The following is a 144,179-nucleotide window of genomic DNA, read 5'->3' as shown; positions in this document are numbered from 1 at the left end:
GTTATTGCACTTATTTAGCGACGTGCATGCACGTGTGTGTTTGTGTGACTGCTTGTACTAATCTGGACTGATGCTGATTTATATATAGTGCAGCCCACTAAGATACCATGCCGCAGTTTAACATGACTACCCCACTCAGACACAGTATACTGACTCCGAGCCGACCAGTCCTTCTTGTTTTAGCCGCTTAATGCCGAGCGCCAGACAGAGTAACAACGAGCACTATCTTTTAATGTATTTTGATATGACGCGGCCGAGGATCGAACCCCGGACCTTCTGCTCTCCGGGCGGACGCTCTACCACTTGACCACGGAGGCGGTTAGTAACAAGAAACTAACACGTGGTAAAATCAATATATTATCACCAACCAATGTTGATTATTTGGCGATTTCATTTGATGTAAAGGAGATAATTGCTGTGAATATAATATAAAAGAACCACTGATAATCAGTGATGACACCAGGTGTTCGCGAAGAGGGTAAGCAAGTAAGCCTCACCGGTAGCACCCGCTAGTCAAACAATTTGCATACATTTATTGCCCTTAGCCGCACTGAACTACCCGGCCTGTAAACAAACCTGACAATCCAGTGATCGATGAGCCAGGAAACCAAGGGACACGATAGTGCATTTTCTGATTGTATTGAAACTAATACAAACGATTTGTTCATTTGGAATTACGTCTCCTGTGTACAATGGCAGAGTTTCTGCTGCTTATAGGTAAAGGAAAAATAGTTCTTAATGACGTTAAACATGACTCATTCACTGTTAGATTGTGTTCATGTTTATGACACAATACTACACGAACTCAACCGTTTGATACAGCAGATATGATGATTTCCTTCAGTTAGAAGTGAGGAAAGGATAGTGATCACATGTATACTAACACAAAAAAGGAAACTGTGTTTCAAATAACGTGGTATAAATGTTATGTTTTTGACAATACCACATTATATTTGGTCGATGTTTATATTATATGTATACAACGTGTACCCGATTACCCGAGAAAGTATTCTTACTCATATACAGATTGCACTCTATGTGTGGTGGCTTACCAATTACCACTGCACTGAAGATTTTCGCTAGCATACAGCTCTGAACTTGGGGATACGAAATCGTGGATCAAATTGAGAGAGATCAGACTAATTATGTAAAAATAATTCTGTATCTGCCTCTGAGTGCTTGTAATGATGCTGTTCTTGAGAAAGTGGTCGACTTCTATTATTTCTCACCTATGTAACAAGTGTGTAAAATATTGGGCTAAACTAGTCACTATGAATAATGGTTGACTACCGAAGCAAACGTATCTGATGCTGTATGGATTGGATTGTGTAGACAGAACGTCCTGGGCAACCGAAACAAAACATATCTCATTCCAGTTTGGCTTTGGCTACGACTGGATTATACAAGATGTTGGAAATGTTTACCTTTTTATATCTCAGTTTAAACAACGTGTATCCGATTACATCATCCACGATGGCTTTCATCAGTATCGTCAAATCCTATGGTAATGGCATATTCAACCTACAAATTTGTTCTACAGACCGAAGCATATCTTATTCAAGTCGACTGTACACTATTGAAACAAGCGCTGATTGAAATGGGCAGACCCAATGGCATCGATATAGATTGTCGCTTGTGTAGATATTGTGTTCGATTAAATGTTAGTCTATTTTGCACTTGTATGCCCTGCTTTTAATGAGTTAAGAAATTGATACATTGGTCCTAAATACTTTGTAAATTGGAATCCGTTATTCGCCTAAGTTCTTCTAGTCATAAACCTACTATTTTACAATCATAAAAACTCATTTTGAATGCAATGCAATTGTAAAATACACTTTATCAGTAATTGTATCCCTGTAATATTATGTTCTATGGGCATGTTGCCTCTAACTAGAAATGAAGGTGTTACTACTGTTTGGTCATTCGTCTGATCAATGTTTTATCGTAACAAATTCATTGGCAAAACCCATTAACCCATTAAGCCATACAGGGTAACAGGAAACAGAGAGAGACCCTGAAAGAGGGGTGTTGTAACAACTCAATAATTGACGTGTGTGACCAACATATGCGTTGATACAGGCGAGGCAATGTCGGCGTATTAAAAAGGATTGAAAACAGCCTCAACCAAATGTCAACCAAAGATTGGTCCAACTGTGCAAGCGTTACACGGTGGCAATAGTCCTGCCCTAGGCGTCGTTCTATAACATCTCGGATATGTTCCATTAGGAAGATGTCTTGACAAACACCCGACTATAGCAGTACAGCTATGGTATGATGCCCAAAATGGTGTGTTGCAACACGTGTAACGTGTGGGCGGGCATTATCCCGCTGTAACGTGACGTTACGTCCTTGCATTTGCACAAAGGTTAGAGCATGATGTCGAACGTTGAATACCGCAAGCATCGCGGAGACGGTCTCCTAGACGCCTGAAGACTTTGTACGATTATCAGAACTGTCCAAATAAAACACGGACTCATCAGTGAACAGTGTACTGTCCTATTCTTGTCTTCTGAACCTCACATGCTGTGTCCACCAAGCAAGTGGTGCTTGACGGTGACATGAAAGGAAAGTTGGGCATATCGCTAAACGTCCGTACCAGATGTTCCTTTAAACCAGTAGGATACGGTTCTACCACTAGGTGGTCATTGAATTGACAGAGCTGTTAATGTGACAGTTTGGTATCGATTCCGTTGATCATCAACCGCATCAACCAGATATGGCTGCCTTGTTGATATCACGTTACCGGCTCGTCTTGTCCTGCTTCTACAACAGCATTATCGGTGGTTCGAGAAGGGAGCTAACTCCTTTTGCCTAATCGAAAGTTCGAGGTGGGCCCACATTCGAAACTAAACGCACTTGTTGTTGAGAATATGTACAACGTAAACAAACCCGCATTACGAACTGCTATTTTGTCTATTCAAAATAAGTATTATGACTTATAATTGGATTAGAATGTACAAATGCAATGACAGTACAGCAGAACTCACTTCTACGAACATCGCCAAACTAGGTCGTTGGGTCATTAACATTCATGAGTTATTCCTTTTATGGAACAAGTTCTCGGAAAAGTTTGAGGCTTGTATTATGACTGTCATGTCCGAGATCAATTCAAGTGTAGACATATTTCCAGCGGCAAACTTATGATTAGATTGATGTGTTATACTGGAAAAAGTAGAATGAGTGGTATTGCCTCTGGAAATTTAATTTGAAGTAGATCTTAGTTTCTTGCAAAACTAGCGTGGTCAGCTATAATGACGTTATTCAAACTTCAAAGACTTTGTGTGCATTTATAAAGATATTTCCCATCAATATTAAAAAATGAGAATAATATATAATGTCACATACCCATGCAAAGTAATGACAAATGTGAGCCCACTTGCCTAAATGACTCAGTCAACCCAATGAAGCCCAGCGAATTACAAATGTGGGCCCACCATTTTCGATCACTGTAAGACGGGAACAATGTGGGCCCACATTTTAGAAAATGGTTATAAGTAAGCCAGGCTAATGAAGCTTAACGATTTATAAATGTGGTCCCTCCTGTTGCAATCACTATGATGGAAGAACGTGTTCCTACTAGGCGATATACAAATGTGGGCCCACTTGTTTCGATCACCATATATGACAGGGACAATGTGGGCCCAAATTTGAGAAAATGATTATCAATATTTAAGTAGAATTTCGCGATTAATAAATGTGGTCCCTCCTGTTGCAATCAATATGACGGAAGAACGTCTGCCCACATTTAGGAATTGATTATCAACAGAACTAATTAAACAACCTAACCAAGCTAGGCGATATACAAATGTGGGCCCACTTGTTTCGATCACCATATCTGACGGGAAAAATGTAGGCCCACATTTTAGAAAATGGTTTTCAGCACTAAACCAATCTAAGAAGATGTACGGATGGAAACATAAATATTTAATGCATTCAAACATTTAATTAAGAATACGTTTTACCTTAGGGATAAGCTGGGCATTTAATAGCTGGACCAACAACGTACAGCGTCACTGACGCCATTTCTCGCAAATACGAAAACAACGGAGATAGCTCCCGTTTGAAATTAGCGTGACCCCCTTTTCCCAATATTAACCAATGATAATGCGGTTTCGCCGATATTTTGTTACACGATGAACATTATAATTTCTGGCAACTTCGTTTTTGCACCATTCCTCTTTGAAGCATAGCGATGGCACGCAAACGTTGATTCCAGCAAGCCGTGACGTTGCACATATGTCATTTACGGTTAAACAAAACCATATTTATGAGTGTGCGAATGTCATGCTTCCATAAGTCATGCATACATCCAAACGGTGCACCGTGCATGAATATGCACGTGCAGATTGTAAAACATTACCCTAAAAGTGAGCAAAGGTCTTCATGAACATATAATAGAAACATGCACTAATTTATTTCAGAATTAAAAAATAATATTGCAATTCATATGACGCACAACAACGTTTCTCAGTTGATATACAAGTTAGAGACTGCCTCCGTGGTCTAGTGGTAGAGCGTCCGCCCGGACAGCGGTAGGTCCAGGGTTCGATTCCCGGCCGCGTCATACCAAAATACGTTAAAAAATGGTACTTGTTGTTGCCCTGTCTGTCGCTCGGCATAAAGGGGCTAAAACAAGGACTGGTCGGCTCGGAGTCAGTATACTGTGTCTGAGTGGGGTATTCATGTTAAACTGCGGCATGGTATCTCAGTGAGCTAGCACTATAGATTGGCATCAGTCCGGACCAGTAGAAGCAGCTACACATACACACGCACGTGCATTCACGTCGCAATATAATCTTGGACGCGACGTTAAACCTAATTTCACCTCACCTCACCACCACATGTTAGACTTGCAGTGGAGCCAAAATGGTTAACATCAAATGACACCAACTGTTAGAAATTGCTCTGCTGAAAGTGACAGTGAGTGAGTCATCCTTGGATGTTGCAACATGTGCACACTTGCTGTCTCGAATGATGACAGCACCATTTAAGATATAAATCATAATGTTACCTACTGTGAGTATAGTTTCTCTCTCTACCAGTAGCAGCCCCATAGCTGTGATTCCAACCCGGGACGTTACAACCCGTGACGTAAACATCTGCAGCTATGTTAAACAAATCTGTAATTGGCAAGTTAACTATATGTTTTAAAAAACTCATGAATACAATGCCTGAATACAAAACAATGACGATTTAAATGAATATATTCACAATCAACACTAATCTGGTATTTGATATGTGTACTTGTATGTATAGTCATAATACCAATATATTAGTATGTATTCTCATGAATTGAATGTTTCGTGTTGAATCAAGGGAACTATCAGTTTAGAGCTTGGTACCACAATTTATTGACTTAAATAGTGTAGACATATTGACGTATCATTGTCAACTTACACATCGAGATGTTTGCTCATCCATGCCAGACACTCTTATCCTATGCAAAAGAACCTCGAAGCAGGTGCTCTGAAAATGACAAAAATATGACATATAGATTACACATTTCTTAGTCCTTTGCAAATAAACACCCTAACTTTATGCATAAATGCAACAGTGCTAATCAAAGATCAGCTTGAGATTATGTCCACACTCCAATCTGAAAAGTAATTCGGGAGGACAACGCTAATTTTTTGAAATATTTCTCTTCGTATGGGTGTGAACGAGTTCAAATGGCTGAAAAATTTTGCGTTTGTATTTCTTAAAGATACAAGTTTTAGGCTTTTGATATGATCAAAAACATACGTGAATGGCTAAACTGGTCGATGTTTTAAACTTCAAATGAACACCTAGGCCTAAGTATGAGAGTGTCAGAAAATGATTTTAGCCATATTTTTGTACTGATTTTTCTACATCTGTGAAGTACAACTTGGGTCACACACCAATCTCATCAAAATCAGATCTAAGTTGTCGCTACCGCTTTGTCTAGTGAAAGCGAGAACTAAGATCTGATTTTAATGATATTGGGTCACACATTTGCTCATTTTATAATATTAGCAAGGACACATACTGAAAACCTATGAACTTAGTGTTGTTAGCTGTCCCAAACATGCATTTGGTGAAAAGAACAAAGTCTATGTCTCATTACTAAAACACATATAGCGCAGTTCGTAAACATTATGCTTAACTGTTACATTTTGCATATCCTGTGTTACCCTTATGATACATCGTCTTTTCGAAAATAGTTAAAAAATAAATTTTGTTCAAATGACTAAAACATGTAGTTTTCTAATCCTGAGTTTCATTCCAAAACGTATGCACTATGTGAAAGATGGTAGCTTTATAAATACCATTGAATTGATGTAAGCTCCAGAAAGTGTAATAACCACAGGAGGCACTATTGATCCAACAAGAGCATTGAACACAACAACAACTGCATCTGGTGAGAGTTCCCATTTCTGAAAACTGTATATCGTGAAGCAAAGCAGGGGGAGACAACACACGTAGGTAAAAAATGTTGTTGAAGAAAACATCGATTCAATCGTGTCCACCAAACTTAAAGCTTCTTCGTATTCTTCACGAATCATTTCCAAGCACTGAATGTTATAATGTTTCCTCTTCAGTCTTTGTTGTACTGATTTAAATTCCATTCCAATGTGATAAGCAGAAAGCATCAAAAAGTTCAGTATGACTCCAAGCCGTATATATACAAGTGACATGTAGAGGCAATAGAGTACCAGACCAACATCCCATACGACTGTTCCGGGCACAAATGGTGCGGTTCGCAGGTAAACCGCTAATCTGCCATCACCTTTCCCAGATCTGATATCGGATATGACATTATATGGGACATACACGGCCAATAGGAACAAGACCATGATCCACAAACCCATCATCAACCGTAGTGTTATGTTCGCCCTTCTTGTTAGCCGGATTTTCGACCTCTCTAGTTTTTCAAAGTAAACGCGTATGTTGTGTCTCCATGAAATATTAACGACAGTTTGGATAATGGCGTTGTAGAAATTCAGTATAAAGAACATGGCTTTGCTTGCCTCTGTTGGCGAAGTCAAGTTTTTCCAGTCTGTTAGCCATCCAACCCGTCCAGTTTGGAACCATCCAAGTACAAAAGTAAAAGCAGTAATTATGAGAGACACACCGCTTAAGCATCTACAGCAGACTTTGTCTCGTTTTGGGTACTTGTAATAAACCCCACAATTACTTATTAAAGTCATCAGAGGCTTGAATGTGTTTTGAAAGAGGTAATCCTTCACTGTTATGATCTTATTGTCCATGTTGCAGTTGAAATCAGTAACACATGCTGGTATTACAAGCCCTGTCGGGGAGAACCACAGATGCACAGTGCCAATTCATCCAGTAAAGTAAGGCAAAATGTGCGGAAGTGAAGAGCTGTTTTACATTACCATGGAGTCAGGTCTCTATCTCTCAGTGAATCTATATGGTTAACCATTAGGTGTTTAATCGAAACCTAATTGCTTGTTTACACATACTTTTTAACTCTCAATTTCAATTGTAATCCTAATAATATAGATGTGATATGAAAAATCACGGATTGTCAATATGATACCACAATGTTGCCGTGGAAGGAAATTATATGTTAGGGAACACCTCTTTGTCTTGGACTTGATTCTACCAACACCGTTCTGTACACGATACATGTGTGATATTTGACCTGCCCTACCTCCCGACCTACACATCCCTGGTATCTCAGCGGGCTAGCACTAGAAACCAGCATAAGTCCGAACTAGTACATTTTACAAACAACGTTTGTGAACAACTGGAAAATTGATATGAACAGTTTTAATTCGTTCAATTTCTTTTTTTTTAAATTCACAAAATCAGACTTCATTTCACCAATGTAAACATCAAAACGTTTTTTAACAGCAAACAATTTATATCAATTAAAATGAGAACGCAAAAAAAAGGAACACAGTCAATTTGTTTCATTGACTGAGTTTTAACACACCACCCGTTTATAATTAACCTGATCGACAAATGATTCATTTGATTATTATCATTTGTTGACATTACCTTTGAGTTTCCTCGATATCAGTTAGCCTAGCTGTCTGTTTCGGGCTGATCAATGGCCAGTGTGAAACCGGCGTGTGTCCACAATGGACAGTTTAGTGACAGCTTTTTGAATAGAAAAGTCCTGAAATTGCCATTATCTCATGAATACATATAAAACAATTGATACCATCTCATATCTACTAGCTGTCGGGTGTAGGTTTCAGTAAATGGTGTTTGACAGGCACTCCAAAGATCGCGTTGGCTGATAAACAGTGTTTGCACTGGAAGAAACAGCATAGGCCTGAACGTGAAACATATTGGTACTGTCATGGTGCGAGACCTTCACCATTGCTCTACCGACGCTGAATCTGTCGACTTCCTGCATGCGGTTTGAAAAACGTTCACTTCAACGTCTTTCCATTGAGACACATGATGAAGAAAACAACGTAACTCGTCGCTTAACATCACTAAATATAGAGAAACGTGGTCAGGTTTATTTACTGGATGGATGTACATTTACAAAAACAATAAAATCGTACACAAAACCATCCAATCACGACTGCCAGCTGATTTAAAACTACGAAAACTGCTTGTTGAACGACTGATTGTGAACTGGTGTCGTATACTTTCGAAGACCTGCCTAACGTGCATGTAGGTATGGCTGATGATGTAGAGGTTGCCATGGCGGATGTAGTGGTCCAGAGCTATGGTGGTCATACATGGTCTACCGGATCTGGAAATAGCACGTGTTGTTTTGGGGGGTTTCCTGACGCATGCAGCCTGTGATCTACATTTTGCCTCATTAGCCTTTTTGGCGATTATAACAATGGTGGTATTATTTGACCACCAGATTATATCATACTTACGGTTTAGTTTCCACTTGAATAAGGTCATAGAATGCCATATGCATGTCTGTACTGTATAGAAGATAATACCTAGATTCATGCAGATTAGTGGTGGTACAGACGGTATTGTAACATTTCGTGTACAAAGCAGTATTTGGAAAAACACTCAAACACACACACACAGATTTTGGGACAGATGGTTGCACACGGTAACATTTTGGAATTAAATTTTCTCTACTGCTTTTACAAAAAGGACAAATTAACGAAAAATGGTATTCATTTTCTATTTCATAGCGTTTTTTCCTCCTAATACTAGTATTCAGAGCTCTGAGACCCGGCAATTGCTTTGATGGGCTTGTTTTTCAGTTGTTGGTTCACTTCCAGGACATACTACCCCAGAAGTTTGGTGAGGTAACACTTTCCAGAAGGCGAAGGTGATTTTAGGGTGTGGTGAGGTGAACTGGGTATTTAACGTCGCGCGCAAGATTATTACACTTATATAGCGACGTACATGCACGTGTGTGCGGCTGCTTGTCCTAGTCCAGCCTGATGACAATTCATAGTGCCAGGCCGCTTAGATACCATGCCGCAGTTTATCATGAATACCACACTCAGACACAGGACTCTGACCTCGAGCCGACCAGTTCTTGTTTTAGCCCCTTAATGTCGAGCTCAAGACAGGGTAACAGCAAGTACCATATTTTTGTATGACGCAGTCGGGGATCGAAACCCGCCTACGTACTGATATAGCTACCATCGCACAACGCCGACTCGATAACTATCGTCTAATTTTTTTCCTGCTTGTGACGCTGTTTTAGGACTCAAGAATAGAGCACATTCCTAATTCAACACATTCAACTGTGACAAATTCCTGACATTTTTAGGTGAATTTACGCTTAATGAAACCCTGTTATATCTTGCTGTTGCCACATAGTTACTCATGCTTGTTTCAGTGTTAAGGGAGCATCAAATACTGTTATAATGAGTAATGTCAAGAATACTTATATCTGGATAATCATATAGGCAACGTGATGACATGCGATCTATCAAAGACTTTAGCAGAGCTCATATGTTTGTTTGGATTTGCTATCATATTAATGACTTTTGGGAACAGGAGTATTGTCAGACTGATAACGATGCCAGCAATATCTGACTAATATTTGGCAGTGCCCAAATCGTGGCGTTACGCTGACTTAAATGAGGGTTTGGTCAAACTCAATGAATTGTTATGATAGTTTTGCATGGAAAATTCATCACTTACCATATATTTCGATGTAGATTAACCTGCGTGAAACGCTCATAAAATATCATCATATATACATGTTTTTAAACCATGTCCAAACATAAGGTGGGGTGAGATGAATTAGGGTGTACGTCGCGTCCGAGATTATTGCATTCATATCACACACATGTGAGTGTGTATGTGTGTGTATGTGTGTCTGCGTGCGTGTGTGCGTGTGTGTGTGTGTGTGTGTGTGTGTGTGTGTGTGTGTGGCTGCTTGTACTAGTTCCGTCTGATGCGGATTTATAGTTAGACAAAACATGGGACTTACATGTAGGTTCCTTGTGTCATCGAGTATGCATAAGCTCCTCTCAGTGATCTATCATCTCCGGGCACAATGTCGCTGAATAAGCCAAGGGATTTGTTCGTGAAACTTGTTCCGGCAGTACATATATAGATATAATTATATACAAAATCAACTTTAACAAAAAAATATTCTTGAAAACTACCAACTACTGTTGGAAGCAAAAGCATACACGCTGGTCAAGTAACAGAAATGGTGCTTTGCGAAAGAAACAACCTCAATTGACGAGTTAAGTGAGAACTGTACAGTGTGTAATGAAACATTTTCAAGAGAACAACACACAGTCTGAAGCGATATTAACTCCACAACTGGTCATCTGTCATAATTTTGCTTTGTCAATGCGGAACTAACGTAAAAAGCCAGTTAACAGTTTATGTAAGGGCGATAAAGGGAGACAATTTGAGGGGAGGTCACTCTTGTATGACATATCAATTGTTATGTTCACTGCAATGAAAATATCACTTTTTCTCAACTTCAGAAAACTCGGTCTTTCACTATTAAGTATATAATAAAGTGTGTGATTTTGCTTATGCATTATTTGGATCAGGGAACATATTATAGTTGCTGTTTTTACGTCGATAGTGACATCAATACCCATGACATATGCATGATAACTAGTTTGGTAGTGTGTAAGCAGTGTAGGACCTGCGCATGCGCCAAATACAATCACAAGAGATCCAAATGGGCACATCAAGCGATGGGGCCGGATCGGTAGATTCAAGATTCAAAAGTTTACAGGCAAGTAGAAAATAACCGGGACCGACGTGGCCTATCGTTTGTTGTTATGTGCAACCCTACTGGCCTCTGTGTGGTATCTAGGGTAAACTATAGCATCAACTATATCTTCCGTTTTACCTAGACTTATTCCACCACCATAGAAGTGTATATCAGGTGATTTGTGTGAGAATATCCTTACCTGCAGAACTTTCCCGACTTTGTTGACATATCGAAAACTGGACAATAGGACAATGCCAATTATAAAGCAGTCAAATGTAACAAATGTTATATTTGGGCTTACACTGTCTTAGTAGAGTACAGATTATTATACTGGGACTTAGCCCACAAAAGAACGAGAATCTGTACTTTACTAAGAAAGTGTTAACCCTAGATATAACAATAGGATTGATGTTGGGCAACACTGTGATATGACGCTATTAATCGGATCCGGGGACATTGGGCTTAACCCTGGTCCTGTAACAGATCTTGATGAGTTCATGAGGACATTAATTGAAGAAATTAGAAGATTGGAAGAGAAAGAGTGAATAAGAACATCGATTTAATTAAAACTGAGTTTAAGTTAACGAAGGACGAGGTACGTGACCTGGGGAAGGATGTTCACGGCAAGAAACGCAAGATATAATGGGAGTAGATTAAGATGCCCCAGCGGAAGAAATGACGATTGTGAGACGCTGTCATATTGAGGAGAGAGTTGAACACCGTGAACGTTACAGTCGACAAAACAAACTTGTTGAAACATACACAGCAATACTATTTGTAGTGTCTCCTGGATAGACTTGATTTCCTGTATTTCACTGTAATCATTGATAAGCACTGAGGGATCGAACATTCAAGTGAGTCACCTTGAGTTCATCACCATGAATGTTCTCTACAGGGTGTGTCCAGGTGAACATTCTTTTATCCACAATCTAGTCATCTCACTCAATGCTTTTTTGTTTACTACAATTTTGTGTTCAGCAAATCCTACAAGCTTTAGGCCTTTCCTTGATTTGAACCTACTGAGCATCGTATATACGTGACCAGAATGGGTTTTAAATTAACTTCCTTGTGTAATTTTCATATTCCCAATCATCTGCTCATAGGTGCTAACTTGAGACTTGTGGATTGTGAGGCCCCATGCTAAAGCTGCTGGATACTGCTTTCTTTCAGCCATGACATAATATTGTACGGTTTTCAAGATCTGCTCTGGAAACGAGCACTACCGCCATTTTCAGTCTAGGTCAAAGTCGTTGCCATGGAAACTCGAAGAATATATATTTTTAAAAATCCCAAACTATCAAAAGGCACCACTTGCCCACTAGACCTTTCTATGTGCCAGACCGCCTCCGTGGTCTTGTGGTAGAGCGTCCGCCCGGAGAGCGGAAGGTCCAGGGTTCGATCCCGGGCCGCGTCATACAAAAAGACGTTAAAAGATTGTACTTGTTGTTACCCTGTCTGGCGCTCGGCATTAAGGGGCTAAAACAAGGACTGGTCGGCTCGGAGTCAGTATACTGTGTCTGAGTGGGGTATTCATGTTAAACTGCGGCATGGTATCTCAGTGAGCTAGCACTATAAATCGGCATCAGTCCGGACTAGTACAAGCAGCCACACACACACATACACGTGCATGCACGTCGCTATATAAGTGCAATAATCTTGGACGCGACGTTAAACCCAATTTCACCTCACCTTCTATGTGCCAAGTTTATTTAAGATATCTGTCATGGTGTCTGCTCCGGAAACGAAATGTGACGGATGCAAGGAAGGAAGGCAGACGGCACCCATTTCTATATCCCCTTCCAATTCGTGGCGGGGGATGATAATCATCTAAAACACAACACAACACAAATATACACTGGAACGGCTGTGCGATAAAAGGTAGTTTATTTACGAAGCACACGCAACATACAGTGACATCACTTCACTCCATATACAATTATTACATATGATATAACATATATGATATAACATATCGAACCATATAGATAGTAACGGTGGCTGAGGCCCGACACATAAAACCAGAGATAAAACCTTTTGTCAATGCAAAAAGCTCTGCATACCTCAATGAACCCACAAAAATGCAAAGACAATGCTTATAATGATATGTGACAACGAAAACATGTTTTATCTAAAACAGTTGTATATATCAAAGCAAACAAAAATGACGAGATTGATAAACATTCCGGGTGTAGGAATAAATCCTGTGGCGTGACATGAATCAGGTGATTGTTTAATTTATGCACATAACTTGACACGCCTTCAAAGTCAGTAGCCAATCAACGGAGAGTGTTATAAAAACTAAGATTATAGGACCTGTCACTCAAGTCAAGAGGCGAGAAAAAACTCCAACAGTCAGACTGGAACAAATATGTTCTGGAAAAGGCGACTGTTTCAAATGACATGGTCAGTTACCGCTAGATTCAAACATTAGTTCCCTGGGAACGGGAAGACACAGTTGGAAAGGTGCTAGTTAGAAATGAAACCGGAAGACAAGAAAGTTGTGGAGCTGAGCCGAGCGGTGAAAAACAGGCGAGCGAGCCTGCACGTTAGCTGTATAATTCCTTCTCGGTCTTCGGTCTCCAAGAGTTGTTTGGGCAATATTGACAGTAGTGGGTTACCTCGCCCACTTGAACACTACCAAGCTGACTGTCGGAATGTTGAGGACGGATGACGTCATGACGTCACAACTCGGCGCGTTGATAAAGTTCGCTTTATTAACGGATGTTTTGTTATGGTTTATGTATTTGTCAGTATAAGGATTGAAGTTGTATTTCTTGACGTTCATCAGCTGATGAAGACAGTGCCTCACTTGAGCAAATTTATCATGAATTTGTTCGCGTGAGACACTCTTCATCAGCTGATAAACGTCAACAAATACATATTCAATCCTTAAATGAATATGCATGAATTTTGCTTAATGTCCTGTGCGCGACGACACACGTGAGCAGAAAGGGAATTCCATCGACATTAATATTGGGATTCCCCGACTTATCGTAGTAAAAAAGTAGTCCATCTCTGTAGGCGTGGCTTATTTTTTGTCCATTCATTGGGAAATGAATGTAATAACACGTGACCAGTTCAGCTAATTAAATCAATAACCACAACGAAAATTTAATTATAACGAAATTCCTGAAACACATGAATAATAGAAGAAACGGAATAATAACAAAAGGAAACAAAATATATGTACATACTCATGAAGCATACATCAACAAATTTGCATGTTGGTAATTGAACTGTCGTGAGAGCAAGCAAGACATGCGATAACAAAACACCCTACCCTTATATACCCCAAAATATCAGCGCCATCTATTGGTATAATTACCTCCCTTGATTATAGAACGTGCCACTAGGAGAAAATACTTTCCCTCTAATTCAATACTTCAAACGAGGGAAACATCATTTCTTTGTTTAAGAAGGGTTGTGTTACTGAAAAGTATTTATTAACTATAAACGTTAGTAAATTCAGAGAACAACTTGCAAGATTCTGTTGTAGTTCAAAAAAATTATTCAGATGTTTTCCATGTGAAAACAAAATGTGTCAGTGTTGCAACAAAAACAAAGTGAAAGTCGAATACAAATGACAATTCCATGTATTCCTATTCACAGCATGAATATATTATAGAAAATCTGTTGGATAAAGGTTTGTTTGTATTGCACTCACAACTGGACACTTTGTAATCAGCTATTACATTATAAGATAGGCATCAAATTGGGTTCTGGAACATTATGTCGTAGTTTGTGCAGGAAGGACATATGTTAATGAATTCGCACTCAATTATCCCGATAGCTATCTGTCTTATGAGAATCAATAAACAAGGAACCGTTCTTCAAATATATACACAACATCAAAGCTATAAAATAGATATTTTCGATTATCCGCCGAAACAGATTCCACTGTGCGTAAACTAGCAGTGAAAGCAAAAGCATGGATCACAGAAAAGCAGAGATAAAAACTACGCTTTTGCGAAAAGGGTAAGCACCCATCATTAGTTGCATAAAACAGTTAGTGTTTATTTGTTGCCTGACGCAAACACACAACTCCATCATGTGCTGCTATTACTGTATCACTATTTACAGCATTTAACATTTACATTATTTCAATCACATATGTCTAACACGTGTGTCTAGAAAACAACATTATTATTCAAGTAAGTAAGTGTGCATATATGTTTGTCTCTTGTGAAGATTCTGCTTGGAATTGGTATTCAGCTACTCATTCTTGTCTCTAGAGGAGACTAAAGGGATCAGTCGGTTAGTCTTGCAGATTTGGTTGATGCACGTCACCGTATCCCAATTACGTAGATCGACCCTCGTGATGAAAAAATCTTTGACGCGACGTTAAACCCAATTTCACCCCACCTTGTGATGAAATTCACTGGACTGTCTGATCCAGACTCGATTATTTATAGACCGCCTTCATATAGCTGGAATATTGCTGAGTGGAGTTTACAACAACAAACAAACATCACAAACACATGCACATTTTGTACCGCATTAACCTTATTACTTATAGTTATACTACGCGGGGCAACATTAGGAATGTAAGAAGGTTGGGTGCTTTCGTAAATGCCAATTTCGAGAAGGTCTTCTGGAAATATTTGTGAAACTGTTACGTTGTACAAACAAAACAGATATCTTTTTTCCAAATAGACACAATTCTCACGTTTGAACTTGCTTTTCGTTCATTCTAATTCAATATTTGTACGCCTTTTCCACTGGGTTGTAGCCAGATGAATTCAAGAAATTGCAATACATTGTTTGGAGCTACATGCATATAGATTTATCATCTCTGGTGAACGATTACGACCATCAAATAAATACAATCAAGTCCCCTTTATCCAATATGGTTGGTTGCATATTATGTCGGATTAACCATTTTTCGGATAAACGAAACTAAGTAGTACCAACGTTCATGATCGAAAATCGGACAACTACAAGATAGATAACGATACAAACATGTTGTAATAAAAAAATGGAAAATTAAATAATCATATTGCTATATAATCATAGTATTATCATGCAACCTCTAAAGCTTAACACAAAACAACTGTTACGGATTGAATGACTGATTCAAAATATTTTAAAAAGCAAAGTCTGGCATGGAGGTCGTCAGTTGGAAATGAGTGCCGCAAAGATCAAGAAAGATGCTTTCTTGATGGCTTATGTCGACTGCCTGTTAGTCATTTCATTGTTCGGTCACAGTTCGCGAAAGGTCGTTCTGACGTGACCTGTAACGGGATGTCCTCAGCAGTAGCGAGAACTTGTATCCGATTGTCATGAGATTGAGGTAATCTTAGCATGTGATGAATCCTGATTTGTTTATTTAAAGCATTTATTATTGATTGTGAAGCAAGTGTATTACCTATTGGATTTCACTGTAAATTGCAGTCAGCTTTGCAACATTATTACCACATTAACATGTATCTGTCATGATATAACTGTTCATCATCCCAAACTGGCTCCATCAGGAGATATCATTGCAATGAAATTGAATCACAACGCTTTGCGGACCATTGTGACGTCATTGTTACCATGACGTCACAATCAAATGACATCACTAATGACATTGCTACTGAAGCTGTTAGCAGTACTATTTTACACTTAAGACATTGCCTATTATCGTCTACAAACTGAAAAAGTTAAACGAATAATGCTGGATGATAAATATAATCTCAACCAATCATGCCTGGGAGTTTTTCCACTTTTATCAAGTCGGGTTGATGTCAAAAGACACTCAGGTGAGATTCTCTCTATTTATGTCAGAAGTATGAAAACCACAGAAACAGTGATGCAACATATCCATTTCACGATGCACAAGCTACACACACATCAGAAACATCACATTATTTGTCATGTAGAATGTCGTAAAGTCAGTACTATATATCGTTTCAGATTGTATCCGTGCTGTGATCCATTAGGCCTGTTATCAGCTCACACAGTTCTGTTTACACTAACAAGTACAGGTTATGTTTCCACGTGGATAAATGGGCCCAGTCGGATACGGCGAGAACTGCAGCACAAACACGACATACGTGACGATAGTCCCAGCCAACTGAAACAGAAATTGACAACACATGTGATGATAGTCTCTGCCAACAGAAATAGTTCCACTGATAGTGGTCTTAAACGTTGTTATTGGTACCATATATGCAACTGAAGTAACCACAAAGTGAGGGGTGGTGAAATGGCGTTTAGCGTAGCGTCCAAGGTTATTGCACTTATATAGCGACGTGCATGCACGTGTGTGTTTGTGTGACTGCTTGTACTAATCTGGACTGATGCTGATTTTTATATAGTGCAGCCCACTAAGATACCATGCCGCAGTTTAACATGACTACCCCACTCAGACACAGTATACTGACTCCGAGCCGACCAGTCCTTCTTGTTTTAGCCGCTTAATGCCGAGCGAGCGCCAGACAGAGTAACAACGAGCACTATCTTTTAACGTATTTCGATATGACGCGGCCGAGGATCGAACCTTTTGCTCTCCGGGCGAACGCTCTACCACCAGACTACGGAGGCGGTTAGTAACAAGAAACTAACACGTGGAAAAATTAATTTATTATCAGTTACCAATGTTGATTATTCGGCGATTTCATTTGATGTAAAGGGTGAAATTGCTGTGAATATAATATAAAAGAACCACTGATAATCAGTGATAACTACAAGTGTTCGCGAAGAGGGTAAGCAAGTAATGCCTCACCGGTAGCACCCGCTATTCAAACAATTTGCATAAAAATATTTATTGCCCTTAGCCGCACTGAACTACCAGGCCTGTGAACAAACCTGACAATCAAGCGATCGATGAGCCAGGAAACCAAGGGACACGATAGTGCATTTTCTGATTTTGTTGAAACTAATAAAAACGATTTGTTCAGTTGGAATTACGTCTCCTGTGTACAATGGCAGACTAGCTGCTGCTTATAGGTAAAGGAACAATAGTTCTTAATGACGTTAAACATGACTCATTCACTGTTAGATTGTGTTCATGTTTATGACACAATACTGCACGAACTCGTCCGTTTTAATACAGCGGATATGATGATTTCCTTCAGTTAGAGTAAGTGAGTGAGTGATTATGGTTTTACGCAACTTTTAGCAATATTCCAGCAATATCACAGCGGGGGACACCAGAAATGGGCTTCACACATTTTACCCATGTCGGGAATCGAACCCGGGTCTTCGGCGTGACGAGCAAACGCTTTAACCACTAGGCTACCCGACCGCCCCTCTTTCAGTTAAGTGAGGAAAGGATAGTGATCACATGTATACTAACACAAAAAAAGTAAACGGTGTTTCAAACAACGTGCTATAAATGTTATGTTTTTGACAATACAACATTATATTTGGTCGATGTTTATATTATATTTATACAACATGTACCCAATTACCCGAGAAAGTATGCTTACTCATATACTGATTGCACTCTTTGTGTGGTGGCTTACCAGTTATGACTGCACTGAACATTTTCCATAGGATACGGCTCCGAAATGGGGGATACGAAATCGTGGATCAAATTGAGAGAGTTAAGACTAATTATCTAAAAATAATTCTGTATCTGCCTCTGAGTGCTTGTAATTATCCTCTTCTTGGAGAAAGTGGTCGACCTCTATTATTTCTCACCAATGTAACAAATGTGTAAAATATTGGGCTAAACTTGTCACTATGAATAATGGTTAACTACCGAAGCAAACGTATCTGATGCTGTATGGATTGGACTGTGTAAACAGAACTTCCTTGGCAACTAAATTATAACATAGCTCATTCAAGTTTGGCTTTGGCTACGACTGGATTATACAAGATGTTGGAAATGTTTTCCTTTTTATATCTCAGTTTAAACAACGTGTATCCGATTACAACATCAACGATGGCTTTCATCGATATCATCAAATCCTATGGTAATGGCATATTCAGCCTACAAATCTGTTCTACAGACCGAAGCATGTCTTACACAAGTCGACTCTGCCCTAATGAAACAAGCGCTGATGGTAATGGACAGACCCAATGGCATTGATATAGATTGTCGCTTTGTAGATATTGCGTTCGATTAAATAATAGTCTATTTTGCACTTGTATGCCCTGCTTTTAATGATTGATACATTGGTCCTAAATACTTGGTAAATTGGAATCCGTTATTTGCCTAAGTTCTTCTAGTCATAAACCTACTATTTTACAATCATCAAAACTCATTTTGAATGCAATGAAATTGTAAAATACACTTTATCAGTAATTTTATCCCTGTAAAATTATGTTCTATGGGCCTGTTGCCTCTAACTACAAATGAAGATGTTACTACTGTTTGGTCATTCGTCTGATCAATGTTTTATCGTAAGATATTCACTGGCAAAACCCATTAACCCATTAAGCCATACAGGGTAACAGAAAACGGAGAGACCCTGAAATATGGGTGTTGTAACAACTCAATATTGACGTGTATGACCAACATATGCGTTGATACAGGCGAGGCAATGTCGGCGTATTAAAAAGGATTGAAAACAGCCTCAACCAAATGTCAACCAAAGATTGGTTCAACTGTGCAAGCGTTACAAGGTGGTAATGGTCCTGCCCTAGGCGTCGTTCAATATCATCTCGGGTATGTTGCATTAGGGAGATGTCTGGACAAACACCCGACTATAGCAGTACAGCAATGTTATGATGCCCAAAATGGTGTGTTGCAACACGTGTAACGTGTGGGCGGGCATTATCCCGCTGTAACGTGATGTTACGTCCTTGTATTTGCACAAAGGGTAGAGCATGATGTCGAACGTTGAATACCGCAAGCATCACGGAGACGGTCTCCTAGACGCCTGAAGACTTTGTACGATCATCAGAACTGTCCAGATGAAACATGGACTCATCAATGAACAGTGTACTGTCCTATTCTTGTCTTCTGATCCTCAGATGCTGTTTCCACCAAGCAAGTGGTGCTTGACGGTGACATGAAAGCAAAGTTGGGCATATCGCTAAACGTCCGTACCAGATGTTCCTTTAAACCAGTAGGATACGGTTCTACCACTAGGTGGTCACTGAATTGACAGAGCTGTTAATGTGACAGTTTGGTATCGATTCCGTTGATCATCAACCGCATCAACCAGATATGGCTGCCTTGTTGATATCACGTTACCGCCTCGTCTTGCCCTGCTTCTACAAAGGTATTGTGTTACACGATGAACATTATAATTTCTGGCAACTGCGTTTTGCACCATTCCTCTTTGAAGCATAGCGACGGCACGTAGACGTTGGTTCCAGCAAGCCGTGACGTTGCACAAATGTCATTTACGGTTAAACAAAACCGTATTTATGAGTGTGAGAATGTCATGCTTCCATAAGTCATGCATATATCCAAGCGGTGCACCGTGCATCAATATGCATGTGCAGATTGTAAAAAATGACCTTAAAAGCGAGCAAATGTCTTCATGAACTTGTAATAGAAACATGAACTATTTTATTTCAAAAGAAACAAAAATATTGCAATTTATATGACATCATTTCTCAGCTAATATACATGTTAGACTTGCAGTGGAGCCAATATGGTTAACATCAAATGACACTAACTGTTAGAAAGTGCTCTGCTGAAAGTGACACTGAGTGAGTCATCCTTGGATGTTGCAACATGTGCACACTTGCTGTCTCGAATGATGACAGCATCATTTAAGATATAAATCATAATGTTACCTACTGTGAGTATAGTTGCTCTCTCTACCAGTAGCAGCCCCATAGCTGTGATTCCAACCCGGGACGTTACAACCCGGGACGTGAACATCTGCAGCTATATTAAACAAATCTGTTATTGGCAAGTTCTCTAAATGTTTAAAAACACAGTTACTCATGAGTTGCCTGAATACAAAAAAATAGCAATTCAGATGACGACTTATATAAATTTATTCACAATCCTTACTAATCTGGTATATGATATGGGTACTTGTATGTATAGTCATAATTCCAGTATACTAGTATGTATTCTCATGAATCGAATGTTTCGCGTTGAATCAAGGAAACTATCAGTTTAGAGCTTGGTACCAACAATTTGGGGACCTAAATAGTGTAGACATATTGACGTATCATTGACAACTTACACATCGAGATGTTTGCTCATCCATGCCAGACACTCTTATCCTATACAAAAGAACCTCGAAGCAGGTGCTCTGAAAATGACAAAAATATGACATAGAGATTAGACATGTCTTAGTCCTTTGCAAATAAACAACCTTACCCAAAGGTCAGCTTCAGATTATGGACAGACATTCTATTCTGAAAAGTAAATCGAAAGGACGACGTAAATATTTGATTTTTTTAACACCTTGTCTTTGTAAGGACAAAGTTAAAACTCTTAGATTTATTCAAATGGGTCTTTGCAGTGACATGTTTTTTTAAACATAGTTCTGATTGAGTTATATTAGAGCAATAATAAAAGGGGTATTTATGATGATAAAATCTTTTAATCTAATGGTGTATTTGATTATCATAACGGTGAAGGCTATCATTTCCTTACTGAAAATTCATTCTTCTAGCAAGAAAGAAAGGTTTTATGTTTGTGACTCCATGATTATGTGAAGTAAATCTTGTTGAAATGACTAAGACATGTATTCTTCTAATCCTGAGTTTCATTCCAAAACGTATACACTATGTGAAAGATGGTAACTTTATAAATACCATTGAATTAATGTAAGCTCCAGAAAGTGTTATAACCACAGCCGGCACGATTGATCCAACAAGAGCATTTAACATCACAACCACTGCATCTGGTGAGAGTTCCCATTTCTGAAAACTGTATATCGTGAAGCAAAGCAGGGGGAGACAACACACGTAGGTAAAAAATGTTGTTGAAGAAAACATCGATTCAATCGTGTCCACCAAACTTACAGCTTCTTCGTATTCTTCACGAATCATTTCCAAGCATTGAATGTTATAATGTTTCCTCTTCAGTCTTTGTTGTACTGATTTAAATTCCATTCCAATGTGATAAGCAGAAAGCATTAAAAAGTTCAGTATGACTCCAAGCCGTATGTATAAAATCGACATGTAGAGGCAATAGAGTACCAGACCAACATCCCATACGACTGTTCCGGGCACAAATGGTGCGGTTCGCAGGTAAACCGCTAAACTGCCATCACTTTTCCCAGATCTGATATCGGATATAACATTATATGGGACATACACAGCCAACAGGAACAAGACCATGATCCACAAACCCATCATCAACCGTAGTGTTATGTTCGCCCTTTTTGTTAGCCGGATTTTCGATCTCTCTAGTTTTTCAAAGTAAATGCGTATGTTCTGTCGCCATGAAATATTAACGACAGTTTGGATAATGGCGTTGTAGAAATTAAGTATAAAGAACATGACTTTGCTTGCCTCTGTTGGCGAAGTCAAGTTATTCCAGTCTGTTAGCCATCCAACCCGTCCAGTTTGGAACCATCCAAGTACAAAAGTAAAAGCTGTAATTATGAGAGACACACCGCTTAAGCATCTACCGCAGACTTTGTCTCGTTTGGGGTACTTGTAATAAACCCCACAATTACTCATTATAACCATCAGAGGCTTGAATGTCTTTTGAAGGAGGTAATCCTTCACTGTTATGATCTTATTGTCCATGTTGGAGTTGAAATCAGTAACACACGCTGGTATTACAAGCTATGCCGGGGAGAACTACTGATGCACAGTGCCAATTCATCCAATAAAGTAAGGCAAAATGTGCGGAGGTGAAGAGTTGTTATTACATTGCCATGGAGTCAGGTCTCTATCTCTCAGTGAATCTATATGTTTAACTGTGACGTGTTTAATCGAAATCTAACTGCTTGTTTACGCGTACGTATTAACGTTCAATGCTAATTGTAATCCTAGATGTGATGTAATCCTAATATTAAAGATGTGATTTGAAACATCACGGATTGTCAATATGATACCGCAATGTTGCAGTGGAAGGGAATTATATGTTAGGGAACACATTCCTGACCTTTCTGCCTTCGGTGTGATTCTACCAACACCGTACTGTACACGATACATGTGTGATAATTTGACCTGCCCTACCTCCCGACCTACAAATCCATTGTATCTCAGCGGGCTAGCACTATAAACCAGCATAAGGCCGAACCAGTAAATTTCACAACAACGTTAGTGAAGAACTGGAAAATTGATTTGAACAAATCTATTTTTAACAGCAACATTTTATATCAATTAAAATGAGAACGCGTTTGTGCTATGTGGAAGAAAATCCTAAGGGCAACATGACCACAGTCAATTTGTTTCATTGATTGAGTTTTAACACACACCGCTGTCAATATTAATGGTGCGAATTGGAGCTTGTGTCTTACTCTAATTAAATGTGCACAATTAAGCTGATCGACAAGTGATGAATTTAATTATTATCATTTGTTGACATAACCGTAAAGTTTCCTCGATATGGCTTAGCGGAGCTGTCTGTTCCGGGCTGATCAATGACCAATGTGTAACCAGCGTGTTTCCACAATGCACAGTTTATTGACAGTTGTTGGACTAGAAAACTCCTCAAATTGCCATTTACTCATGAGCATCATATAAAGCAATTGATACCATCTTCGACTAGCTGTGGGATGTAGGTTTCAGTAAATGGTGTTTGTAAGGCACTACAAAGATCGCGTTGGCTGATAAACCGTGCTTGCACTGGAAGAAACAGCATAGGCCTGAACGTGAAACATATTGGTCCTGTCATGGTGCGAGATTACAACCTTCACCATTGCTCTACTGCCGCCGAATCTATCGACTTCCTGTATGCAATTTGGCCAGAAATACTTCAACGACTGTACACGATGAAGAAAAAAGCATAACTCGTCGCTTACCAGCACTGAATATAGAAAAACATGGTCAGTGTTAATTACTGGATGGATGTACATTAAAAAACCCAATAAAATCTTACACAAAATCATCCAATCACAGCTGCCAACTGTTTCAAACTACGAAACTGGTGAAGTAGAATTTCGAAGACCTGCTAACGTACATGAAGGTATGGTGGATGATGTAGAGGTTGCCATGGCGGATGTAGTGGTCCAGAGCTATGGTGGTCATACATGTCTACCGGATCTGGAAAGGTCACGTGCTGTTCTTTGGGTTTCGTAACGCATGCAGCCTGTGATCTACATTTAGCCGTATCAGCTTTTTTGGCGATTGTAACAATGGTGGTATTATTTGACCGCCATATTGTATCATATTTACGATTTTGTTTCCACTTGAATATTGTCATACAATGCCAGATGCATGTCTGTACTGTATATAAGATAATACCTGGATTCATGTAGACTAGTGTTGGTACGGACGGTATTGTAACATTTCGTGTACAAAGCAGTAATTGGGAAACACTCACTCTCATAACACACACACACACACACTCCTCATACTGGTATCGAGAGCTCTGCGACCCGGCAATTGTTGTGATGGGCTTGTTTTCAGTCGTTGATTCACTTCCGTTCAATGCCAATTGTAATCCTAGATGTGATGTAATCCTAATAATGTAGATGTGATTTGAAACATCACGGATTGTCAATATGATACCACAATGTTGCAGTGGAAGGGAATTATGTTAGGGAACACATTACTGACCTTTTTGCCTTGGACGTGATTCTACCAACACCGTACTGTACACGATACATGTGCGATATTTGATCTGTCCTACCTCCCAACCTACAAATCTCTGGTATCTCAGCGGGCTAGCACTATAAACCAGCATAAGTCCGAACCAGTACATTTTACAACAACGTTAGTGAAGAACTGTAAAATGGATTTGATCACTTCCGGGACATACCTCCACAGAAGTTTTGTGCGTAACACTTTCTAGAAGGTGAAGGTGATTCAGAATATGATGAGGTGAACTAGGGTTTAACGTCGCGTGCAAGGTTATAGAACTTATATAGCGACGTGCATGTACGCGTGTGTGTGGCTGATTGTACTAGTCCGGACTGATGACAATTTATAGTGGTAGCCCAATGAAATACCATGCAGGTGTTCATGAATACCCAACTCAGACACAGTATACTGACTCCGAGCCGACCAGTTCTTGTTTTATTACCTTAATGCCGGGCGCCAGACAGGGTAACAACAAGTACCATGTTTTAACGTCTTTTGGTATGACGTGGTCGTTGATCGAAGCCCGCCTACGTCCTGATATAGCTACCTGCCCACAGCCGACTGGATAACTATCGCCCAATTTATTTCCTGCTTGTGACTGTTTTTTAGGACTAAAGAACGAAGCACATACCTCATTCAAGACATTGAACTCTGACAAATGCCTGACGGTTTTAGGTGAATTAATGTGAATTCATGAAAACCCTGTAATGTATTGCTGCGGGCACATAGTTGTCATCCCATTCATACGTATTTCAGTATAATTTGCTAATATTCATTGATTCTTGTGTCGCTATTACTGATTTCACAATTTAGTTCTCTACATACCGATGTCTGGATACATCTTTGCGTTTGAACTTGGGAATTAACTCGTACTCATCCGTGCAATGGTATCCCAGTGCATTTTGCTAATTATGGAATGTCGGAATTAAGGCAGTATGAGGCAAATTCTGTCACCACCATGTATGGTATCTTCTCTATCTATCATAATCATAAATGCATGTCACATTTCGCAAGATAATCGGGAGCATCAAATACTGTTATAATGAGTAATGTCAAGAATACTTATATCCGGATAATCATATAGGCTACGTGACATGCGATCTATCAAAGATTTTAGCAGAGTTTTCAGGTGTGTTTGTATTTGGTACCATATTAATGGCTTTGGGGAAGGGAGTATTGTCAGATCGATAACGATGCTAGCATTATCCGACTAATATTTGGCAGTGCCCAAATCGAGGCGTAACGCCGACTTGAATGGGGTTTTGGTCAAACCCAATGAATTGTTATGATAGTTTTGCATGGAAAATTCATCACTTACCATTTATGTCCATGTAGATAGACATTTTCTAAAGATAAGTATCACCTACAAATTTTCTAATAGTCGTTTTCTATATTAAGTGACAGTCATATTGTTATATTGAATGTCCACATTGATGATTTTACTATGCTTCATGAACCGAAACGTACAACTCTTCCATGTGCATTAACCTGGTTGCAACGCTCATAAAATATCATCTTATTCTAGACATGAGGTGATGTGAGGTGAATTGGGGTGTAATGTCGCGTCCAAGATAATTGCATTCATATCACACATTTATATTACTGAGATACCATGCCGCAGTGTAACACGAATATCCCACTCAGACACAGTATACGGACTCCGAGCCGACCAATCCTTGTTTTAGTTCATTAACGGTGTGCGCCAGGCAGGGTAACAACAAGTACCATATTTGAATGTCTTTTGGTATGACGCGTCCAGGAAGCGCACCCGGACCTTCCGCTCTCCGGGCAGACGCTCTACCACCATGGAGGCACATATACATTTTGTGACATGATTTTACTCACTAATATAGTGTTAGACAATACATGTGACCTACGCGGAGTTGCATGTTTACATAAAAAAGAAATATATAGCTACAAATAAAAATTACTCTTCTAGTTTTCAATTATCAAATAGACATGCCTCAAATCAAGTTAGAATTTATCGAAATAAACTTTTTCAATTTTGTATGGGAAACCGATCTATCTTCTCCACACGCAATGTTGTTGGAAAAGCCAAGGAATTTAATTTGTTGGTGAAACTGGTCCCAGAAGTACATATAAGCACGCGTTTTGATATTACACAATGTGTTATCCAGCTGCATGTTTATTAAACGGGTGATCTCTTCACGGGCAAGTAATAATATATCAGAAGTGTTAAATCCGGCCAAATCAGGACAAATGGACGTGAACAGTGAAACCTTCACAAGTTCGGGCAATCTCGTTTTAGCTTATATACGAGTTGTGACCTGCTAGGCCTATGACTATCTCCAGATTCACACAGTTCTGTTTGCACTCACGAGTACACGTTCTGTTTCCCCGTCGAATATGGCGAGCATAACTGCAACACAATGACAAAATAGGTGACAATAATCCCAGCCAAATAAATCAAACAATGACAACATATGTGTTGACAGACCCAGCCAACTGAAACACAAAATGACAAAATAGGTGACGATAGTCCAATTCATCTGAAACACAATATGACATCATGCGTGACGATAGTCCCAACCAGCCAACTGAAGCAAACAATGACAACATACGCCATGATAGTTCCAGGCAACTGAAACACAATATCAAAACATAGGTGACGATACTCATCGCCAACTGAAATATACAATGACAACATAGGTGACGAAATCCCAGCCAACTGAAACAAACAATGACAACATACGTCATGATAGTTCCAGCCAAATGAAACACAATATCAAAACATAGGTGACGATAGTCCCAGCCAACTGAAACACACAATGACAACATAGGTGACGATACTCATCGCAAACTGAAACAAACAATGACAACATACGTGTTGATAGTCCAAGCCAACTGAAATATACAATGACAACATAGGTGACGAAATCCCAGCCAACTGAAACAAACAATGACAACATACGTCATGATAGTCCCAGCCAACTGAAACACAATATGACATCATACGTCATGATAGTTCCAGCCAACTGAAACGCAATATGACAACGTACGAGACAATAGTCCCAGCCAACTGAAACACACAATGACAACACATGTGCCGATAGTCCCCGCCAACTTAAACAAACAATGGGAACATATGTGATGATAGTTCCAGCCAGATGAAACACACAATAACATAACAGTTTTCTTCAGTTTCAAGGAGATCAATCTCTCGCTAGTATATGTGTCATGAGGTCTCACTAGATTCTACACGTGAACATGGATCAACTACGTCATATAGAAGTGATAATGTTTACGACTCGGGCATGCATACAAAACGCAAACATAACATAATCAAAATACTCGTCGAGACCTACATTCAAGAATCTCTGAATAGAAGACATTATTTTAGAACTCATCATTAGTTATGTTGTTAACAGAAGATCGGTTAGGGAGGTGAACAAGAACATACGGTAGTCACCCAGCGGACTGAATTTCACACTGCGGACTCTCACAAAAGTTTGCACATCGGGTTTTTTATTCATATTTCAATGGGGGCGGTCGGGTAGCCTAGTGGTTAAAGCGTTTGCTCGTCGCGCCGAAGACCCGGGTTCGATTCCCGACATGGGTACAATGTGTGAAGCCCATTTCTGGTGTCCCCCGCCGTGATATTGCTGGAATATTGCTAAAAGCGGCGTAAAAACATACTCACTCACTCACTCATATTTCAATGAACCGAACAAATCCTTACCCAATCCTTATAATTAAATTCGACAACGTAAACATGTGTTTTCTTAGAAAGTGTAACCAAAAACAGTTGAATGTATCAACGCAAATGGCGAGATTTATAGCCTTGCCATGCGTTGGAATGCATAGTGTGGCGTAACATGAATCAGGTGAATTTCTTTATGCACCTAGTTTGACACGCCGAAGTTCGAAACATGCAAGTTTATCAAAGTTTGCTACATGAAGTTATATTAATAACAGTTTTGAAGACGTCGTTACAGAAGAGCAGGATGAGTTGACTGCAGGTGACGAAGTCAGGCTTATCCGTCGTGTGTTGAACACTCCACATAATAATAAGTCATTCATAACGCGTCAGATTACATTTACCAAGTACATTATTATTGCCCAATTCGATGCCTCTTTCACCTATGCCTTGCGACCAAATGCCACAACGTGCACACAATTAATCACTGTGATTACATTTGAGGTCCCCGGATACTGTCTGGTTTGAAGTACTTGTAACAAATCCTAAAAACATATCGTTTGGGTGAATATTGCTTGGATATGGTAACCATTTAACTCTCTTACTTTCTATCATAAGTGAGTGAGTAAGTATGGTTTTACGCCGCTTTTAGCAATATTCCAACATTGTACCCATGTCGGGAATCGAACCCGGGTCTTCGACGTGACGAGCGAACGCTTTAACCACTAGGCTACTTGACCGCCCCACTTTCTATTATAAAGTGTCTAACCGTACTATTGAATAGTAACCGTTGGTGATCATCTATGTCGTAATTAATGATGCACCAAATGTAGGGATACACAATATACAGTCAAACACCGTTGATGTGTCGAACGTTTGGTTGTCTCGAAGTAAAAGCTTGGTCCCCGAATATTCCTTTTGTATTTACATAGGTGTGTTTTACCTGACAATGGAGCACATTTTCAATTTGATATATGTTAAGTTTATAGAACCTATCAGAGTGCCATTCTGTCTGAACTGATCTTCAAGACATTGCGTTTGGCAATTCCCGGATATTATCACAAGTTTCACGTCGGTTATCTGCACCTTTTCTCACATTTACCACATAGCCAGACCTTTTGGTTGCTGCATTGTTGTCTGTAACTAACACAACATGCATGCCAAGAACAGGCAGACTCAGGGTAACAACGCCCAATGAAGACCGGTACTTTGCATCTCCGGAATCGATTCCTGACAGTGACGTCATCAGCGACGATGGTGGAGGGTGAAGAAAGCCGGTTCTGTCTGTTCAGCGCTGATGGACGACAGCGTGTTTACCACCGAAGTGGCGAACGAACGGCTGCGTGTTGCGTTGAGGAAGTCTTGCCGTATTGTGGATTGGGTGTTATTGTGTAGGGAGGAATTTGTGGGCAGCTTCCACGTTGTGTCCTTTATCAGCATGAAAACGCCAGGCCCCCATACAGCCTGAACAGAACGTGATGCCTTGGCCTGCTCGTTCTAAAGACATTTCACCCATGTCTGGGATGTCATGAATCGTCGTGTTCGACAGGGACCGCATCCTTCAGCCAACCATCAAGAACTGATCCAGGCCATCCACGAAGAATGGCAACGTATCCCTCGTGACGTCATCAAACAACTGACCATTTCTGTGCGCAGGAAAGGTTTTGCGTGTCTTTTAGCAAAGAGTGGTCATACGCACTATCAATGTGGCGTGTCACTGAACTTGAGAGATTTTAGATGTATCTGCCTTTATTATGTGAGAAAAGGACATTAATTGTTGTCCGTCCGTTTGTCCATTAGTTTTAAGATTTTAAATTTGTTCTCTTGAAATCTCAAAGGCATAAATTATTCCTAGGGTATTTGTTTAAAAACCTTTCTCTTTCACGGAGTGGTGTTGTAATTTTATATAAAGCAAATGACCCAAAATGACAATAATCAGAAATGGACTTATAACATCAGCAAGATAGTGAGTGAAGCACTCATGCAATATATCCCAACTCTATTGTTTCTTCAACATCAGGTTTCAAGTACTTCATACCTTTAACATAGATAAACCATCAGCAAATATCCATGCTGAAAGTTGCGATGACACGTCCAACGTACGATGGTAATATTGATGAAAGTTGAGAAAAAATACTGGTTCCTAATAAATCGCAGTATGCTTTTCTTGTTTGAAGTGAACACGATCTTCGCAAATAGCGTTTTACCGAGGAAGCAGTATCCACTTGCATATAGCAAAGCCTTGTTTCTACACTAACAATTGTAAGCCTACGTTTCGGTGGTAAAATAGTCCAATCACAGAACTTTTTACAAAATCAACATCCGGGTTCCGCTGTTGAACGCTTATCACGGTGACTGAGATATTGTGTTTTTTTAAAAAAGACACCTGCCGAGCGTTCAATGTTCCCGCGATGTACAGTGTCACTTGATACTGTGTAGTCTGCTAGCCTCCGGGGCACAGATGGCCTTAGAGTTGTCTCCCTTGGATACGCCAGAAACCTGTGATTGTGGGATGGAATTACGTCATTACGTCATCTGTCATTGTATTTGTCTGCCAGTGATAACATCGCAACTTTTATCGTTATCTGCTTAACGGGGTCATCTGCTACAGTTGTCATTTTTATGAAGCCATTCGAAATAAGAACAGCTACCTGAAGAGACTAGGCTTTGAAGTAGCCTAATCTTTGCCTCAGGAAGATGCGCAAATTGATGCTCTACTCCAAAGTAATTCACACGTAACAATTAAATATAATTTGTTCAAATTCATGAAATTGCTTTCTTAATATTAGGTATGGTGAATGGTCTATTCGACTTATGCCAAATCTTTGTTAATGTGTTGATTTGAATCCATATAAAAAAAATCACACAGCAATTTTAAATAAATAAATATATAAAATAAATAAATAAATAAATAAATATATAAATAAATAAACAGTATGGAAATGAATCATTACCTTTTTTATTTCTTTATTCACCTTTCTTATTAAAGTTTTGATCTAATTAACAAACATATATTTAGTATGTCAATCCGATATACCTTAGTCCCAGGCAAATACAATACAATGCATGCCAAACCAGACATATATATTATTTTCACGACTGTTCACATTGTGCCTTGACTTGTCCGAGTTACTTTGTAAAACAATGCATCATTCTTTAATTCACATTGATAACATATTCAGTATAAAATGTTCGAGATGCTCTATGTACAATGTCCATACGGCAATTGAAATATCACCTGTGCTTTATCACAATTAGTGTCAGTGTTCTTATGTGCAAAAATACATCTTTAACAGCTGAGATCACCATCAACTTTTAGGCTCGACCAATGTCCATCGTGTGACATCAAACAGTAAACTATGATCTCTTCTCCGAGCGACATGACAGACAAGACTAGGTAGTAATTGTAAAAACTCACATCTTACCACGTCGCCCATCTTCGCGTGTCATTCCGCAATAAAGTGCTAAAATAACTATGGAACACTTTCATGCTAAAAAGCAGCTACAGATGTCAACGCACTGTTGATGCAATATAATAAGTACTAAAACAAAGCTACAATGCAGTTCTCATCTTGTGACATGCATGACACCTGCTGCCAAATTTAAGACTTTGGATATATACAGCATATGTTTGCAGATGTGCAGCTGTTATTGTTCGTTCGTTTGCTGTTGTTTAACGCCGCACTCACCGGTATTCCAGCTATATGATGGCGGTTTGTAAATAATCGAGTCTGGACTAGACCATCCATCGATCTACGCAATTGGGATACGATGGCATGCATCAACCAAGTCAGCGATCCTGACCACCCGATCCCGTTAGTCGCCTTCACGTATGGGTTGCTGAAGACCTATTCTATCCCGGATCTTCGACGGGTCAGGTTTAAGGGTGTTATTGAGTCTTTGAAGCCAGGGTAGTTCATTTGAATCCAACAGTTCAGCATACTGTTTATCGTCATGGTAGAATGCTCCTATTATCAGTAGGCTTCGGTTACGCTCTCTTTCTACTTGAACTACCTCACTATGGCATTCTATGACGTCACGAAACAATGAATGACGTCATATGCTTCCATGAAGGGTGTGAAATCGAAGGTGTCCTGTTATGTACAATAATAAACCTAATATATGCAGTATGCACCGGTCCTTGGTGAATTCTACGTTTTTGTTCAAATTTTGGATACCCATCAGGGAAAGTATTTATATCAAGTGAAAAGTAAGAAAGTTCTAATTGCAGGGCACTCATATTGTACAGTTTAAACGTTCATTGGAATTAATGTAGTTATTAAAATGTCGTTTGATTCTATAGTGTGTGAGTAATACGTCCAATCTGGAATTTTCAACCCCTTCAGAATAATCTTGTATTGGATGTATTGAATTAGTTGCATTCCTAAAAGAACCAGAATATGTAAATAGCTTTTTATTGAAGGCCTTTTTCCACATTCCTATATCAGTTTCATCGACTAACATTTCTACCTTCTATATACAAGGGAAAAGTCAACAAAAAAAGTAACAAAGATCATGATGCCTTGTGTTCACTTAATTCATAATATGTCTGCACATTATAGATCATGGCCAAATGTTGGTAATGTAAGTGACATGTGATGGGATCGCTAAGCTACATCTCTACAATGCTTCCAGTCCAGATGTAACATCTATTTGTTTTTATTTTATGTTTCGAAAGTTCAGGAATAACGTTTATCATGGATATATGAGATGACACGAGTATATTTATGCCTGTTATGTCTAACTGCTTTGCTATTGAGTAACGTTGTTGTAACGAACGTACCTGTGACCATTTTTGGATGTCTAAAGGGTTGCCAGTACCATTGTATGCCTACCCATCAGACACTAGTGCACTTAGATAGTTTGCTTAAACTACTTGTACTATCTTCCTCTGAACTCTGCGGCTCAATCGAATGAACACTTGCTCTGGGTAAACTCCCAGACTTGGGCAGAATTCTTGGCTTTTCAGAAAGCGATGACACCCTCTCCATTCTCTCCAAAGTCTCATGTTTGAAGCTTCGCCGGATCACAAGCTTCTCATCCTTTGTCTTTTCGTCCTTTGACTTGTCATCCTTGGTCTTGTCTTCCTTTGGCTTCTCATCCTTTGTCTTGTCTTCCTTTGGCTTCTCATCCTTTGTCTTGTCCTCCTTTGTCTTGTCCTCCTTTGTCTTGTCCTCCTTTGGCTTCTCTGTGGCCTCTGTTGACTCTTTCGGATTAGATGTCTGTTTCGTCAGTATTTTAATATTCTGGACCTTTGAGGGATCTGGTTTCATCTTTGGGACCTCTTTTACTTTTTGCGATTCATGCTTAACCCTTTGAGGTTCTGCTTTAAGCTTGGTGGCGTCAGCTTTGGTAAGACTGTCCTCTTTTACCATTTTATGTTTGCCAATGCTGTCTTCCTTCACAACCTTCGGCTTTGGAGCCTGGGTTGGTGACTTCATTTCATGCGAAGGGGCTTTTGTCTCATCCTTAGATCCTTTTGACAAAGATTTTGTTTCTTTAAGTGGCACCTTTCCTTTTTCCTTCGAGGCTTCCTTTGGCGCTTCCTTCGGCGCTTCCTTCGGCGCTTCCTTCGTGGGTTCCTTCGTGGGTTCCTTCGTGGGTTCCTTCGAGGGTAGTTTTCCAGGACTTGGTTTTGGCGTAGGTGTTGCAGACGAACAAGGAGACGTCTTTTCAAAGACGTCTTCATTCTTGTCCTCAGGAAGCGATTGTGTCTCCAGACTTGTGCTTGTGCCAGCTTCCGACGGAGGCGATGTTTCCTGAGAGCTTGGAGCTGTGGTTATGATGGTAGGAATCTGAGGTGCCTTTAAAATCCTTGTCTCAGACTGGCCATTGTTTATGCTTCTGTATGTAGACATGGAGGCGCCATCCATGGAGTCATCCTTAGCATCATCACTGTCTGATGGGAAATTAGGTCGAAATAATCCCGAATGATGTGCGGCTCCAACTCCTGCAATCAGGGCAGCTGCACTTTGACTCACAACTGGTAGGTCATGACCAGATGCATCTCCCTTTTCTAACTTCTTAGAATCAAGGTAGATTTTCTGTCCAGAAAGCCGCATCCCCTCAACAATTCCAGTTGTAGTAAACTTGATTGCATACCTAGCAACCTTTGCGTCCTTAGCAGACTCGTCAATGATTTCGGCTGAAGCTTTATAATCAGCGAAGACGTCTTTGAGGTCGCTTATAAAAACTGTTGCATAAAGTTCATGGTCTCGTTTTCTCCTGATGTAAACTGGCGCTGTACCAGTCGGCATTCTCATCAATGTCTGCACCATGAACTCAGCTGATATTTCCTTCTCAGTGAAGGCCACATTGGCAGTGTAGTTGCAGTTCTCCTCAACGTTGATATCACTATTGGCCTCAAATGTCAACGTTTCGTCGAACGTTTCCCCGGTAGTTTTGGATATTTGAAGTCTCATGTCAACTTCTCCTCCTTTAGACAGCATCTTCGGTAATCCAAGTTTGAACTGGGCCTTTCCGCCAATAGAAAATCCTCTCTGAAATGTGACGCTGATCGTGGCCTTCCTTGTCCTTTCTATTCTGAACTTGTACGTCTGACTTCTGTTGGTATTGTTTCTGAACTGCGTCTGCAGGACCGATGTTTCTGGGATAGAATGCCCGGCTGCTGCTTTTGGTTTTGTTTTGGAATCCTTTGTTTTTAGAATCGTGTCAGAGTCTTCAAAATGGAAGTAGTTCATAGGAACCTCAATATCAAAATCACGTCTTCGCAGGAATATCTTTTCAACTGGTCCACTTTTTTCTTTAAAGTCCTTCCAAGCATAATCTTGCAGTATTCGCTCCACATCGAGTATTGGAGGCGTTTCCAAAGACCGCTTACCACACGAACAAATCATGGCTATTCTCATCTAGGCTATCTTACAACTCTGGGTTTCGGCCCTTGCATAGATCAATCGCCGCTAGGTGGCGATGTCTTCAGAAATCAGGATGTTCCAAGCTTTGAGGTCTTGCTGACACCACTCTGAAACAACAAAGAGAACATGTTCAACTCTGTTGGTTGTTGATGCTGAATATATCTTGTCAGCTACCGAATATATTTATTATTAATTTGCCTGAATCACACTATGACTAAAGAATAATTTATAATGTATTTCATTTTGGGACACAGTGAACTCTTCCCATGTTATTCTCTAAGACACTTCGAAGCTAATCAGCGGTCGCATATATCTTTACAAATATCCCCCCACAATCGATATAAATGTATGTCTGTGTCATGTCCCTGGACATGATACAAATATGTGGACCAGCTTCACATTCAATTAGGGCATGGCGTTCGACTGTTAACCATTGCGGTATATTTCATGCGCCCTTTATCTGGAAGTTAGATTTAAAAGATTACGTGTATTAACGTTTCACGTATCTTGCGTTACCAATATGTAATGCGACGACCAGCCAAACACTCATAATTAAAACATGCCTCAAATTACGAAACTCATTTTCCATAGAAGGCAAAAACGCAATCGATATTGACTTGAGGCTGCATTCAGTAGTATTTCAGTTTCATCACTGCGTGTCGGTTTAATGTAGGATGCAAGCCAAGTGAGGCTTATCACATTGATGAAATTCACGCACGCATCTGATATAGTCAAACCAGGACAAATCTGGAATCAGAAGCCCCTAGCAGCGGATCCTGTAACAACTGACTCGCGCAACCGAGACCATACGTCGCCTAAGATCACCGAGGGAGAAATCGTCATTATTCTGTGTAGTATATTACATTAGGCAACATCCCCGATACCTATGCATAACCATTGCATCATTCGGAGCTTGCTTCATACGACACAACGCTAAATAACCCCATCCAATCAATTAACTCTGGTGAGAGAAATGCTGTGTCGAAGATATCAGTGATGAAGATGGTCACGGCGCTATGGTGATGAATGGCACCAGTGCGTTCATTAAAATTGAACGGGGATAGAATGCACTTGATAATCGACGATGGAAGGTTTAATTTATACAGCGAGTTCTTAAACCAGTACACTATGTTTACCTACTTTACAACACTGTGTGTTGACGGCAGTGTTCTCAAAGAGCGCCCATTTTCTCTATCAGTGGACAGGCATCTGAAACAGCAAAACACATTTGATAATCAGCGTCTCATTACTTGCAAACAGCTCTCGTCTCACAAGTGTCAATATTCACACAATTGCTTATGTGACGTTCTAATATATTACATTCCGAAAACAAATTAATATATTATCAGGTTCTTCGTTGTGCTGACTGCGTTTGACACTGCAAAATGATCCCAACTCCCTAATCATTTGTTGGGGCACTGTTGGCCCAGTCATCCGAGGCGCCGCAATTCGCTGTGCAGAGTTGCGTCCCTTCGACACGCCAGAAACCTATGATTGTGGCTTCGAATCCCGGTTCGCCCCGATAATGTTTCTAGGTTTGTCAGCACTATACCCGTGCTCGTGGGTTTCACCGAAGTGGTAAACGTCTGAGGCCTGCATCACTTCGGGCTTTCCTCCCACAGTTCCTCCCGCGATATAACTGGAATACTGTTAAAAACGGCGTTAAACCCAACTCGCTCACTCACTCCCATTCATTTGCAGCAAAGTAGCAGAAATAACTCACATATAGAATCAAGACAATCTTATCAAATTATGGATGGTTGGTGTTTTTTACACAGTTCGACATGGTCCTGGGTGACATTTCCTTCTAAGCTGATAATACTCATTGCAAGGACAACGCATAAGATGTATATTCATGTAAGGGAACCTCCATACAAAATAATCAACAAGGGAAATAGCTTGGCGATATCATGTTTGCGATGACACACATCAGCCATCATTTTGATCGGATGCTCATGAGGAGTTAGCTATGTGGTTAAACGACACTATTCCTAAGACAATAACAACTAAACTCGTTTAGCGTTTCTGTAGCACCACTATCTCTAGAATCGAAAGTCATCAGCGGGATATCGCAAAATAAGTACGTTGACAAAGTGGTAACTGGAGCGTTCATTGACAAATTTATGGAACTGGCGGCCCAGCTTCTGAGAAAGTTGACCTCCATCTCAGACACTGGCCAAGGCTGAATCAATTAACACTGTATAGCGTTTGATGTCCCGACGCCTACAGACTCTATAATCCAATAGCATTAATGAAACAGTGTTATGTGATGTTGTGAGAACAACATCCTCCTGCGTGCTGAAGTGATTAGTGACGGACCATTATATGTTTATATGTTTTTGGGGAGTGTGGTGAGGGGGATGGGGACGGAGGGGCCTGGGATACGCGTTTGAGACAGACTACTTATTCAAAGCATAATATATTTTTTCCAGAATATTCGGGAACAGATAATCCCAGCACTCGCTTCATTTTTAAGTCTCTAGATACCTGAAATAATATATCAAGTATGTTGTAATATACACTAGGAGATACATATAAACATACAGGGATTATGAACGATTCAAATTGGATATCGTCTCAAAAGATAGTCTTTGAATGTGTACGACACCAATTATATGAAACATGATTTAATGGATGTACCTGAGTCTTTCCCGTGAAGCTTATTCGTTAAAAAACACACGAAAGCCAGATGCATACACTCTTCAAAAAAAGAAACGCACAGGCAGTATGTTGTTAATTGAACCTGACAACACAGATAATCCGGTATAAAAAATTGGATATATGTTATTGGAAAATGTTGGTGGCCTGATATTCGACAAACGGTGCGTCATCACGCAGCCATTGACGATGTGCAATGTCTTAAACGGCATTGTTATCAAATTTGTTAAAAAATGTCATTGAGGAAAACAGCAAAGAAAATTATGGCATTCGTAACTCGTGGTAGTGGCTGTAAAGAGGCAAACATAAGCCAATACTTTGACATTCAATTGTCACCATTTTTTATGGTCGAACTAGCCGGGACTCAGCCCTGCCGATCGTAACATCTCCTTTGGACATATCCAAAGAGGGGAATCGCAGTCTTCTGTTGCACGCCACTTCAACGTCCACCACAGCACCATTTGCCGCCTTTGTGATGGATACACACAGTTCAGTTCCACTGCAGATCGTCCGAGAACCGGCCGACCAAGAGTTACCACCCGTGCACAGGATCGCTACATTCGACTGTTCCCACTACGTCATCGCAATACCACAGCTACGGAGACTACAGGACGCATCCCTGGTTTGCTAGGATATCGGACCATCTTCGCGAGGCTGGAATCCAAACTCAGAAGACCAGTTATCTTCCCAATTTTGCAACGGATCCATCGTTGGTGCCATGCCTTACAGCCTTGGAATTTGAGAAACTGGAGACGAGTGTGGTTTAGCGATGAATCACGATTTCTTCTTCAGCGGCGAGATGGTAGACAACGTGTTTATCATCGTCGAAATGAGCGTTTTGCCCCAAATCGAAACATCTCCCTTTTGCAGTCAATGATTGGAAGAAGGTGAGATTGAAGAATTTGATTCATGTAGCGATTTGCTGTCAAATGTCCCCGAAACACAATCAAGTTGGATCTCATGGTGTAGGATATGCCCCCCCCCCCCCCCCCCCCCCCCCCCGCACACACACACACACACACACCATGATACCACCGCCACCGAATTCGTCGTATCCTCGTACACAACAGGACAACGCTCCAACGCACACAGCTCGTGTCACGGTAGACTACCTTCATAATGCTAACATCAACGTCCTGCCCTCCAGATCTCAACCCAATCGAACACCTCTGGGATGAACTCGATCGACGTGCTCGATCACAACACGACGCAGACTCCCACAACTGGCCAACGCGTTACAAGCAGAATGGCACAGAATTCTTACACTTATCCAGTCAGTGCCGAGGAGATGCAGAGCCGTGATTGCTGCCCGGGGCGGTCACACGAGACACTGAGTTCAGCGCCACCTTGTGGCTTTATGTGACATGACAACGAACAGTTTTCAATGACTTTGTACAACGACAACATGTAACGTTTGAGCTTCAAAATTTCATATTTGTATCTATGATATTATATTAAATATATCGACTTTATCAGGTACAAAAAAATTACATCTACCTGTGTTTTTTGGAAGAGTGTATATTAAGTTCGATGTCTCAGATGTTGAGTGAGTGAATTCGATTTAAGGTCGCATGAAACTATTTATCAGCTATATCACGTCGAGTCTACACACTGTTGGATGAAAGCCAAAAATCCCCATGGTCATCTGTATTAAACAAAGGAACAGGTTCTGACAAGGGTGCAGATCGTAGTCGGATCAAATCTGGGAATCGAACGAAAGATCACAGTACTGAATCTCCCTTTACGTGTTGGTATCTAACGACGAAAGTGAGTGAGTTTATGTTCCTAGGAATATTGCAGCAATATTACTGACGGGATACAACAAATGGTCTTCACACATTTTACCAACAGGATACTCAAACCCGATGAAGAAACACGTACATAAACTACATTGAACCAGCATGAGATTCGACGAGTGAAGATCCGCGGTAGATTAGGTCTTCAGCAACCCATGCTTGCCGCAAAAGGCGACTATGCTTGTCGTAAGAGGCGACTAACGTGATCGGGTGGTCCGGCTCGCTGACATGGGCAATGCATGTCATCGTATCCCAATTGCGTGGACCGATGCTCATGATGCCAATCACTGGATTGGATTGTGCAGACCGACGTCATATAGCTGGAATATTGCTGAGTCCGGCGTTAAACAACAAACAAACAAGCAAGGTATAAGATTCGAACCCGATGAACAACCGAATGAACTACTAGGCTACCACTCCGTCCGCTAAGGACAAGAAGATACCAGTAACGCCAGCTGCCCTCAGTTACATCTTCACGTTTTCTTCTCTTATAATTCTGCACACCCACTCAGCTGTCAGTCCCGAAGGACATCACAACATCCCGTTGACCTTTACGTTTCTATCTGTCTTCAGATATGCCCGACTTCATGAGTGAAACGGTAAAGGATAAGCTGCCCACATAGAATGCGAATGTCAACTCCTGACGCTACACCTGCCAGTATCCCCTTGACTAGCATGTCAATTCCATGAAAACGGGGAAGCATATGAACTGACGGTAATTCATTTGGGAATGTTCAATGGAGAAACTTGTCTATACGAATGGTATGAAACTCATGCAATCTCCGAATGCTTTTTTTGAAACAAAATAAAATGTTCGCATTCGGAAATGATAAAAGAAGTTTTACGCCTTCGATTTATTTTCCCCTTGCACTGTCCTTTTAGTGAGTGAGTGCATTTGTTTTTACTCCGCGTTTATAATATTTCGAAATATCACGGAGGGGGACACCAGAAAATGGCTTCACATATTTTAACCATATGAGGAATTAAATTCGCGTTTTCGTCATAATTGGTGAACACAATAAGCAGGAGGCAAAGCTTTTCTTGATTTCCGGCGGTCGTAGAATGTGGTGCGAGCCCAAATGCATCTTATTTTATTGTCAAATAATAAGCTATAATTCATTAATCAACGTTTCTGTGGAGGCTCTATGTATATTGGGATATTAAGTGATTTGAGAGAATTACGGATTTGTTAGTGTAAGTATTAGTATCAACTATACCATGAATTTGGAAATTACTTGATGTTGATTGATCAATCAGAGGTATCAAATCCGAATAACCCTCTCAGTTTGAAACAGCCGATTCCACCGCCGCGTCGCCGCGGAAGCTAATAGGTATAGAAATAAGGGTCTCTCTCAATCATTGTCGGTAGTCATTTACAAAATTATATATACAGTTATAGGTTACAAAATATTTATTTGCGGTTACCACAATATTCAACGTATTTGTGGCAATATATTTTGGGCACGACAGATGTCGACTGGGAAAGTGCATTTCAAGTTTTACGGACGGCATATAGATGGGAATATGATGATACTTTTCTATAAAAGACTGTGACGTGAAAATGGCCAGGTGAGCGCAATTCTCCGCGTCACAGAGTGCGATGTGACGGGCCATAAATAACTGAATTATGTGGGCTTACTTAATTAATTTAGGGGTGGCCACGACGCTTTGGCTCACAAAATTACTGTGCTACAGACTCCGAATGCCTGGTTTATATGTAAAGCATGTTCCAGCACGAAACTGTTTAATAGCTTTAAGCAGTGGTTCTTCACTTCAAATAGTGAACCACTAAAAACAATGGACAATACCATTGTCACCCACTTAGTATCCGAGCTAACTCCAAAGTGATCGTGTTCAATTTTGTCGTGGTAGAATTGAGATAAGCATACATTGCGTTCAATGTACTGCTGAATTACATGTACAGTAAACTACGGCTATAACGAACTCGCTTATAACGCACTGACGGATATAACGAACTTACTTTTTTGGAACAGACTATTTGCTGTAGTTATGCTGTATATATGCTTATAACGAACTACGGTTATAACGAACTAAAATTAGTAGTCCCTTTGAGTTCGTTATAACCGTACTTTACTGTACATTTAACCACACCAAATAAAATACTTCAACCTCACGTTGGGCGTTAGGTTCTTAATTCAAAGGATGGTTGAATCGACAGGTAACCCGGCTCTTTATTGAAAACTCAGCATGTATATCACAAAGTCAGCCTTGGATGAGTTTTAGCCCCTGAGCATCCCCAACAACGGCCGATAGTGAGAATAAGCATTGATTCCCGCTGGCAGAGCACTTTGAAACATGTCACAGTTGTTTCTTGGGAACTATCGCTCGTGCATTCCATACTACACACTAACAGTCATGTGGTCCACTGAGGTCGAATGTGGTATTCCTGTCGGTTTAAAGAGCCATTTTGCTTCAAGGGTTATCGTAAGTCTGTGATTAAGCATGGGATATACAACTGTCTAAGCGTAAAATCGGCTTTGTGGGATGTGTGCCTGGTTATGTAATGCTTCTGGGATCCAAAATAATGTGTTAAATGAAGTTCTGATGAGGATGGCAAAGTGATGGTGTTTCTAGATGTAGCGCACAATATATAGGTGAGGTGAGGTGAAATTGGGTTTAACGTCTCGTCCAAGATTATTGCACTTATGGCTGCTTGTACTAGTCCGGACTGATATCGATTTATAGTGCTAGCTCACTGAGACACCATGCCGCAGTTTAACATGAATACCCCACTGAGACACAGTATACTGACTCCGAGCCGACCAGTCCTTGTTCTAGCCCCTTAATGCCGAGCGCCAGACAGGGTAACAACAAGTACCATCTTTTAACGTCTTTTGGTATGACGCGGCCAGGGATCGAACCCCGGACCTTCCGCTCTCCGGGCGGACGCTCTACCATTAGACCACGGAGACGGTCGCACAATAGGTGATCATATTAATATCAATAGTGTAACGATAGCAAACTAAATAAGAAACAGTTGCGTCCTCGCGGGCAACAAATATCGCAACGATGACAATTGTAGGTTACTGCTTCCTCTGCAGCACAACAGCTGGGTTGCTAGAATTGGTTGTGGTTAATGCATTTTCTTCAAATGCCGAGTATCAGTCCCCACAGATTCAAAATAATGAAGTTCTACAGAACTGTATTCCTTTAAATAGGATCATTATCGAGATGAAAATTTTGGCGCTGATCGTGTCTGGTAGTGCCTGTTCCTTTGGCACCGGTGGTATTTATGTTGTGACTTGAACGCTCTTTATTGCCAACGGTAACTTTATAACCTCCACTGTAGAATTTTAAAGAGCGAGTCTGTTTGATCTGCCTTAACGATATGCAATACCTGCATTTAACGGGGCAGGGTTGATCGTATGTTTTTTCCTTGCTGATAAAATGTTGTTTACTGAAAATCCACCATCTAATGAGAAGTGAAAGGGGCCCACTGTTTGAACTTTATTCAATACTCAGTGGTAGTTCTTCCTCCGTAAATTAGATTTCCATCGCGATAAGAACATAGTGAATTCTAAACATGCCATCAGAATGTTTAAGAAATCTGTCTTTGAACTTAAGACCTTTGGGCGAAAACGCACATTAGGAACTCAGACCATCTGAAATCTTTAATCCTTTGCAAATTTAAAAGGCTAAAAAGTGGGAATTTCTAGTTACAACGAATCGGCCATCATTTGATCGATCGAATCTCTTCAGAAACACCCTCTAGACATTTTAAACCATTTTCGCAGCACTAGACAAGGTTTCTATCAAACACTAGTAGATGGGGGCAATTCTGGGGGCAATTCTAGTTGGTTTTACCCCCAAAATCAATAGGATATAATCCTATTTAACCCAGGGCCGCCACTTGTAAAATATATGCTTCCAATCAATTAGTGTTCCAAATGAAAGTACAGGGTCTGCAATATTTCCTTCCACTGATGGCTTTCCAACAGCTTGAATACAAATCAGGGCATCTGGATGGGCGACCAGCCAAAAAATGTCCAGTAATTCATCATAGAAGTGTTTTAATTTCATTAAAAAGACAAGCAAAGGTTTACGACGCCGGCGGTTTGTTGCACTTCTTGACATGAGAATACAGCAAGCCGTTAAGAGGACGTGAGTCTGGATGTTTTGCCTGTTACTGGCGAATCGCTTCGCAGAGTTGCGTTCCTTTTTACTTGTTGCTGATAGTTGAATCCAGTTTGGCAACAATTATGATTACATAGCACCATTCCCGTTGCTCATTACATACACAAATACACCATACCCTTGTCTCATGATAAGCAATATGCATTATGGTACGTCAGTACCTTGCCTCGGTGTTTTTAGCAAATTGATAAACGCCTGTGGCGTGCGGCTCTGCGCTTTCCTCACACATCATTCTGACATGCGAAGATGTATCTGAGATATCCCCCGTTTGCTAACGCACCCACCTCTACGTTTACTTATAAGAGGACGCGCATATAAAACGGCTACTTGCACTAACACTGTCCAACCTAAACATTTGGGAAGCCTAGTGGTTAAAGCGTTCGCTCGTCACGCCGAAGACCAGGTTCGATTCCCCACATTGGTACAATGTGTGAAGCCCATTTCCGTGCTATTGCCAACTTTCAAACCTTGCCGAACTAGGCTGGAATTCCTTGGCTCGATTGTAGCGCCACCAATGGCTGTTACGAGTTATGTCCCTTCTATGCCTCTCCTATGGACCAATCAGATTCCACCTCTCGTAGGGGCGGTCGGGGAGCCTAGTGGTTAAAGCGTTCGCTCGTCACGCCGAAGACCCGGGTTCGATTCCCGACATGGGTACAATGTGTGAAGCCCATTTCTGGTGTCCCCCGCCGTGATATTGCAGGAATATTGCTAAAAGCGGCGTAAAACCATACTTACTCCACTCCACTCCACCTCTCGGATCACTTGCATTTGTTTCAAACAAAATGGCGGCGCCCAGACAATACGATGTGATCGACAATCAAGATAAAAATTGTGATAAAACGGGTCTTACATCGCGAAGTGCATCATATCATGTGAGCACCTTGATTAAAAACTTGAAAAGATTTGGAAAATAGTTGTTGACAACGAGTTGGCGGTGCACATGCTTTGCAAATCCTTCAATCGACCGAACTTTGCATGACAGTTTACGAACCGGATTTCGATTTTGGTTCGCGATTTTGATTGGATTATGCATAGACTCGTTAGTCCAGCCAAAATCTAACTCCATAATACCAGCCTAGTTCGGCAAGGCTGGAAACTAGACTTTTATAATCAGTTAACTACCTTGCCTCGAGAAGATGTGCTATTGCTGGACTATTGCTAAAGGCAGCGCAAAACCATACTCAGTCACCAACATTCAGTATACATATAGACTACCATATATTGGGTAAGGACGTACCACTGCTATATAGAAAACAGTGTTGGGGTAACAAAACACCATACATGGGCTCGAGGGATTTTAGGAAATTGATAAACTACGGTCTCTCAGGACCTTCTTCGTACATCATTCTGACAGGCCACGCTGTATCTAAAATTCTCGCCCTCCTCTACACTCGCGGATAAGGAGGATGCTCGCGATCGTACACTGCTATTCATTGAAATAGCACTGTCCGATGTAAACCGTCGTCCCATTCTTTGCCGACCTAATATTGATTACGTAACATGACTTTACTTTATGGATAATCTCATTATGTCCCTTGCTGATAACATCTGGCTGCAATTCGACTTAATGCATTGTTCTTTGAAACACAGCTCAAACCATATGATATTCCCGTGGCCTGAAAGGTTTTTTTTTATAATGCCTGTCACAAGCTCTTTCGCTACCACGTTGCATTATTGTGTGTCAATCGTTTAGGTACAACCTTGATAGGTAGAAAGACATTTAAAGTGTTGACTTACGTTTTACGTTTTTGGTCAGAGCAACAGGATGCTCAATCTCATTAAAATCATATCTTAGTTCTCGCTACCGCTAAACAAAGATCTGAGGACATCTCATTACGGGTCACCGACCTTTCGCGAACTCTGGCCGACAAAAGGAAGTACTGACAAGAAGTCGACATTATCCAATCAGAAGGCAGCTTTCACGTGCTTCACGGCACTAATTTCAAATTGGCGACTACGCTTCGAAACATATTTTGACAAATCTTCGCTTAAAAATTTGAAACCTGAACAAAAGAACATTCTAGAATGGCTAATAGTGGTCTAGATTGTATAGATTCAGTCGTTAAGCCCTTAACTATATTTCGGAATACCCCGTTTTAATGTTTTCGATTAGAAATCACATTCAGACTGTCACTTTCAAGATCTGGTAAGCGACGCTCTGATTGGTCGGATCTTTGTTTAGCGGTAGCGAGAACTAAGATCTGATTTTTTTCATGAGATTGCAGGATGCTCATAATAAATGCTATGAGATAATGATTCCTAAAGTTACAGGAAGCAGTCGACATCAATACAGATCCATCCTAGGGGCATCCTTTTACTTTTACTTTTCTCACAATTGACAACGCTGTACATGTAGACACCAATTTATGTACATGTGTCTTCATATAAACACGTATACATTGTGTACATGGGTGCGTTCTGTACATGTCATATCTGCAACAAATATTTACCCTTGTAAAGATGTGATTTGAAAATACTTTGGCTTCAAAGCACTCTTAAGTAAGTAAATGTACGCATTTCGTTCTGTGTGTAAGTCGCCACATAGCAGTAAATAGCGAAGCGAATAGGTTCCCCTTACTCAATGCTGGTCGGAGAGACTACAATTAGGGGTTACAATGTGTAACCTGTAGTTTGTTTGTTTGTTTGTTGTTTAACGCCGCACTCAACAATATAACATCTACATGCCGGCGCTCTGTAAATAATCGAGTCTGGACCAAAAACAATCCAGCGGTTGACATCATGAGCATCGATCGACGCATTTGGGATACGACATCAACTAAGTCAGCGAGCCTGAACACCCGATCCCGTTAGTCGCCTCTTACGACAAGCATAGTCGCCTTTTACGGCAAGCATGGGTTGCTTAAGACTTATTCTACCCCGGATCTTCACGAATGGTAACCTGTACTACGTTGTATTACCCGACAGTGCAGATCGGTGCTACTGCCATCAACCCCCATTTTTCTGACTCAAGCTTACAACAAAATTATTTCATCAAATGACCCTTATCATGCTGCCATCAGCTTGTTTGATTAGGTGACATAAATGTCGAGTTTCCTTATTATTATCACAAGGGCGAGGACTGACAATCGGCCTTTGAATTAACTTGTATTCATGTGTTAACTCAGCCTAGGTTTACGCGTAATGAGCTGACGTTTTTCTACACTCTCTAATTGAAACGGTTTGTCTAATAAATTGATTTGATGATGGTTTTTCACTTTCTGTTTTACATTTTGAGTGAGATCAAAAGAAAACAATTTCACAACTGAATTATTCTTTTTTATACTGCTGATTCAATTTGGTTCCGTGATGGTTGTTCGCAAGACTCTGAGGCTCCATATGATGGTCTATTCTATGTTGCATCAGTTAATGGTTAATTAACGTTCACGTTGAGACAGAAAAAAAGTGATATCTGCAATTAATCATAATACTGTTTTCATCTGCATTGGTAGTATAACCAAGACAATTTTATTCAATTTAGAATAAAATTGGCTTGGTAACAATACCAATGCTTTGGTACTGTAACCGAACGCTTTAAACTGCAGCAACTGATCTCCGTCGTTCAATGCTGTTATCAATCTTGCTGAAAGACCAAAGTGACGCTATCGCTATCGTAGGCCATACGATTCATTGCAGAAAATGATATGGTTGGCATATTGGGCTTGTTGTATATTCGTATTGACTTGTGTTTGTTGAGTCATCTTTCACAAGCTGGCATGCTTCATTCAAAGACTTGCTGATAATTTACTTCGAGTCTCAGGTACTTTGTTTATCAGATTTGCAAAAGAGTAATGAGCAGTTCAACAAAATTTATTGATGAACGATTTCCTGCTTCTTAGGAGGAGGTTGTCTCATCATATGCCACACTTAAACGTTCGGTGAAGGAATTTCAGCGTGAGGAAGAGTGTTTGGAAAATGAACCTCTATCCGGTCGAGCCACAACCAGCACCACAAAAGAAAACATTGAAGTCTTCCACATCCTCGTTCTGAACAATAGGCGCATCACGCACCCTGAGCAAGGGGAGACCACAGGCTTCACGTATAGGTCAATAGACGTGTGGCTCTTCCGTGCAAATATGCATGAATGCTATGGGATGAAATGGACGATACGCAGGTCACAGCCTCAAACGCCCACGATTTTCATTTTAGATTAATGGCAGGTAACGATAATTGGACATATAACTGTAATCCTGAGGTGAGGTGAAATGGGGTCTAACGTCGCGTCCAAGATTATTGCACTTATATAGCGACGTGCATGTATGTGTGTGTGTTTGTGTGGCTGCTTGTACTAGTCCGGACTGATGCCGATTTATAGTGCTAGCTCACTGAGATACCATGCCGCAGTTTCACAGGAATACCCCACTCAGACACAGTATACTGACTCCGAGCCGACCAGTCCTTGTTCTAGCCCCATAATGCCGAGCGCCAGACAGGGTAACAACAAGTACCATATTTTAACGTCTTTTGTTATGACTCGGCCGGGGATCGAACCCCGGACCTTCCGTTCTCCGGGCGGACGCACTACCACTAGACCACGGAGGCGGAACCACGCGGAAAACAAGAGCCCTTAGAATAAGGAGACTTCGCGTTTCCCAAATCCAAGAAGTTTAAAGCAACCGGATCGGTTGAGAAAATTGGGGCTACCTTCTTCTTGTATGATACCCGTCGGTGATGAACCTTGGGAAACAATGAATACTGAAAATTATGCCACTTTATTGGAACGATTGCGGTAGTCCATCAATGATTAACGTCGCGGCAAACCTTGGCTTGGTGTCCATCACGACAGTGATGACGTTCACACACCAGGCTTCATCTCTACTAAACAGCAATCACTAACTCACGACAACAGTTAAGTTATTTGTATGGTAAGTTCAAAACGTTTTGATACCCCCGAGTGCTTCCTCGGGGAGCAAGGGTGCCTTGAAACGATGGACTACCATTGTACCGTAGTTGCGATTCATAAGCACTTTCACGTATCAAAATCACGATATGTGTTACCAAGGACAAAATTACCTACTAGCAATAATGTCGAAGATTGACACGCAATTTCAGATCCAGCGTAATTGGCAATACGAAGATACAAATCCTCGTTATATAACTCATGTGGTCTTGACGTCTTATATATAATATATATAAGTGGCACGTGGTCCTGTGCACAGCGTACAGATCACAAATCAGGGGAAGTTCAGCAACGTCAGTCTCGGAGAATAGTTGGATGGGTGACCACGTTGAGCTTGACTGTCCTGCCCCACACTGAAGCACTTGTACCACATCTGGTGTCTCCTTAGGCAAGTGACTTTGTTCGAATTGTGCCCCTGTTCACCCAGCAGTGAATGGGTACCCAGTAGGATGAGATGGTTATGTGGCTGTTAACTTTCTAGCGCCTCACAGGCAGCTTGGGTTGTATACTCCCTAGGGAGCTGAGAATGAAAATCGAGTGCTCACTGATCCATTGACCGGGGTAATAATGGTGTAGCGCTATGAGCATCCACTTGTTGAATGGAATCCGGCGCATTATAAATGCAGTTATTATTATTATTATTATTATATATTGTGGAAATGGAGACATATGCGATATTGGCAAATGACGGTTAAGATATAGTCTACATGGTCACGAATGTGATCCCGGTCGGACAGTAACCTCTTTCATCCCAGTTCTACTGATAGGATCTGAAGGGACCCAGCCTCACATCTCAGAAGTTCCCCGGCCAACAAATTGAAATGTCAATTCTCTCTATTTCCTCTTCAGTGTTAATTTCGCCAGATTGAGAAGAAGGACGAGTGTTCTCCGACATTCGGGAAAAATGCCAATATTAGCATCCTCGCTGTGTTGGTCCTGGGTATTGGCGTTTCCTCCTTGTAGCTTCTTTTAAGTGCTTTTCTTGTTCCATTGCAGCTAGAAATTTATAAATATCCTAGTCTGGGGCTGCCAGTAGCATCTATACAGACCTTGGTATGGACAGGCAATCATCATGATGGTTCATTTAAGATTTTTCGTTTCATTTCTGATATCAAACAGTATTTTTAGGTACCACCGTCTATTACATTTTACATAAGATGCCGCTCGTCAATCTAAATACATGTTCTCAGCATATTGAGACATGCAACATACTTTGAATTGAAAACAGTGTGAAGCAATGTGTTTGCATTACTGGTTACACAGAAGGACCTCTTTATAAGACCAATTTCCAGTTTATACATGATAATGCTTACAGATAAAACTGTGCCTACATCTACTGAATTTAGTTCCTAGACATGTTTATGTTATTGTGACTTGTATCAATAGAGTTAACGCGTTCATGTTTGCGTGATTCCAGTATACACTACGCCAAGTCGCTGTGATAATCGCTGCTGGTTCAGGTCAGGACTGGAATAGCATAATTACTTTGTGTTTATCCTGGAATGGACCAGTCCCAGTGGGTAATTGTCTATTCAGTTGTTGAGCAGCTGCCCGTTCTAGTTATCGAGCAGTGTCGCCAGAACTTTGAAACAAAAGGTAACACGACTGCTGTGGTGAGTCGATTCTGAAGTATCGTCGTGATTGTTATTGAGCTATTTAGTAATCCTACATTTTGCTTGAATATTTGCAACAAGAACTGGAAGATGAAGGGCTAACACGATGAGAACCTAGCGTGCCTGATGGTTATGAAGGGGATGAACTGGTCACATATCAAATCACGATTGTGTGTTGATTCAACAGAAACACACAATGTTTACGGAGTAAAATATATATAATTTGATCGACGACAATATGTCTCGAACTATGGACAACTCGATATGTGTTCTGCCCCAAGTCGCTTTATCGATGATTTTCTGAATGTGGGGTGAGGTGAAATGGGGTTCAACTTTGCGTCCAAGATCGTAGCGGCGTGCATGCAGGTGTGTGTGTGTGCGTGCGTGCGTGCGTGCGTGCGTGCGTGCGTGCGTGCGTGCGTGCGTGCGCGCGCGTGTGTGTGTGTGTGTGTTGCTGCTTGTACTAGTCCGGCCTGATGACGATTTATAGAGCTAGCTCACTGAGATACCATGCCGCAGTTTAACATGAATACCCCACTCAGATACAGTATACTGACTTCGATCCGACCAGTCCTTGTTTTAGCCCCTTAATGCCGAGTGCCAGACAGGGTAACAACAAGTACCATCTTTTAACGTCCGGCGGACCACGGAGACTGCATGTGTACACATGGCCATTCATGTGTCCCGTGTTGATGATAATGTCAGTGGTTTTCTAACATTCATATGGTAAACTAAGCACCGGTGTAATGAAACCAGTGTTCTTGTGACACTGAAGTATCTATAATAAGGCCGTAGCAACCTGAGATAATGAACAGTGTTCGGCTATAGCTAATGACCTCGACCACTAACAAAATGAAAGTTGACCTGGTGAAGTGAAATGGGGTTTAACGCCGCGTGCAAGATTACTGCAATGACAGCTATGTGCATGCATATGTGTGTGTTTGTGTGTTTGTGTGTATGTATAAATGTGTGTGTGTGCTTGTACCAGTCCGGATGTTTGCCGGTAGTAAAGTGCTATCCCACTGAGGTACCAAGCCCCAACGAACACCAATCACAAGTCAGACACGTGGGGCTCTGGCTCTTAGACCTTCAAGAATAATGGAACAAAATACTAAAGGTACTGGCTTGTGTTGAATCCCGCCCTTGCATCTAAAGCTTCATTGCGATTCTATACCCTGTATGTATTACCAATTGTATTTCCAATTGCTTTGGTGACCCATGGGAGACAGAACCTTGATTGAAGTGTACGGCGAGACCTTCCTACTCCATCTTGCGAGACTTGGAGAACACGACGAATGACTCGTATCGCTTCAGCAGGGAGAAGAGGGGGGTTGGGGGAAATTCTAAAAATGGCAAAGGTCTATGACTTGTGTCAATTTGCTCTGTCCTCAAATGTTAAGCTGACATGCCTTTATCAAATTTAATACTGTATGGAATGATTATACACCATACACGCTAACTTTTTGGCATTCTAGAAGTTGGTGAGGAAGTGGGAAAACGTACTGGATTCCAGCGTCTGCTTTATTTCAAATAGCGACGTTTCGATGTAGATTCTTACACTGTTATCAAGCGCGATAGCTCCAGTTTGATAACGTTATAAACATCTACACCGAAACGTCGCTACATGCGTTAAACCAGACGTTGTTATCCATAGAGTTGTACGTTTTCTTACATACACGCTCACTCTTGCAAGTGATTCTGACATTTATTCATATGACGCATTGGCTTGAAAGTGTTCCCTAATGAATCCTTTTGGAAACATGTTATCATCACTGAGGACATACATATACAGAACGGCTTCCCCGACTACTTAATAAGATAAGAAATTAGGAAAGTGCCAAGATGGTTGGGTGTGACATGTACTTGGGAGGTGATCACAGCTATGACTCACAAACCGTGGCTCAGATAGATGTCAGCTTGCCAAACACCTGTTAAAAACATCCAGAAACTCATCTATTCCCGGCACTAAAACACAAACTGCACTTGAAAGGGATATATCCGGAAGGAAACGATAGGACGATATTCTGATGATGGCGGCAGTTTGTACTTTCTTTGGTATTTGTATCTGAACCATATCCAAATGTCATCACAGACAGTGTCTCTATTTAAAACATAGGCTCCTTAGTGTGCGATGTCTGTACGACTGTGCAGGTTCTAAGTGATTGACATCATGAGCATCGATCGACGCAATTGGGATACAATAAAATGCATCAACAACGCCAACGAGTCTGACCACCGGATCGCCGTTAGTCGCCTCTTACGACAGTATTCTATTTGTATTCATATGTATTCATATGGTATTGCCAGTGACATGTGCATTAACAATGTTAGAAAACGGAAATGGCACATCAATCTTACAGTTTTGATTACCAGGACGAATTTCAGTTCTTCCTGAAAAGAGTGAAATATAGAATTGTTCACAGTTTGAAAGCTTATTTTCCTAAACTCTTGGACCAAAGCCAGAAATGGATCACGAACAAGCGAGAATTGGCCATGGGGGGTAATCAAGGCCATTGATATATAGCCTGTCGCAATAGATACATGTTCATGTAGACATAATTCTGCCTCCGAAATGAGATCAGCCTTTTTCTCCATTTTTTTTTATTTGCTCCTTTTATAAGGTGTCTTGCATTCATCATGTGGCAAATCATCGTTCAAGGAATTTGGAATGTAAAATTGGCTTAACTGCGAAAATAATGAATCTGTGTCAACATTATGATAGTGGCATGAAATATCCACTGAGATTAAAAAAATTAAAAACTGTACATGTCCAGCTATCATCTGGTGTCTCTTGACCGTCCAGTGGACTAGTTGTAGAGCGGAAGGTCCGGGGTTCGATTCCCGGCCGCGTCATATATATCTAAAGACGTTACAATATGGTACTTGTTACCCTGTCTGGAGCCCGGCATTAAGGGGCTAAAACAAGGACTGATCGGCTCGGAGTCAGTATTCTGCGTCTGAGTAGGGTATTCATGTTAAACTGCGGCATGATATCTCAGTGTGCTAGCACTATAAATCGGCATCAGTCCGGACTAGTACAAGCAGCCACACACACACCCACACCCCCACACCCACACCCACACCCACACCCCCACACACACACACTCACACGCACACGCACACGCACACGCACGCACACACACACACACGTGCATGTACGTCGCTACATAAGTGCAATAATCATGGACTCGACGTTAAACCCCATTTCACCTTACCTCTGGTGTCCAATTGTCAACGTTAGATACGAGGTAGGAAGCCAGATGACACCTGGACATAAATTTGTTTGATTCTATTATTGTCTTTATTGTCCTGACATTGATTCTATTTCACCTAGAATACTATGACATATCCACAAACAAGGGTCGTTCAGATGAGTTAAGGAACGTGAAAGTCAGTGGCATCTTCCGATGAGTTGTTCACGCGACAGTGTTTGTCACTATCTGTCAAGGCGACGCACTCCATCTTGCGTCCAACAACGATAGCATACTTGATGATCGGGAAATGGGGTTTAACGTCGCGTCCAAGATTATTGCACTTATATAGCGACGTGCGTGCACGTGTGTGTGTGTGTGTGTGTGTGTGTGTGTGTGTGTGTGTGTGTGTGTGTCTGCTTGTACTAGTCCGGACTCATGCGGATTTTATAGTGCCAACCCACAGAGATACCATGCCGTCGTGTTTAACAAGAATTCATCACTCAGGCACAGTATACTGACTCCGATCCGACCAGTCCTTGCTTTACCTCCTTAAAGCTAAGCTTGACAAGGTTAGAAATACCATCTTTAAACGTCTCTTGATACGGGGGATCGAACTCCGGACCTTCCGCTCTCCGGGCGGACGCTCTACCACTAGACCACGTAGGCGGTCCGATAGCAGGGATAGTCACACACAAAACTGATATAATTATATGCATAAATTATCAATATACAATATACGACATCACCAGTGTGTATAAAAGATAAGCAAAATAAAGATTGGACAAGTTTAGATTGAGTGAGTGAGTGAGTATGGTTTTACGTCGCTTTTAGCAATATTCCAGCAATATCACGGCGGGGGACACCACAAATGGGCTTCACACATTGTACCCATGTCGGGAATCGAACCCGGGTCTTCGGCGTGACGAGCGAACGCTTTAACCACTGGGCTACCCGACCGCCCCAAGTTTAGATTGACATGACGTAGTTGAATATGGATAAAGATATTAACTAGGGATTAAGAGTTGACAAAGGTTGTAAGTGGAGGATACATGGATCTGTGGTTAGACTTTGTGGATGCATGTCATCATAGCCCGACTGCGTTAACCGTTGCTCATCACATCGACCACTCGATGATCTGTTCTAGACTCGATGACGTGCAGGTCGACATCATGTATCCTGAATATTGCCGAGTGCGACGTTAAACAACAAACATTTAAGTTTGAAATACTGACCGAGAAGATTCCGGGGTAGAATAGGTCTTCAGCAACCCATGTTTGCCGTAAAAGGTGACTATGCTTGTCGTAAAAAGGCGACTAACGGGATCGGGTGGTCAGGCTCGCTGACTTGGTTGATGCATGTCATCGATCCCAATTGCGTGGATCGATGCTCATGATATTAATCACTGGATTGTCTGGTCCAGACTCGATTAGTTACAGACCGCCGTCATATAGCTGGAATATTGCTGAGTGCGGCGTTAAACAACAAACCAACCAACCAACCAACTTGAAAAACTGGTATTCCTTGCGAAATCGTTACGCATTCGCTTTCCTCATAAGGCTGCATCTCCCTAAGGTAATGACAGACTTCCGGTTTAACTGTCTATAAAAACCAAGTGGTGTCATGTTATCACGCACGCATTCCACCGCCGGCAGTAGGTGATCACAAACAATATTTCTCGCGGTCCTAGTGTCAGACTCGTCAACACATTAATGGAGAGTATCAATATCACATTTGAATGGCTCTGTCATTACGGAATATTCCCTCACAATCGACAGTTCCTCACCTTTGGCAAGAAGGTGGTTATTTTCGACAGACTGTAGCCCCGTGGCCATGCGAGGCCGCGACGTGGGGCTAATGTATCAACATTTGCCACAGAGGTGCCATTATCGACCTCCCTACACTTCACCGCTGACGGATGATGTAGAAATCAATAACAGTGTTCCATGTAAAATATTATTGAATGTTGATATGCAGTTTCAAAACTGTAAACAATTACTGGTTAAATTAATCTGATCGTATACCTCACACGTTTGGCGTTGTCATGCGCTCTAATCTGTTTGCCATTATAATGTTCATCTACCTGTGTTACAGAGGCCTCCTGAATACGGGGGCACGGGTGGCACAGTCGTCTAAGGCGCCGCGATTCGCTGTGCAGAGTTGCGTCCCTTGGGCACGCCAGAAACCTATGATTGGGGGTTCGAATCCCGGTTCGCCCCAATTATGTTTCTAGGTTTGTCAGCACCATACCCGTGCTCGTGGTTTTCACCGAAGTGATAAACGTCTGAGACCTGCATCACTTCGGGCTTTCCTCCGTCATTAAGCTGACACGCCGTGATATAACTGGAATACTGTTAAAAGCGGCGTAAAACCCTCATTCACTCACTCACCTCCTGATACGTTAACGTCTGTCACACATGCGGCACCATTCCAGCACCAGTAGGTTACATTTCTTTTTGAAGAACCTCCATGACATCCAAGGAACGTATGGCTCAAGTGATTAATCCTCGAGAGCCTGTTTCATCTGAACTTAACAACGTTACCATATCGGAATCCAATTAGAAGCCTATTAAATTTCTCAAAGTTGTGAATTAATCAAATTGGACCACAAAAAATATTCAAAGTTCACCTCCTAAACTTTTTTCTTTGGTCTACTTAAAGAAAGTCCGTCATGGCTATCGATCGGGTTGCCATCTCCCAAAAGACTAATTTGACGCGCCGTTTGAGGGCTGGGTTTTTGGCCGCAAATATACTTTTGGTCCCGAACGATGCATTTGTCGATAATTCCTGGCTACAGCGTTGCTCTGAGTGATGGACCGCGGATTAAACTCGGCAACGCGGCAGGGCGCAAACGCTGAACAAGACTGATATTGGCATCCTTCTCAAACATTAATCTCCATAGAGATCCAACCAAACCTTAATATCTTAACGTTGCGTTCCCAGCCTCAAAGAGAAGTGAAAACGACTATGTCCCATAGTATTTAACGTGTTCAGACTGTGAAAGACCGTTATAAAAGATCTGTCAGCGGGTTTAAAAGAGAGTTGTGCACGGAAATAAATGTTGCGGGATATGTTTGAGACTAACAACATGGATTTCGCATTTCAAAGAGCGATTCAAGACATATAAAGGAGACTTAACAATGAAAGCTGTCCCGGTCTCTGGAGTATTCCCCGATTCAAGACACAATCTCAGTGTGTTCATGGCCGGTCCACGTGATCAACTGAAGGAACGGTACATATATGAATAAGTGGGCTACTTTATTAACTTTTTCCTTTCATTTTTATGCAAACCTTTCGGCATATGTATCTTCAGACAAATACAAACTTTAAAGGACGAGGTACGATAAGGGCTCAATTTGGTTCTGTGGAAATGGGAAATGTTGACGTCAAGAGTGTGGTAGTAAGTGAATTTGTATTAACGCCATTTTTAAAATCATTCCAGTTATGTAACGGCGTGTCAGCTAGCTTAATGTTGGAGAAAAGCCCGAAGTGATGGAGGCCTAAGATGTACACCATCTCGGTGAAACCATCAAGCACGTTATGGTACTGACAAACCTAGAGACACAATCGGGGATTCGAAACCACCATCATAGGAACGCAACTCTGCACAGACGACAGGGCACCCGTGCCACCTAAAGTCAAGGAAAACTTTGATACATTGATATGAATGTTCTCAATCATGGTTAAATGACCTTTTTGTTTTCGTACGTTTGCAAGCATGAGAACATTAATATGACTAAAAAGGGTGAAAATGGGCACTTTTTTTAAACTTCATGAGATCTACAGTTAACTACGGTTATAACGAACCCAGAGGGACCACATATTTTAGTTCGTTATAACCGTAGTTCGTTATAAGCATATATACAGCATAACTGCAGCAGATTTTAGGGACAAAAAAGTAAGTTCGTTATATCCGTCAGTTCGTTATAAGTGTGTTCGCTATAACCGTAGTTAACTGTATTAAAAGTCCATGACCCTAGCTGGAGGCACTGATGGGGCAAAACATGCCCCTTTCGGGAACACTGGTAGACACCGTTTGATAGAGATTCTTAAACACCTGCTTTTGATATAGTTGGACCGCCTCCGTGGTCTAGTGGTAGAGCGTCCGCCCGGAGAGCGGAAGGTCCGGGATTCGATCCCCGATCGCGTCATACCAAACGAAATGGTACTTGTTGTTACCCTGTCTTGCGCTCGGCATTAAGGGGCTAAAACAAGGACTGGTCGGCTCGGAGTCAGTATACTGTGTCTGAGTGGGGTATTCATGTTAAACTGCGGCATGGTGTCTCAGTGAGCTAGCACTATAAATCGGCATCAGTCCGGACTAGTAAAAGCAGCAACACAAACACACACACGTACATGCACGTCACTATATAAGTGCAATAATCTTGGACGCGACGTTAAACCCCATTTCACCTCACATGATATAGTTGGAGTCGTACCTTAGACCCTGCTATATTTACCTGTTATCTACAACAGGAACCCACATAAATAATAATTTTAATTTAATTGACTTTCACAAGAATTTCAAAATGTTTCCTGACATTATGCAGATCTTTTGGGCCAAAGCGCCTCATACTACCTTGTCCTTCAGCAGTTATACCATCATATTGAATACACACGAACACGCTTCCTCTATAAAATCACGACTGTCCCGGGACTGCTCCAAATTCAGTTCCACTAATAACGTAATGGAGAGGGGCTCACGGGAGAACCTGCTATTGATTTACAGCACATCTTGTCCCGTGTCATTTAAAGCTTTATTTAAATAAACACGTAACAATAACACGACATGACGGAGCCACAGTTCAGCGCAAAACTGAAATTATTTTACTTATTTGTACAACCGTCACATGTTTTTGCAAAGGATATTCCATCAAAACAGACGTGGAACATGTACTCATCGTATTCCCCAATCAAAACAAACTTAAAACGTCTCCCTCATTTTACACTGGCAATGTCAATATTGCTCCAAACGTATAAAGCTCTATGGGAAATGAGAACAATGGCTTCATCTGCAGGCCTCGTGGGAGAGATTCATTGGACCATCGACTGCAGCCAACTATTTTCGCCTACAGCACATCCTGACTATCTCATCCCATTGCCTCTTTGCTCCAGGATAGGGATTAACGGATGGTGCATCTTAACGGAACTAACCTATCCAATAAATTCTGATGCTTTGCACTTCCCCTTAAAAGGTATGGATCCAATGATGATAAGATGTGACACGTGTGTTGATATTCATTCAGTTATTTTTTTTCTAAATGGAACCTTGATATACTTGTATCACTACGGATGTGTCATTAGCATAACCAATGTTAATTTAATCTCAAATGCTATTTCCGAGGAACAAAGCGTGAAATTGTTGAATTTTGATTAATTTTAATTTTACCAGATGGTGCTGAGAATTATCCTGATCGTTGATTATCTTTTCACAAATTGTACACATTGGTTTGCAAATAAACCCTGTTATTGAATTTAAGAGTAAATGAATGACACTGTACATTAACAGTACGAATTTAATGTACAAGTGAATGAACCTAGCAGTTCTAAAATGAAAGGAATCGGACAAGCCTTAGCATGAAACAGAAGTGCATGTGCGTATGCTGGTTCCGCGTGTAGTGCGAAGTATCTCATATTGCTGAACATGTTCATATACACCTCGGATTTCTTTAAGAATCGTGACCAGTATAACTATCCCTACACCCTCCGTACCACCATCCTTTCAGCCCCTTTAAACATTTATGACCTCGCATATACGTCAGAGGAGCGAGCTAGCTGTTAATAACTGACCCCAGTGGTCATTTGATGGCCATTATGGTTGTCCCGAACGCTAATCAGGAACGAAATCCGATAATACCCTGTAATCTGGCTCCGTAAATTGCCAGCGTTCACGTCCATTATATTTCCATATTATCAGGCACTGTAAGACTGTGACGGAGGTACGAGAGATGCTGTGTGATCGAGTGACCTTATGATGAAGCTACTTGTCCGGCAACAATAGCCACAGATTGAGTTTACTTAAGGGTTATTGGGGTTTGAAGAAGTCTGAAGAGTATGATAAGAGAAGGTCCTCATATGCAGGGAAACACCTAATGTAATGCCAGACCGTGGGGATATGTTAACGCGTGCAAATTCCTAAAGGTTGATTGATTTCTGGGGGCTCTGGGAACAAAAACGTAACTAGCTTATTGTTTGTGATTATCAGGACAAACATATACAAGAAGGGTGGGGCTATTCAGGGACCATTAGTGTCATCTAGATTCTGGTGTGTAACTTAATCAGGTTCAATCGGGACGTATATGTTTGTTAGTAAGAGATAACGAGTTGGACAATACTTTATCAACATGTATTTGTGTATTTACATTGTCCATCTGAAGGGAATAGTAGTCTATGTGGTTTCGAACATGGCTGTGTTATGATGGCCGGGAAAACAAACTTGTCACAATCGCTTTTCATCATGATCATATGATTTGTGTTGAGCAGTAACGTGACTTCTATTGCCGAGGTACCCCACCTGTGTTGGTCAGAACCTGTTGTCACTGGATTATCTGGTCCAGGAATTGTTTAAAGGTTTGTTTGTTGGTTTGTTTGTTGTTTAACGCTGCACTCAGCAATATTCCAGCTGTATGACGGCGGTCTGTAAATAATCGAGTCTTGACCAGACAATCCAGTAAATGATATCATGAACATCTATCAACGCAATTTGGATCGATGATATGCATCAACCAAGTCAGTGAGCCTGACCACCTGATCCCGTTAATCGCCTCTTGCGACAAGCATAGTCACCTTTTACCGCAATCATGGGTTGCTGAAGACCTATTCTACAACGGATCTTCACGGGTCAATTGTTTAAAGGCCGCCCGTCGTATGGGGTTGGAGTCATAGTTGGTGCGGCGTTAGGCACCAACCAAACACTTGCTTTGATTGAATGAAAATTGAAAGAGCAGGACATGCTTACTCTTTTCGATAACACCTGGTGTCCTTACTGATCTTCAGGAGACCGCCTCCGTGATCTAGTGGTAGAGCGTCCGCCCGGAGAGCGGAAGGTCCAGAGTTCGATCCCCGGCCGCGTCATACCAAAAGACGTTAAAAGATGGTACTTATTGTTACCCTGTCTTGCGCTCGGCATTAAGGGGCTTAAACAAGGACTGGTCAGCTCGGAGTCAGTATACTGTGTCTGAGTGGGGTATTCATGTTAAACTGCGGCATGGTCTCTCAGTGGGCTAGCACTATAAATCGGCATCAGTCCGGACTAGTACAAGCAGCCACACAAACACACACACGTACATACACGTCGCTATATAAGCGCAATAATCTTGGACGCGACGTTAAACCCAATTTCAACTCACCTCGCTTATCTTCAGGACCATATGATCATATAACCTGCGTTCACCAAGCACATATACTATGTGTTGGCGAGGAACATATGATCTTTGCTGACAACAAACATAAGATCTGTGTTGACGATGAACACATTACTTGTGTGGACCTTGGAGATACTGTTTTATATTTCCAAGAAGCATGTGATCTGCATAGTCCAGGAACATGTATCTATGTTAACATAAGGTCTGTTTTGACCAGGGGAATATTATATCAATTTTGACGAGGAACATATACATATATGTGTTGACGAGGAACAGGGGGACTGTGCTGATCAGGAACACATGGTCTGTGTTGATGAGGGAACATATAGTCTATGTTGATAAGGAACACATGATCTGTGTTGACGAGGAACACATGGTCTATGTTGATTAGGAACACATGATCTGTGTTGACGAGGAACATATGGTCTATGTTGATGAGGAACACATGATCTGTGTTGACGAGGAACAGAGGGTCTATGTTGATGAAGAACATATGATCTGTGTCGACGAGGAACATATGGTCTATGTTGATGAAGAACACATGATCTGTGTTGACGAAGAACATGTGTACCTGTATTGAAAAGGAACATCTGGCGAGGGACAAATGGTTGATGAGGAACATGTGGTCTGTGCTGACGAGGAACATATGATTCATGCTGACAGGGACACATGTGTGTGGACGAGAAACATATGATCTGTTTTGACGAGGAACCTATGATCTGTGTTGAAGCGGAACATACATCTGTGCTGACTCAGGACACATGATCTGTGTAGACCAGGAACATATGATGACCATTGACCTAAAACATGTGCTGTGTTAGTTTCAGCCTGAATCATATGATATTCGGAGACAGACAAAGGCGGACAGTTATGTGTACTGGTTCAGTTCCGCTCACATCACTCTCTTGTTCCCTGCGTTCATTTCATTATCCCGTGATCTCCACGCCTCAGACTACACATTATATTCTCGTCCTGTGTGACTATTTCTGTCACAGTAAACAGAAGCTGATCTTTTAAAGCTTTAGCCTAATATAGCTCGATGTGGCTTCCCTTCTGGTCGAGACGTTAACTCGAACTAAATACCATAAAAGAACCAATATTTTTCATTGGGTGCGGTTTGTGTCAACGATTTGCCAACTGTTATTCGATATTTCATGCGCATCAATACTTTCTACCAAAACATGCAACGTTTCCGTTTTTAAAACCTACGACTTCGAAACTATAACCTGTCCAAACTTCGCCCATTTTTCACTTATAATGCCATGTTCGTTCTGATATCATCCAACTGTCATCCGCTGCCTACCCACATCGCGAACTCCTGGTGCCATCACTGATTGTCAGTCATCCATTCATTTAATTTTCACCCTATATTTTTTCCTTTTACGCAAATAGTACATTCGTCAATTATCTGACTTTGGCGTTTAATATTTCCACGTCTTCATATTATACGGGACCGCCTCCGTGGTCTAGTGGAAGAACGTCTGCCCGGAGAGCGGAAGGTCCGGGGTTTGATCCCCGGCCGCGTCATACCAAAAGACGTTTAAAGATGGTACTTGTTGTTACACTGTCTGGCGCTCGGCATTAAGGGGCTAAAACAAGTACTGGTCGGCTCAGAGTCAGTATACTGTGTCTGAGTGGGGTATTCATGTTAAACTGCGTCATGGTATCTCAGTGAGCTAGCACTATAAATCGTCATAAGTCCGTACTAGTACAAGCAGCCACACACACACACACACACACGTACATGCACGTCGCTATATAAGTGCAATAATCTTGGACGCAACGTTAAACCCCATTTCACCTCACCTCACCACATATAATATGGTAACATTAAATTACAACACCTTAACCCTTTACTGAGGAAAACACGACTCCCACACACACAATCCATATATGAAATAACTCCATAAGAATTATTCTTTAATCCACAAATTACAATTTTATATGAAATGGTACTGTAGGGATTATTGGATAAATGATGAAGGGAGTTCGTTGTCAGTAGCTTACACATTCAGAATAGACTTTCAACGTACCCAGAACGACCTGTACATCGTAAATTCATCGATAGGGCACAGTATTAAGAATTCAGTCTGAACTGATAACCATATCATACTACCTTCAAATAAGTATCGAGCTGCCTTCCCGTGCAGAGGATGTTATGCTAAATATGAGAAGTTTTATTAATATAACTCTGACCTGAGGAACTTCCTTGAGCTTGACACTCGCAGTTATTAAAGAGTTTCATTTAACACCATCGCCACACTATATTCTGTCAAATGGTTTCCCCCAGGCTTGTCCACATCCATTGCTCAATCTGTTCCCCTGGAGAAAGCAATATGAAGTGTCTCCTGTTCCGGGTTTCCATGACAACCTGAGGTATGGTCCCTAAAATCCAATTTGCCAGATAAGTAATAAATCCCAAAAGGAAGAACGTTGTTCTGAGCTAACTACTTGAAAATGTCTTCAATGTAATCATCCCTCTGGGGTCGGTACAACAACAGTACTTGCTCCAACGTCGCCGACGAGCTTTTAAAATCCTTTTGGTTTGGTTTTTAGTTTAGACTTTACCGCTTCTCTGAAATTCATTAATATCTTAGCGTGCGAGCTTACTGTAGAAGTGCGTTTGTGGGGGTGTTTGACGACGCTGACAGCAGTTTGCCAGCAATATCAACGCGGGGGACACCATAAATAGAGTTCACACATTCTCCTTCCGTGGGTAATCGAACCCGGTGACGAACTAGTCTACCTCTCTGATCCATCGGGGGCACGGGTGGCCCAGTCGTTTCAGGCGCCGCAATTCGCTGTGCAGAGTTGCGTCCCTTGGGCACGCCAGAAACCTATGATTGTAGGTACAAATCCCGGTTCGCTCCGATTATGTTTCTAGGTTTGTCAGCAACATACCCGTGCTCGTGGGTTTCACCGAAGTGGTAAACGTCTGAGACCTGCATCACTTCGGGCTCTCCTCCCACATTAAGCTGGCACGCCGTGATATAACTGGAATACTGTTAAAAGCGGCGTTAACCCCACTCACTCACTCACTATGATCCATCTTGTGGGAGGAAAACCCTTAGTAATGCACGATCTCCACATTTACCTGCACGGATATGGTGGTGGTACACATGGACCATAATCAGAGCAAACTGGGATTCGAACCCACGAGTGCTTATTGGCAAATCTAGGGGATGAGGCTCTCTAAGGAAATTACTTTCCATGTCACCGTTTGCCATGCATTCCTTATTTATATTGAAGTATAGAAAAACGTTATTCACATCATATGTTCAAAGTGAGTGAGTAGAACCGTGAAGATCCTGGTTAGAATAGGTCTTCAGCAACCCAAGCTTGTCGCAAGAGGCGACTAACGGGGTCGGGTGTCAGGCTCGCTGACTTGGTTGATACATGTCATCGAAACTCAATAGCGTTTATCGATGCTCATGATGTCAATTACTGAACTGGCTGGTCCAGACTCGATCATTTACAGACCGCCGTCATACAGCTGGAATAATTCTGAGTGCGGCGTTAAACAACAAACATAGTGAGTGAGTGGGTAATTTGGGTTTAACGCCGTTTTGAACAGTTATATCAAGGCGTGTCAAGTTAATGTGGGAGGAAAGCCCGAAGTGATGCAGGTCTCAGACGTTTACCACTTCGGTGAAACCCACGGGCACGGGTATGGTGCTGACAAACCTAGAAACATAATCGGGGCGAACCGGGATTCGAACCCACAATCATAGGTTTTGTCCTTAACCATTGTCCTTGTCCCCCTTTTGTCCTTAACCATGAGTATTGTTTCAATGGTGTAAGCACTGGATGAAACCCGCATGGTCTGGGTCACTCGTCAAGGCTTAGACTGCATCGGTTCATCAAGCCTGTGCTCGATATATATCAATCTCGTTAATTCTCGTCTAATAGTGTTCGATCTTCGTGATACTACCGTATTTGAGTCAAATCGAGCTGGCGTTTTTCGATCGATCTGACTTGGTCTCATTGAAATTTTGAAACTTTCTTTTACTTTGGCTGATTGCTTGGGCTTTAGCCTGAAAATGACTTTCATTATTTCTTGGTTTGTTTCTACTGGTGAACTGAAGTCCAGTTTCATCATATGCCAAGTAGCATTTTGTCAATTATACTGAGTCAACTACAGAAGAATTGTTTGAGCCAAAACATGAAACACTCTTGCAAAACGAACGTATTTCTTAAACGTTTTTCTTCACCCATAAACAGTAGAATCCCTGCACTTGTACACAACAGACAGTACTTAAAATTTACATATCGTTTTAAGTTTGGAGTCGGGACATGCGAGGTCTTGTTACTGGATTATCATTTGATTTCTTAGTCATTGGTCGATGGTGTAAAGACAACCATCACATGGCACGACTATCGCGGTGCGGCAACACAAACACACTTATGTTTTACTGCAAACGTGTGAGTGGAGGGTGCGACCAGTAGAGCAGAGCATGCTTACCCTTTTCACCTCCATTTGCCCTGTACCCCCATTGATATCTGTTTCGGCTGTTAATCGACACTGATTATTCTCTGGTGTTGTCCTTTTATATGTATGTCTTTTTCTTGACATTTGCTTATTTGCTATGTATAATATGTGTTCACATTAACGTCAGTAAAATAAACTTAAATTCATTAAATTCTATAAATTTGAAGTTCTATCACGGCGTGTCATCTTTATGTGGGAGAAAAGCTGGAACAAGTGTGGTTCTTGGGTAAAACTCCCAAGATCCCAAGGAGTGAGTGAGTGAGTGAGTTGGGTTTAATGCCGCTATAAACAATATTCCAGTTATATCGCGGCGTGTCAGCTTAATGTGGGAGGAAAGCCCGAAGTGATGCAGGTCTCAGACGTTTACCACTTCGGTGAAACCCACGAGCACGGGTATGGTGCTGACAAACCTAGAAACATAATTGGGGCGAACCGGGATTCGAACCCACAATCATAGGTTTCTGGCGTGCCCAAGGGACGCAACTCTGCACAGCTAATCGCGGCGCCTTGGACGACTGGGCCACCCGTGCCCCCCTCCAAGCCAAGGACCTTAATAAGCGAAATCAAAGATAATACACACAACCAACCCTGACCAGTGGTAATGAGATCATATTAAATATATTACACTTAACGTTTACGCCCATGTTTGTTTTACACTGAAGATGCAGTGGTTTGGTGAAAAATATTTAACTCAAGTAACGCAAAATTTAGTTTGAACAAACACAGAAAACATATCGCCTGAACACTCTTAATATGCTTCATCACGACCGCCATGTTGATGTACAGGAAGCAATGGGAGATGCTCCCTTGCTTCATTACATGTTATTACAACCGCAGCGTACAAAGCAACTACACCAGCAACGGAATTGTGTGCGACTCACACAGCCTCTTCCATCCTCATCAGTTGGGATAGGGCAACGGTAAGAACAGACCCTTCACGAGGGAGAATTCATATCAATATATATTTTGCAGTTGAAGATGAATGGCCCATCGTCTATGTATGTAATTCCTACTCCTTATTGATGAACAAGCTCATTGAAAAGTATTTTAGTAAGTAGTCTACAATTAATGGTTATATTTCTATTATGCAGAATAAGAGCACTGATATAATTATCAATGTCCGTCTATTTTCATGTTATTTCAATAAAAGAAGTCAGACAAAAATGTAGATCTGATCAATGTGATGCAAATATTTGAATTCACAAGATAGTTAGTTTACTGTTTGTACATATAAAACCTTATTTTGCAGTTTGAAATGATTTTTTCATTCGACTAGTATTGAAGTCATGTCCTGATATTTGTGTGGTGAATTAAAAATCGAGCTAAGAATACCCTATTTTGGCTACAAAATATCATAAAAGCCATACTCTATTGACCAAACTCTGTTAAGAACGAATTAACAATATAAGAAAAATGGATTTTTCGATACAGTTTTGGACAATGTCAGAAGCATAGAACAGGCGTGAGAAATTATGACAAATATATTTACTTCTATTGTGAATGTTTTAATAAAAATCACGCCATAAACGCATAACTTTGGACAAGCAGAAACAACATCAACTAATCAGCCTGGCATCTACATGATCATGATCATTGACGACCACGTCGCGTGGCCACGTGCAAGACAAGGTCGTCCCTGGAAACCAGATGTCTACACATTCTTCCAGTACAATCTAGACACGAAGAAGGGATCATGGGCCGCACAGTCGTCTAAGGCGTCGCAATTCGCTGTGCGGAGTTCCGTCCCTTGGTCACGCCAGGAACCTATGATTGTTGGTTAGAATGCCGGTTCCACCGATTATGTCATCCCCATACTCGTGATCGTGGATTCGCCAAAGTGGTAAACGTCTGAGATTTACACCATTTCGGGCTTTCCCCCAACATTAAGCTGACATGCCGTGATATAACCAGAATGTCGTTTCAAACGGTGCTCACCCCAACTCACTCACTCGACAAAGAGAAACACTTGGCAGTAAATTACTAGACTTCTTTTTCACTAATCTCGGTCTAGCGGACTAGCTCCACTGTCATTATATCAATATGATGTAAACCCGTACATAAATAGTTATGAGATTCACAAACTCACTTTTTTTTCGTCGTAATGTCCAACTAAAACGATCAGCAAGTTTAATGACGCGGCGTAGTCACAAGACCTTAGTCTGCGAATGATTCTTCCTCATAACCTAATGTCTAAAATCATTCTATCACACGAAAAAAAACAAGTTTCTATGGAAACAAGCTTTTAAAGCTTTCAGGTACTTCTTTACAGCAAAGCATAAAATCCAGGGAAATCCAATATTTTCTATTATTTTCAAGTTATGACCAAAAAATGAAATTATCTGCATGAAAAAGGGATTCCTAACCTTTTAGCAGCACAGTGGAAAAATACCGAGGATGTGATATGAAAAAATGTTTATCCACAGAAAGGGCCCTTTTATCGAAGTAACTTTCCCCGAATCGGTATAAAACCTTAACATGGCTCCTGTGACCTTCTTTGCTTGGGCAAACTCATTCCGCTTGTGTTGTGAGAATCTAATGGTTGTCGTAACCTTACTTAACAGAAAGTGCGATTGAGTTTGATTGGTGAAATTTATCAAATTACCAAAACCAATCGTGTGTGAATAGAAAAGCATTGCATTATAGCATGTGTGGCCTGAGAGAGGGATGCGCTTGTATCATTGTGTGATATGAAAACCGAAAATACATTGAATTGATAGTTGTCTTTGAGAGCTATGCCCTCCAACGAGGAAATGAGTGGACTTCCGAGTGATGGACAGTGTGAAATGCGACGGAATTTGGTATTCGGTGATTGTAAATGTTACGTGTTTGCGAAAGGTTAGAACGTTTAGCATGGCGCGGTATATCAATATCCAGCATCCAGTTCCTAATAAATGAGGGGAATGTGGAGTTGGAACAACCATCGAAGACGAACTATTTGCTAACTATTCTTCATCATAATCATCATCATCATCATCATCATCATCATCATCACCATCATCCTTGTGACTTTGTATAGCAGTTCTACACAACGCATGCTCATACAATTACTACCACTGTGAACAGATTAGCGTTTAGTAAACTTGCATTCACAGCTCCATGGGAAGTATACAAAAATAACCCTAAGTACAATCATCATTACAGCATTGCGTTTATCAAAGACACCCCTCTGGATGTCCTGGCGTCATATGCCTCGCCTAAGTGCCGAAAATTGGTCACAGTGTCTTACCTGGCTGAGTGTTAAACAACAAGCCCGGCGTAGAACAACATCAACTGACTCATCAATCAAAACAGTGCGTTAACACAGACGTGTGACTATTTCTCTTCTCCTGCCGTGATATCACGTTCACTCGAACCCCATTTTCTCGATATATCGTTATGACGATGTACCATGTTGGTCCCGACAGAGTCGTGGTGAAATATCGGCACACCATTTGATTGCAACTACATACATCTCGATACATGTTCAATGGTCCTAAGACCTTCGAGTTAACCCGGGTCCATTAATACATATTAATCTGCATTTGATGTTTGATTGCGCTGCAGAAAAATAGTATGAAGAGAGACTTTTGAAGTGTCGGACAAAATGGCGGATTCTGTGTCACTTCAGACTTACTGATTTTGTGTGATGGACAAGTCTCGATAGTTCATTACAGTTCCAACAGTAATGGTTGAGAACAGAACAACTCTTTTTAGCTTTCACACATTGACTCGCCGAACTGCGCCGTACCAGAATATCTTCTTCCATAGGAAAGGCCAAATCAGGTCACATGTGTCTGGTTCCCGCAGTTGTCGCGCTTTTTTCCGGACCAAGGGCAAGTAACTCCAACCTGCCGCTGCTTTCTCAAACCCAGCGTTGTATGAGGGGAAGATCATAATGCCTTTTTGGAATTGTCGAGATCATTTTAGTCATAACTCAACTGAACGTTTATGAATTGTTAAATAAAGGCCATTTTAATACCGGAGACAACAATGCGTTGAGGGACGGATACACCTATTCTGGTAGAAGGGGAGCAGATTTTCATAAAATTTCAACCCAAAAGTTAGTTTTGGGCCTTCACCACGACCTGTTCGGATTTGCACATCTCGCTTCGCTTCAGAGGTGGAGACAGCTTTTGCAGAATCGGCCAGGGATGATGGATGCATATTTAGCCATTTATCATCGTGTGTCATCTTTGCACTAGGAGATAACGTATGCTGAGTGCACAGGAACTCGTTATCCGCCTGTTAGAGTTATCTACGATCAAACTGACCAATAACGAGTTCTTGTGCTGAATGTAGTTCGCAGTGGGATACCATGAAGCCACATAGAACCCAATCACAACATCATTTTGAGATATCAGCCATGTATAGCCTTAATGAAGAAACTTTCAAATCATTGACACAAATTGACAAACCTTTTATATTTTGTACACAACTCTTTGTGAATGTTTCAGAAAGGAGATAATTTACACTGGTAATAATCTATATCATATATGTACAGTCTGGCTTCTGTTATGTAATACTGATACGAACAAAAATGCCAAAGGGAACTCTCTTCAGGTTACCTCATTTTAAAAACAACAACACACATTTGTTAAGCAATTAATACAATAAACCACAACATACCGACATACTGATCTGCATGAAAAGATTATTAATCATATTGTGTTTTGAATCCCATAATGAACCAAACCTAGGAACATGTGGTTGGCATATACACATTTTGATACCAGTGCCTTGTGCAAGGTCTCATAATGTCTTGAGCTTTCGCCTGCTGTTTTCATGATAACGCAGCTGAAACAGTTCGTCTAGAAGCAGAGAACACCCCAACCCCCTCCCCTCTAGATCCGCTCCTGACGTTTCCTCCAGAATAGGGACATTGTAAATGTCATGCAAATGAGCATGTCTCAAAAAAGAAGAAAGAAGTCGCGTCGTCTCGCCATTTTGGAACTTCCACTTTCAGTAATTACCTAGCAACGCAAACTCGGAGCTCGTTCAAACATTATTAGCGTTAACATACACGTCAACATATGTTACACGTATTCACTTTGCATTATAAGCTGCCTAGGGAGTGTACAAAACGATGCTAATGATCTTAAAAGCTACAGGTTGGCTTCCTTTTTCTTTGTTCAAAATAGTTCGCTGTGGTAATCAATTCTAATAGGGCTTGAAGGATCTTAAACACAGTCTTTTTCAATGCTTTTGAAACTCCATCCTCCTCAACGCATGGAAGTGCTCACAACACGATGGTGTAGGGAAGTGCACATTCAACTGATAAAGGGTTAACTGTGTTGCCATTCCACGTGTCAATATCGTATAGGCGGGTCCCTAGCCTATCAATTTCAGACTGACAGAAAGTTGGAATCGATTCCAGTTTAACACATAGCTCCCTCGTATCGCTTCCGTAATGACCAATTAAAGCTGGGGAAGGACCCTGTTTTAGCCGGATGCCAATCCCAACTTCACCTCAAATCATTCCTCGCGTCAAATTGTCAGTTGTGGCGTCTTGAAGGGTGACCGCCATGTCGGAATTAACACTTTAATAAAGTATTGGTTCGTCAGGAAGTCAAAGTTATTTGGCTAAGGCTGTTAACATATTTAAACAATAATGTGATTATCGTAGGCCATTATTCGACGTGCATGGGGTCATGAGTGAGTGAGTGAGTTCAGTTATATTAAAGCGTGTCATCCTGATAAAGGGGAAAGCTTACTTGGTGCCGGTCTTATTGCTACATGCTTACTACTTTTTATGATGTTAGTGAGTGAGTTAAAATTTAACGTCTCATCGGCAGTATTTCATCCATATGGTAACGAGAAGTAATACACTTATAAAACCCTGTCGTCGATGGATCGAGTTAAAACTAGTTGAGAACATTTAAAACAATAAATTGTCAGTACACAACCCAAAATAAAAAACGGGCTATAGAGCGCCAGCAACTGAAGATAGATCACCATACTAGGGACCATGGGGACTTACAGAACCTTTGCTCCCTGCATGGTACCTTCAGGATTTACGTCATCCCTTCTGGTGATGACGATTATTAACAAATTTAGCCGAAATAGAAGACATATTCTACGATTAAAAATGTGTCAGAAAAATGAAACTACTTTGAATGACGTGGTCTTACATGAACGTACCCTCTCCGGGGGACAATCATTTCACATTACTTTAACCCCCATCGTGGGTACAGCCACTAACAATCTCAGTACGACTTTTATGAAACACACGATGACGGCTATGGCCCTGACAAGCAGAAAATCAGGGCGACTAGGGATTCGAACCCATGATCACAGGTTTCTGACACGCCTACGTCACGCACCTCTGCACGACACACTACTGTCTCGCAAGGGAATATGAAGTTTGTGTGGCCAATCGATGTAATCTGAACGACAGACTGGTGAGAACAATGGCCAATACAATGGTATACACTTTCTGCCTGGTGGAGAGGGAGATCCAACGTCTCTATTTTAACCTGCCATTTTAACCTGCTAATACACATCGACTTAATTTGCCAGTGCGTAGTGTTTGAGTGAGTGTTGTATTCAGCCGCTTTTGAGCAATATAACAGCAATGTCATGGCGGGGTACACCAGAAATGAACTTACCCATCTGGAACATCATCAGGGCCTTCGTCTTGAGGAGCGAATGTTTTAACCACTAGACAACCCGACTTTCCCTCGCCAGGGTGTAAACATATGCTCTCCAAAAACGTGGGGTTATTCGAAAATAACACCGATGGTAATAGATGGAGTGAGTGAGTGAGTGAGTGAGTATGGTTTTACGCCGCTTTTAGGAATATTCCAGCAATATCACGGCGGGGGACACCAGAAATGGGATTCACACATTGTACCCATGTCGGGAATCGAAACCGGGTCTTCGGTGTGACGAGCGAACGCTGTAACCACTGGATATCCGACCGCCCCGTAATAGATGGATAAGAAAGCGGAAGGACTCTGTGTAACATGACAATCAATAGAACATGTTGGCGTGAAATGTAAGGGTACAAACATCCAAGCAAGACGACAGAAGTGTGTCTTCCTAAAATTAACGTTTGCGATGACATGATCAATGTTGTCCCCAAGATTGCTTAAACATAAGATAACAAGATAAGCTTAATTGAATTTACGGTGTGAAGGGTCCGAATAAATCTCCAGGTATCAACTTGAGTAAGTTTTGTCCACTGCTCTTGGTTCAGTTTTGCTGACGTAGCGGGTGGCCTTTGACGTCGGCGTAGACGTCCCCTGATCGTGTCCCAGACGTAATCTGTGGGGGCAAGGACAGGGCTCCTGGTAAGCCATTGTATTCTGGCGATGTTTCGCTTCTGGAGGTTGTCAGTTACGACACGTGCACGGTGGGCACGAGCTTAATCGTCTTTAAAGACAAAACGATGACGAGCATGGAGGTGAGGTGAAATGGGGTTTAACGTCGCGTCCAAGATTATTGCACTAATATAGCGACGTGCATGCACGTGTGTGTGTGGCTGCTTGTACTAGTCCGGGCTGATGCCGATTTAAAGTGCTAGCCCACTGATCATGAGATACCATGCCGCAGTTTAACATGAATACCCCACTCAGACACAGTATACTGACTCCGAGTCGACCAGTCCTTGTTTTAGCCTCTTAATGCCGAGCGCCGGACAGGGTAACAACAAGTACCATCTTTTAACGTCTTTTGGTATGACGCGGCCGGGGATCGAACCCCGGACCTTCCGCTCTCCGGGCGGACGCTCTACGTCTAGGCCACGGAGGCGGTCGACGAGCATGGAACGCAAACGTCATAACTATTAGCCTCAGTATGTTGTCTCAGTATAACTGTACAGTGACCCTCCCATTGGCAATTTACAGAGGTGTTTTGCAGGCATAGTGACCCCGCTCCATGTTATTACAGACCCATCCCCAAGTCTGTCATGTTTCCTCAAGTTGATGTTCGAATGACGTTCGTAAGGCCGCCTCTGGATACGTCCCCGTCTTCCCAGAGAGTCAAGAGTGAATCGGCGGTTACCTCAGTGACTACGCTCTAAACATCATTAGTGTCTTGATAGAAATGTCGATTTGTTAACTGTGGTGCAACACGTGGTCACCGAGCGTGTACATTAGCTGCCTGGTTCCCTGGGTATGCTGCGCTAACGCTTCACTGACCCAGGCAATGACTGCACAATGGCCGCCTCCACTAGACGAACAAACATGTATTTACTACAGAAAAACTCTAGAACGGGTGGTTAAAAGATTTTCTTAGCATTTTCACGAATGCTCATGCAATGTATATGTCACCCGTTCTAGAGTTTTTCTGTAGTAAATACATGGCGTGTCCGCCATGTTTGTTCGTCTAGTGGAGGCGGCCATTGTGCAGTCATTGCCTGGGTCAGTGTAGCGCCAGCGCAGCATACCCAGGGAACCAGGCTGGCACATTAGCTGCCTGCATACGTTAGGTTTAAGTTCCGAACCCGTTCTGTGCCTGGTTCTCATACATCAAAGGTGATCCTTCTTCTGACGACCGATCATAACACATTCATATTAAATTATTTTCTACTTTTTAGAGAGTATACATAAAGACGAAAGTAACTGGATCATATTCTTGGTTAATAACATATTTGTAGAAGCACATAGCCACACTAAAAAAACTTATTCAAAAACGTAAAAAAATCAGTTACGATTATCTCCCGAAACAGATTACATTGGGAGTAAAAGACAAAATTGTGATGCAAAATATATGAATGGAGCAACTCATCTTAGTCGTGGTGGCAACATTTTTCATGTTTCATATCAATCCAGTAGCTCCCGCTGTTTTCAGCAACCAAAACATTAAAACTCTGCCCGTCAATTTTTGTAAACACTGCAACAAAATGTTGATAAATCTTCACACAATTCCGAAAACTGTACTTTCGGTAATCAGTATTACAAAAGTCAGCATCACATCAAAACGAAGAAGATATTCGTTTACACGTTTAAACCCAGCTGTCAACCCACATTCTGTGGTGTATTTGACGAATGTTAGGTCAGATAAATCTAAAATTATGCAAGAGGTCGGCACAAAATGTGATTTTCTGCAAGATAGGTATATTTCTGCACCGAGTTGTTATTTGTGCAAAATATTCCGCGATAGCGGAATGGCTGAATACAGCTGATACTGCTAGATGACAATCGTTGTAGCAACCTATCTGACCATATTTGTAGAAGGTCATCGTATTTGCTCCATTACAACCGTGGTAGCAATCTATCTTATTATCTAAGTCACAATTATTGTAACGACCAATCTTGCATCTGACATGTTAACCCGTATCACAAGCTACCAAATATACACAGTTAATTCCATTCAACATCACACTGACTTGAGTAAGTCTGTGTCTGAGACAGATCGATACAACACAAGTGGTTGCCGCAGATAACTGGGGATGTACACTCAGCTCAAACATCGGACTGTGATGCGGGAGGCGGTATCTCTAATTAATCATTTTCTATTATCTGTTGTGTATGGTGTTAGTTTATTTTGCCTTTGATGCAATGGGACACAGTTGATATGATTACGCCTTCAGGTGGTAAATGTATTTCGCGTGTATAATACACCATGCGGGATTTATTCAAAAAGTCCCCGTGAAGATTCAGGTAACAATTGATTTTACATCAAACCATGCTTGTCGTAAAAGGCGAGTGTGCTTGTAAAAGGCGACGGTCAGGATCGGGTGGTCAGTCTCGCAGACCTGGTTGATGCATGACAATAATATTTTGCACTCAGCAATATTTCAGCTATATGGCCGCGATTTAAAAAAATCGAGTCTTGGACAGTCTTGTCAGTGGTTGATATCATGAGCATCGATCTGTGGAAAAGTGGCCAGCCTGACAACCCGATCCCGTCATATCCCGTTTTTTGTGACAGTGTAAAAATGAACACTCACATATTAGTGACAGCATTCTTGGCGGACAACGATAGTGAAAAGCGGGTTGCTTTACATAATTCCGTTTGAGTGAGTGAGTGAGTTTGGTTTTACGCCGCTTTGAGCAATATTCCAGCAATATCACGGCGGGGAACACCAGAAATGGGATTCACACATTGTACCCATGTCGGGATTCGAACCCGGGTCTTCGGCGTGACGAGAGAACGACAAGCATAGTCGCCTTTTCCGTTTAAGCATGGGTTGCTGAAGACCTATTCTACCCCAGATCTTCAAGAGTATCCTGCAGAGTACATTGCCAACTTCAACGGAGAATTGTTAAGATGGGGAGGCCTGGCAGGTCTTTGAGTATAAACGAACCAATTTGCCATTGCCAACTTCAGTAACAAGTACCATCCATAATACAAGCCCACGAGTTTATGAAGCTTTCATTATCTTGCCTTACTATGTTGTCCTGGAAGCAAGAATCTAAATGGACCCGAGACATCTAATCTGTATCTTGAACAAGTTTGGGCAATTTGGAATTGAGACAAATTTACATGGAACCGCTGGAGAGTGCCCTCAATCTCTCTACAGAACGTTACGAAATTGGCGTGTATTGGTAGAAGACAAATGATAAATTGTGGCTCCCTCCAAGCATAGCCGGTCAAACGTTATCTGTTTTATGCATTCAGTACCCCAGAGCAACAAACTGCTGACATTGCGATATTAGCTTCAAAGGATAGTGGACGAGAAGGGGCAGACTGTTTAGTAGTAAATTGGTTATGTTATTCAGTAGAACGGGTTTTTGATTAAATTCTGACAGTTTTTATCAATCACTACATTATGAAAATGAATTATGAAAATATTAATAGTTTCCTTATCAGATTATTTGGCATCAATTTCCGGAGGTCGGGACTCTGGAGTTAACTTACTAAATTGGTTTTGTCTTGAGGGATGGGTTATTTCTGGCGATGCTGAAGTATTCAAAGAGGGTATGTCCCGTAAGTGACAGGAGTAGAGTAATAGGTAAGTTGTTTGTAACGCCGCTTTGAACAGTATTTGAGTTATATCACGGTCTATAAGCTTCTTGTGGAGGGATTAGAGTTGCTAGTAACTGACATTACCCTGAAAGAATATCATTTTGTTGCCAACCCCCAACAAGATTGTTCACTCAACATCGAACTATATTTGGGTGGTATTCTCCATAGGGAGTGAGAATGAAATCTGAGAACACACTAATCCTTTAAACCAGGGTAATAATGATTATGATCACCATCATACCTAGTAGTATTGGCATTATTATGATAATTATGATTATTGTCTTTGAATAATTAAATGTGCAGAAATGACAAATTAATATCTTAATGATTGGTATCTTCTTTTTTATTTTTAAAATTATCTTTTCCTTTTGGAAGGGGCGGTGGGTTAGAGGTTAATGCGTTCGCTCGTCACGATAAAGGCCTGGTTCGAATCCCAACATGGTCACCCACTGCAACTATCAACCACTCACTCAAGACCAGTGAAGATCCGGAATAGAATAGATCTGCAACAATCCATGCGTGCCGTAAAAGGCGACTGTGCTTGTCGTAAGAGGCGACTAACGTGATCGGGTGGTCAGGCTCGCTGACTTGGTTGATGCATGTCATCGTATCACAATTGCGTGGATCGATGCTCATGACGTCAATCACTGGATTGTCTGGTCCAGACTCGATTATTTCACATAGCTGGAATATTGCTGAGTGTGGCGTTAAACAACAAACTCAAACACCCGCTCGCTCATCCACACACTTTTACAAATAACCATAAAGCATAACTCTCCTGTAGTTGGTAAGCACATTCGATCGTTGTAGGTATTTTGCCGTATATATTTTCAACGTTTATTTTCGTGGTCCTTTTTTATAATCAATAAACGGGCTTAAATGTCATACTTGATAATGACATTTACCAATCTGCGCTAATGACAACTTAAGCTTTTGCAAACTGCTGGATTCTGACGTTGTTAAATGTCAAGGATTATATCGCGTCAAACCCAAACTTGTTGAAAAAGCAAGATTTAGCTCTAACCTTTCGAGCTAACCTGTAACTCGAACACGCTTAGTTATATTTGGAAAACACATGAGACGAGTTAATACAGGGAACTGCTGAGGAAATTGTGTCGATTGAATGAAGTATTCTTGCGCAAGCTGATGCTACGCTTAAACTCCGTTTTAATGTCAAGACTTTACACTGACACATTCACTTCAATCTATAAATTCTCGTTATAACGTTATGAGATGGGCGAGTTTTTACGCTCAACAGAGATGAACGTATTGGGTATGTTATTAAGCTTTCACACTCATAAATAAACACTTTCCTTATATTTCACAGGGGCTGTCATCATGGTCAGAACAGAATCGTTTTATAACGAAGCAAAGCCTGACACATGACACTTTTTTTTGTTGAAATTAAAGTGAATTAGAGACAAAACGTGTCGCATCATTTCAAATGTGTATTTTTTAAACTTCCGGGTATTTTCAGTTTGAGATTGGATTTGAAACTGATCATTTCCAAAACAAACATCTTCCTGATGACAAGGGACAAGGCGGAGTGCGATGGGACGTCTCGTGACGGAAATTGAGGGAGAAGGAATTAAACAGAGAAAGAACGGTTGGTGAATCGTAAATACAGTTTGACAGATATGCCTTCAGTTGCTGATCCCGCTTCGCGTCATCATCAGTGATCATCTTCAGCTTCCATAATACACACAAAAATGTTAACATCCAATTATGTGCTAATATAAGATAGCTACGCGATAAATCGTAAAAATAAAAACACTGCAGAACGAAGCATGGCTTATTTCACGATAATACATTCATGACGTCATTTCTGGAGATTCGAATACATGCTCCCAACTTGATGACGTCATATATTGGTCGACGTTACTTTTGCGAGGGAAGTGCCTAGTAGGTCATTCCCCATAGATGTAGCTAGGCTGCGCAGATAAACGCAGTGGCCTTACTTTGACATCCAAATGTGGGAGAGATATGACAATCGGTATTGGGAGAACAGGTACAGATGATCGACGTTATGATTGTGAGAATATGCGGGAATGACCAAACTTAACCCACCTGTTTATAAAATGGACTTGTCCGACATTGCCGGGGTCGAATTCTATTCAGGGTGACCTCATTATTTACATTTGGGTAAATGTGTTTATTAAAACTTGTACATTTGATCAACGTTCGTAAAGTTTACACGGTATCCGGCATTTTTCATCGGAGTGAGTGATTGAGTGAGTGAGTTGGGTTTAACGCCGCTTTTAACATTATTCCAGTTATATCGTGGCGTGTCAGCTTAATGTGGGAGGAAAGCCCGAAGTGATGCAGGTCTCAGACGTTTACCACTTCGGTGAAACCCACGAGCACGGGTATGGTGCTGACAAACCTAGAAACATAATCGGGGCGAACCGGGATTCGAACCCACAATCAAATGTTTCTGGCGTGTCCAGGGGACGCAACTCTGCACAGCGAATCGCGGCGTCTTAGACGACTGAGCTACCCGTGTCCCCCTTTTTCATATGACCGCGAAATTGACGTTCATAAGTGAATGAACGACACAATTTGACGTTCCTACGTTTTTCACAAGACCGTGTTCTTGAAATGTTGAAACACTGACGGACTTCTTTCACATTCCCGGGGAAGCCCCCGGGAATTCCGTAGCACGAAAACGAAAATATACAGAAGTGTTCTTTCCGAACATTTAGACCCTTTTATCTTGAACTCAGGTTTCAGAATACATTGAGAAACGTCAGAGGGTTTGACTGCATGATTGTTCACGAATATCCTCGCTACGACCCATCCTAATGAATAAAACGAAGAAATGCACTTCCAAACTATCGTAGTATCGACTCGATCCGTGTCTAGGTCACACCGATCTTAGTCTACACCAATCTATGAATTTACCTTAGTGTCTATTTGACGCATCTTTAATCACCTTTTAATGATCGGCCAGTTGATCCGACGTTCATACAGTTTGGCCCTCACTCTATGGAGGTTTATACTCCAATGAAGTCAATTCTTAAATAAACGACTTGTGGTCGTTGTTTATCGTACAACATAAATCCTGCAGGGAAAATCCCCTCGTGGTTTATTCTCCCTGCAGTGTTTTATTGTACGATAAACGACCACCTTTATTTCATAAGTAAAACGTGACGGGATATATACCGTACTAATATGCCTGAGACGTGACGGGATAAATACCGTAGTAATATATATGCGGTGTGACGGGATATATACCGTACTTACACTGCAAGAAGAGGGGCGGTATATATGCCGTACTTACACTGCAACAAGCGGGACGGTATATATACCGTATTTACACTGTAAGAAGCGGGAGTGTATATATACCGTACTTACACTGCAACAAGCGGGGCGGTATATATATACCGTACTTACACTGCAACAAGCGGGGCGGTATATATACCGTACTTACACTGCAACAAGCGGGGCGGTATATATACCGTACTTACAATGCAACAAGCGGGGCGGTATAGATGCCGTACTTACACTGCAACAAGCGGGGCGGTATATATACCATACTTACACTGCAACAAGCGGGACGGTATATATACCATACTTACACTGCAACAAGCGGGACGATATATATACCATACTTACACTGCAACAAGCGGGACGATATATATACCATACTTACACTGCAACAAGCGGGACGGTATATATACCATACTTACACTGCAACAAGCGGGACGGTATATATACCGTACTTACACTGCAACAAGCGGGGCGGTATATATACCAAACTTACACTGCAACAAGCGGGACGGTATATATACCATACTTACACTGCAACAAGCGGGACGGTATATATACCATACTTACACTGCAACAAGCGGGACGGTATATATACCATACTTACACTGCAACAAGCGGGACGGTATATATACCATACTTACACTGCAACAAGCGGGACGGTATATATACCATACTTACACTGCAACAAGCGGGGCGGTATATATACCAGGATGGTAAATAAGTCACTTCCTATTTGCCTGTCAAACACACACACTTACACTTCTGTGACCAGGCTCGATGCAGCCTTTACCAACTTGTTCAGCTGTGTATTCTCCACACACTGGTATTTGCTATGTTAACGCACGATTCGGAGTTGAATGTTTTATGCAATGAACGGTAACACGATACGGTAATCCTGAGGCGAACATGAGATTTCATTCGCGGTATTCTCCGAGTTTGACGTCATTCTAACGTTGTGGCGCCTGGGGTTTCTTTTCTGATTATTCCCCCGGACTGGTAGATTAAGATCTTTCAGAGAGTTGACAGCTCATCACATCCGACAACCAGACGAACAAATAGCGAAACAAAAACCCACCAATCTAATCAGCTGTGTGTAAATAGCCTCGCATTCGCGAAGAAGAGGGAAATCATTCTGTTCATATTCCACGCTTCCGGTGCGTCACGTGATGCCCTGTCAATATCTTGTTATGTCAATCATGTTTATGATAGGCGCATATTGGTGTTTAATTCCAAATATCGACAGGAGCGCTGCACAAAATTGAGAGCTATGTTGACTCCACAACACAAAGCCAACAGATCAATGTCTGCAAAAAAATGACGACGCTGAAAAAGCGGGAAACCGGAATCATTTCCGGTCTCAGATTTGCATTTTTGCTTTTTAGGAAGATTGAAAACTTGATTTTATCTTGCACGCGAAATTGCAGAATATTAAAACCAATGTTGTGAAGTAGAAATTAATTTCAATACATTTTCAATAACGACATAAAATCAATAGAATATTCCTGTTCCTGCCTCTAGGGTTATGTTCAGATTGCTCTCGTGTTGAAATATAATTAAGTTATCTTTTGAGAGATACTTTACTTCAGCCTCGGAATGACTATCGCCGATTGATCACATGACTTCATATATCAAACCAAATGTAATCATATTACCGTATTCTAGAATGATACATTCGTGGATAGAAACTATTTATAAGACATTTAAAAAAATGCAAAAATATCTCAACCAGGGTCTGTTTAGTCGTGGTTATGGAATGTCCGAAGTAATAGTTCTCAAGCGAGATGATCAATTGGTTAAACTAACTAAAATGTTTACCCATTGGAGTCGTAAAAGAGCAAAAGGGCTGGTACATTAATCTTAATATTTCACAGACAATTCAATTGCTACTTATTGAACAAAAGACATCGATTACTGTGCTATAAAATGAGTTTTATTCTTAGAGTGAGTTAGTTGGGTGAATGCCCTTTACAAAGGAATTGCAGATTAATAGTTTAAACAGAGTTCATTCAGGTTGAAATCGATTGGGAACAAGTTATCCAGACTATCCATCTAAATGCTATTTATACAGTGAGTTTAAATTTAACGTCGCATCGGCATTATTTCAGCCATATAGCGACGCTATTTACAAAAGCCTACCTGGTCTAGTGGATAGAGCATTTGCCTCCAGAGAGGATGGACAGTGGTTCGATGCCCGGTCGCTTCTTAACCAAAAAGACCGCCCCCGTGGTCTTGTGGTAGAGCGTCCGCCCGGAGAGCGGAAGGTCCAGGGTTCGATCCCGGGCCGCGTCATACCAAAAGACGTTAAAAGATTGTACTTGTTGTTACCCTGTCTGGCGCTCGGCATTAAGGGGCTAAAACAAGGACTGGTCGGCTCGGAGTCAGTATACTGTGTCTGAGTGGGGTATTCATGTTAAACTGCGGCATGGTATCTCAGTGAGCTAGCACTATAAATCGTTATCAGTCCGGACTAGTACAAGCAGCCACACACACACATACACGTGCATGCACGTCGCTATATAAGTGCAATAATCTTGGACGCGATGTTAAACCCAATTTCACCTCACCTCTTAACCAAAGACGTCACAAATAGTACGTGTTACTCTTAGCAATATAGAGACAACGTTAACGTAAGGACGAGTCAGTATTATGTGTCTGGGGTATCCACATTAAACTGCAGCATGGTATCTCAGTGTGCTAGCACTATAACATCTGCATAAATCACAGAATATGCAGCCACACATACAAAGTTTCACAAACCGGAGCACACATATCGCCATAATCTTAACAGATGCAGTTCACCTCACCTCTAAAGCATCATTGACTTGATACATCGGATCAATCAGGGCGTGTACGTTTATGAGTATCGCCATGGGGCAGGACGTATCCAGCATCCAATACTTGGCGTAAGTGCGGACTAAAAGGAATAGCATGTTGCGATTACATGACGTGAAGAGGCAAAGCGCCATTTTACCTCGACGGCGTGGATTCTTGCTCTTGAAGATGAAGAATTTGGTTTGAGTAAAAATCGAATATTTACAAATTGATGCGATTTGGCGAGAATATTACTGACTGTTGCCAAGAGAGAAAAAAACGTTACATAAATTTACTTCTTGAACATGAAAATAACAATATATATATGGATATGGCGGCCTGTTAACGAGGCTGCCTGAGCTAAGTCAAATCTTTGCGACTTACGACTAAAATTACGACTGCCACTAGAATGAGTGAGTGAGTTTGGTTTTACGCCGCTTTTAGCAATATTCCAGCAATATCACGTCGGGGGACACCAGAAATGGGCTTCACACATTGTACCCATGTCGGGATTCGAACCCGGGTCTTCGGCGTGACGAGCGAACACATTAACCACTAGGCTACCCGACCGCCCCTGACTGCAACTAGAGTTATCCTTGAAGTTGCCTTAAGCCTATTGCAACGTTACCTTACGTACGACACAAATCTTAGCGAAGACAGTGGGCTCTTTTGTGACTGAGATTAAATAAGTTGGGTGTTTCCCAATGACGTCATTTATTATTCAAGGAATTCGCAAGATTGAAATTTCATAATTATTTTTAATTAAATCTTATAGACGTTTAAAAGATAGACAATTAAACCGTTATTGGAGATAAATATTGACGTTATGGTTAATGGCGTTGCCTCATTGTATTGTTATGTACAATTGACCATTGGAGGACAATATTGCAGGTGAGGTGAGGTGAGGTGAGGTGAGGTGAGGTGAAATTGGGTTTAACGTCGAGTCCAAGATTATTGCACTTATATAGCAACGTGCATGTACGTGTGTGTGTGTTGGCTGCTTGTTCTAGTCCGGACTGATGACGATTTATAGTGCTAGCTCACTGAGATACCATGCCGCAGTTTAACATGAATACCCCACTCAGACACAGTATACTGACTCCGAGACAGTCCTTGTTTTAGCCCCTTAATGCCGAGCGCCAGACAGGGTAACAACAAGTACCATCTTTTAACGTCTTTTGGTATGACGCGACCGGGGATCGAACCCCGGACCTTCCGCTCTCCGGGCGGACGCTCTACCACTAGACCACGGAGGCGGTCATTTGTAACCAGAGAGCAATAGCAGTGCGGTGCTTAACCTCAGAAACAACAATGGTCAACTCAAACAACAACAAGCTCAAGCGATGCAAATCGACATCATTCAACTTATATTGTTGGTACGATATCATTTCAGACTCCAGCGTGCATTAATTATGCTCTCTTGAGGACATTCAACAATCACAAGGACAAATTATGGACATTACGCCAGTTGACAAAATATTCATACAGACACTGATTTTATTCAACGTAGGATAAGGTTATCTGTGCTTTGGAACACTTAAAATAGAACAAATCTCCAAGACTGTTCACGAATTGAAATATCACTGATGCCTATTTCATCCTTGAAATAAAAACAGAGCTTTGCCAGTATGTTCCTGTAGGCATGTATGTGTCAGTGTTACATGTGGGGACGGTGGGGAATCCTATTTAAAGCGTTCGCCGAAGACCCGGCATGGGTACAATGTGTAAAGATTATTTCTGGTGTCCCCCGTCGAGATATTGCTGGAATATTTCTAAAAGCGGCATAAAATACAATTCACTCACTCATTGTTAAATGTTCAGGACTTCCTTGTGATATCCCTTTAGCTATCTATTGTAAAATGCACATCTATATCTAGCAAAAGGAAACTATCCATTAGGACAGGAAATGCGAGCATTATATCCCCCCAAAATGATAGATTGCATCAAACACATTGAACAAACATCCTTTTGCCAGCTGTGAGAAGGAAATCCTGATCTTATAACAATTAAACAGATATAGCACAGGATGTCCCGCAACTGCGACGTGGTTTATGGAACGCTCCAAGAGAACAAAATCGATAATTTGGGAAGAAATGTTTCATTCCATTAGGCGAGATATATATATATATATATATTCTTACATAATTTCTAGAGAAAAAACACAATAATGCTTCAAGGTGCTGAAAAAAAAGAGAAATTGCCTGCCACAAATATTACATTGTTACAAGATGTATTTCTTTAAAAAAAACAATTCAGACTCATAGTTTTCAATTTAAATTTTTTTGGTAGCTAATCTCGATACAAAATTCAAGCATCGCTACCACCAAACACCCCTCCCCCAACACCCCTCCCTACACCCAGAATATCAAATGGTCGGTCCCTTGGCTGGCCCCGAGTTCCTTATTTACAAGCCGCCGTAATAAAAGTGGAATGTTGCTGTGTGCGGAGTTGAACAACAACCACACAAAAAGAAACAAATGATAAACATAGCATGTTAACGCGATCACACTAATGGTACTTTATATTGATGAAAAAGCAATTAATCCGACGCAGTCAATACAATAGGACACGCTTTTTTGTCCAATCTTGCCATGTCACTGTACATTAAGAAATCAACAATGTAAACGTGCAGTAAGCTCCACATAATTCTCCTGAGATCCCACTGTTGCGTTTAAATAGCAAATTGTGAGAAGCTGATTTACTGAACGAATACACCGTGGGCTTGATACCACAGGGATCGATTAATGTTTGGGAGCAAGTGTTGGATCTGCACCTGAGTCTGGTGGTATGGATGATTATACAGAGCATTTACACTTTGAAATGTGAAACCTGGTTAGCTGTGGCCGGGGAAACACCGCGTGGTGCATTAGCGGGTCATTATAAGACGTTTGAAACCTTTCATGAATCCGCTGAGTTTCATTGTGATGTTAATGTGTTGTGGTTTGTTGAGAGGAATACGGCGTTAGCTGCCTTTGAAGATGTGCATTTATGTGTTGCTTTCTGATATTTTAAATGTGTGGCTGTTATGTTTAGATTTTTAAAACACCTGGACAATCATTCGTGCGTTGAAGTTGCCTGGTGATTTATTGGCATGGGAATCACATCACGCCATGCTCTGAAAAAAATAAATCTATTGAGTTTTCGAAATTTTCCAATGTTATTTTGGTATTTCCGTTTACACAAGGAATGTGTTATGGTGTATGTGTATGACATCTCCAGGAACTACAATAATTACTATGCATACAGAGCTAAAATAGAGTCCATCAAATTCCATCTGAACTATCTGATTTAAACAGTATTTAATTTCCATTAATGTTCAGATTTTACATTACATAACGTTACAAAAAGGAAAAAAGGATTAGCAAACAGGCCAAAAATGCTTCTCCTAATATTGTACATTATACATGTAGATTGTAATGAAGTCTATAGAGCAGACATTAATGAGTAACACAAAATGAAATAAAATGGAAAGCAAGATACCAAATGCATTTTATATTCTTAAGTTGACACAAAACTTACGTAAAGCCGTTTGTTCAGTGATGTAATTGTGAACTGATTTTATAATGTGTTCATTGCCTGAGGGAGATAAATCTTCATTGCCGTGGAGTATAGTATGTATGCTGAGCTGGTTAACAAAAAAGTATTTATCAATTCTAAACTTGGCATAGCGTGGACAAGATAGAAAAAAAGTGGAAAGCATCTTCTCTGAACTATCTGAACCTATTATGGACATAAACAATGTCCGTAATATGCATATATCCACATATCTGCACGTATAATAACAGCATAGGCTACTATACACACAGTGTCCAGTAGTATTTAGAATATACAGTGAAAAAATGTTAGCCTGGAGCCCATTTGTGCGGAAACCAGAAATGTCTAGACAAAAGTGTTTGGGACGTACTTCTATATACAATGAAAATCACTCTTTACCCTTCACTGAGTTGTCCGGAAATTTGTTAGGTGGCACAGCCCAGATTAGCCAAGTTTCTCTTTAAACAGTGACAAGATTTCCAAGGAAAGAACAATGTAAAGTGTAACAGAACAAATAGTATTTCGACAGCTTACAAATGAAGATATAGAAAACCCTTGATCAAGATACACTAAGATTACACAAGACAATGTAGATATTATGTGTCATGATCCAACAGCTGCCTCAAGTTTAAATGTCATACAAAAACTGATTGTTCTACCCCGACAATGAACATATACATTATATTATTTTTTTCTGCTTTTGAGTTTTCCTTCTTACGCCTCTTATATTTCTACAGGGAACAAATAAATCCCACATGGGCCTTTTCCCTTGCTGGACTATTTAATGTGAGCTAAACGAATTCATATTTATCAAATTCAGACCGCTCTGCAAATAGCAACCGTCTAAAATTCGTAATCGATCTCACCTCTTGGTAGATAATTGCCTGTAATACATGGACTGTGCATGTATAGCCGACATGAATCGTATTATTGGCGACATTAATTCAATTGTACATAATTGGTTACATTATTACACGTTTTCCGAGCAACTCTACTCTTTGACATGAAATACCCACATCTATCAGATGTCTGAAGACGGGGCTTGACACTTTTCAACATTGCTTATAATAGTAGGCCTACATTGTTTGTCGGGCACTATGATCTCAATAGTGGCCGTACATAGCCTAACATGATTCAGCATTGTCGGGCACCATGCTCTCAATAGTGGGCGTACATAGCCTAACATGATTCAGCATTGTCGGGGACCATGCTCTCAATAGTGGGCGTACATAGCCTAACATGATTCAGCATTGTCGGGGACCATGCTCTCAATAGTGGGCGTACATAGCCTAACATGATTCAGCATTGTCGGGGACCATGCTCTCAATAGTGGGCGTACATAGCCTAACATGATTCAGCATTGTCGGGGACCATGCTCTCAATAGTGGGCGTACATAGCCTAACATGATTCAGCATTGTCGGGGACCATGCTCTCAATAGTGGCCGTACATAGCCTAACATGATTCAGCATTGTCGGGGACCATGCTCTCAATAGTGGGCGTACATAGCCTAACATGATTCAGCATTGTCGGGGACCATGCTCTCAATAGTGGGCGTACATAGCCTAACATGATTCAGCATTGTCGGGGACCATGCTCTCAATAGTGGGCGTACATAGCCTAACATGATTCAGCATTGTCGGGGACCATGCTCTCAATAGTGGGCGTACATAGCCTAACATGATTCAGCATTGTCGGGGACCATGCTCTCAATAGTGGCCGTACATAGCCTAACATGATTCAGCATTGTCGGGGACCATGCTCTCAATAGTGGGCGTACATAGCATGACATGATTCAGCATTGCCGGGCATCATGCTCTCAATAGTGGGCGTACATAGCCTAACATGATTCAGCATTGTCGGGCACCATGCTCTCAATAGTGGGCGTACATAGCGTGACATGATTCAGCATTGCCGGGCATCATGCTCTCAATAGTGGGCGTACATAGCCTAACATGATTCAGCATTGTCGGGCACCATGCTCTCAATAGTGGGTGTACATAGCGTGACACGATTCAGCATTGCCGGGCACCATGCTCTCAATAGTGGGCGTACATAGCGTGACACGATTCAGCATTGTCGGGGACCATGCTCTCAATAGTGGGCGTACATAGCGTGACACGATTCAGCATTGCCGGGCACCATGCTCTCAACAGTGGGCGTACATAGCGTGACACGATTCAGCATTGTCGGGGACCATGCTCTCAATAGTGGGCGTACATAGCCTAACATGATTCAGCAATGTCGGGCACTATGCTCTCAATAGTGGCAGTGCATAGCCTAATATAATTCAGCATTGTCGGGGACCATGCTCTCAATAGTGGCCGTACATAGCCTAACATGATTCAGCAATGTCGGGCACTATGCTCTCAATAGTGGCAGTGCATAGCCTAATATAATTCAGCATTGTCGGGCACCATGCTCTCAATAGTGGGCGTACATAGCCTAACATGATTCAGCATTGTCGGGGACCATGCTCTCAATAGTGGGCGTACATAGCCTAACATGATTCAGCATTGTCGGGCACCATGCTCTCAATAGTGGGCGTACATAGCCTAATATAATTCAGCATTGTCGGGCACTATGCTCTCAATAGTGGGCGTACATAGCCTAACACTAGCCTAACATGATTCAGCATTGTCGGGCACCATGCTCTCAATAGTGGCCGTACATAGCCTAACATGATTCAGCATTGTCGGGGCCCATGCTCTCAATAGTGGCCGTACATAGCCTAACATGATTCAGCATTGTCGGGGACCATGCTCTCAATAGTGGCCGTACATAGCCTAACATGATTCAGCATTGTCGGGGACCATGCTCTCAATAGTGGCCGTGCATAGCCTAACATGATTCAGCATTGTCGGGCACTATGCTCTCAATAGTGGGCGTACATAGCCTAACATGATTCAGCATTTTCGGGGACCATGCTCTCAATAGTGGCCGTACATAGCCTAACATGATTCAGCATTGTCGGGGACCATGCTCTCAATAGTGGGCGTACATAGCCTTACATGATTCAGCATTGTCGGGCACCATGCTCTCAATAGTGGGCGTACATAGCCTAACATGATTCAGCATTGTCGGGGACCATGCTCGTAATAGTGGGCGTACATAGCCTAACATGATTCAGCATTGTCGGGGACCATGCTCTCAATAGTGGCCATACAAAGCCTAACATGATTCAGCATTGTCGGGGACCATGCTCTCAATAGTGGGCGTACATAGCCTCAGATGATTCAGCATTGTCGGGCACCATGCTCTCAATAGTGGGCGTACATAGCCTAACATGATTCAGCATTGTCGGGCACCATGCTCTCAATAGTGGGCGTACATAGCCTAACATGATTCAGCATTGTCGGGCACCATGCTCTCAATAGTGGGCGTACATAGCCTTACATGATTCAGCATTGTCGGGCACCATGCTCTCAATAGTGGCCGTACATAGCCTAACATGATTCAGCATTGTCGGGCACCATGCTCTCAATAGTGGGCGTACATAGCCTAACATGATTCAGCATTGTCGGGCACCATGCTCTCAATAGTGGGCGTACATAGCCTTACATGATTCAGCATTGTCGGGGACCATGCTCTCAATAGTGGCCGTACATAGCCTAACATGATTCAGCATTGTCGGGCACTATGCTCTCAATAGTGGGCGTACATAGCCTAACATGATTCAGCATTGTCGGGGCCCATGCTCTCAATAGTGGGCGTACATAGCCTAACATGATTCAGCATTGTCGGGGACCATGCTCTCAATAGTGGCCGTACATAGCCTAACATGATTCAGCATTGTCGGGGCCCATGCTCTCAATAGTGGGCGTACATAGCCTAACATGATTCAGCATTGTCGGGGACCATGCTCTCAATAGTGGCCGTACATAGCCTAACATGATTCAGCATTGTCGGGGCCCATGCTCTCAATAGTGGGCGTACATAGCCTAACATGATTCAGCATTGTCGGGGACCATGCTCTCAATAGTGGCCGTACATAGCCTAACATGATTCAGCATTGTCGGGGCCCATGCTCTCAATAGTGGCCGTACATAGCCTAACATGATTCAGCATTGTCGGGGACCATGCTCTCAATAGTGGCCGTACATAGCCTAACATGATTCAGCATTGTCGGGGACCATGCTCTCAATAGTGGGCGTACATAGCCTAACATGATTCAGCATTGTCGGGGACCATGCTCTCAATAGTGGGCGTACATAGCCTAACATGATTCAGCATTGTCGGGGACCATGCTCTCAATAGTGGGCGTACATAGCCTAACATGATTCAGCATTGTCGGGCACCATGCTCTCAATAGTGGGCGTACATAGCCTAACATGATTCAGCATTGTCGGGGACCATGCTCTCAATAGTGGGCGTACATAGCCTAACATGATTCAGCATTGTCGGGGACCATGCTCGTAATAGTGGCCGTACATAGCCTAATATTATTCAGCATTGTCGGGCACCATGCTCTCAATAGTGGGCGTACATAGCCTAACATGATTCAGCATTGTCGGGCACCATGCTCTCAATAGTGGCCGTACATAGCCTAACATGATTCAGCATTGTCGGGGACCATGCTCTCAATAGTGGCCGTACATAGCCTAACACTAGGAATACAACCCTTCTTACAATCTGGCTAAGTCAGAAGGCTGCAGTGTTGGGGAGTTCTCGGTGTGTTTGACAAGGCAGCGCTTCCTGGGAGAAGTCCAATTCGCTGTCTGGGCTGTGTGTAAAGGGGGCAAGGGTCCTGAGCTGATGATTAGCCTAACAAGCCTGACTGTGCCAGGATCACCCAAACCCTCTTTGCTGCTTGTTCTTGCCCTGTGGCGCCTGTACATGTACATGGGAGTCATGTGTTCCCCTAAACGAACACTGGAACACATGGTATAAGTCAAAGTAGTGAAAAACTAAGAACATAATGTTTGTCACTGATTTGTACAATCTGGAAATGTCCATCACAAGTCTACCATACGACTTTCTGAAAGCTATACTGAGGCCTAGAATGTTGAAACCTCGATCAAACAACGTTCCCCATGTGATACTTGTGGAGTGGGTTGCTGGTACGTCTATACATAGATATTGTTTCCGGGCATTTAAGAAGGAACACCAATGTTATGAGTTGCTTCTCTGAACTATCAACCGACTTGACGATCTCCTGGAGATAATGTCATATATGCCTCAGGGAAACTGATCAAACTCGGAACGTCTTAATCATCCTGATATGCATCGCGTTACCAATAGCAACGGTCGCTAGTCGCCTTTGGAAAGAATTTATTAGACACATGTTAAATTATGAATTGCTATAAACAAGAATATGATCTCGAACAATACAGTAGTTCAACTGGGAGACTATTGTAATGAGTGGCAATACCATCCTGAGAACACGGTATGATGAAAGAACTACGGCTCATCATTGCAATATAATTTCAGAGCTCCGTTCTTTTATAAGTTTCGATTCTCTGCGTAATGCCTAGGCTTTCGGTTAAGGGTACACTATAATCCAATACATATATAGTGAAGGATCCAGTGGCCAATACTATTATAACGAACTCATCACGATAAAAAGTACAGCTCAACATTCACTGTAACGTTTCCAAGTTCCATTCTATTAAACGTTATACTTCAGAGCGGGATATTGTGAGCAATGATCCACGACGTTGGGTACGAGTGAGTGAGTGAGTGAGTGAGTTGGGTTTAACGCCGCTTTTAACACTATTCCAATTATATCGCGGCGTGTCAGCTTAATGTGGGAGGAAAGCCCGAAGTGATGCAGGTCTCAGACGTTTACCACTTCGGTGAAACCCACGAGCACGGGTATGGTGCTGACAAACCTAGAAACATAATCGGAGCGAACCGGGATTCGAACCCACAATCATAGGTTTCTGGCGTGCCCTAGGGACGCAACTCTGCACAGCGAATCGCGGCGCCTTAGACGACTGGGCTACCCGTGCCCCCCGTTGGGTACGATGACATGCAAGTCACAGACACAAGCCACCGCATCCATTGATTGTCTCCGACGACAAACATTCCTTAGGACCAACTCTAATCCTAATCAACGCGGAAACAGGGGGTCGGATTTCAGAACAGGAATACCTCATTTTCTCCTTCCGTCGGGTTATCCATTGTTCGAGACAAATGTACATACCGAGAGAGCGGAGTTCGAGTTAACCAGGTAGTAAAGTTCACACCCGAAAGGAAACAGCTAAATTATGGCTTCATATATGTATGTCTGTATGTTTTTTTGAGTATATGGAACACTAAATTATATTTTCAATTGAACATCAATATTCGTTATTTACATCGCATGTATCAGTTCTTGTCTGAAGGATTTCAAAGGCGTTCTATTTCACTTATCTTCTGTGTAAGCCTCAGACTGCGTACATGTAGTCTGAATAACCATCTGAAGAATAAGACAAGTTAATACCAGTGGCGACCTACATTTCATATATCTTCCAATAAAGACAAATGAATGTCAATAAATCTTGAAATTGAATCGCAAACAGTAATCGCCTGGTACTAAATATAGACGTATACATACCAGCATTACCAGTCTGAATATTGCAAAGACACAAACATAATTCCCTCGCATCTGAAGCACTTACCAAGCGCCATGAAGACGATTTACTTGCAATCTAGTCTGGTGATACACTATTTCATACTTTCGGCTCAATCGGAGGCGTAACATATTAGTTGATAAATGAGGCATTTATGCTGAATGGGGGACATGGAACATGAGATATAGGCGAGTATAACAAGATTAACTCCCTGTTATGAGGAAATGACTCCCATCAGAGACAGGACAGCTTACGAGTTTCTTTACAGGGTTCCAACACTGCAACCGTCTTTATAATGTCTGTGTGAATTTCTGAAGATGACTCTCACTCTTCATTAGAGACTATTCATATTGCAGCAGCGTAGCGGCCATGACCCCAGTAGAAGTACTGACGACCACACAGTTACGGAGAGGCTTTAACTCGTTTGCATTGCAGATATGTGAAGAGACTGTTTGTTGTTCTTGTACAGTACACAACGATAAACATAATATCTCAATCCCATGCATACCCGTATCCCTGCTTTGCGAAAATCAATCAAACCAAAAGAGTTGCTTCAAATTGCGAGACTGATCCATGCAGGTGTTCCTAATGAATAAAATATAGTGTACGCAGGTGGTTGTTCTAAATTACATGAACAAAGTACAACGAATAATTTTGGATTTGCTTGAGGTTATCAAGATTCCAGTGACAGGGACTCTCAGTAATACTTTGGGGACCAAGGTATGAACATTGATGTCTCGGGCTGTGTAAGTGTACTGATGTTATATCATTGCACATGATAAACAGATGGGGATTTCAATGGTATATGTTAATATCGTGACCATTGAGTGTGTTGCTTATCGGAATTAAAATGTCGTTTACATGTGATCCGTTTGTTTGTTTGTTTTAACGCCGCACTTTGTAATTTCAGCCATGTGATGAAAGCTTTAAGTAATCAATCTGGGCCACATAATCCAGTGATTGACATTATGGGCATCGATCTACATAATTGGGATACGATGACATGCATCAACCAAGTCGGCGAGTCTGACCACCCGATCCCGTTAGTCGCCTCTTACAACAAACATGGCTTGCCGAAGACCAGGTTTAACTCGGATCTTCACTTTGTCCCACATGACTCCCACATCATTATCATTCTCAAATTGCATTCGATAGGACGCGAAATCTAACGTCCGTAAAACACTGTAATGATATTTAATAAGTTATGTTATATTTTAAGCTATGGTGTGCACTACTCCAAACGTGTTTCTCGTTAAAGAACCGTTCCTATTCCCAATACGAGAACACAGTGGCATATTAACAATTCAGTAAAACGCCAGTTGTAATAGACTCACCACGTGGGATGAAAGGGGGCTTAATCAATTTCATATTGATTGGTACGTTTAGTCACCTGCGTTATCAGGTATAACTTGATTAAATATGTAGGTGGTATTACAACACGACACTCGGTTTAATCACGTTATGATTGATTCTCCAGAGCTCGAATTCCAAGCAATTTGTTGTCTTCGTGAAAAAAAACAACTGGCTTTGTCAATCGGTTCATGGTTTCTCGGGGGCTTCATAGATTTGTCTTTCATATGTGAGTGTTTTGCGTGAGTGTGGGTTGCAGTTGCAGGAATATAGCTATTGTTGTGTCGATACCAGTGCACATGTTCCAGATGTTTGTCAGAATGTTCATTCATAGCGTTAATTTGTAAGCTCGATGAATGGGAATAAGAACTGTAAACCATCTGCTGGCCAGATAATAATAATAGTATATTAGGGATGCATGTCATATTATATATACAGCATGGCAGATTATGTGGAACATGGCAAATTACCAGTGGCATATATGCGTGTGAAGTTTCATTGGGATAATTATATGTAGTTAACATTAACTCTGAATCTGACGAGCCCTGTAGTGTTTAAGGTATCTGGATTATATAATACATGGTATTTTGTAAATTGTGGTGATTGGTGTGTGATGTATGCTGTGGTGTGTGCTGTGGTGTGTGGTGTGTGGTGTGTGGTGTGTGGTGTGTGCTTTTTGTGTGGTGTGTGCGGTGCGTGGTGTGTTATGCTAAGATCTAAGTCACACAATAAATGGTTCTCAAGTGTGTGGGGTGGGCTGCGTCTTTTTCGTGTTTTTGTGTGGTGTGTGGTTAGGGGAGTGATGGGTGGTTTGGGGGATGTGATGTGTGGTGTGTTGTGGAGTGTTTGGTGCACTGTGTGTGATGTGTGATGTATAATTAGTGATGTGTGGTTAGGGTGCGCGGTGTGTGGTCTGTGCTATGTGGTGTATGGGTAGTGGTGTATGGGTAGTGGTGTATGGTGTGTGGTGTCCAAGATAACACAAGGTCAGGTAAGACCTAAGTCAGTATACGTGTCTGAGTGGGGTATCCGTGTTAAACTGCAGCATGATATCCCAGAATGCCATCACTGTAACAGTGACGCATGCATGCACGTTCCTGTGTTGAAGTGAACTAATCTTCAACGCGACTTTAAACTCCATTCTACATCCCCTTTCCTTTTACAGAAAGACAAAAACCGAGAAAGGAAACAGGACTTTCAATCTGCGGACATCAATCAGCGGGTTGACATATTCCTGTGTTGATCTATTCTCCTTCTTTCTCGAGACCCAGATTATCTCAAAAGTTCATTTTGCTGCCTTCGGCTTCGATATCGCAAATTGAAAAGAACGAAAAAATATATTTTAAAAGCGATGGATTTGTTGAGGGTTCTTGTGTCGCTGAATGAAACGCGATATTCCCTGGGGACGTCTGCACCAGCGACGTCAGACTGCAGCACTGCACAGTTAAGTGCATATTGTTGTACCACATATACTCTACACGGATCGCTGAAGTGCATATACAGATAGCGGTAGGGATGAGTCATTTATATATACTGAGTGTTCAGTCTGCGGCACGACCGCTTTCAGCTTTGCCAAATAGACTTAAATTAGCCTTGTGCGGGTCGGGCCGTGGTTCTTGTCGCGTTGGACGTCTTCTGACCTCTGCTAATTGTGTTATAGGTGAATGGAAGAGGTGTTAGTAAGTGAACGAGGGCGATTTTAGCATAAGAATGTGTATTGATATTGTATATTGTACTGATGTCAGTAAGAGGTGTGTTGGACTGGTTTCAGTATGCAAATGTGATTAGTATTAGTAGGTGTATTGAGGTGGTATTCCTTTTGGTATGTTAAGGAGGACTTAAAGGTGTATTGGGAAAGAGCTATAGGCGTATTGGGAGGAGTTATTGGTGTATTGGAGAGAGTGTTACTTGATGTTTCGGAGAAGTGTAATTGTGTGTTTTGGAGTAATGTTGTTGGTGTATTGTGCGGTGTCAGTGGTATACTGGCGCTGTGTTGTTGGTGTATTGTGCGGTGTCAGTGGTATACTGGAGCTGTGTCAGTGGTATACTGGAGCCGTGTTGTTGGTGTATTGTGCGGTGTCAGTGGTATACTTGGGCCGTGTTGATGGTGTATTGTGCGGTGTCAGTGGTATACTTGAGCCGTGTTGTTGGTGTATTGTGCGGTGTCAGTGGTATACTGGCGCTGTGTTGTTGGTGTATTGTGCGGTGTCAGTGGTATACTGGAGCTGTGTCAGTGGTATACTGGAGCCGTGTTGTTGGTGTATTGTGCGGTGGCAGTGGTATATTGGAGCTGTGTGGTGGTTTATTGGAGCTGTGTCAGTGGTATACTGGAGCTGTGTTGTTGATGTAATGTGCGGTGGCAGTGGTATACTAGCGCTGTGTTGTTGGTGTATTGTGCGGTGGCAGTGGTATACTGGCGCTGTGTGGGTGGTATATTGGAGCTGTGTAGTGGTATATTGGAGCTGTGTGGTGGTATATTGGAGCTGTGTGGTGGTTTATTGGAGCTGTGTTGTTGGTGTTTTGTGCGGTGACAGTGATATACTGGCGCTGTGTCAGTGGTATATTAGAGCTGTGTAGTGGTATATTGGAGCTGTTCGGTGGTTTATTAGAGCTGTGTTGTTGATGTATTGTTCGGTGTCAGTGGTATACTGGAGCTGTGTCAGTGGTATACTGGAGCCGTGTTGTTGGTGTATTGTGCGGTGTCAGTGGTATACTGGAGCTGTGTCAGTGGTATACTGGATATGTGTTGTTGGTGTATTGTGCGGTGGCAGTGGTATACTGGAGCCGTGTTGTTGGTGTATTGTGCGGTGTCAGTGGTATACTGGAGCTGTGTTGTTGGTGTATTGTGCGGTGTCAGTGGTATACTAGAGCCGTGTTGTTGGTGTATTGTGCGGTGGCAGTGGTATACTGGAGCTGTGTTGTTGGTGTATTGTGCGGTGTCAGTGGTATACTGGAGCCGTGTTGTTGGTGTAGTGTGCGGTGGCAGTGGTATACTGGAGCTGTGTTGTTGGTGTAGTGTGCGGTGTCAGTGGTATACTAGAGCCGTGTTGTTGGTGTATTGTGCGGTGTCAGTGGTATATTGGAGCTGTGTTGTTGGTGTATTGTGCGGTGTCAGTGGTATAATAGAGCCGTGTTGTTGGTGTATTGTGCGGTGTCAGTGGTATATTGGAGCCGTGTTGTTGGTGTAGTGTGCGGTGTCAGTGGTATACTAGAGCCGTGTTGTTGGTGTATTGTGCGGTGGCAGTGGTATACTGGAGCCGTGTTGTTGGTGTATTGTGCGGTGTCAGTGGTAAATATAGTGGTATATTAAAGTATAGCTGTATAGTAAGTGGTATATTAAAGCTGTGTGTGCATGGTTTATTGGTTCTGTGTGGGTGGTATATTAGAGATGTTAGGGTTGTATATTGGATCTGTGCGGTGGTATATTGGATATGTGTTGATAGTATATTGGAGATGTGTGGGTGGTATATTGGAGATGTGTGGGTGGTATATTGGATCTGTGAGAGTGGTATATTGGATCTGTGCGGTTGTATATTTGAGATGTGTGGGTGGTATATTGGAGATGTGTGGGTGGTATATTGGATCTGTGAGAGTGGTATATTGGATCTGTGCGGTTGCATATTTGAGATGTGTGGGTGGTATATTTAACCTGTGTGGGTGGGATATGTGAGCTGCGTGGTGGTATATTGGAGCTGTGTGGATGGTATATTGGAGCTGTGTGGGTGGTATATTTGAGCTGTGTGGTGGTATATTGGAGCTGTGAGGTGGTATATTGGAGCTGTGTGGGTGGTATATTGGAGCTGTGTTGGTGGTATATTGGAGCTGTGTGGGTGGTATATTGGAGCTGCGTGGTGGTATATTGGAGCTGTGTGGTGGTATATTGGAGCTGTGTGGATTGTGTATTGGAGCTGTGTGGATGGTATATTGGATCTGTATGGGTGTTATATTGGAGCTGTATGGATGGTGTATTGGAGCTGTATGGATGGTATATAGGAGCTGTGTGGATGGTGTATTGGAGATTTGTGGATGGTGTATTGGATCTGTATGGGTGTTATATTGGAGCTGTGTGGATGGTGTATTGGAGCTGTGTGGATGGTGTATTGGAGCTGTATGGGTGTTATATTGGAGCTGTAAGGATGGTGTATTGGAGCTGTATGGATGGTGTATTGGAACTTTGTGGATGGTGTATTGTAGCTGTATGGGTGTTATATTGGAGCTGTGTGAGCAGTTTATTGGAGGTGTGTGGGTGGTGTATTGGAGCTGTGTGGATGGTGTATTGGATGGTATGGGTGTTATTTTTTAGCTGTGTGAGTAGTTTATTGGAGCTGTGTGGATGGTGTATTGGAACTGTGTGGATGGTGTATCAGAGCACTATTTATATATGTCCAGGAGCAGTGAGGACAGAAACATTGGCGTACAGTACTAGGTATATGCGTCACATTGATGACAGAAATTCTACATATAACAGAAAAGGTATATATCATATACAAATGTATATCAATCCATTTGCTTGAACAAATTCACATGATAAATTGATTTGAACCCTACATTTCTTCTTATATGCATGCGTTTGAGTTACAAGTTGATATGTGATATACAATACCATTTACATACATATTCACATACATATAAACACATTTGACAAGTGTTGGCTCTGACACAGCGATGTTCAATGATAAGCACATGTTTCATAAGTATGTATAGGATACATAACAACACGTCAGTAGTATGTGGCTAAGTCCCAAACAGCTGTGACGTCAATTTACAGCATAACAAACCAGTAATTATGTTCTAGTAGTCTTCAATCAACCCCATGACTGAATTCATTAGTGCTTTACTAACGACGTACGGTTTGACATAGGACTCATTAACCTCTGTTATAGGTGTATGGATAATATCGATAAACATTAAGATTGTTTTCATCCATGCCCTGTAGGTATTCTCGTTATATCAAAGCTGACCCCTGTCATCTCAGAAAGGATTCAGCAAGGATGGGTTTGTTTACAATTTTATTTTAAACGTTAATCAGTTCATACACACTGCTCGTGCACCTAGGCGTTTGTGGTAGGGAGTAGTTATCCTGTATGCGTTTGAAAGCACTACGCTTGGGCAAAGTCAATATTTTTCATTTACACTATTATCCAGAACGCCAGCTGAGCTGAGTGTGGAGCGATAATTGCTGCTTGTATATATGTTATACACTCGTTACCTGCCATGGGCGTTGCTGTAAAGAGATATATTTTCGAGTTTCATGCATTAGAGATGAGGTTCATGTATTTGTTCTCACGTGCAATAGCCATGTTGTATATACTACCTGTGTCACACGAATATTATGTGAGTGCAGGTGCATGTTTATTTCCATATTGAAACTGACATGCAATAGGTATCACCCAACGCGAGGAAACATTTTTTTAAATTGATTAATTTTGCTATAGTTGAAAGAAAACATTTATGTATCGTTTGCAACAATGAGCAGCGACGAAGAGGTAGCCATGTTTTGCGTTGGGAATGCTGTATCTCAATAACTAATTTTCCGAAACATTAATCAAACAAGTCGCCTTTTTCGGCAAAGAGGATAAGCGGAAACAATATACTTACATACTCTGTAGATGACACTTCGTCTAGGTAAAAGTAAATATAATCCAGTCTATGCCAACCTAGCGCATTCAGTAATGAGCTGTCAGCACCGAAACAAGCACTACATTCCGCTGGTCATACCACGTGACATCATACTTCCAGTTGATTGGTCGACATGTAAGTCAAGCTAAAACTTAAACAACATACCTACAAGGATGCCCCGAAGATGATGTAGCGAGGAGCTCAATGAAAATTCACAAGAGATAAACGCAGTGATATATCTCTCGGAGAGAAGCGACTGCGAGGTTGCAGCTACTCGCTGGTAGCGTCATTCAGCTCCCTGTCGATGGAGCCACTTGCCTCGTAGAGAACTGCGGCGATGAAGGATGGCAGGATTTTACCATGGCATCTATGTTGCCGGCTGGTTTAAACAGACGGGAAGTTTAATTATCCGGACGCCTCTTAGGGACGATTAATACTGGGAAGGATATTTGTATATAGCTCTTAAATGTTCAGCTAAATCTTTCTGTCAATAACCATTTTCAGATCGGGTTTTTCTATAGGTCGGGCATTGCTAGCTCAGTTCATTCTTCAGATAATATTTGCTCAATGATTTCGGAAATATAGGATGAGGTATTATTTTAGTCCTTTTGTCTCACAGGATCTGCATATTTGAAGGACAAAAATACAAATAAGTATGTATGTGTGCTCATTTGAATGTCAAAACTTGCTTGCGTTTGGATTTATGGTTGGGTGGTGGGTTTGTTGTTGACCGACGCACTCAGCAATATCCCAGCTATATGACGGCGGTCTGTAAATAATCGTGTCTGGACCAGAAAATACAGTGATTGATATCGTGAGCATCGATCCACGCAATTGGGATCGGTGATTGGATTTATGGCAACGACGATTGTAAAGAAGAAGCCAAAATGTGTTAAAAAGGTGTATGACGTCGGTTTGTAGATGATCAAGTCTGTACCAGACAATCCAGTGATTGACATCAAAAGCATCAATGTCAGTGAGCCTGACCACCCGATCCCGTTACTCGCCTCTTATAATTACGACAAGCATAGTCGCCTTTTACGGCAAGCATGGGTTACTGAAGACCTATACTAACCCGTATCTATCTATCTACTATCTTCTATCTATATATGTGTGGCAATTTTAAAGATGGATTGATGGATGGATGGATGGATGATAGATAGATAGATAGATAGATACGGGTTAGTATAGGTCTTCAGTAGCCCATGCTTGCCGTAAAAGGCGACTATGCTTGTCGTAAGAGACGAGTAACGGGATCGGGTGGTCAGGCTCACTGACATGTCATTGATGCTTTTGATGTCAATCACTGGATTATCTGGTACAGACTTAATCATCTACAGACCGACGTATATAGCTGTAGTATTGCTGAACGCGGCGTTAAACAACAAACAAACAAAACGTAACGTCACATCATCATCAAACTCTCCTCCTAAATTTTCACCCCCAATAGCCCACACTACAAAACCAATTCTGTTACAATTTTTACTTACTAAACACTGAATGAACGTTTAAATAAAAGTAATGACATTAAAATGACATGCTACACGACAGGTGTTCAGAGTTTGATTGGACGTCGCTGCATCGTGACGTTTATGTTTGATGTGGGAGGAAAGTCCGCAGTGAAGCAAGTCTTAAACAACCACGAGCATATATAGAGGATTCATCACGAGTGTTTTTTAATATGGGAAATATCAACCGAGTCTTAGTTAATCGGTATTTGCCGAGCATTTGGCGAGGCAAATACCGATTAACGGGACGAGGTTGATATTTCCCATATTAAAAAACACTCGTGATGAATTCTATTTATCATTTTCACATTTTTGCTTCCAAATTAAGGAATAATTGCATTAAACATTAACATCAGCAACTTGTCGAAATCTTACGTGCGTATTCTCACTCGTGCGTAGTGATACATGTTTTCCATAGCCATGTAAACCAAAATAAACAATTCGCTGAGAAAAAAAGTTCCTCGGATTATTTTAAACAAAATACTTGAACAGACTTTGGCAGAATAATTGAAACTTTAATAACGGTAACAACAACGATTCTGTGTAATCTGATTATATCTCTGGTGTAACTTCACTTATAATATATAGTTTCAAATCAAACCGCTCTCTCTTCCGGTTAGCTAATTTGCATATATAATTTGCATACTTATGTCATTGGGGTATGACATACATGTTTTATGTCATAAGCTTATGTCATGGATAAATGCTTTAGTTAAATGATAAAGGTGATTACGTTGTTTTTAGTGACCTATCACCCGATCTGATGATGGCAACGCCACAACATCTATACACATACAATGTGCGAGCTGGCATGCATTTCAAACTCCGATTTTGAATTTAACACATTCGATGTTGATATCCACAAGATAAATGATTTTTAAGTCTTTGAAAGGCATTTAGTAGTGATACACATAAGGAAGAGAAATAATGGATGTCAACTTCTTTATTATGTGTGATAGGATATTTATCAACACATAAAAATTCCGTTGCGCAATGATTAGTTTGTTTGTTTGCTTGTTGTTTAACGCCGAACTCAGCAATATTCCAGCTATATGACGGCGGTCTGTAAATAATCGCGTCTGGACCAGACTATCCAGTGATTGATATCATGAGCATCGATCCACGCAATTGGGATCGATGGCATGCTTCAACCAAGTCAGCGAGCCTGACCACCCGATCCCGTTAGTCGCCTTTTACGACAAGCATAGTCACCTTTTACGGCAAGCATGGGTTGCTGAAGACGGGTCGCAATGATTAGTAACTAATAATACAAACATATGGAAAACTACCCATGTGCGTCGTCCTCTCGGTCAGTTGCCAAATACCACAGGGTTCAAAACATGTAGTACACCGTACTGAAAATAAAGCACGATACATTTGCACGAAGTGAAGCAGGTAAACTGGCATTGATGTACGATGTAAGCACTCTTATACAGCACGATGTGACGCACTATTGATTATTTTTGTTTTCGCTGTTTAATAATGACTGCATAAACATCACAACTCGTTAGCTATACAAGTCATACATCACACAAAGAAGTAGCAGGCTGTCACTGTGGAGTAGGACATGGATGATGGTGATGGGAGTGTAGTAGATGAGTAGATGCAAGCATACAATGGAACCTCCTTGACCGCGTCGTTCCTTGCGAGAGCGTCCGGATTAACAAATTTATGGATTAACGTGTATGATGTGAAAAAGAGCTTGACGTCGCGGTCAAGATGGTTCCACACGATTTGTGTGTGTGTGTGTGTGTGTGTGTGTGTGTGTGTGTGAGAGAGAGAGAGAGAGAGAGAGTGTGTGTGTGCGTGTGTGCGTGCGTGCGTGCGTGCGTGCGTGCGTGGGTGTGTGTGTGTGCTTGTACTAGTCCGGATCATTGCCGATTTTATGCCATGCCGCAGTTTAATGTGAACACCCTACTCAGACACAGTGCACTGATTTCGAGTCAACTAGTCCTTCTTTTATCGCCTTAATGCAAAGCGCCAAGCAGGATAACAACAAATATTATCTTTCAACAACGTTTAGTATGACGCGGCCGTGGATCAAGCAGACGCTCTATCCACTAAACCTTCACGGCCTTCCGGATTAACGACTCATAATTACTGTATAATGTCCACTTGTATGGATGAAAGATGATCCCGATTAACGATAACGGGTTTCATTGTATGGTATAGTTCGTTTCTGTAGTCCATTTAAAAGTGAAAACCCGTTAATTCCTATGGTAATGGTTTCATTGAAAGCGTCAGGTTTTAAAGTCGGTAAATGTTCACAACAGTTGCGTTTCGCATTCGTTTGTTGTTGTTTGTTAATTAACGTCGCAGTTTGGCAATACCTTTCAGGTCTATGAATACTGCCAGTGGAAGCAGGGACAAGACAAACTAGTGATTGATATAATGAGCACCGTCCCACCCTGACGCTGAGAGTTTTCCGTCCTTTCAAGAACACAACCACCTAAATATATAATTCTTTGATAGGCATCTACAAGTTGGAAAAACACGATGGCATGAAACGTTTATGGATAACAAGTTCTGTATTGTTTGTAACGGAGATTTGGAGCTTCTTGCAAGAAGGGGGCACGGGTTGCCCAGTCGTCTAAGGCGCCGCGATTCGCTGAGTTGTGTCCCTTGGGCACGCCAGAAACCTATGATTGTGGGTTCGAATCCCGGTTCGCTCCGATTATGTTTCTAGGTTTGTCAGCACCATACCCGTGCTCGTGGGTTTCACCGAAGTGGTAAACGTCTGAGACCTGCATCACTTCAGGCTTTCCTCCAATATTAAGCTGACACGCCGCGATATAACTGGAACACGGCGTTAAACCCATCTCACTCACTCTTGCAATGAAGAAGTTCTTATCCATCAGAGTTTTCTGTCTCTAGTTAAACATGTGTTCACACCACAAGTCACTTGTCACTCTGCTTCCGTCAGAGGGAAACAGCGGCAGAGGGGACCAGGACAAAAAGAAGGAAATGACTTTGTAATTGTGTTCCTCCAAATGATGCATTGTCAGCGGTTACGTTGTTAATCACCCTTGGATGCAACATGACTTCTCACTTCACCGAACGCTTATGACGACTAAGAATGATATGTTTCTTTTGTTTTGATTGTTTGTTTGTTGTTTAAGCCGCAATATTCGAGATATATGACGGCGGTCTGTAAATAATCGAGTCTGGACCAGACAATCCAGTGATTGATATCATGAGCATCGATCGACGCAGTTAAGATACGATGACATGATAGATACCAAGATAGTGATTCTGACCACCCGATCCCCTTAGTCGCCTCTGTGTTTTCTGTATCCTGAGTTACGTTGTCTGGAGGCATCGAATCTTATTTTATCCCGTTATGTCAAATGAAACCGATTAGATTCCCCATGGCTATTTCTGATGTTCCATGTCGTCGTGTGGCTGGCAAAGTGTTCAAATATCTATATAGTAAATGTATACCCTAAAAATCTAAAAACAAATTATTTTATACCATTACATATCCTCTTACACATTTTATGCGACGTATCAGTAAAACATTTGAGAAACATTGCAATTACTCAAAATGAAAACATATTTTTGTAAATTTGGTAAATTATTAAACTGTACGATTTCTCATTCAAAAAGGCTATAACTTGTATGTCATTAATCTTCATCAAAAGGATAGGTTATGAAATAATGTTGCTTTTGACATACATGTGTGTAGTACTGAGATCGTTGATCCAACAATAAACAACCTTCATACAACCACAGAGATGATCCCAGTAAGTGTGAAGCAACAATTGGCTCATTTATTCGCGACATAATGCCAAACTACTAAAAACGTTTATCAAACAATCAATTGCAAAACAACGACACAACAGGCTTGACAGACTATATATAGCTAATATGAGGGAAGCAGCAGTCATATTTCCAAACAAGACTTGCCGACAACAAACCCTTATCGCCTTGACCTAAGTGCAATATTCAGCAACAGTACTCTGCTGACCGTCCGTCATTGTCCGCATTGCTGAGTGCACACCCTTGTCATATAGACATCGATTCCTATATTCCACGAGCACTGCGAGTGTGAGCTATGACTTGTTATTAATCACACCGCCTCAAATCATATGCATGATGAATATCGTCTGTACCTAAAGGTCACGCTACCTAATTACCCACCGTTTATTGCGCGTGTAATAGGTTAATGCGCTTGGGTAAATTGGTTTGTTCTCATAACTACGCATGCGTCTGGTTAAGTCCGCAGAACTCGGCCTAAACTGACATCATTGTGCAGTTAGAGTGAGTGAGTATGGTTTTACGCTGCTTTTAGCAGTATTCAAGCAATATCACGGCGGGGGACACCAGAAATGGGCTTCACACATTGTACCCATGTCGGGAATTGAACCCGGGTCTTCGGCGTGACGAGCGAACGCTTTAACCACTAGGCTACCCGATCTCCCCTTGTGCAGTTAGAAGTGTTTAGCAGTGTTTATATCTACTATCATTAATGCTCCAAAACTAGTTGTACATTCACATTTTTGATATCCTAGTTATTAAACTGTCCATCGTCGACAGTATTGTAGATATCATTAATCTGTGCTAGTTACGATATGGCTGAACTATTGCCGATGCGACATACCCGTGAAGATTCCGGGGTAGAAGAGGTCTTCAGCAACCCATGCTTGCCGTAAAAAGGTGACTATGCTTGTCGTAAAAGGCGACTAACGGGATCGGGTGGTCAGGCTCGCTGACTTGGTTGAAGCATGCCATCGATCCCAATTGCGTGGATCGATTCTCATGATATTAATCACTGGATTGTCTGGTCCAGACTCGATTATTTACAGACCGCCGTCATATAGCTGGAATATTGCTGAGTGCGGCGTAAAACAACAAACCAACCAACCGATGCGACATCAAATTTTAACTCATTCATTTTTAATGTTATTACAGTATAACTTCACGTCACGATGTTGCAGATGTGACGTTAACTGTAAACTCATACACTCACTACTCGTGAAACAAAGCATTATCAAGCGCGAACACATATGTACCTTTAAAACTTGTTTAAGTTAGTGACTGTAATATTTTGACCGCAATTAATGGAGCCTGAACTGATATCATTTTGCAGCGACGTCAAATCAAACTCTGAACACCTGTCCCGTAGCATGTCTCTTTAATTTCATTACTTTTATTTAAATATTCATTCAGTGTTTTAGGAAGTGAGTGAATGAGTATGGTTTTACGCCGCTTTTAGCAATATTCCAGCAATATCACGACGGGGGGCACCAGAAATGGGCTTCCAAAATTTCAACCATGTCGGGAATCGAACCCAGGTCTTCGGCGTGACGAGCGACCGCTCTAACCACGAGGCTACCGGACCGCCCCGACTGTAATTAATATAAATGAGTTGTTAAAGGTTGTTAGGTAAGGTGAAATGGGGTTTAACGTCGCGTACAAGATTATATAGCGACGTGCATGTACGTGTGTGTGGCTGCTTGTACTAGTCCGGACTGATGCCGATTTATAGTGCTAGCTCACTGAGATACCATGCCGCAGTTTAACATGAATACCCCACTCAGACACAGTATACTGACACCGAGCCGACCAGTCCTTGTTTTAGCCCCTTAATGCCGAGCGCCAGACAGGGTAACAACAAGTACCATCTTTTAACGTCTTTCGGCATGACGCGGCCGGGGATCGATCTCCGACCTTCCGTTCTCCGGGCGGACGCTCTACCACTAGACCACGGAGGCGGTCGTTAAAGGTTGTAACGAAGATGTACGAAGATAACTTTGTGTCTTTCCTTGTTTACGGATTATGCCTGGGTTCAGCCGGCATTAGTATTACTAACATAGAAACCATATTATATATTAGTAAGTATAAGATATATGGATCAACAGATTCTTTATTGCAGGGGGCGGCGTTTCGGTGTAGGTTCTCACAATGTTGCTACTACTTGTTATAAAGAAGTGTTCATTCATATATATTTTCCTAACTTAGTACTCCAGCTTCTACATGCCTCTCAAAGAAGTCATAATATATATATTCACAGCTTGATACGGAGACCCTCCGGTAATCGTCGTCATGCCTTCCCATTGTAAGTTAAAGACAAATTCAACAGAGGCCATTTTTTACTGCAGTGAGTGAATAAATGAAATTACGCCGCTTATAGCGATATTCCAGCAATATCACGGCGGAAGACACCACAAATGGGCTTCACACATTGTACCCATGTGGGGAATCGAACCCGGGTCTTCGGCGTGACGAGCGAACGCTTTAACCACTAGGCTACCCCATCGCCCCCATTACTGCAGCTGATTTACCCAAATGAATTTTATTCATAAGAAACGCTGGAAACTTTTGTATCCGCATCCTCTTCAGGTCTTCGCCGGACCCAATTTGCAATATTCTTGGTGATTTTCAGATGTTTTTCTTAAATATTTTTAACAGTTAATTGAACATGTTTTTTTTTAAAAAGAAACAGATTTTTCGTGCTGTGATTGTTCCATGTATCCGAATCATCAAACACGACGGTTACTGTTGCATTCCCACCTTGTCTTCTCTTCATCATAACTGTATTTATTATTGTAGGTATACTTGGCTTGTCGCTACCTTTCCTGTTTGGTTGCCGTTCTGTTTCGCATAAAATGTCATCCGTGGTGATTGCGTGGTAGAACGGATTCTAGCAATATATGCTTGTTGTAAGACGCGGCAAAATGGATCTCATCCCAATTGAATGGAACAGTGCTCATGATGTCGATCACTGGATTATCTTGCCGAGACTTGAATATTTACAGACCGACGTCATATAGCTGGAATCTTGCAGATCGCTGCGTTAAACAACGAACAATCAAAACGTAATGTAACATCATCATCTAACGCCCCCAATAGCCTACACTACTATATCAATTCTGTCATAATTTTTACTTCCTAAAACGGGGCGGTCGGGTAGCCTAGTGGTTAAAGCCGTGATATTGCTCAAATATTGCTAAAAGTGGCGTAAAACCATACTCAATCACTCACTTCCTAAAACACTGAATGAACATTTGAATAAAAGTTATGAAATTAAAGTGACATGCTACGCGACAGGCGTTCAGAGTTTGACTGGACGTCGCTGCATCGTGACGTTTATGTTTGATGTGTTTGATTATTTAAAGACCGCCGTCATATAGCTGGAATATTGATGAGTGCGGCGTAAACATCACAAAGAAACAAACACCTTCACGTTAGAAGAGACACACGGTATGAATCAACCAGTCAATCAGAGCATGTCAGCACAAAATGTTCACTGACGTCATAATTTAGGTTTCAGATAGTCTGATCGGAATATACATATCACCATTTTTGCCTCATTTTTGAATTGTGTTAAATTTTTAAAACTATTAACGGCCACAGTCCACACTACCAACAGCTGTATCACAACGTATCGTGATATTCACAACCATCCTGGTGTTTTTAAGGACAATGTCATTCAAAAAATTATCCCTAACTTGAAAGGGGGCACGGGTGGCCCAGTCGTCTAAGGCGCCGCGATTCGCTGTGCAGAGTTGCGTCCCTTGGGCACGCCAGAAACCTATGATTGTGGGTTCGAATCCTGGTTCGCCCCGATTATGTTGCTAGGTCTGTCAGCACCATACCCGTGCACGTGGTTTTGACCGAAGTGGTAAACGTCTGAGACCTGAATTACTTCAGGCTTTCCTCCCACATTAAGCTGACACGCCGTGATATAACTGGAATACTGTTAAAAGTGGCGTTAAACCAAACTCACTCACTACAAACCATTTCATAAAAGGAGAATCTCACCCAAATTATTTGATATCAATAGACTCGAAGGTGAGATTTTATGTATCATCCAACATCATTCACTTTTTCAGTTTGTAGACACTAATAAGAAGTGTCTTAAGTGTAAAAAGTACTGCTGACAATAGATTTCCAGAATGTATGTTTCAGAATATGTTTCGTACAAGGTTTGAAGATGTGTGTGGACGTTAACCATTAAATATGATATTATTCATATACATGATTTCAATTTAATATTTATCTGAAAATGTTTCTTGCAATGTATCTTATCGTGTATTATATCTGTATATTTGTAATTTGTATATGTGTAAATGAATAAACCTATACCTGATATTCTGCCACAGACTACAGTTGATCACCCTATTGCCTCCCCATTTACCATAACTGACTTCCTATAGGCGAGGGAAGCTGCAATCACATATCCTATTGTTTACTGTTTTGTTTTTTTCTATTTAACGCCGCACTCAGTAATATGCCAGCTATATAACGGCGGTCTGTATTCATAATCGAGTCTTGACCTGACAATCCAGTGATTGACATCATGAGCATCGATCCACGCAATTGTGATACGACGACATGCATCAACTAAGTCAGCGAGCCTGACCACCTGATCCCGTTAGTCGCCTCTTACCATAAGCATAGTCCGCGTTTACGGCAAGAATGGGTTGCTGAAGACCTATTCTATCCTGGATCTTCACGAGTCCCTATTGTTTACAGACCGCCGTGACGAAATTGAAATACTTTGGAGAGCAGCGTTAAACAACACACAAACAAACATGTTTGAATAGCCAATGTTATAAATTAATATATACACAAGAGCAGCCAACCAGTACTTAACATAACTGCATAATTTTCCAAAAAAAATCCATCATGCTTAACAGAACAACTCAGTGGAATCAACCACAGGCAACCTCATTATTGAATCCAGACTGACACCATCAGCATGGAATAACTAATACACGTGCTTAACGTCCGATATTCTATAGTGTCATTTTAAATCAATTTCATTTAGTGAATGACTTGGTTTAACAATGCTTTCAGCAGTATATCAATTATATGACAGCGTGTCGATGTAGTCTCTAAAAACATTAAAACACATATGTGATGTCATTTCATTGTTTGATCGCTCCATTATTTTTTCAGGAATGGACAGTTGATGTATGGGAAACAGTTCTTTCGAATGTTTTTTTTTCAAAGTGTCAGAGTTAGGATGTGTTTTAAGTAGGGAAATATACACGTAAATCCATTCCTTAAAAATCAATGGCGCCGATAGTCCCGCACGTCCGTGAAGATCCGGGTTAGAATTGATCTTGCTGCTTGTCGTATTCTTTTGAAAAAGGACAGGGGTGGCCAAGTGGTAATGGTCAACGTGATGGCGCACCGAACACACCTCTTTTCACTGTGACACCCGGTATCATCGCTGTGACACCCGGTATCATCACTGTGACACCGGTATCATCACTGTGACACCGGCATCATCACTGTGACACCGGTATCATCACTGTGACACCCGGCATCATCACTGTGACACCCGGCATCATCACTGTGACACCCGGCATCATCACTGTGACACCCGGCATCATCACTGTGACACCCGGCATCATCGCTGTGACACCGGTATCATCGCTGTGACACCCGGCATCATCACTGTGACACCCGGCATCATCACTGTGACACCCGGCATCATCACTGTGACACCGGCATCATCACTGTGACACCCGGCATCATCACTGTGACACCGGTACCATCATTGTGCCAATCTGTAAAAATAATCACAACAACCTAAGACCAATTAAATGGTAAAATCCCGTTCAACCAGCTCAATGATGTGTAACTAACTTATCAATCATTACATGTACAAGAATTCATATTTGGTTGGGGGCGGTCGGGTAGCCTAGTGGTTAAAGCGTTCGCTTTTCACGCTTAGACCCGGGTTCGATTCCCGACATGGGTACAATGTGTGAAGCCCATTTCTGGTGTCCCTCGCCGTGATATTGCTGGAATATTGCTAAAAGCGGCGTAAAAAATACTCACTCACTCATATTTGGTGATATAGTCATGCCCTGTTGAGGTGAGGATAACGTCAGTCAGAGTGCGAGAAGAGTTACTTCCCTTTATAAAACTGCTCCATTGCTATAAAAATACCTGGGTTTGATGGTAACCTAGAAATTAATTTTAACTAAATGGTGTAAGATTCTCTCGGGAAAAGCTCATTTTCCCTTTCAAGCTCAAATTCCTTTTCCCTGTAAGATCTATAGTAAGGAATTTGACCCGCCCATGAATAATTCATTGAATTTTTTTATAGGAATATAACCTCTGTATTAATGTATGGAAGCGAAATATGGTGCACACGAGCATGCACGTCGCAATATAAGTGCAATAATCTTGGACGCGACATTACACCCCATTTCACCTCACCTCTGATGATGAAGATGATTAACAGTACTTGATTTACTATGTACAGGGGCGGTCGGGTAGCCTCGTGGTTAAAGCGTTCGCTCGTCACGCCGAAGACCCGGGTTCGATTCCCGACATGGGTACAATGTGTGAAGCCCATTTCTGGTGTCCCCCGCCGTGATATTGCTGGAATATTGCTAAAAGCGGCGTAAAACCATACTCACTCACTCACTCACTCACTCCTTACCTGACACGCCGTTGTGTTTGTAAAATATTATAAAATGCGACTTTAATCCCAACACACTCACTCACTGTATTCAGTGTAGTTGAGCTGGTAGTCAATGACTTATTGCCAATAATACATCAAGGATCTATTTTTTATCTTTGTAAATACAAACACACACCATGTATCAAATTGTCACAGGGGCCGTGAAGATCCGGGGTTGAGTAGGTCTTCAGCAACCCATGCTTGCCGTAAAAGGCGACTATGCTTGTCATAAAAGGCGACTAACGGGATCGGGTGTTCAGGCTCACTGACTTGATGATGCATGTCATCATATTCCAATTGCGTGGATCGATGCTCATGTTGTCAATCACTGGACTGTCTGGTCCAGACTCGATTATTTACACTCACTATGTACTTTATGTAATGTGCTTGAACATGAAGCGCACGTAATCTCTAGTTGTTCTCTGGACACTCAAATAAAAAGTAAATACTTCTCAAAGTAGTAGTGAGTGAGTGAGTGAGTGAGTGAGTGAGTGAGTGAGTGAGTGAGTGAGTGAGTGAGTTGTGTTTAACGCCGCTTTTAACAGTATTCAGCTTAATGTGTGAGGAAAGCACCAAGTGATGCAGGTCACAGACGTTTACCACTTCGGTGAAACCCACGAGCACGGGTATGGTGCTGACAAACCTAAAAACATAATTGGGCCGAACCGGGATTCGAACCCACAATCATAGGTTTCTGGCGTGCCCAAGGGACGCAACTCTGCACAGCGAATTGCGGCGCCTCAGACGACTGGGCCCGTCTAGACCAGTGCCCCCTCTCAAAGTATGAACCATGAGATTGTGTGTGTGTGTGTGTGTGTGTGTGTGTGTGTGTGTGTGTGTGTGTGTGTGTGTGTGTGTGTGTGTGTGTGTGTGTGTGTGTGTGTGTGTGTGTGTGTGTGTGTGTGTGTTTGTGTGTGTGTGTGTTTGTGTGTGTGTGTGTGTGTGTGTGGATTTACGTAACAGGCAGGCATCATAATCGGAGCAAATCTGGGATTCGAACCAACGAAGAGTTAGAACGTTCAGCTAATGCTTGAAACTCGTGTCACCTAAGACCACCGAGACAAGCGTACTTCCCACAATTTAATTAAACTACTTAGTTTTAGTTAAGACAAAATAAAATCGGTGAACATTTAACCTGTTTGACATGCATCTCATCGAAAACGCCATAATTAAACCAAGAGAGTTCCTGTATGCTCGCCGCATTATTTACCAGGTTGCTTTACCGTGGTCACAGAACTCCCCGGCTCTCGTAGACATACAGTTAAGGAGAGTAATAAAGGTGATAAAGTAGACCCTGGCCTACAGAACTCGACAAGTAGAGGTTTATATCTCCCCCTTCCGCCAACTAGGCGATAAAAAAAGATCGATCATGGCTGAAACGCCGAACCAGGTCCCTGGGGATCACTCGCCTCTGTCAGTCCAATAGACCTCGGTCGGCGCTGGCAGGAATGGGAACTGGTAGCCTTGCACGTGGCTGTCACATAGCACTACACCTGATGAATACATTTCAATTGTAATACCTTGGTTTTACTTTGAACGTTTTATGAACTTGCCGCTTGGTGTGAACACAACTGTGCTTGATGATTGGTTTGAAGTCATAATTTAAAACATTCAAGGAAGTGAATCGAACCTGCCATCTCACATATCGTGTTAAGTTTTGAAACATATTGTCTTCCCACTGAGCTACCGGGGCAGGTGACGCGAAGCTGTTAAGTTTATCATGTCATGACTGCAGCTAGTCCATTCCGCACGTGTTTTTCTTCTCTCGCACGCTTTGAGCGAATTCGTTTTGTACCTTGATACACGGTATCGTTTCACTATAAGGTTTGTCGATGTTTTCTATTTTTTCTGGTATTTCTTGCATTTTAACGGTTCATAAGTTGGGTTAAAACACGACTCCTCGGTTTTTGGCATGTTTTATCCTTTACATAGAACTTGTCCTGTTTACTACGTGTATATGTGACGTTAAACTTTAACTCTCTCACTCACTCACTCACTCACTCACTCACTACTACGTGTATACGTTATTGACAGTAAGCATAGAACATCCTGTCTTCCAGTGAGTGAGTGAGTGAGTTGGGTTTAACGACGCTTTTAACAGTATTCCAGTTATATCATGGCGTGTCAGCTTAATGTGGGAGGAAAGCCCGAAGTGATTCAGGTCTCAGACGTTTACCACTTCGGTGAAATCAACGAGCACGGGTATGGTGCTGACAAACCTAGAAACATAATCGGGGCGAACCGGGATTCGAACCCACAATCATAGGTTTCTGGTGTGCCCAAGGGACGCAACTCTGCACAGCGATTTGCGGCGCCTTAGACGACTGGGCCACCCGTGCCCCCTCCTGTCTTCAAAAACGGGCGTCATGTTATATGGACTGTATGTGTATAGCGTTACACAGTTTACAGAGAATTCATACAATATCACTACTCCATTGCCCCAATAAGTATTATGTAACCAGTGGAATAAGCCAAGTAGGTCGGTGATAAGGACGGCGGAGGCAGGCAAGCGGTTATTTGGCCTCTGACAGAAAACTCAATATGGCGGAGGAGTTGGACTATTTAGATCCTGATTGGATGAATGTGTATCACTACCTTGGGGGTCGTCAAATATGATTGGTCAGATAGTTATATTTGGTTTACGACGTGCGGCGATTGATCTGGTGTTACTCAGATGAATATGTAGGCCTTGACTGTGAATGCTCTCTGGGTTAGTTTCACTCCACATGTGTGTGTAGGGTAGTCTAGTAGATAATAAGCTCGCTCGTCGCGTCGAAAACAGGTTCGATTCTTCACATGAGTACAATGTGTGAAGCACATTTCTGGTGTTCTGATATTGCTAGAGTTTTCCTAAATTCGGCCCCAAACTATACTCACTCTCAAGTGTATGTGATCGAGGGGCTGTACAGACTGCACTGGCGGGTTCGGGTTCAAAGGTCATGGATGGCAAAGACAAAACGGCCAAGCAAAAACGTCAAAACGGCCAATGGTAAAAGTAAAAAAGGCCAGTGAAAACTAAAAACGGCCAATGGTAGAAGTCAAAAAGGCCAGTGAAAACTAAAAACGGCCAATGGTAAAAGTCAAAAGCGCCAGTGAAAACTAAAAACGGCCAATGAAAACTTGGGAATATATAAGAAAGGGACACCATTCCGACCATAAATGTACACTTTTAATGTCATACATGTCGTCGATCGTCAATCGTTATTTATACCTCTTGGATTTGTTTGGCTAATCTATTTTTTTCGATGGCCGATGTGACTGTTTGGCCGTTTTGAACCTGGGCGTTCCTCGGTTTTGGCTTTTTGACTACACCCTGCACTGACAACCTTACTTCTTTCACAAGCGGTCCTGACAATAGCATTTTATAACTTGTATAGCAGTATAGGGAACGAGGGACAGGGGCAGTCGAGTGGTTAAAGCGTTCGCTCATCATGCTGAAAGCAATGGTTCGATTCCGCACATGGCAAATGTGATATTGCTGGAATATTGTTAACATCTGCTTAAATTGATTGATGAGTCTACGCTAGACGAGAATGTATGAACTGGTTTTACATGGAATAACGACTCTGTGCTGGAATTACTTATCGTATGACCAAACGTCACAGAGTCACATATTCTGAGAACTGTCTGGCAAGCATGACGCAAATGATGACGCCGTTCGGCTATGATTTGTTTGTTTGTTGTTTAACGCCGCACTCAGCAATATTCCAGCTCTACGACGGCGGTCTGTAAAATAATCGAGTCTGGACCAGACAATCCAGTGATTGACATCATGAGTATCGATCCATGCAATTTGGATCGATGACATGTATCAACCAAGTTAGCGAGCCTGACCAGCCGATCCTCTTACAAGCCTGGGTTGCTGAAGGTTCTTCACGGGTCTATTCGGCTGCGCCAGTGAGATTCAGGCACCTCAGCTTTGTTGGCAGAAATGTGTCGACCTTGAAAGTGATTATGTTTAATAATCATTAGTAATTATATATATCAACAAATGCAATTATATGGTCTATGGCGAATGTGGTAGATACCCGTTATATATTTGTTCATATTTACGTTTACTCAGATACTGGCTCAAAATAACAGAGATGTCGCGGGAACGAATCCCAAAAAAATGCTACGAAATGCTCGTCTGTCGTGATAGTGTTGGTTACGTAACCTAGGCATCAAACATTAAGCATTTACTCTTCTCTCACGGATTTGGATATGTTTGGCTTAATCAAAGCGTTGGAGACAAAATGTATTTTCTTAGCTCTTTTAAGCAGGTAGCAATTGATACGTTTACTCAAAATTGGAGGTCGTCACTAGATAACAGTACACGCTACGACGTCTATAATACCTTTAAATATTGTCTAACACCAGAGGTTTACCTGCATACTATAACAGAGAGAAAAATAAGAGACACATTTTTTAAACTTAGGCTAGGGTTAAATGATTTGATGTGCAACAGGGGTCGTCTCCTCTATTCCTAAGGATATGCGTTTTTGTCCATTCTGCGAAAACCATATTGAAAACGAATTACACTTTTTGTTTATGTGTCCAATTTACGACAACCTAAGATTGAAATATATGCCTGATATCACTAAGAACCACGATTCCATGAACAAAATATTATCTTTTAATGGTATCCCTAGTCCAAAATTAACTAAGATATCACAATACATCTATCAAAGTCTACGAGTGCGTAGTAAAATACTTAAGTAAATCCGATATGTCCAGAAATAACTAGTTGTTTTGAAACTTTCGCATCTAGATCAGGAGTATCTACATTTCATTTTTGTCTGTTTGTTTCTACTAGAAATGCATATACATTTAAATTGTCAAATTGACCTGACATGATGAGCATATTTCTGATAGATCCTTTTGTATTGAACGTCGTGCTATGGCTGAAAGCCTTTGCGACATAAAACTTCATTTTTCCATTCCATTCCTTTTGTATTCCTTTTGTATTTTATACTACTACTGCTGCCACTGTGGTTATTACCACTGTTATTACAATACCTCTATTACATGTCAAGCATCATAGTAGTTATCCAATAATTATGTAATGCGCTGTACAGCTGTAAATGATATTGTTTATCTGTATGTGTATATGGGCCAATGGCCTTTCATACAATAAAGATTGATTGATTGATTGATTGATTGATTGATTGATTGATTGATAGGCCAGGAACCTTACGCAAGATTATGAGGACATGTTCATATTTATACATATTCTCTGACAGGTTCATGACGTAGACGACTATGCTACAGGAGGAAGAAGCAGCATATCCAGAAATTTAAAGAAAGGAGCATATCAACCTGCACGTTTTCGGAATAACGCCCCTACACCGTGATAGTTGGATATGAACTTTACACATTACATTAACACACCTTACACTCCCCCCTCCCCACTAGTGGCAGAGCGTCTGCCCGGAGAGCGGACGGTCCGGAGTTCGATCCCCGGCCGCGTCATACAGAGACGTCAAAAGGCGGTACTTGTTGTTGCTGGGAATTAAGGGGCTAAAACAAGGACTGGTCGGCTTTGAGTCAGTATACTGTGTCTGAGTGGGGTATACACTGCGGCATGGTATCTCAGTGAGCTAGTACTATAATATCGACATAAGTCCTGACTAGTACAAGCAGCCACACACACATACACACACACGTGCATGCACGTCGCTATATAAGTGCAATCAATAATCTTGGACGCGAAGTTAAATCCCATTTCATCTGTGTGTAAGTGTTGGAAGAACCGTAAAATCTCCAGTTAACTTTCAGTTGCGATCTACATTGTTGGGAGTGAATCAACACAATCACTATAAAAATAAAAAACAATATAAAACTAGAGAACCAAGTAGGATTTAAGCGTACTGAGACGACGCATTGCCCCCCTCCTTGTCGCGGCTGGCATACTATTAGTTATGGTGTCTTTAGTAGTGTCATATTAGGTTAGCAGAAAACTATTTGAGAGGCGTGAGGCAATGTAAAATAGCCAGGATCATGTCAAGATGCCTTCACACTGACCGACTGTCTGGCTTGGACAGCGGGTAAGAGAAAATTGATGCATCAATCAAATCAGCGAGCCTGTCCACCTGATCCCGTTAGTCATGAATTATCACAACGAGAACCTTTAATGTCCAGTCTCGAGTCATATATATTGCATCATTCCAATTTTCAAAAGAAATGTACATGTCTATATATAGCTTTTAATTTCTTTCTGTGATTATTATTTCAGTGTTACTAGAGAATATAAACATACTGGCCTTTTACGTCATTACATTTATTATTAAAATGATTCTGACATCTGAAAAGTGAAAAACCCATGATCCTACATCCAAGGGACACAACTCTGCACAACAATAGCCGGTCCTTAGTTGTGTTGAGGCAAACTTAAATACGGAAACACAGATCCAGTTATTGCAGCCACACCAGGTAAACATAATCAAATGTCATCCTCCTTAAATTATTATAGTACAAGCTATTTATGTCACCTATCCTTGATTCACCTGGCAACGCGTCACATCCGCACACATATCCTGAAAGTACTGTAACCACTGTAAAACTGCATGTTATTTAACCGTGTGTGTTCTTTGTCATAGAACACAAATAAACTTTCAGTGTATACTAGGAACACAATGTACTCGATAATAGGGACAACGTATTGCGTGTGTTAACCCTCTGACTGATCAAGCATGTCCTGCTTGACTGTATTTATTTTGCCACCACAAGGGATGCATATTCCAAATCATCATCTATGAAGGATATTTTAATAGTGTTAATTTTCGTTTTATCATTGGTTTTTCAAAGGAAATTGTTGTTTGAAAACTTTTGTTTGATATGTCTCAAAACAAAAATGTTTTATGATTGATAGATTAAATTTTGATTATGCTGTTGTGTTTAAAACATATAACTTTGCCAATAATCACCAACACTTGAAGGGATGATGTAAATCTTGCTGGGGTCCATGTAGGTAGCAAGGGTACTGTATGTCCCCATGGTCGCAGTGTAGTGATCTACTGTGAGTGGCTGGCTGTCTATAGCCTGTTTTTTTATGATTAAATAGTTTTATTTCTTTTTTTATGATAAGCCGTGTTATTTTACTGTCCATCATTACCAGGTTTTTATATATTGTATATATAATATGTAACCCTTGATAGTCACGATATGTCTGATATTGCCGATGTAACTCTAAGTTTTCACTCACTCACTCTCATTAAAGTGATCAATTTCATATACACTTGAATCACGAAACATCTGAACGAAATGTATTTTATGAGTCGCACATATTTCTTTTGCTCATTGTTCGTCAAAATGCGAGCGTATCGTGCCCAAACTGGTGGCACCCGACACAAACACATGCAAAGGCAAGTGCGTTGTAAGGTTTTGTCAGAGTCCATCACTTCAGCTGCCGTGCTTTTGATTGTACCACTCACGGATATCATCTCTTGTTTGTCCTGAGAAAACATTGATTATTTATATCAAGAGTCAAGGTCACCACAAAGTTCATATGCAGAAGCATAAGCATAACCAAAAGTCCCTTTATGTCGAGCAATCTCCCAGCAGCTCTAGCCTTTGGTGTCTACATTTCACAATCGAACATACTCTCACTGAGAAGATTTCAGAACCTACGATTTTTGCTCAAAAGTTGTTTGATCATTGTCATAACATTCAAGGCCTCAGTAAACGTTTCCAAAAGTGTCATGGAAGACATGTGGAGGACGGATCTTAGTTTCACGCAGCAGTGACTTGAATAGTATCCGATGCAATTATTCAACCATATCATGACGAAAACAAGCAATACAATAATAATAAATACATTCAGACCACAATTTAGACAATACTTGTCGTCGATGGACAACACGATAACTAGAATATTATTAATGTTTTATTGGTAATGGTTTAGCTATTATTTGACATTAGAATATAGATCTCCAGGTTCCAAAGCGTAGATCACTTTACTGAGAACAATGGGTGCTCACTCACTCACTCACTCACACATGATGATCATAGTCGACAATCAACATGGAAGTGGCTATAAACTTTTAGTCCAATGACAACACAACGTCATCGGAAATAATCATTTCCAGGCCTACTCGACCTTGACTCATGGACAATACTGTCAGTTGGGGCAGGACATTTCCTTAACGTTTAGGTTCATCACCTTTACATTGGTTCTTGAGGGTTCTTGAATTCGTTGCTGTTGGGCTGTGACAAAATAAATCTCTCAGACATTGACAATTGAAATTCTAATGAAGATTAAAACGTATTATTCTCACCCCAGGTTGGGAGAAAACAAGTTATTTGGTTGTAACAACGTATTGCTTGTTAGTTCAGTTAACCCGTTCGCGTGTTTAGTAAATCAATTTCACATCAATTATACACATCCAGTATACCATAGGGTTAATGATAATATCATTGGCAACAAGTCGTCATGTACGTTGTAGAAGCACAGACGGCACGACCCCAGTGGAAGAGCGTGACTTTATGTACTACTCTGTTTGATGTGCTTGTATTGTTATCATGGTGTAACGTGGGATTATTATAAATTTAAATGTTTCAACTATTATTTGACATTAGAATATAGGGTTATAATAATACCATTGGCAACAATCTGCATGTACGTAGTAGTACTGTCTTCTTAATGTATATTCTTCGGATGAGATATGCATATGCAGCCTTCACGACTATGTTTTGCAGGTGAAAATCATTCAGTTCAACCGACATCAGTTCCCACAAACTGAAACTTCCACAGATATTCCTGCTGATGCTAGTTGTCTCCCCCTGGGTGATCCTTGCAACTAGGAGGCGTGTTTCGTTCACGAGTTGCCTGTCCACTAAAACGGACAGTGATATTCTTGAATCGGTACCAGTCAGAAGCAGGATCGAGTGTTCTGTGAAGTGCCTGAATAAGCCGGTCTGTCTGTCAGCCTCCTACTGTAAGACTGGGGATGGTTATACGTGTCAGTTAACCGGGTCGTACGTGGAGGGGAACTGTTCGAGGCTTGCCGCTGGTGATGGCTGCAGTCAGACTCCGATGGTAAATTTCTGTTGTTTCTTTGTTCAAGATTGGCAATAATATGTTGAGCATTTGGCTAAGAATTATGTAATGACTAATAATTAAAATTTTGAACAATCAAATATAGAACCAAATTATCATAAGGTAAAACGCCGAATTTTGATAATTTGGAAGCTGACTCATTTCATTCGACTTTCAGTTTGGAATTCTTAGAGTGACCTCAGCTGATGGCATCAAAAGAATGTTCAGACATACTCTGCTCGTTGTGAGAAAGGTACAAGGCATCGATATTTGTTAAAATAGGTTTTAAACGAAAACAGTTCGGATGAAACATATATATAAGAGAGCGAGAGAGAGAGAGAGAAAGAGAGAGAGAGAGAGAGAGAGAGAGAGAGAGAGAGAGAGAGAGAGAGAGAGAGAGAGAGAAAGATTAAACACATGCAGCTCGTGGCGCTTGCGCCGTTGGTAACTTTAAGATAAATATTCGTACAAACATACTCTGTCAACTAGTAACTGATATCCTGAAGTTTTTGCGATTTTCATATTTTTCGATGCGTGGATATATGTTTGTATGATTACATGACTATATCAACCTTCACCTGGCTTATTATCACATATATGCAGGATAATTACAAACTTCAGGGCCTCAGGAGGATTCATATGAATTCGTATCTCTGTCACAATCAGGTGACATACCCAATTCAGCAATTTACTTACTGCACAAGCAGCGAACAACGAGAATATAGGGTGAGTGAGTGAGTTGGGTTTTACGCCGCTTTCAACAGTATTCCGGTTATATCACGGCGTGTCAGCTAAAAGTGGGAGGAAAGCCCGAAGTGATGCAGGTCTCAAACGTTTACCAATTCGGTGAAACCCACGAGCACGGATATGGTGCTGACAAACCTAGAAACATAACTGGGATTCGAACCCACAATCATAGGTTTTTGGTGTGCCCAAGGGACGCAACTCGCTGCGCCTTAGACGATTGGGCCACTCGTGCCCCCAGTAAATAGAGATTACTACCCATGTGGTTGTCAGATACCATTTTACTAGTTCCAGATTTACAAAGAGTAGTTTCAAAACGTGTTGGATACGTTTTGGGCCCAGTTATAAGATACATGGTACATGCCAGGCGCGAGTGCATTAATCTGTTTCTTACACACCCTAAAATCGCAGCATTTTAGCATCGATGCATTCTTTTACTCTACTCATGATCGCATGTCTGTAGATTATCAAGTCATAGATGACAATGCAAAGTAGATAAAAACAAATAACATTTATAAAGACTCTTAAGCCATACAGTTTCGACACAGACGTACATCTAGGTCAATTCCTCTGAAACACGAGTAACTTCTCAAGAAATTACAAATAGAAAAGTAGTCCAATCACGAACCGAGAATTCGATCTCACAAATGTTTGATACCCGGTACCTCAAATGTGTGTGTGTGTGTGTGTGTGTGTGTGTGTGTGTGTGTGTGTGTGTGTGTGTGTGTGTGTGTGTGTGTGTGTGTGTAAGAATAAAGTATTTACCAGCCCCGTGTGAATGAACTGTGTAAGCTCACTACACTACAGAGAAACTTCACTGAAGGCAACCTATTGTGAAGATGGCGTAATATCAATCTGTGATGCCATAATCAGTGGGTGACTTTATCTGACAAATCAGCAATGGAAATCGACAAAACATATGTGATATATATAATATAAGTATTGACTCTCCATCTCTCTGCATTTAGTGGTAAAATCCAACGATAATACACCGGCAAATCATGACTATTATTAAACAGGAACGTGCGTGTTGCATCGTAATTAATGGGTTCTCAGTCGTGAACGTACTGGCACTCAGTGTTTTACGGAATACGAATCAGTTTCCTTGACACGCTGCTCCAGAATCAAAACTGAAAGTTGAAGTTGGTTTCCCCGCTCATATGATCAAGGAAATGAAATTCGAAACTCCTTCCCCGACGCTTGAGCAGTTACAAGTAGAGTTTCTTAAGTACGCATTTCACAGAAATCTATCCAGTTATTATTAACTTACTTCTAAGTATAATAACATTTTACTAAAAATTGTTAATATGCACGAGGACAGATGTTTTAAAAAGACGTTCCATGTTTTTGTATTTAGGTCACTGAGGGCGCCATACAAGGGCCTCTCATAAAAACATTTTCTCATGGCTTTATGTGGACGTTTCAAACGGTTGGGAGTCTACTCTCATTTCTAAGTTTACATGTATGTATCAATTGGTTCTTTTAAAACGGGGTACTCACTTGTGAACGGTTCACAAATAAAGCAGCCACACAACCGCACGATTCCACTCAGTGAACATTTAGATACATGTGGAAGCGGCAACGTTTTAGTTTTCCTGCTATATAAGCTTTGATCATGAACCTACATTGTTTCAAAAAGAGCACACGTCGCTATATAAGTGCAATAATCTTGGACGCGACGTTAAACCCCATTTCACCTCACCTCAAAAAGAGCAACATTTCATTCATAAATACGCGCCTAAGTTAAATGTAAAGGCGTAAGTTATTTGTCCATTGTCACCTTGGTATTGTGACGTCATAGTTCTCCTAAATGTTATGACGTCATGTAACTATATGTTACTTAAGAATTGACTTTCACTTTGTGTGAGTTCATTGGAGTATGAACCTTCATAGAGAGAGGGACAAACTGTATGAACGTCGGAGCTTGTGAAAGTCAATTCTTATAAATTTTTTATCATAATTTCTTACCTCAAAGGATGTAGGCCAAGATCTAAACACAATAATATTTAGTACGTGTGACTTCATGTTTACACTGACAGCCATACAACAACCAGCTATATCGCGGAGTAAAATAGTTCCTCAAAAAGAGAGGTGACATGGGCGTATGGACGCACAACTTGCTCTTCAGAAACATCTTACGCAACACATGTGTTCAAATAATAACACCATTATATGAGAAAGGTCTGTAAAGAACTACCTCAGTAAGTCAGTCACAAAGACAGCGCGTCGTAATACATTTACATAAAGTACAAGACGTCAAAATGGCCGACACGATAAACGTGAAGGAGGATTTCCGAAGTTGTTAATGAACCTGTGGCGGTTACATGTGTTAGTCATCATTGATCAACTGACCGATTATTGAAAGGTCATTAAAGATGCGTCAAACAGACACCAAGGTAAATTCGTAGATTGCTGGAGACGGTCACTGTCAGCCTAGACACAGATCTAGTCGATACTGACGATAGTTTGGATGTGTCCTTTTTTTCGTTTGTTCATTAGGATGGGCCGTAGCGAGGAAATTCGTAAACAATCATGCAGTCAAGCTCTCTTACGTTTCTCAATGTATACTGAAAGGCTGAGACCAAGATAAAAGTTTCTAAATGATCAGAAATAATGCTTATGTATGTTTTCGTGCTAGGGAATTCCCAGGGGTTTCCCCAGGAATGTGGAAGTAGTCCGTCAGTGTTTACGTCATTTCAAGAACACGGTCTCGTGAAAAACGTATGAACGTCAAATTGTGTCGTTCATACACTTATGAACGTCAATTTCGCGGTTATGTGACCGACGTCTTGTCCAATTGAAAAGCCGTATATCGTGTAAACTTCAAATTAAAAAAATATTACTTCATGTCCGTTATTCAGTTATGGCCTGATGAGACTCCTACGTGGTACGAGTTGAAAGCGCTAGCCAATTAAAACTGTGTTCAATCTTACTCCACTTATTTAATTATTGCTATATTGTGCCTGAGAGTTAGAACTTTACTGTGCTTTATATATATCGAGTTGTAGCGTGCAAAACAATATTTTTTACACAAAGCCCTGACTGCGGTGAATGGTGCGGAGATAATGCGACCTCATCGACAGGATGGAATATTTTCACCTGAAAACTGCTCGGTCATCGCCACGCGCAATGTATCGAAATGGGCAATATTTAGTGCAGTCCGGGAAACATTAATTGTATCTTTAATTTCCTCCCGAATTTTACATTAAGTCGGGAGTATCTTCTGTTCATAAAGCTTGTATAGTATATCTTCTAACGTCCCGGTTCCGTTTTTGAGACCACCCTTAAACTTTTATGTTTTATTTATCAATCCGTAGACTTGATGGTATGAATTGAAAACCCCATAGCTTGGCCATTTCGGTAATTCGCTCTATCTAAACTAATAAATGTTTTCCTTATATCTCTCCAAAGTGTTAAGAACTTTCCCATTACAGACTCCATGTCAAGTACCACGGCTATGGCTATGCAAGTGTAAAGTAGCATGCATCATGGGAGCAGTGTTGACAAAACAAACGCAGCGTCATTTTGTTATTTTAGAAGATGCACATCTATAATTTTCTCCATCTCATTTCTTTTGTGTGGATTAAATATTTTATCATTACATTATTATCATTATAACGGAGTCACGTGCGCATATTTTTATAGTACGTTTAAGACTGCCATTACTGGACGTAGAATAAATGTGAAGTTACTGTTTTCATTCGAATTTTCCTGTAAACTTGTCGATAGGACTCCTTGTGACTGACATACTTCCAGCCACAAGGAAGTCGATCGGTAGTTACTAGCTATTACAATAGCAACAGAATGTGTATTTTCTTATCATTTAGAACGTTATTTTGTTTTCCCAGTGTCGGAAGGATCGATTTGTATTTGCATTTATAATCTGTATCTGGTGGGACTGTGACAATGATTGTTTGTTTGTTTGTTGTTTAACGCCGCACTCAGCAATATTCCAGCTATATGACGGCGGTCTGTAAATAATCGAGTCTGGACCAGGCAGTCCAGTGATTGACAACATGAGCATCGATCCACGCAATTGGAATATGATGACATGCATCATCAAGTCAGCGAGCCTGAACACCCGATCCCGTTAGTCGCCTTTTATGACAAGCATAGTCGCCTTTTACGGCAAGCATGGGTTGCTGAAGACCTACTCAACCCCGGATCTTCACGGGCCCTGTGACAATTTGATACATGGTGTGTGTTTGTATTTACAAAGATAAAAAAATAGATCCTTGATGTATTATTGGCAATAAGTCATTGACTACCAGCTCAACTACACTGAATACAGTGAGTGAGTGTGTTGGGATTAAAGTCGCATTTTATAATATTTTAGAAACACAACGGCGTGTCAGGTAAGGAGTGAGTGAGTGAGTGAGTATGGTTTTACGCCGCTTTTAGCAATATTCCAGCAATATCACGGCGGGGGACACCAGAAATGGGCTTCACACATTGTACCCATGTCGGGAATCGAACCCGGGTCTTCGGCGTGACGAGCGAACGCTTTAACCACTAGGCTACCCGACCGCCCCTGTCAGGTTAGGAAGAAAGCCCAACCAAGACACAGGTATAGTGCTGATCTTCCAAATATCATAATCAGTTCGAATCGAACAATGGTCAGTGGACGATCAAGGGACCCAACGTAATAATGATAAACAAGAAAAAAATTAATACGCTGTCTTAGGTGCATGTACTTACCTTCACCAGACAACAGACGCTGCAGGTAGCTCTTGTGTTACGAGATACTCCTATTGTAATAACGTCCGAAATATATGCCGTGTTCACAATCACCTCTCAGTTACACAACAAGTAAACTTCGAATGAGACACATCCAAACTGATAGCTTGTTGGGACACGCGGAAGAATTTCGCGGCTGTAGGATGTATTGTCTGTGGTATAATGAAAACTGTAGCATGAAAACGGGCCAACCGACCTTATAATGAGTGAATCACTTCCACAACCGGACATATTTCTCAATTGATTTTCCGTAAATCTTTGCTCTATTTGTATTAGTTACATGTGTGAACTTGATGTTAATACGACATTATCTGTGTTAACAACATTCTAAATAAGACACACTAGTTTATCACGGGGATTTTGTATTGATTACCATCGTTAGGAATATGGCCACACGTGGAGTGAATTTCTGTAATTTCTGACCATTGGAAACAAAGTGAAACCGAGGTTAGATACCTGCAGCCAATTCACGAAGCTGTCTTAGCTAAGATAAATCTAAGCGACAAACGTAAACAATTACCACTGCCATATGAGCTATTCTTAAAGCTGTCTTAAACCTTTCATAACGTTATCTTACTTACAACACAAGTCTCGGAATAGACAGTGAGCTCATTTGTGACGGTAGTAAAATTAGCTGGGTTTTTCTTAACGACGTCATTCAGGGAATTCTCTGGATTGAAATTGTATCAGTATTCTTTATTCTAACGAGGAAAGTATCGTAAAGCTGTTATCCTTTATAGACAGATACACCAAGTGTTGAAGATGAATATATAGAATTCGAAAGGATGATGCCGAAGGAAAACGAAGATAAGATATAAAAAAGTATGCGTAAATAGGCGCATACCTACGATACGTCGCAACACCGATTGTGCTTTATAGGGGCGATGCCTAAGCCACGTCGCAGTTGTATGAACAGTCATTGAAACAGCATGCCATCTTGCTATACATAATCGAAGAGGTGCTATTTCTTTAAATGCTATAAATTCTATACGTTGTGCTCGTAGTCAAAGGGAAACCACTCTCACTATCCATATAAATTAACTGCCCTTGACAAGAAAAGGTCACGACCATTGCGATAGCATACGCTGCTAATGTTTCAAGCGAAATAACCGAAAAAGGTAGACGTGACATTTTGTATGGAATGATTGTTAGCTGTCATTTGTTATCGACTCAAAGTCAGGCATAAGTCATCGGTAAATACAATGTTTTAGTGGTGTTAGGGGGAATCTGTTGTTTGCGTTTTGTAAATGCACTTGAAAAACTTGAGTTTTGTGCTCAGAATTCATACAGTTGACACATACTGTCGTTTTCATACTTTCAAACAAAAGGCCGTTGTTTGGCCGCTATTGTGCATGCCGAAACTCCAAAGGCAGGTCCGACCCTGTCTTACTTTTTGTCGTAAATTTAAGGTAACTTAGTGGTAAGACAGCTTGGTGAATAGACTTAGCTAAGATTTGTTTCGCTAAGACACCTTTACGTCAATCTTAGCGCACGAGTTTCATGCACATTTTAGATATGTAAATTGTCTGTGTGTGTCACATCTCAGTAATGTTGATTTCATGTACTGCAAATATTGAAACTTTTGATTCATCTAATAATCAGTTAATACTGTAAATATGTGCAGGTAAAGATTATTTATTATGCATATTATTATATCCCTTTAAATAATTTCCGTTCTTTTGTCTCCTTTTCAGACCCTCTATGTATACATCGTTGAAAAAGTAATTGCCAGTTGTTTACTCCAGAAGTGACAGTATTACAGACAGACGGACAAACTAGCAGATCATCACGACGCAGGCCGCAATATATTCCAGCAATATCACGGTGTCATGTTTATAATCGAGTCGATGCATGGCAAACCAGTAGCTAACAGCATGAGCAATGATCCATCAGTCGGGGCACGATGACACACAATCAGTCAATCAGATCTGGCCCTCATTACCTGGCACAAAGGTACGTTTATTGAAACATTTACAGATGACTCAAATCGTCATTGTTAATTGCCAACTGCCAAAGCATGTTCTGACAGTAACCTACAGTCTTATCATGGAACGCACATGTTTTTTGTTGCACCGACATTCCAATGATATAAACACCATCATCGTCAGCGCAGCCCCTCCAAAGACATAGAGCGGAACTTCATACGATTTCCTGTTATCAAACACCAAGCCTGAAACAGAACATTGCCCTTGTAATATATTTACATATGCATGAACATAAATAGAAGCGACAAAACCTTCCCCGTAATACTAAGAGTGAGTGAGTATGGTTTTACGCCGCATTTAGCAATATTCCAGCAATTTCACGGCGGGGGACACCAGAAATGAGCTTCACACATTGTACCCATGTCGGGAATCGAACCCGGGTCTTCGGCGTGACGAGCGAACGCTTTAACCACTAGGCTACCCCATCGCCCCCGTAATCTAAGAAACCCATTGTACGATTCCGACTTATCATGAGCACATCTGTATGAATCACTGTCATGGTGATGATACCAAGTGTCTGCATCCTGCCCCACGTCACAAAGGCATGTCACGGAAACATATAGTGCAGGGAAATGCATCGGACATCATTTTTGTCACTGATGCGTCAACTTTGGAAATGTCCTCCGTATGTCCAATATAAAACTCCTTCATACTTATAGGAGTCACGGATGGACCAGTTGTCTAGAGCATTGCAATAAATTGTGAAGAGTTGTGTCCCTTATCCATGCCGGGATCCAGTTTGGAACGGGGCCATTAAGTGTACACGAATACTACCAGAATAACAAATAACTCCAAAATAGTTATTTTATGATGCAAGTAGCCTACCTATAACTGTCCCGAAAACAGGAGTGACAGCACCGTTTATCATCCCACAGAAGCCGAGACCGAAAGGTAGCATCTCCTGCGAAAGAACCTCCAGTGAGACAACAGGAAGCATAGCTGTCATCCCTCCAATTCCAGCGCCAGCTGTCGATGTCAACACTGTCAACATCGACCATTCGGTGGATGCTCCAAGAAACATCAATGAGATTCCTGTAAGCAGCATTTGATAAAAGTGAGCATTTGTTGTGATGACATTATATTACTTGTGTTATCAGTAATCAGTTGAAGACAAAATGATCGTACACATGTAATATATGCAACAAACATGCATGGAGAGTTCTTGGTCTGGTGGTTTACGTCCTGGGCCCCGTTCCACAAAGTGATCTTAGCGCTAAGTCGGTTGTAACTCTCATTCTTTAACACTGACTTACGACAGTCGTAGCGCTAAGTTCGCTTTGTGGAACGGGTCCCTGGACCTTCGACATTGTGTGTTGTTATCACACATCAAGGTGACTCATCGTTACATGATTAAATTCCTGTTCCAAGATAAGTTGAACTCATCTCATTCATTCATTCTGAACCTACCAAGAAGAGCCGCAGACAACGTGAATATGATGATACTGTGGAGTCGAGGTATAAGCTTCAGAATGCCACTTAACAGTCGAGCTATTGTGTTAAACGAGTTGTAGTAAAGAATGAGTGCCAGTCCTCTTTCTTCAGAGAATCCTTTACTTTTAGCCAAATCCGATAAAATACCACCGATGTTGTTTGCTGTTCCAAAGGTTAAACCGGATGTTATAACGAAGGATACGAAAACAGGCTTCAACATTAGCTTCCACTTGGATTTGGACTCCTTTCCTGTGACGTGACCTGTTGGTCGTTGTCCTTTAAAAAATTGGGGATTCCCTAAACTAGATGTTATCACTAACGTTGAAACGATGGTTTGAAGATAAAAGCAACTGATCAAGAGAAACGTTCCTCGCCATCCGTAAACACTATTTAGTGTAGCGAGAAATAGAATAGTTCCGATTCCACCACTGAACATAATTCCTGCCAGTGCAAGACTTCGACTTCGGCTCTTGTTGAATGTGCCTGCCACCAGTTTTGTAATAGAAATGAAGATGAAACTGTTTCCAAATCCTGAAACATATGACGTGGCAGCATATTAGGAGCAGCAATTCAGGCAACAATGCAATGGACTATTTGTTTTTAGGAATAGCCTGCTAACCACAGGGAATAATTGTGTTTATTGATCTTATAAAGAATAGACAACAATAGTCACTAAATAAATGAAGTGGTCTAAAAACTGATCAATCGCATATGCAGTGAAACAATCATGTATTGTCGATGCACTTCTACCCCAGAAAATTCTGGAGGCTGATTGAAATGTAATCCTTTGAATAACAAATTTTACTAATGACAATATCAGTCACTGAATTGTCTGATCCAGACATAACTACGAGGTATTTACAGACCATCGTCATGTAAGTGGAATGAGGCTGAATTTTGCATTAAACAACAAGCAACAAGCAATTACAGGGATTTATCTGGACCTGTTCTTGGCCCGATATTTGGCCCCAAATCTGAAATGTCTGTCATTAAAAAATCCAAAATTGGAATAAAACATTTGCCAAGTTATACAATTAATAACTAATGTTATTCATTTGTATATGTGACTTGCATGTCACTGTCAACAGGAGAAATAAACAAGATATAGGCTTTAATGTTTAGTTTTACATTTGTTGCATTGAATAAAATCTTAAAAATCTGAATTTAAGAAAATACAGACAATGGAAAAAGCGACAATTCCGAAAAACATTTTGTCTGCCGGGGGTACTTAGTTTGAAATCCTAGACAAATCTCTGATCTTTTCGAAGTGACAGCTGATGACGTAGATGTAAATTGGGAGAACGTTCGAATTTAGATACTATGACAAATCATGATCTTAGTCAAAACTTATTTTATTACGTATATGATTCTCAAATTGTGCATCTTGTGTCCAGATTTGATTATTTACAGGCATGCCGCCAGATATTTTGTGATATAAACTGGGAGGCAAAAGAGAGTATAGGTCGAGTTCCATGATCGATAAAACAATAACAAGAAGAGGTTTTGTTGTGAATAATAATATAATCTAGGGAGGGGTAACAAATGATTGATCAACCACAGTTTGAATGAAATTGTGCAATCACAGGTAATGTAAACTCAAGGTAAACAATGGTGGGGTAAGAAATTTCATTTTCAAAAGTTGTCTGAAATGTAACCAAAAAATTGTCAGACACACTACAAGTTCATTGTCGACACAGTTGCCTTCAATAGCGTGTATGACCTCCAGCTGCCTCAATGCATGCTGTGATACGCCGCCTCATCGATGATGTCTTCTGATGACGTGGACTGGAATCCGTTGCCAATCGTCTCTCAGGGCCTGCTGCAATTCTTGTCTGTTGACGGGAGGCTGATGGCGTGCTCTAATCTGTCTGTCAAGATGGTCCCACAGATGTTCAATAGGATTCATATCAGGTGAGTGGGCAGGCCATGGCAAAACGTCAACGTTCTGCTGGTTTAGAAAGTTCCGTGTCAGTCTTGCAGTATTGGGCCTGGCATTGTCGTGTTGAAACAATGTCCCCTGCTGTTGGTTTTGTAAGAACGGAAGCACAACTGGCTGCAACACCTTGTCCCTGTACTGCACAGCGTTCAGGTTTCACTGTATAATCACCATCAGTCTTCTGATCTCCACAAATACCGCGCCACACCATGACACCTCCCCCGCCGAATGGATGGACCTCTCGAAAACACGCCGGAGCCAAACGTTCCCCTCTGCGTCGATAAGCTCGTGCTCTGCCGTCATTTCGAAACAAGTTAAACCGACTTTCATGAGAAAACAGCACTCGACGCCAATTTCTCACTTGCCAGCGTCGAACCTGCCTCGCCCATCGCAGTCTCAGGCGTCGATGTTGAGCAGTCAGTACCATTCCTCGGAAAGGACGATACGCTCGGATTCCAGCAGCACGAAGTCGTCGTAGTACTGTACGTTGGTTAATGGGATGTCCCAACGCTGTTGCTGCCGTCGCCTTCGCCGTTGCGAATCTGTTTCGCAGGTGAATGAGCCGTATCTGACCGTCTTCCAGTGGTGTTGTCACTCGGGGTCGTCCGGTTCTAGGCCTGTCCTGTGTCCTCCCTGTCTGCCTGTACCGTTGAATCAGCCTGGCTACTGTCAATGGTGTACAACCAAACCTTCTGGCAATTTGGACCTGTGTAGCCCCCATTTCGGCCATACCGATGGCTCTCTCCCTGCTCCTGTGACAGTCGTGGCATTTCTTTTGTGTGCTTTCATCGCGTGTGGTTATACCCTGCAGACGAACGCATTTATACAGCTAACATGCACGTGCAGTTTATGCCATAGGCGGGAAACCTGTTTCAGCTATGTGTTTGGTCACTGCACGAGCGCCGTCAAAGGTGGCGCGTTCGGGTGAGGCGTTTTTTGGTACCTGTTCCTGGGCAGTCATATTCCCAATACCCACTTTCCACTAGTTATCGCTGTTTTTAGGAAAATGACAAATTACCCATACTTTCTTTGGCCGCTTAGTTTATGTTAGGGGATACACTGAAAACATACCCATAGAATATCACAAAATATCAATAATTTCATTTAGCCCTAAACAGCTAAATGCGGTTATTGACATACCAACACCAATTCTCCAACTTATAATATTTATTCTGCCACATGTCTGTGTTTACATTCTAACTCCGATAACCGTCACGCGCTTGGGGCGTCTTCGTCTTCCGCTGCCATGTTAGCTACACGCTGTTCAAATCACCACCCACCCTCCCTGTGGTCAGGCTTTCTGCTCCGTTCATGTACATTTCAGAGTCAATGCTTGTCATTATTCAATAAATGTCATGTTGCTGGTGTGGTTTGAGCGGACACTATCCATATCGTCGGGCAAAGACTACAATGCCCTACAATGCTCGTTGCCTGCTTCACAGAGGGAGACCATTTATCCAGCCTGCAGGTCTTCGGCGGGTGGATGCTGTGGCATAATCGTAATTAACGCTTGTCTGCTCAGGGTCCAGCAGAGAGTGGTAAGCTCGTCTGCCATTCGTGACCAACGCGTGTTATTCCGGGACAAGCCGAATAGCGACTCGTGCCTCTCTCATAGCTTAGGGTTCAGCACATTCGTCACCACTCGCCCCTTTCCGTAACCTGCAAGACAACTCGTCTCCCATCGATGAATGTTATGTGCGAAATACGACAAACCAATCAGAATGCGCGTATGATTTCAAGTTCTTCGTCAAAGAATCCCTCAGAACCAATTTTTGATTTAACATATGTCTTACATCTAAAAATATACCCAAGACACAGTTAAATGTGGTCAACCATACTGTATAATTCCGCATGCCCCGATTGCTTTTAATTGCATCTGAAATATCTATAATATATGGGGAAATATATGTGAACCATTACGCAACGAGTTGACAATTGTTTTAGGTATGCCCGTTTGCGCTAAGACGTAACCCGGTCGCAATAATGGCCATGAGAGGCCACGAGTCGCTTCTCGGCTTGTCCCGGAATAACACGAGTTGGGCACGAATGGGTATACAGCAGAGAGCTGATATATTTGCAAGCATCACTTCACTAACACCACGAGAGTTATCTCCCTTTATGAATGGTGCCCGCCTCATCCATTCACGACTTGTGCTTTTCTCCCAACAAATTTACCTTCTGGTGTCATTTTCTGTCATTCAGCGTATATTTATGTGGCAGCTACATATTTTGGATAATTCTTTATCTTACCTTTTAAGTATAATTCATGTACATAATTATATGATGTACATAATTAAATGCAGTTTTAGTCATTTTATTGGTCAGCCTACTCTAAACGCTAAACTATCAGTCACAGCCCTCTTACTAAGCATACTTACTGCATTGTTTGTTGAATGTTACACCCTGTGCACTAATACAATAGCCTCAGCCCTCAAGCCTTTTGTCTATATGACCAGCTTGGGGACTCAGCCATACTGTACTCCTAAGAAGGAATATGGTCACTCCACATATACCTTTCCAAGGATAGAGATATATATTCACTATTATCACAAGGATCGTTTTTGGGGACCTTAGATCCAATCCAAGGTTAGTATTTTATTACTGGACTGAGGATTTTATACAGTAGCGTGTGTGGTCTGTGCGCGACGGACGCAGTCCTGCTCATTTGCGTAACACCGGTAATCTCTCAACTATACACATTAAATATATTCCGATCAAAACCACAGGTCTGTCAATACTAAACAAGCTATGATGATAGCGCAGACTCACCATTTATAACCCCAACAGTAACTATCAGATGTACGACCGACTGAGCAAACCAGCTTGTGAATAAACCCAATGAGCTGACTAATCCTCCAGCAACCATCACGGTCTTCATTCCACATCTCTGGATGAAAAACCCACTCAGGAAACCTACGAAAATGAACAAAAAACATCATGAACTCGAAAACCTGTATATCTCGACCTATACGTTCTTCGTGTCAAGCGTTGTAACGATGTCGGGTTACAGTGCCTTATGTCGGGGAACGTCTTTGCGCTAAGGTCTCTTTGTGGAACGAGGCCCTGGACCAAACGTGACAACGTCTAACCGAAACATACACCTAAAGCAGTTCACTGTTTTTTTCTGAATATATAAGAATGTTTAGTTAATAATCATATCGAGGACCATGGAATGTGACCCGACTACAATTCATATATCTTATGCGTTTCTATGTCTATTGTATCAGAAATACTTACCAACGCCAAACGTGCATCCCAAGGCAAAACGCTGGCACCAGAGATGTCTCTCCTCTCGTCGAATTAAATGTATCAAGTATCTCCAGATAGAGGGCCCCAATAGCAAACGGAAATCCTGGTGCCACAAATATGTTGTAGCAGGCACCTATAAGCACAACCAGCTTCATTCTGCTATTGTCTTCATGCTTTAAATCGGAGGGCGGGGCCTTTCTGAAACAAAAGGCATTGTTACATTTACAATGCCTTTGTATTAAGATCATACTGCGTGTTATCTATATGAAGTTATTGTATATATATTACTCGTAGTAAACACTAAAACAGTGCAGTAATAATTCAATTGCTAATAAAGATATACACATAATCAGAAAATATGTTCAGTCTCATTAAAATCGTATATTTTACTTCAAACTCGCCGCTAGACCATCTGACAAACCTTCCATAGCAAATCAGCGTCGAGGCTTCAAAATTCTCGGCACGAGTAAGCGAAGCATTCAGAACAGAACAAAACAGAGTTTATTCTCAAAAACACACAATAGTGGCATAGAGAACATGCATTACGAAGTATAATACAATTGTACAACGAATGTAGCACAATACAAGCAATTTGGAGTTAAAATATAATATGCATTATATATACATACATTATACAATATATACATACATATTTGCATACAATATATACCTCATATTTGCATACATACCTGTGTAAATAATTATATATTGAGGTACTATCTTGATATGCAGTGGTATTTAGATCACTCATTGTAGCAGTGCGAGTCCATTCTTTATATATACTACTCAAAAGAAGTTAAGGATCACCCGATTCTTTCATATTACTAATGTTAATCTGTCATGGCATGAGAGATTAACTATTGTAATATGAAAGAATCAGGTGATCCTTAACTTCTTTTGAGTGGTATATTTACATAACTTTGTATTTATACTTTGTTCAAAACAGCATATCTGATTTCTGTTTCTCCCAAACGAATATAACCGAGGAGTTCCGAAGTGAATATTATAATAGCCCTATCATATGCATAGGAACATTCGAGAAATAAAGTTTACTTTTCACTACCAGTATGGTTATGTTAAAATATCAAAATACCCTTCTGTAATCACACTCAATTTCTTTATTACTTTTCGTTGAATCGACTAATGAGTAATTAAGAATCTGATGCTCATTTGGCGGTGAGGTGAAAGGCGTTAAAAATTAGTATTTCTCTGATTTTGCGAAGTTATGTGAAGTGTGTGTGCTTGCGTGTGTGTGTGCATGCGTGTGCGTGCGTGCGTGCGTGCGTGTGCTTGCTTGCGTGTGTGTGCTTGCTTGCGCGTGCGCGTGTGCGTGCGTACGTGCGTGTGCGGATGTTTGTACTCGTCCATACTTCTGCCGGTTTTGTACTGCTCAACCACAGAGATACCAGAGTATACCCCACACAGATACACATGTATATTATACTGAGTCCGAGCTGACCAGTCCTAGGACCAGCACTTCGGCGCTTCTGGGTGTTTTTTAAATGTTACGTCACACTTTTAGCACATGCACGATTCAATTCTCAAACAATAGAGCTCCCCACAGCGATGCCGACAACCCAAGCTCTGTGCAGAATAAATGGATTAGGTCATGTTTTTATTAGAGCCAAATTGATCAAAACGTGCCTTTTTCTTGCGGATGAGTTACAAAATACTAATTGCCAGCTTTATTGGATTATAAGCCTGTGTTTGTCAAAGTCTAGATTACAATGTAAATGCCTCGGTCGTATGAGGCCATTTTCACGTTGCAGAACACTCTACTTCCCACAATTCCCCGTGGCCAGCCTATTACATCTATCACATCCTACATAATCCATAGTCTACACATTTCGAGAAACATATGTTATTAAATGTTTAACTTTCGTCAATAAATATTCGAAAACGTGAAACATTATGTCCATTTGTGTATTCATCCCTTGCATTCATTAGTTATATGACTCCATGTGCTACGGAGAGCTAGCGATGGTATCAACCCGCTTCGTCTTCTTTTAAACAGGTGAACAGTAGCTAGGCATGCGGAACCTACCCAAACACCCTTATACCCATAGATAGTCTCTCTCAAACAGATCATACAGGTTAGTGACTACACGAATTATACTGAGCCGCAGAGAAACCACTCATGCATGGTGAGACAACCCAGACATAGTGAAGCTCTAAGCATTAGACGACCCGGGGTGAAATCCTAGCGATACCGTAACTTTGATGTATAAAGGTATACTGTTATGCACATCGACTCCGTAGTTGTAGTAGCATATCTGTGTAATTCTGTTTAGCAATATGTAAAGCGCACCGAAAGGCTTGCTTTAGGCCCGTCTCTTCTTATTTCAGAATAAGCATGTTTGTTTACGATAACCCGACATACGGGTTGTGGTCACTGGAACAGAAACTAACTTATAAACCTACTGGCGTTTGTGTCATTCCATATGGAGTTTTTAAAATTGTGGTAACACCTCGTAGGAGATATTACAACGATTGTAACACCTCGCAGGAGGGCTTACAATCATTATAACTTCCGTTCAGATTGTAACATGTAATGAAATGTAAAATCAAATGATAAGTACTTTTTTAATATTCCCGAGGATCGAACTCGCAACCTTCATATCTGTAGCCAGTGAGTGTACCACAAGGCTACAGAGGTGTTGACAAGCTGCACTGCTTTTTAGAATGTCCTTTTCAAGATCCGTACGCCAGCAACAGGCTGTACAATGAATGAGCGTCAGTCAAAGCAAAACGTGTTATAGTATCAGCCTAGGAGACGCACGTGCAGATTTCGCGCCATTGCGAGACGCACGTGCAGATTTTGCACCGTTTCGAAACCCACGTGCTGAGGTCACCGGTTTCATTGAACCGAGTTCACGACTGCAGGCGATATTTCATCTCCGATACAGGTATACATTTGAGAGTTTTTATTACACTACAGTTTTTTAATTAAAAACGTTGTCTATGCGATGAGTCGGTTTATAAGTTGGACAAACCATGTCTCCTCGAGATTACTGGAGATTCTTAAACCTCACATGAGGGAACGTCCCCAGGGGGCCTACGACGTTCCCTCATGTGAGGGTTTACAATCTCTAGTAATCCATCGGAGACATGGTTTCTCCTACACGTATCATACGTGCAGGTCACAGGCAAAGTCACACATATAGATCCTTATAAAAACCTAACATGTCAAACAAAAAATACACAAAATAGTACAAACCTTGTTTCATTTAAGTGCTGGGCGGTGGTGATTCGGAGATCCACGCAGGATAAAGTTAACTGTTTGTCCGCAGTGTTGAGGTCATCTTTGTCTGTCACATTTTCACAACCCTTTTCTTCCCTCTTTCCGTGTCCTTTCTCAATCTCCCTAGCCATTTCACGCTTGTGGTGAACTGCTTTTATCAGTCAAGAATGGTATTCGGTGTTATCCACCAACAGTACCTATATGGACACGTATGATACTTATCGTGTGTATATTTGCAATATTGCACGGTGGGCTTGGCACAGCCTTGGCACAGTTAAATCGCAGGTCATATAACGCTAAGGCTGTACTTGTGCATCTCACTTGGGTGTGACTGTACATGTACCTCGCACTTAAGACCTTTTTTTTTAACTTGCGTGAATATACAGTGAAAGGCAGATTTGTTTGTGGTTTAGGAATGCGAGGTTATCAAATGACGCCCAACTTTCATCGTATACTAGTACTTGTTTGCTGAATTTACAAATGGGACATAACTACAATTGAAGATCTAACATCATCTAGCTTACACAAATTACGTAATGTAATGAATTTGAATGTCCTCGTGATAATGGTGATGTTTCTGACCAGTCCACTGTAGATATTTTAGGTTGAGGTGGAAAGGGGTTTAACGTCGCGTCCAAGATTATTGCACTTGTATAGATATATGAGTGTGTGTGGCTAGTCCGGACACATATGTTCCCGCGTTCGTTTAGATATACACTTGACTTGCGGATTCATAGTGCTAGCCCACTGAGATACCATGCCGCAGTTTAACATGAATACCCCACTCAGACACAGCATACTGAGCCGACCAGTCCTTGTTTTAGCCCCTTAATGCCGAGTGTCAGACAGGGTAACAACAAGTACCACCTTCTCACGTCTTTTGGTATGACGCGGCCGGGGATCGAACCCCGGACCTACCGCTCTCCAGGCGGACGCTCTACCACTAGACCACGGAGGTTTGTCAGCACCATACCCGTGCTCGTGGGTTTCACCAAAGTGGTAAACGTCTGAGACCTGCATCACTTCGGGCTTTCCTCCCACATTAAGCTGACACACCGCGATATAACTGGAATACTGTTAAAAGCGGCGTTAAACCAACCTCACTCACTCATATCATGTCATGCTAATATACTGAACAACAAAAGTTCCTGTGACATTGAATAAGACTTAATGCCAAGTTATGTCTTTTACCAAATCTGAAACAATTTCGGTTTGCAAAAGTTAAAAGACTCCTGTAAGTGTTCAAATGGTTTAATTTGCCATACTGACTTCAGAAAATGCGTGATTTCATTAAAAAAAACATGAACATGCCAAAATGTCAATTTACAAATCAATAGCGTGTGTGTCCACTTCTGGTTGCGATGCAAGCAACACATCTTCGTCTCATGGAATGGACCAGGCGTCGCACAAAATCCTGTGGGATATCTGTCCATATCTGCTGGAGCATGTTTCGAAGTTCCTGGAGTGTCTGTGTTGACGTCGAAAGCGCCGATCAATCTCATCCCACATGTGCTCGATTGGTGAGATATCAGGGGAGCGAGCCGGCCAGGGAATGACATTCACGTTGTTTTGTTGAAGAAAATCCTGAACAAGTCGAGCAATATGAGACCGGTTGTTGTCACGTTGAAAGGTAATGCCTGGGCCATGACGACGCAAAAACGGTAGGACAACAGGGCCGATGATCTCGTCGCGGTAGCGCTGTCCATTGAGAATACCCTCTACCACTATCAAACGGGTCCTCTGTTTTGCTGTAATCCCACCCAAACCATAAGGCTGCCGCCCCGAAACCGATCTTCTTCCATGTCACAATGATTGACGTAACGTTCACCTCGACGTCGGTGCACTCGAATCCGTCCATCGCTGTGGCTGAGATGAAAACGAGACTCGTCAGCGAATAGAACTTGTCCCCACTGCATGGCCGTCCAGCGTAGACGCATGTATGCTTTTCTGTAGCAGTTGCGTTTTTGTGACTTGATTCCATACATGTACCACAATACTAAAAACCAAACTTTACTTGCTTGAAAAATACACTAAAATATTGGTGTCACATGAACTTTTGTTGTTGAGTATATATAATTATTATATATTTTCAGAATATACTGACTGACTGACTGACTATGGTTTTACGCCGCTTTTAGCAATATTCCAGCAATATCACGGCGGGGGACACCAGAAATGGGCTTCACACATTGTACCCATGTCGGGAATCGAACCCGGGTCTTCGGCGTGACGAGCGAACGCTTTAACCACTAGGCTACCCGACCGCCCCGAAAGACTTGTGAGTATACTGTGTCCAAATGGTGTATTCATGTTAAACTACATGATCTCAGCACACACATACGCACACACATACGCACACACATACGCACACACACACACACACACACACACACACACACGCACACGCACACGCACACAGACACACTTATATACTAATCTTTCACTTCACTATTGGAAACAAGTAACAGAAATGAAATATATTCCTTTGAGGATTGCTGACGTACATTTCTTAAGTTGTCACTAATATGTAGTCTTAATGTAAATTTATTGATTTTCATTGATGCTTTGAACTGTGTACAGCGAACAAACCTGCAGCCATACAACCCGGACGTGGCAATATGTCTCATGTGTACGATCTTCAAGGGCATGCTAAGAGAACAGTTCAGAATGTCGAGAAGTGCTAGTGTTACAATGAAACACCTTGTTGTGCTTGGTTTGAACTTGCACAGATACACGTAACAGACCAGTGAGTTGCCAACGACACCAACCAACATCAAAATAGCTACAAACACTATGGCTGGTAGGTATTTCAAAGCGTACATGTCGTCATATTGATGTAGGTATATGGTGTTGTTGTCGTCTTGTTCCATCGTGGAGTCGGTATCCTGAATATGAAAAGTGTCTATAGTAATGCAACAAAAGACGGAATAAATACCTACAACTATTTAACACAATATTTATGTGTCATACTTTACTTTGTGTCTACACGTAGAAAGCTAACACATAGTTTAAGGGAGGGGGTGGTTGCCCAGCCGTCAAAGGCACAGCTATTCTCTGTACAGTATTGCTTACCTTAACTAAGGGGTGGTAATTAATTTATGATCGTGACTGTGTTTTGTCCTCTAGATTCGCCATGACAGCTGGTGGGTAATGGTAATTAAAATGTCTAAATCCTTCCGCCTTTCCTCCCACTGAAGAGTTGGCTAAGATTATACGCCTTGATGTAACTAGAATGCGGTTACACCACGCACTCAATATCAAAAGGAAGCGATATCAAAACAACTGCATACTGTACAAGCTTTTTAAATAATACTAATCATTTATAATATATGTCACTTAATTTAGATAACATTATCAATCCATTTGCTGTCTTCATCTAAACTTTGAGGATTGGTAAGGAAACTGCTTGTTGTTTTTTATGTTTTATGTTAATCACTACATTCACTTGTCATGATTTGACAGTAGTCATGGTTGCGAAAACAGTATTACATGTTTTAACAGACATTTCATTTTATCCTTTCGAATTTTGTAATACAAGAAACTATTTATATGATTCGTCCAAATGTACTCAATCATGATTAGACAAGTATTTATAACATTGTTTCGGGGGTACGGGTGGCCCAGTCGTCTAAGGCGCCGCAATTCGCTGACGCAGAGCTGCGTCCCTTGGGCACGCCAGAAACCTATGATTGTGGTTTGTCAGCACCACACCCGTGCTCGTGGGTTTCAACGACGTCGTCAACGTCTGAGACCTGCATCACTTCGGGCTTTCCTCCCACATTAAGCTGACACGCCGCGATATAACTGGAACACTTTTAAAAGCGGCTTTAAACCGAACTCACTCACTACAATATTGTTTCAGATGCAATGGACGCAAGATGTCGTTTTCTAGAACCGTACTTACCTCTACGTCGTGACACTCCTTCTCGTTGCAGTTGTATGCCCAGCTTAAATGCTCCCTGGGTTATGTTGATATTTTCCAGTGTAAACTGAAAAGAACGCATTTCTATCAACCAGGAAGTGTTCCCTGTATTTGACATGTCATCAAAAGAGGCGTCATCATATTTCAATAGAATATGATTTGTGTATTTAACCACAATATCTGTATTTAACGTGGTTCAGCTGGGTTTCAAGCAGGCTGAGTCGTACATATAGCAAGGGTTTGTATTGCTGATGAAGTATAACGAGTGTTATGGCCGAAACACATGCATGAATCTTGGAGTCAGTATACTGTGTCGGGAATACGTGTTTAACTGCGGCATGTTATCTCCGTGGGCTAGCAGTATTAATCGTCATCATAACAACACGTTTCATACACTTTGAGTCAGCATATCTGATGACAGCATACCGCAATATGTAAAATAATATATTACATTTAGTTATATTTAAAGGATCACACAAACTGTTAATATATCTGCATTTTCTAAACGTTGGTGATATGTATAAACCTACTGTCAATACCAACTATCTAGTTAAGAAATATCGTTTGCTCTTGACCATGTGTGGTGTAATAAAGTATAGATTTGCCCTGAACTATATATATAGTTAAAGTATATTATAGCGCCATCTTCCTTGACGGTTAAGAAAGAACAATGTTACCAAGGATACGTTATATCATGTGGAGGTAGTTTGAACAGCGCCCTAACGTCAGTCCATTATGTGGAACTCAAACTGTTACTTCATTGCAGGATAAAATACAGTCGACACCTTTTATCTTTTAGCCAAGCATCTTAGACTAATACATATATCATGAGTTTAGAAAATTTGTTATAAGATTGGACGTTTAGTCCATACACTGCTTGTGGGTAAGAATATACATGTATACTCAACATTTTGTTTCTTGGCATGATGACCTTAATAGTACTTAGTATGCTTTTGAATACACAGATATTCGAAAGTGTAGTCGGGCCACGGTGAAATTTATTTTGTCTAAGTATCTCCTACGTAGAACTTAGTATCTTCTACGTGGGACTTATTATCTTCTACGTAGGACTTATTATCTCCTACGTAGGAAGTAGTATCTCCTACATAGGACTTATTATCTCCTACGTAGGACTTACTATCTCCTACGTAGAACTTACTTTCTCCTCCATACATGTAGGACTAAGTATGGCCTAGAATCACTATCTCCTACGTAGGACTTCATATCTCTTAACTAGGACTTAGTATCTCCTACGAAGGACGTACTATCTCCTACGTAGGACTTACTATCTCCCACTGTAGGAGATAGTAATTCTCATAGGAGATAATAAGTCCTACGTAGGAGAAACAAAATCACCGTGCCCTACTACGCTTCCGTACAGATATAATCTCACTAAGGTGGCTTGTGATATCAGGTGTCACATAGACACCCTAGGGAGTGCAGAGTCTATTGCAAGACAGAAACGTCAGTAACGTGTGTATGATCCACGGACATTGACCACAGCTTCAACCCTACGCCTCATACTCATTACAAGTCGTTGAATGCTTCTCTGAGGCAAACGGTTCCATTCTTCATGAAGTGCGGCTTCAAGTCCAGCGAGATTTTGAACTGGGTGATCACGATGTCTGATTTTCCGGCCAAGAATGTCCCAGAGATGATCAATCGGATTAAGATCCAGACTACAGGCCGGCCAAGGAAGAGTGGCAATAGCTTCTTGACGCAAATAAGCCAAAACTGCCCGAGATCTGTGTGGTCTAGCATTGTCGTCCATGTAAACAGGTCTTGTCTGAAGAGGATGGTTGTCAAAATGAAGGACTACCACTGGACGACGAACGGCATCTTGGTATTGTTGGCCATTCAGGTTTCCACGAATTGTCACCAGCGGAAGTTTGCAGCCGAAGGAAACACAACCCCATATCATGACAGACCCCCCCCCCGCTACATGCTAAGGTCTTCTGGATGTTCCTTGGTGCAAAACGAGTGTTACGTTGCCTCCAAACACATATTCGACCATCAACAGTTCGTAGCAGCATTCGACACTCGTCAGACCAATGGATCCTTCTCCACTTGGCCAAGTTCCATCGACTTTGGGCACGACACCATATCAGACGATTCCGCATGTGCCTCTCAGTCAGTTGAGGACGTTTTACTCGTCTTCTGGCGTTATAACCAGCCGCTCTGGCGACGCCTTACAGTCATCGTCGAGAGTCTCGGATGGGTAATCCACTGCAGTCTTAAATCTGTGGACGTGGCAAAAGGAATTCGTCTGACTATCTTGAAAAGACGTCTATCCTCTCTGTTAGAGGTCTTTCTTGGCCTACCAGACCTATGCCTGTCATTGACATCATTGGTTTGACCATGTTTGACAATAAAACGAGTGATAACACTGTGATGACGACCCATTTGTCTTGCAATGGCCCTGCATGACATGCTAGCATTTTTCATGCCTATCACTTGCCATCTTTCAGCGTTCGTTAACTTTCTCCTCACCATGGCTGATTTTCAACCTCTATTGGAAGAGGAATCTCACACAGAAGCAAAAT

At 41.4% G+C, this 144,179-nt stretch overlaps 2 protein-coding genes and 1 long non-coding RNA gene across 6 annotated transcripts; 1 reads left to right on the top strand and 2 right to left on the bottom strand.

Moving 5' to 3' along the window:
- Nucleotides 1-31,316: 31,316 nt before the first annotated feature.
- On the bottom strand, nucleotides 31,317-126,006 carry LOC124150741 (protein spalten-like). 3 transcript variants are annotated; one of them, XM_046522773.2, is made up of 3 exons: nucleotides 125,834-126,006; nucleotides 36,389-36,457; nucleotides 31,317-35,355 (listed from the first exon to the last, which is right to left on the bottom strand). In XM_046522773.2, the coding sequence occupies exon 3, from the start codon at nucleotides 35,240-35,242 to the stop codon at nucleotides 33,212-33,214; it is 2,031 nt and encodes a 676-aa protein (XP_046378729.2). In that variant the 5' UTR covers nucleotides 35,243-35,355; nucleotides 36,389-36,457; nucleotides 125,834-126,006; the 3' UTR covers nucleotides 31,317-33,211. The 3 variants fall into 3 exon arrangements, with proteins under 3 accessions (XP_046378729.2, XP_048246223.1, XP_046378727.2); XM_048390266.1 differs by lacking the exon at nucleotides 125,834-126,006 and adding an exon at nucleotides 99,607-99,672; XM_046522771.2 differs by lacking the exon at nucleotides 125,834-126,006 and adding an exon at nucleotides 99,421-99,543.
- On the top strand, nucleotides 120,202-128,861 carry LOC124150702. The gene is made up of 3 exons (XR_006863266.2): nucleotides 120,202-120,391; nucleotides 127,567-127,825; nucleotides 128,733-128,861. It is a non-coding gene; the product is annotated as an uncharacterized LOC124150702 (long non-coding RNA).
- LOC124150701 lies at nucleotides 127,818-137,976 on the bottom strand. 2 transcript variants are annotated; one of them, XM_048390267.1, is made up of 5 exons: nucleotides 137,691-137,976; nucleotides 134,462-134,671; nucleotides 133,994-134,137; nucleotides 128,683-128,889; nucleotides 127,818-128,042 (listed from the first exon to the last, which is right to left on the bottom strand). In XM_048390267.1, exons 1-5 carry the CDS (start codon nucleotides 137,843-137,845, stop codon nucleotides 128,030-128,032), a joined length of 729 nt encoding a protein of 242 aa, XP_048246224.1. In that variant the 5' UTR covers nucleotides 137,846-137,976; the 3' UTR covers nucleotides 127,818-128,029. The 2 variants fall into 2 exon arrangements, 1 of the variants encoding a protein (XP_048246224.1); XR_007219521.1 differs by lacking the exon at nucleotides 127,818-128,042 and adding an exon at nucleotides 129,265-129,819 and having other exon boundaries at nucleotides 128,752-128,889.
- Between the last annotated feature and the right edge of the window lie 6,203 nt (nucleotides 137,977-144,179).

Source organism: Haliotis rufescens, unplaced genomic scaffold (assembly GCF_023055435.1).
Source record: "Haliotis rufescens isolate VD_foot unplaced genomic scaffold, xgHalRufe1.0.p SCAF_89, whole genome shotgun sequence".
NCBI lineage: Eukaryota > Metazoa > Mollusca > Gastropoda > Lepetellida > Haliotidae > Haliotis > Haliotis rufescens.
Note: the sequence above shows the minus strand (reverse complement) of the source record. Positions and strands in the feature narration are given on the sequence as shown.

Bases quoted from the DNA above. Each gene is read 5' to 3' on its own strand.
- LOC124150741 (XM_046522773.2), bottom strand. From the start codon at position 35,242: ATGAGAATAGCCATGATTTGTTCGTGTGGTAAGCGGTCTTTGGAAACG.
- LOC124150701 (XM_048390267.1), bottom strand. From the start codon at position 137,845: ATGGCTAGGGAGATTGAGAAAGGACACGGAAAGAGGGAAGAAAAGGGT. The intron at 134,672-137,690 runs GTTTGTACTATT...CTTTTGTTTCAG, and splicing joins CAGCACTTAAATGAAACAAG to AAAGGCCCCGCCCTCCGATT. The intron at 128,890-133,993 runs GTGAGTCTGCGC...TGCTGCTTACAG, and splicing joins TACTGTTGGGGTTATAAATG to GAATCTCATTGATGTTTCTT.